Genomic DNA, 128148 nt, shown 5'->3' with positions numbered 1-128148 from the left:
CTCCTGGGTGACACAGACACTGTTAGGCAGTTGAATGCTCATGCACACGCTGTTGGTTTCCCTCCGTTTTTGCGGCCCCGGGCACTGGCAACCCACACTATGCCACCGATTGGATGCCCACGGGAAACAGACCGTTGGCCTGTGAGATTTTGACCAGCTTCGGCCCATCTGAAGATGAAGCTGATACAGGCTCGTCTTCTCTGGAGCCCAAAGCGTCGTCACACACAGCGGAAGATAAGCAGTATGTGCCACATTCTTAACTTTATTTACACTTCTATGCTGAGAGAATACAAACATGCATCTTGAAAAACAGGAAACCAGTGAACGTCACATCCAGTCTCCCATTCCCGTGGGAACCCAACAGTAACGCTGACTGTGGAATTTAAACAACTGTCTTGTGACAAGCATTTTTGCTGCACAGTGAAGGAAGCAGAAACCAACATGGCCACGCTGGATAGAATCACAGAATCATAGAATTGTAGAGTTGTGAGGGGCCACGAGGATCATCTAGTCTGAGGGTCAGCAAACTTTTCCAGCAGGGGGCCAGTCCACTGTCCCTCAGAACTTGTGGGGGGCCGGACTATATTTTTTTTGGGGGGGGGGGATGAACGAATTCCTATGCCCCACAAATAAGCCAGAGATGCATTTTAAATAAAAGCACACACACTGATTCCCGGGCCGTTCGTGGGCCAGATTTAGAAGGCGATTGGGCCAGATCCGGCCCCCGGGCCTTAGTTTGCCTACCCCATATCTAGTCGAACCGCCTGCAATGCAGGAATACGCAGCTGTCCATTTCCATTTCCAGCTGTGAAATGTAAATTAAAAGAGGGTGAACTTTTCCACATGTGGTGGGCATGCGAAAAAAATGAAAAACTTTTGGGATTCGATATATAACGAAATGAAAAAACTGTTTAAATATACCTTCCCAAAGAAACCAGAGGCTTTCTTACTAGGGATAATAGGAGATGAAGTAAGAAAAGAGGATCGTAAGTTATTTATGTATGCTACAACCGCCGCTAGGATTCTCATGGCCCAGAAATGGAAAACCCAGGAGAACCCAACGTTAATGGAGCGGCAGATGAAAACGTTTGAATATGTTGAGTTGGCGAAAATGACTAATAAGATTAGATACCAAAAAAGTAACAAAGTTTGAAGAGGAGTGGAGTAAATTTGTTGTGTATATACGGAATAATTGTTGACGCTTAAAAACTGTAGCAGGGTTAACTTAAATCTTGTGACGTGGGTAGAGTGTAAATAAGAATCTGTATGAGTGGATGTTAATTTGGGAAAGCCGAAGCAGGGAAGGAAGGAAGTCCGAGAGCGACAAAGCACAAGGTAAATAAGAAAACATTAAGATGCTGAATGTAAGAGTATAACACCGGTCTTGAAAGACCTACATTGGCTCCCAGTACGTTTCTGAGCACAATTCAAAGTGTTGGTGCTGACCTTTAAAACCCTATACGGCCTTGGTCCAGTATATCTGAAAGAGTGTCTCCACCCCCATCGTTCTGCCCAGACACTGGGGTCCAGCACCAAGGGCCTTCTGGCGGTTCCCTCACTGCAAGAAGCCAAGTTACAGGGAACCAGGCAGAGGGCCTTCTCAGTAGTGGCACCCTCCCTGTGGAATGCCCACCAGATGTCAAAAAGAACAACAACTACCAGACTTTTAGAAGACATCTGAAGGCAGCCCTGTTTAGGAGGTTTTTAAAGTGGGCAAAAAGGTTGGATTCCAGGTGGAAAAATCGAAATTAGAGACAGAACTGTTAGAGCCAAAAAATAAACTACTTTCGAGAATGTATAACTTGCTGCTTAAATGGAATACACAGGACGAGACAGTCAAATCCGCCATGATAAAATGGGCGCAGGACTTGGGGCACAACATTATGTTTGAAGACTGGGAAAGGTTATGGAACACCGGAATGAAATTTACGGCATGTAGTGCCTTGAAGGAAAATATTATGAAAATGATATACCGGTGGTACATGACCCCAGTCAAACTTGCTAAGATATATCACCTGTCTGACAATAAATGTTGGAAATGTAAAGAGGCGGAAGGGACATTCTTTCACCTCTGGTGGACTTGCCCGAAAGTGAAGGCCTTTTGGGAGATGATTCATAATGAACTAAAAAAGGTACTTAGATTTACCTTACCTAAGAAACCGGAGGCCTTTCTTCTGGGCATTGTGGACCAGAGAGTACTTAAGAAAGATAGAACTTTTTTTATGTATGCTACCACAGCAGCAAGGATCCTGATTGCTAAGCATTGGAAGACACAAGATTTACCCACGCTGGAGGAATGGCAGACGCAGTTGATGGACTACATGGAACTGGCCGAAATGACTGGCAGAATCCGAGACTTGGGAGAAGAAACAATCGAGGAAGACTGGGAAAAATTTAAAGACTATTTGAAAAAACATTATAAGTTGTATGAATGTTAAAAAATGCACTTTTTAGGAAGCTCTAGCTTCAGCAATTGTAAATTAATGAAATGGAAATTAAGGTACAAGAAGTCAGAGGTGGAATAATGAAATAACTTTATTATGTTTAAGCTAAAACATATAAGATGTGGGTTACAACACTTTGGAAACTAGGTAACATGATAAAATGAAAGATACAATAAGTTTTGAAATAAGTTAACAAATTGCTGATGTTTTGTATCACAGAGAATGCAGGGTTAGGAAGATGCGGGGAAGTCCATTAGATTTGCTGAAAAAAAGGATCATGGAAATTCGCAACTTCTCTATTTTATTTTCTATATCTGTCTTTTATTCTTTTTTTCTGTATTTCATAAACTTAATAAAAACATTATAAAAAAAAAATGAAGGCAGCCCTGTTTAGGGAAGCTTTTAATGTTTGATGTATTACAGTATTTTAATATTTTGGGGGGAAAGCCGCCCAGAGTGGCTGGGGAAGCCCAACCAGATGGGTGGGGTATAAATAAATTATTATTATTATTATTATTATTATTATTATTATTATTATTAATATTAATATTAATATTATTAGGGAGGAATATGCAGTGTCCCATACGGGGATAAAACCTTGGTCTAAGCAACTGATGGATGGAGCTGATGTGAGTTGCTGTTCAGCAATATTTGAGGGCCACGGGGTTCCCTACCCCTCTCTTCTTATAGAGTCTCCTCTGAACTCCTCAAAGGAAAGACCAAGCACACAAGCGCATGTGTGCGCATTCAAGGGAGAGGAATAATACTCTTTCCAAGAGCATCTCCCCGTCCTGCTATCCCCCCCACCCCTTGGGAGCTGTGTGAATTCGTGGCCAGATCAAAACGAAGCCCTTCTGTGTGTGTGGTTTGCATTTTCCCGTATGGCAGATAGCAGGGAGGCCATTAACAGAATTAGCCGCAAGCCGGCTGCCCTGCCAGCACATCAGGTTTACCAGCATTCTTAAGCTTGCGCCTGAATAATAAAGGTAGCCGGTGTGCTCTGCAGCCTCTTAAACATTCCTTGTGTTTTCGTTTTATTAGCATAACCCCTGTTAGCCTGAAAGAAAGAAAAAAGGCACCCCCAAAGACTTGCCAGCAAGTTGCAATGTTCTCTATTTAACACCGAATTGGACTCCGGGGAGTATGAAGGACGTTTTGGCAAGAGGGTAGGGGTTGGGGGTGAGGTTGAAGGAAGGAGCTTTAAAGCATTTTACAAGAGGGGCCTGCTAAACTGCAAAACTACCTGGTATCTAAGCAGTGGCTGAGATTGTGCCTGTCACTCTCAGGCATACGCTGGTACCCACCACCGTGAAGTTAGACTTAACCTGCATGAGAAAATCCCCAACTGAGTGCAACTTTCTGTTTCTGATGGTGAGTACTTTCAGGAAGCCCACAAGCCACCCTCCAAGCGTCCCGATTTTCCTGGGACAGTCCCAGAATTACGAGAGCCATCCCGGCTTCCAATTTGATCCTGCAATATCCCCATTTCCCTATTGCCAATGCTGCCACCACCAAGCTCAGAGAAGAGTATGAGCCGGCACTTGTGCCGAGCAGCAGCAGTGAGGGAACGTCTTCTTGCCTCTCCATGGAGGCAATGCCAGCCTCGTTCTCGTGGACAGCTTGCAGAAGCTCTGGAGAACAGGCAAGGAGGAGAAGAGGTTGCCACGACTGCCAAGGCCCAGCCCTGCATGGTGTGCCAGCTCTGAGGGGCAGAGGGCAGGGCCGCCCTGGTTGGAAGAAAAGGGGAGCAGAGGGGAGCACAAGAAGTCTTGGGGGGGACCACTCTGTGTCCATCTAATAAAGGTAAAGGGACCCCTGACCATTAGGTTCAGTCATGACCGACTCTGGGGTTGCAGCGCTCATCTCGCTTTATTGGCCAAGGGAGCCAGCGTACAGCTTCCAGGTCATGTGGCCAGCATGACTAAGCCGCTTCTGGCAAACCAGAGCAGCGCACAGAAACGCCGTTTACCTTCCCACCAGAGTGGTACCTATTTATCTACTTGCACTTTGACGTGCTTTTGAACTGCTAGGTTGGCAGGAGCAGGGACCGAGTAACGGGAGCTCACCCCGTCATGGGGATTTGAACTGTTGACCTTCTGATTGGCAAGCCCTAGGCTCTGTGGTTTAGACCACAGCACCACCCGCATCCCTGTAATCATGGTACCTTTTCTGAATTAAAGCTGGAACAAAGCATTCAGAGATGCAGCAGGCAACCTCCTTGGTGCACGGATATGCTGAGCTCACAAGAGCCTCGGATCATGCAACTCATTCATCCATCCACCTGCTCTGTCTTTAATCCTCCCAGTTAGAGAACAACTAGCTCGGGACCAAGCTACACCTGTCGTTAAACACAAAGCTTTTGCATCACATTTTAATGTCACTTTCATGTTTTTCTTTATCGCTAAATTTATGCATCGCTTCCTGCGAAGCACCTTGAAATGATTTCACACCGTGATGAAAGCAATGCACGAAACAATTTCATATGTAAAAAAGTTAAAATAATTATGCACACAACACATACATGTGCACGCACACAATTGTATATACGTATAAAAAATTCAAATAAATTCATAAAGAGAGTGGCATAAGAAATTCCACTTGGAAGTAGGTCTGATCTGCAGTCTCCAGGTTTGTCTAATCCCTTCCAGGTGGCAGGTGGAGGGGTTTAATATCCAGGTAGTTGAGAAGGCCTTTAATAATCATGTTATTGAGAAGACAGTGCATGAAGTTTATAAGCTTAGGCCTGGCAGAAGCTGGCTACAGATAAGACACCTGAGGTGGGAGGCTGCCCTCCTCCGCTCCTCTCTCCCAATTAACCTCCATCTCCCAGGCTCACTCTGTAATGTGACTAAGGGCGTCCCCCTGTGACGTCATTGGGCCTGGGTCCTGAAACATCAGGGGCTGGGAGTATTCAGGGACAGCCCCGAATTTACAGAAGCCATCCGGGTTTCTGGTTTGATCTCGGAATGTCCCGCTGTTTCTTAGGACATCCCTATTTTCTTCAGAGGGTCTGGAGTTGTGCAACCCCTGGGCCAAGGAGATAAGTAACTATACAACCTTTAGAAGAAATCTGAAGGCAGCCCTGCATAGGGAAGATTTTTTTAAAGTTTAAAGTTTTTTTAAAAAAATGTTTAATGTTTTGTCATGTTTTTTTATATGTTGGAAGCATCCCAGAGTGATATTACAGTGGTACCTCGGGTTAAGAACTTAATTTGTTCTGGAGGTCTGTTCCTAACCTGAAACTGTTCTTAACCTGATGCATCACTTTAGCTAATGGGGCCTCCCGCTGCCGCCGCACCGCCGCTGCACGATTTCTGTTCTCATCCTGAAGCAAAGTTCTTAACCTGAGGTAATATTTCTGGGTTGGCAGAGTCTGTAACCTGAAGTGTATGTAACCTGAAGCATATGTAACCCAAGGTACCACTGTATTATTATTATTATTATTATTATTATTATTATTATTATTATTATCATCATCATCATCATCATCATTAATTATCATTAATTATTATTTTGTGATGTACTTATTTTCATTGGAGAAATGTTGGGTGGTATGTTCTTCTGATCTGGCAACCCTAATTAGAAGGCTTATTGCAACTTAATTCCATTTTTAAACTGCAAACGCACCAACTTGTGGGGCAAAGGAGTCAAAATAAGAAGATCAGAGCAGGAGAGGGTTATTGAGAGGTGGTAGACTTCAACATGTGTTGTTTGACTCTTAAACTAATGTAAAAACACGGTGCAGGCGGGTCCTTGTTCCTGACATTACTTTGCTTAAAATTAGACTGATCAATTCCTGCCGCCTGACCTCATGGGCCAAGTGTTTCCGAGTGAATTTACCTGTTGAGGTGCCAGTAACATTAATAGAAGCTGGAGCGAGGAATATCTGGGCACTTCACTTCCCTCATCTCATCACAAACACATCCCTCTGGCTCTTAACCCTCCACAGATTATCTTGCACTCCAAAGGGCTTTGATGTCCCTTGTGCCAAAGGGGGCGGGGAGAATGATGCCAGCTCGGGAGGACATACCCTGGCAAGTAAATTGTTTACCACTTGTGGGTCTGCTTCTACAGAGGCCTCCCAGAATGGACCCTTTTGCCTCCAGGCCTTCCCCCCAATCTTCTGACTCTTCCCTCTGCCACCCGCAGTTTTGAAAACTTTGGCCTTTGTTTCCCAGCGAGTGAACTTGGTGAGCGGGACGTGGGTGGCGCTGTGGGTTAAACCACAGAGCCTAGGGCTTGCCGATCAGAAGGTCGGCGGTTCGAATCCCCACGACGGGGTGAGCTCCCATTGCTTGGTCCCTGCTCCTGCCCACCTAGCAGTTCGAAAGCACATCAAAGTGCAAGTGGATAAATAGGTACCGCTCCGGCGGGAAGGTAAACGGCGTTTCCATGCGCTGCTCTGGTTCGCCAGAAGCGGCTTAGTCATGCTGGCCACATGCTGTACGCTGGCTCCCTCAGCTAATAAAGCAAGATGAGCATCGCAACCCCAGAGTCGTCTGCAACTGGACCTAATTGTTATGTACTGAAGTTCTCACCCTGGGCCAGCAGGGGGATACTGTAGATAGTTATGCAAATAAGGGATCGAAAGTGACGTTCAGTGATTGGATAGTTTTTGAAAATTGTTACAGTTACGTTGTACTGGAGCTCTATATAAGCAGGCTGACTGAACCCTTCAGTTCAGTTCTGTCCTGGCCTGTGAATAAACAAGAGCTGTTTGAAGAATCACTGTGTTGTCTGATATGTTCACCCACAACTTAACACTAATGGTCAGGGGTCCTTTACCTTTACCTCTAAGCTTGGCGAGCAACAGCCTACTGCAGACTTGAAGCAAATCCCTTTCGCAGCAATCCTCTCTCTGCAAACCTTGCAGGACCTCAGTGTAAGGAGGCAGCCTTGCTAGACATCAGCTGCTAAACGGCCCCTTATTTAACGGGGTTCAAGAGCGACCTCAGCTTGAGCAGGACATAGGAAGGGGGGGATGGGGTGGGAGAGAAATGAAAAGAACTGTCTGTCTAGTGTGGCACTTCTCTCAAGCTTGGAGTGCAGTTCATGCAGAATGCTGCAGCAAAATTGCTGAGGGAACTTTGGAACTCCCTGCCTATTGAAATCAAGCAGGCTTTTTCACTATGCTGTTTTCAGTTCCTGTTTAAAACATTTTCATTTAGGCAAGCCTTCCAAGACCAGTAGAATGCCAGCATATGTTTCAGTCTGCTTTTACTTTATTGCCAATTTTATCTTCTGAATGTTTCAAAGAATTGCTTTCACTGGTAGTTTCATTCTTTTCTTCTCTTTGAAAGCAGCTTTGAGGGTGGTTTAGTTTTTTCCAATCAAGCAGTGTATAAATTTTATGAAACTAGTAATAAAATAAATTACGGCTTCACAGGCCAGTTTGCAGACCCTCCAAGCGTTCCTATTTCCCAGGGACGTCCCTGATTTAGAGAAGCCGTCCCGGATTCTGATTTGATCCCAGAATGTCCCGCTTTTCCTTAGGATGTTCCTATTTTCATTGGAGAAATGTTGGAGGGTATGGAGTTATCCGACTCCCGAGCCGTCCGAATGCAATCCTGTATAAGGAAAGGTTTTTTTTTTAATGTTTAATGTTTTATTATGTTTTTATATATGTTGGAAGGGACCCGGATTGCGCTGTGGGTTAAACCACAGAGCCTAGGACATGCCGATCAGAAGGTTGGTGGTTCGAATCCCCGCAACGGGGTGAGCTCCCGTTGCTTGGTCCCTGCTCCTGCCAACCTAGCAGTTCAAAAGCATGTCAAAGTGCAAGTAGATAAATAGGTACCACTCTGGCGGGAAGGTAAACGGCTTTCCGTGCGCTGTTCTGGTTCGCCAGAACGGCTTAGTCATGCTGGCCACATGATCCAGAATCTGTACGCCGGCTCCCTCGGCCAGTAAAGCGAGATGAGCGCCGCAACCCCAGAGTCGGCCATGACTGGACCTAATGGTCAGGGGTCCCTTTACCTTTATATATGTTGTAAGCCTCCCAGAGTGGCTGGGGCAACCCAGTAACATGTGTGGGGTATAAATAGATTTTTTTTTTATTATGGAATGGGACGTCCCTATTTTCATTGGGGAAACGTTGGGAGGGTATATTGAAGGAGTGTGGAGAGTCTTGGACCTATAGCAGGTGCTGTGACAGGATTGGTCCTCGAAGACCACCTGATTTGGAAGACCAGGAAGATTGTGGTCTTCATTACTCGCACCACAATCTGACTAGTTTACAGCGATGTCCTCCGGCCACAGGCCTAGCAGAGAAGAGCGCAATTTTCGGGGAATTTGGCTGGGGCACGATGCCCAAAGTATTGAGGAGCAAAAGGGAGGGACCCCGCATCTGGCCTTACTTGTGCAAACTCGGCTGGCCAAACTCTGAGCTCGGTGGCTGGCGGGGCCTGACTCTGCGTAGCAATTCCTAATGTTCTTAAATGCAAATCTGTCCTATATTTTCCCGGCGTGGCTGCTTCTGGCCTGCCTGCCTCGGTTACCTCATTGCCCTGTTTTTAGCTCCTGAAGACTTTGCACTCTGAATGGCCTGGGACGAATTTACGAAGCCCATATCTGTATATGGGATAAACGGTAGTAACTGGTCCAGAATTTTCCCCCTTCCAGCCAGAAGCCGGAGCATAAATCTTTGAAATATGTGTTGAGCCAGCTGCTGCATCATTTAAAAATAGTTAACTTGGTGCCAATAAGACAGATCACTCAACATGGGGGCCGTAAAGAGAAAATCAAAGGAATGTGCTTGTGCCCTGACGGAGGCAGAGCCTTCCAACCCCCCCCCATTGCAACCAGCCCCCTCCCGCTGAATACTTTACAGTGTTACACATCCCCCCCACCCCCGAGGAATTGTCTGCTGTCAAACATTGATTTCTCCCTGCCCAGGAGGGCACAGACAGCTTCATGTTGCACTGAAGTCTGGTGGCATCCGTCCCAATCCCTTTTGTCTGACATTATGCAGAGTCTCCTCTACAGCTTAACAAAGGGAGGAAAGCGGTTTTCTTCTCCCACGTATTAACAAAACATATTATGAAGAATTTTTCTGACAGTAAGAGCTGTTTGACAGTGATACAGTCTCCCTCAGGAGGCAGTGGGCTCTCCTTCTACTTTTAAGCAGAGGTTGAATGGCCAACTGTCATGGGTGCTTTAGCTGACATTCCTGCTTTGCAGTGGGTTGGGCTAGATGACCCCGTGGGTCCCTTCCAGCTCGAAGATTCTACAATTCTGTGTAGTAGTAGTAATAATAATAATAATTTTTATTTATACCCTGCTCTCCCCGGCCAGAGCCGGCTCAGGGCGGCTAAAAACAATAAAATTACAGTAAAAACATAATAGGAAAAAACTAATGCAGGTTAAAATGCAATTTAAAATGCAGCCTCATTTTAAAAGTAACCCATAGATCAAAACCATAAGGGGAAGGAAACATAAGGGTCAGACTGAGTCCAAACCAAAGGCCAGGCGGAACAGCTCTGTCTTGCAGGCCCAGCGGAAAGATGTCAAGTCCCGCAGGGCCCTAGTCTCTTGTGAAAGAGCGTTCCACCAAGTCGGGGCCAGTACTGAGAAGGCCCTGGCCCTAGTTGAGACCAATCTAACCATCTTGCGACCTGGGATCTCCAAAATGTTCTCATTTGTGGACCTTAAGGTCTTCCGTGGGGCATACTAGGAGAGGTGGTCCCGTAGCATACAAAATAACAATAATAATACTGAGAAGGAGGAGGATTAGTAATTATCACATGAACATAAGGTGAGCCTTGCTCCCAGTGGTGAACTTAGAACCTAGCCACTGCAGCTAGTAGCCTTGTGCTTCCTTAATACATCATATTTTTATGTAGCCATATAAGTTATTTGCCATAAGGACAGAGGGGGGGGGGGACTCCCACAGAATATTCATGCAAACTAAACTGCAATAATAATTATTCTATCTATTCCCCCAAAGTAATTTGGCTGATTGTGTCTCGCACCTTATTATTCCAATATTTTATAAATAACGTTTTGACAAATGTGTTCCATCTTCTTGGCATATAAGCTAAATTCCCAAATCCTCAATAAAAACAAATTATATTGTGGCTGCCCCCTGCCCCATCACAATTCCTCATATTTGAGCAGATGCTAATGAATTAATACTCTTTCCGAGGCCACATTGAAGACAAGGAAGTATTAAGGAGGCATTTGGAATGGGGTCCCTCTGCCCACGACACAGAAAAAGGATTTTGGCAAAAGGAGGGTTCTCTGATTTTTAATGCATAGCTTTGTGGCCCTTTCCCAGTTTGAGCCACTGGGATGATTTATTGGTCAGCAGCAGAGCCAGCAGAGACACTGTTCATGACCACTGTTCAAGGACCACCTCTCCATATGAGCCTATCCAGACCCTGAGATCATCCTTTGAGACAATTCTTCATGTGTCTCCTCCACAAGAGATCCAGAGGGTGGCAGCAGGACCTTTTCTGCAGTGGCTCCCCATCTGTGGAAGGCTTTCCCCAGAAAGGCTCACCTGCAGACCCTCCGAGTGTCCCTATTTTCCGGGGACGTCCCTGATTTAGAGAAGCTGTCCCGGTTCCTGATTTGATCCTGGAATATCCACTTTTCCTTTGTTGTTGTTGTTGTTGTTTAGTCGTTTAGTCGTGTCCGACTCTTCGTGACCCCATGGACCAGAGCACGCCAGGCACTCCTGTCTTCCACTGCCTCCCGCAGTTTGGTCAGTCTCATGTTCGTAGCTTCGAGAACACTGTCCAACCATCTCGTCCTCTGTCGTCCCCTTCTCCTTGTGCCCTCCATCTTTCCCAACATCAGGGCTTTTCCAGGGAGTCTTCTCTTCTCATGAGGTGGCCAAAGTATTGGAGCCTCAGCTTCAGGATCTGTCCTTCCAGTGAGCACTCAGGGCTGATTTCCTTCAGAATGGAGAGGTTTCATCTTCTTGCAGTCCATGGGACTCTCAAGAGTCTCCTCCAGCACCAGAATTCAAAAGATAAATTATTCGGCGATCAGCCTTCTTTATGGTCCAGCTCTCACTTCCATACATCAGGAGCCACTTTTACTTAGGACGTCCCTATTTTCATCGGAGAAATGTTGGAGGGTATGGAGTTATCCAACCCTCGAGCTGTATGAAGGCAGTCCTGTATGGGGATTTAAAAAAAAAAAAATGTTTTATTATGTTTTTATATATGTTGGAAGCTGCCCAGAGTGGCTGGGGCAACCCAGTAAGATGTGTGGGGTATAAATAGTAAAATTATCATTATGAAATGGGACATTCCTATTTCTATTGGACAAATGTTGGAGGTTGTGCTCTCCTGGTGCCATCATTATACATCTTTAGAAGCCAGGCAAAAATGTCCCACTTCAACCAGGCCTTTCATTGATTGACATCTAAAGCCCCTTTAAATGTGTTATAGGAGGGGGGATTATTGGTTTGTTGTTGTTGTTGTTTACTATGTATCTTGTTTTTATATTGTGATCTTATGTTGTAGAGCACCCTGAGATCTCTTTCTTTTAAGGCTATACCTTTGGTCTCAATTATGACGGAACTCACAGGCAGAGAATACTTTCATTTATATATATATATATTATATTATCTGTGAAGGGAATCTTCCTAGGAGCTGATATTTTTATCATTCCCTTTGGAGCTGCGTTGTGCCTTTGCCCTTTTGTCCTGTTGGGCTACTTATGGTTAACATTTTTTTTATTCTTTGCTTTCTTCCTTTCTGTTATGTTTGCACTTCTTAATTTTTGTTAACAAATCTATAAAATAGCTTTAAAAGAAAAGAACCAAAAACTACTTGGTTTTTAAAGGAGTGTCTCCAACCCCATTGTTCACCCCAGACACTGAGGTCCAGACCCAAGGGCCTTCTGGTGGTTCCCTCACTGTGAGAAGTGAGGTTACAGGGAACCAGGCAGAGGGCCTTCTCGGTGGTGGCACCCGCCCTGTGGAACACCCTCCCACCAGATGTCAAGACATCTTAGAAGACATCTGAAGGTAAACCTGTTTAGGGAAGTTTTTAATGTTTGATGTTTAGTCGTGTTATTAATACAGTGATACCTCAGTTTAAGAACAGCCCTGCTTACGAACGATTTGGTTTACAAACTCCTCAAAACCAGACATAGTGTCTTGGTTTGAGAACTTTACCTCAGTCTAAGAATGGAATCCAAACGGTGGAAAGGCACTAGCGGTGGGAGGCCTCATTAGGGAAAGTGCGCCTCAGTTTAAGAACAGTTTCGGTTTAAGAACGGACTTCTGGAACAGATTAAGTTCGTAAACCGAGCTACCACTGTATTCTGTTGGGAGCCACCCAGAGTGGCTGGGGGAACCCAGCCAGATGGGTGGGGTATAAATTATTTATTATTATTATTATTATTATTATTATTATTATTATTATTATTATTAATTCAATAGGATGCCTGCATTTGCAGGGGTTGGACTAGATGACCCCTTGCTTGGGATACCTTCCAACTGTGTGATTCTGTGATTTGCCATTGTTATATAGCATTCACTGACAGATAGATCTGAGGTTGGCTCTGATCTCTCCCCTTCCCCCCTTCACCGCAGTATGTGCCATTTGTTTCAGCAGTCCTGATTAAGTCATGAATTTACAAGCAAGCGTTCCATCAAGACTGAATCAAAGCAGATGTTTGGGTTTCCTGCAGTCAAGAAGGCATCAGTCAGAGAGAGCCTTGTACATGTCTGGTTGGGTACAGCTCCTCGGGCCCACCCCACTTTTCGCAGCACTTCAGGAGGCGAGTTCACTGCTACAAAAGTTTAATTTCAAATCAGGCTCCTTAATAATAATAATAAAATGCATATAGTCTTTGCATTCTGTCACACAGCATCCAAATTTGGTACCAAACTCTTTTCTACCCTGCAGATGGGGAAAGAGGCAGAGTGGAAAAAGTTTAATAATATTCTGTGGTAGGTTAGGAGACACACACACAAAGGAAGGCTGTTGCCAATGCTCTGGGAATTTTCTACCAGCTGCTGCTGCCAAAAACATAGGCAAGGAAACATTTTTTGACGGGAATATTTATGAGGAGAGTAATAGATTTGCACAATCTTAGGAATAATGGAGTGGGGTAGAGGAGACATACAAAGTCGACTGATACCAAATCATTGGTCCATGTTGTTCCATCCTGCAACTGGCGGAAGATGTCCAAACTCTCAGGCAGAGGGAGAAAGATCATTCCCAGGCCTCTAGGGTAATAGGAGACACTCAATTCAGTTCACCTGCGCAAAGCGGTTCCCTAGCCAAGCAGGTTAAACAGCCCTGGTTTCCCTGAAAGATTCTGGGATCTGTAGTTTGTTAAGGGTGCTAAGGTTGTTAGCACACCCCTGTTGCCCTTCGCTGAGCTGCAATTCCCAAAGTGATTTACATATCATCCAACATTTTGCCAATAAAAATAGGGATGTCCTACTCCATCATCATCACGTTATTATTTATACCCCCATGCATCTGAATAGGCTGCCCCAGCCACTCTGGGAGGGTTCCAAAATATAGAAATACATAATAAAACATCAAACTTTTTTCAAAAAAAAAAAAAATCCCCATACAGGTCTGCCTTCAGATATCTTCTAAAGGTTGTATAGTTACTTATCTCCTTGGCTCGGGGGTCACATAACATTTCTCTGATGGAAATATACAGTAATAATAATAGTTGTTGTTGTTGTTGTTGCTGCTGCTGCTGCTGCTGTTGTTTTTTTATACCTCGCCCGACTGAATAGGTGGCTCCAGCTACTCTGGGTGGCTTCCAACATACATAAAAATATAATAAAATTGTAAATTTCCCTATGCAGGGCTGCCTTCAATATGTCTTCTAAAGGTTGTATAGTTACTTATCTCCTCAGCTTGGGAGTCACATAACTCCATGCCCTCCAACGTTTCTCCGATGAAAATAGGGACATCCTAAGGAAAAGTGGGACATTCTGGGATCAAATCAGAAACAGGGATGGCATCTGTAAATCTGGGACTGTCCCTGGAAAACAGAGACACTTGGAGGGTCTGTGTTTAACCATCCTACTTCCCAGGGAACTTTGAGACTCTTCCGAAGCATTTGATTGTCAGCAGCTGGAAACAGCATCCGGTCCAGATGGGCTTTACCTTGGTCAGATCCAGCAAAGCATTATCAGGCCAGGAATCTGAACAGCTTTAATTAAATTGCTTTAAGAGCAGACTTAACCCTAAGCAGGCCACATCTCCCAGCCGAGAAGCATTTTAAGTTGATGTGCTGGCCGTGCCGTCCAAATAAACAGAGCTTCCCCTATGTTCCGAGCACATAGCCCCAGGGAGTGCGCCAAGCAAGCACGCCCGATGCCGAGATGGCCTCTTGACTCGTAAAAAGGCTAATTGAAGCCACTGCATGCGGCTGAAGGGCGAGATGGCGGGTTTACATAGGGACCAGGAAGCAAAGAAATGGGCAGCAGAAGGGGAGGGCAGGGGATCTTCGGGGCAATTTAACAAAAGCCGCCTTCCAGGTGGTCCGCAGGCCAGAGGCATGACCCAGGAAAGAGCAATTGGGAGCTGTTCACCTGCAATCAATCGGAGGGGGGCTGAGCTGCCAAGGCTTCTGATGCTGAAGTAATCCAGGTTCCAGTTATTAATTTGGAGCTGGCAATTTAGGACTGTTCCACTAAACGGTTTAGAGAAGAAAGGGGAAGAACAAACAGAGGAAGCAGCCCAGATCCGAGGGGGAAGCCCCGACCTCTCGGCTGCAGCAGCTTATGCGCCGTGGCTTAGAAACAACAGAAAGCCCAAGGCTCTCGCTGACACACCGGCAGCTAAACCAAACAGGCATTAAGGAAATGAAAACATGTGTGTGCCATGCAGATTCTTAACCCACATTTTGTGCAGATCCATATACCAATGGCTATCAACTATTTTGGGACGCGGGTGGCGCTGTGGTCTAAACCACAGGGCCTAGGGCTTGCCGATCAGAAGGTCGGCAGCTCGAATCCCCGCAACGGGGTGAGCTCCCGTTGCTTGGTCCCTGCTCCTGCCAACCTAGCAGTTCAAAAGCATGTCAAAGTGCAAGTAGATAAATAGGTACCGCTCCGGCGGGAAGGTAAACGGCGTTTCGGTGCGCTGCTCTGGTTCACTAGAAGCGGCTTAGTCATGCTGGCCACATGACCCAGAAGCTGTACGCCGGCTCCCTTGGCCAATAAAGTGAGATGAGTGCCGCAACCCCAGAGTTCTCTGCGACTGGACCTAATGGTCACGGGTCCCTTTACCTTTACCTATCAACTATTTTATTTATTTTCTGGCTTAAGGACTTCCCTTTTAGGAGATGTTCTTTCTTTATTTAACATAACTGGTCGTCTGCAAGATTCCATGTGTAAATCATCCAACCATCTAAGAAATTAGTTAAGTGCCACGAACATCGGACAGGGAGAGGTTGGATGAATCCTCTGTCTCTGTAAGATAGCCTTTCCCAAGCTGGTGCCCTCCAGTGTCAAAGTGTGAGCTGGCAGTAAATCACACTGTTCAAAGTTGGAGTTAACTCTTTATTAGGAAAACACAATCTTCACCGATTTTGCTGAGTGTGAGGCCTAATGAGCACAGCGGCTCATCCCCAGTAAGTCTGGCCACATGAATCAGTTGCCGAGACAAAGCTCCTGTCTCCCTAGCGCCTTTTCCAAGCAATCGGAGACTGCACCTCCATGCAGCGAATCTCTCCTCTGCCCTCTTCATGTCTCTTCTGGTTCTGGGAGAGAAGGAAGAAGGGGACCTTGTAGCAGCAGGAGGGGGGGGAGACACCGGTGACCCTTCCCCAGCCTGACTCATCTCTGCCTCTTGGCCTCCCTCCACCCCTGCTTCAGCTTCTTCCTCCAATTCTGGACTGCTCTCTGCCACAGTCTCTCCCCGCTCACTAAGCCCAGTTAACATGGAGTCAAAATGGAGTGAAGGGGAATTCCCCAGCAAATTTAAAATTGGCCTGCTCCTTTGATACATTACCCCCACTGATATATGGATATTTTAAAAGTTTTATAAGGAATTGAATAGTTAACTCAATTTTTTTAAAAATTAAAAAGTATTTTGCGGGAACTGAAAGGACTATACAGTCGTACATTGAAAGTCAAACAGAATCCGTTCTAGAAGTCTGTTCGACTTCCAAAATGTTCAGAAACCAAACCGTGGCTTCTGATTGGCTGCAGGAAGCTCCAGCAGCCAATCAGAAGCTCCATTGGATGTTTGGCTTCCAAAAATAGCTCACAAACCGAAACAGTCACTTTCAGGTTTGAGGCATTCATTAGCCAAAACATCTGAGAACTAAGCTGTTTGAAAACCAAGGTATGACTGTACAACTACTGGAAGCTAGTCAGAAGAAGAAAAGGATACAGTCCTTTCAGGTATTAAAAGTTGCAGTTATTTCAAACTTTTGAGTATTTAGCAGTTAAACAAAAATGAAAATCCTCCCCTCAAAAAATATTGAATTCTAATGCTTATGTTCTGCCAAATGTCAAATGTCTGCAAAATGTTGTCTCTCCTCCACCCTCCATTCCTTTACTCTACGAACATAGCAGAATTGGACAAAAAAGAAAGGAAGCAATCAGAATTGCTGGCACCTTCATTCCAGGAGCCAATAATAAGGTCAGGGAAGGTGGAGTTCTTAAAAGCCAAAGGGTAAGAAGCCTCTCTTCCCCTCTCGCAAGGACTTTTGTTTTGCTCTTTTGTCTACCAGTCAATTAAAGCCCACTTCAAGGTGACCCGGCCAGGTGTGCTCTCAAAGGGACTTAAAGATCTCTTTTGCTGACTCCTTTTCACTCTAGGCTTCCATTGGTTGGTCTTTTTTTTAAAAAAAAAAGAAAGAAGAAGTATCAATAAGTCCTTTCATGCTGAAACAAGGACTGGAGAAATGCTCTCCAACGAAAACACTTGTAACTGAGTGCAAAGTTACTGGATATATCAGCAAGGCAATTTTTATGTCAGGAAAAAATATATGAAAGCTGGAGTCCTTTAGGCTAACTGAACAATGCAGATGGGAGAAAGGAAGGAAGGAAGGAAGGAAGGAAGGAAGGAAGGAAGGAAGGAAGGAAGGAAGGAAGGAAGGAAAAGAAAGGAGAAAAAGGAAAAGGAAATGAAAAGTCAAGTACTTGCAATGTTTAAGTGGTACAGTGGTACCTCGGGTTACAGACGCTTCAGGTTACGGACACTTCAGGTTACAGACACTTCATGTTACAGACTCCACTAACCCAGAAATAGTACCTCAGGTTAAGAACTTTGCTTCAGGATGAGAACAGAAATTGCAAGGTGGCAGCAGCGGGAGGCCCCATTAGCTAAAGTGGTACCTCAGGTTAAGAACAGTTTCAGGTTAAGAACGGACCTCCAGAACAAATTAAGTTCTTAACCCGAGGTACCACTGTATTCTTATGTTGACAATATGGGCACATGCAAAGGCACACATATGAGTGGGGTTTGAGCCCTCCAGATTAGGGTTGCCAGACCTCCAGAACTGACCTGGTGGCAGGCTTGAATTTCCAGGTAGGTGGGAGCACCTTAAAAAAAAATAATTAGGAAGACTATGCATGCAGTTTTCAAGCTTCTATCCCATCCTCCCATTCTGTCCACAAATCATCCGAATCCATTGATGGCTGTCCTGTTTAAGAGAGAAGGGGCAGCAGCTGCTGCTGCCAGTTTCAACTTTGAAAACAGGAAAAATCACCTGTGCCAGGAGTCCTGCGGTTACTCTGAATTTCCACTCCATCTGCAAACTTGAAAAGCACAGGCTCAGATGCAGAGCAGCCTGCAAGATCAAAGGCCTTATTCATTAAAAAAACAAAAAACAAAAACAAAATTGCTTGCCAGGGTTTCCCCTTTCCTTAAATCTTCAGGCACGTGAGGCACTAGAAGCACTGCTTTTATACGAAAATGCATGGGATGCACAATATGCTTAGGTACCAGTGCGAAATTTAGGTGCCAGTTTTCCAGTGTGATCATGGCATTCAGCTTTTGTTGTTGTTTAGTCGTGTCCGACTCTTCGTGGCCCCATGGACCAGAGCACGCCAGGCACTCCTGTCTTCCACTGCCTCCCGCAGTTTGGTCAAACACATGCTGGTAGCTTTGATAACACTGTCCAACCATCTCGTGCTCTGTAGTCCCCTTCTCCTTGTGCCTTCAATCTTTCCCAACATGAGGGTCTTTTCCAGGGAGTCTTCTCTTCTCATGAGGTAGCCAAAGTATTGGAGCCTCAGCTTCACGATCTGTCCTTCCAGTGAGCACTCAGGGCTGATTTCCTTCAGAATGGAGAGGTTTGATCTTCTTGCAGTCCATGGGACTCTCAAGAGTCTCCTCCAGCACCATAATTCAAAAGATAAATTCTTCGGCGATCAGCCTTCTTTATGGTCCAGCTTTCACTTCCATACATCACTACTGGGAAAATCATAGCTTTAACTATACGGACCTTTGTTGGCAAGGTGATGTCTCTGCTTTTTAGGATGCTGTCTAGGTTTATCATCTCTTTTCTCCCAAGAAACAGGCATCTTTTAATTTCGTGACTGCTGTCACCATCTGCAGTGATCATGGAGCCCAAGAAAGTAAAATCTCTCACTGCCTCCATTTCTTCCCCTTCTATTTGCTAGGAGGTGGTGGGACCAGTGGCCATGATCCATGAAGGGGATTTTTCTATATAACCCAAATAATAAAATGCATAGATACAAAACGAAGCCAAAGTTGGCATGGGATGTTACATGCACAATAAGAAGTGATAAAGCAGGTTATCTGGATATTTGTGATAGGATGCAGAGGGAAATGGAGAATACCATCATAAGAAGTGAGAGGTCCACAGGTGTGGCAACTAAACCATCAGAGGCACAAGGAGTACCAAGAATAAAAGGCTCTATATTACATCAAGAGTTTTTTTTATTCAAGAAGTCAGATGTTACTTATCCAAATTTCCTGAGAGGCTTGTGGAAGAGGCAAATGTAAAGTTTCTCTTTTTTTAATGTACAGTGGTACCCCGGGTTAAGTACTTAATTCGTTCTGGAGGTCCGTTCTTAACCTGAAACTGTTCTTAACCTGAAGCACCACTTTAGCTAATGGGACCTCCAGATGCCACCGCGTGATTTCTGTTCTCATCCTGAAGCAAAGTTCTTAACCTGAGGTACTGTTTCTGGGTTAGCGGATTCTGTAACCTGAAGCGTCTGTAACCCGAGGTACTACTGTATTCCCACCAAACCGAGACCAACGAGATTACCTTTGATTTTCCTTTAAAAAAATGGTTGTGCCCAGTAAGATTTTCATGCACTGTAATTTTCCATATATTACTCCATCATAAAGATAAAGGTAAAGGTAAAGGGACCCCTGACCATTAGGTCCAGTCGTGACCGACTCTGGGGTTGCGGCGCTCATCTCGCTTTATTGGCCAAGGGAGCCGGCGTGCTGCTTCCGGGTCATGTGGCCAGCATGACTAAGCCACTTCTGGTGAACCAGAGCAGCGCATGGAGACGCCATTTACCTTCCCACCAGAGCGGTACCTATTTATCTACTTGCACTTTGAAGTGCTTTCGAACTGCTAGGTTGGCAGGAGCAGGGACTGAGCAATGGGAGCTCACCCCGTCGTGGGGATTTGATCCAACCTTCTGATCGGCAAGCCCTAGGCTCTGTAGTTTAACCCACAACGCTACCCGTGTCCCCATAATGAGGTGTTAATTTCAGATAATGTTTTCCATCTTTGGGCAATTGATAGACACCCAGCAATACAGAGGTAATTTTACGAACTTGCTATTTATTGTGGAATCAGTACTTCCTGTGCATGCCAGTTTCTTGAGCATGCAAGATGATTGCAGCATTGGCATCAAGACAGCAGCCAGTATCCTGCCCGCAAATTTAATCTGGATTTCCCCTTTCTCTAGGAAATTTGATTCTTAAAATAGTTTTTTATTAAAAAAGAAAAACCTCTGTTGCCAATGACCCATTTGCGGTATCCCTGGGACCCATTTGCAAATTAAGCCCCTACCTGGAAGCACCAGTTGATTACAGGTGGGGTGCTGTTGGTTTTTTAACATTTTTAACATTCTTAACCGCAATACTTCCAGATCCATGGGTAACAGGGACCTCTGTAGATGAGGATTTCCTCTTCCCCACTCTGGTCTAATCAGGGCTCCCATCTGTGTTTTCCTTGTCTGCTTTAGGAAGCACATGGCTTAGCCCCGATTGGTCCATACCAGTTGTTTCTGCCATGTGTCATGTCTGGAAACGACTCTGGCAATTCTTCTGCAATGCGTAAAATATTAACCAAAACACAACAAAACACAGAGGTAATAGATGTGATCTTATCCTCTGCTGATATTATCTTTGGGAAATCCAGGATTTCTGACAGATAGATAGATAGATATACATATAAATTTTCGCCTTGCCACTTTATAGGCAGAAAATCACTAATTGATTTCACACTCTCCAAAAAGAATGGTTTGCGGCAGCGTTGGCAGTGGGGAAATATTCGTACATATCTTAGGAGTCATTCCCGGCACGAGCAAAACTATGAATAGAAACCGTGTCGACTTAAGTTTCCTCCTCCGATGCTCATTCCCTGCCCACCTCCAGCAATATATCATCGTAATAATGGAACCAAAAACCTTGGTGTAATGCACTCTGAAGCATGCACTGGAGAAAATGTCGTATTTCCCATTGATTTCCCATTTGATCCATTATCTTTCACACTGGGGCATAAGAAAATGCCAGTCGCCGGAAATCTCTTCACATCTCTGTTGATCGATGGTCAACCGGCTCCAATCTCTACGATGCCTCACTATCTTGGAGGCCGTTCCAGTTTTGGTAAGAAGCTGCCTTATAACAAGTGAAGTCATCTACACTGACCAGCAGTGGGTCTCCCCGCCCTAACTGGCCATGTCAGGAATTGAACCTGGGATAGTCTGCATGGAAAGCAGGTGCTTTAACCAATCAGCTATCCCTTCCCCTAGTTAAGGATGGAACAAGACGTGACACCTGACACAGGGATGTCCCTGAAAAGAGGCATCCTTTGTTGCTTTCTCGCCTCCTGTATCATTTAGTTAGATGTACCCATGCTGTTTCCCTGCAAATTCCTGAACAGCAAAAGCCAACAACACTGAATGGAGTTGGAGAAACAACACAGAAACGTTTAGCTAAATGTAACAGGACGGTAGGAAATAATTTGACACAGGGCTACCATTTTTGGTGTCAGATCTGTGTCAAGTCTAGCCCACCCCCCCTTAAATTTAAGACTGCGTATCTCCATCTTTCACTCTTCTCCCGTCCCTGACTTTCTCTTTCTTTCTCTCTCTACTTGTCATGAACTGCCTGGATGCTGAGGAGTGGTGAGAGGCCCAGCCAGGGAACATTCAAGAGAACCCACAGGGGAAGAAGACTCAGAGCCAGGGGGCTGGTGGTGGGATGACAAGGAGCAGTCAGAGGGAGAAGAGGGAGCAGACTGGGAGGAGGAGGTGTTGTAAGCTGAAGAGGTAACAGGTCTTAGTGAGCTGGGAGAGTCTGTGGCAGAGAGCAGTCCAGAATCAGGAGGCAGAAGCAGAGGCTGGTGAGGAGTGGGGCCAAGAAGCAGCTACTGAAGAATCAAGGGAGTCTTCCCCCGCTGCTGCAACCAGCTCCCCTCCTCACTGGTCTCCCAGAACTCACAGAGAAATGAAACTGGCAGAGAAGAGGGTGGTTGTGCACAGATGCAGCCTGACGCAGACTGCATGGGAAACACCCTGGAGAGGAGTTGTTCTAGAGGACACTGGGAAGGCGGTGTCAGGCTTCAGGGAATCTCCTTCCTCCCCCGTGGCCATAAATGAACAGATCAAACGAAATGGAATTCTTATCAGTTAATTTCTTTAATAAAGACAGCGAAGAACAAAAGTAAGCCTCTAACCAGAATGGCGGTGCTCCCAATTAAGGTCACTCACTCCTCCATCCCTATTAATCTACGTCACTCCTACGTCTTGTAATCTGAGTTTGTAGCCGCTGTGCTTTCTGTTCTGAAACTTTCTGAGCTCTCCAGGACTTTGAGGAAGGGGGTTGGATACTATCCAGAAACTGAAAATTTGTTAACTCTCTTCTAGTGTTTCTTCTGCTAGCTGTTTCCCCCATCCATGATTTCCCAGCTTCTGCCTTCTGAATTATGCCCCTCTGCAAACCACTGTTCCAAATCTATGCTGTCCTCCTGCTCCTGGGAAGGTTCAGGATCAGGATCAGGACCAACATTCTTCCTCAGTGCAGGCCTCCTCAGCATGGTCCCTGACATGCGGGGACCTTCAGTCCTTCATTGGGATTGCTACATCAGGACGAGACCTCCTGGAAAGGGTTGCTGAGACCATTAGGCCTGAGCTGTGGTTTGTTTCCTTGAACAAAGCTTTAGCTTCACTGGCCTCGAGTGAGCTATTCTTTTTCCTGCTGACTCCAACCATTACAGTACTTTCTTGTCTTTCTGGTAGGCTGGGGCCTCTGGTTGGCCACTATGAGGACACTGGGATAGGTAGGCCCATGGCCTGATCCAGCGCGACTCTTCTTATGTGATTACAGGGCTTCAGGAAGGATTTCTGAGCTGATGTCTGCTCCAAACACTCAAAAAGGGTTGTACAAAATGCACAGTAGACATGTTGCTGAATCTGTGTGCATAAATTCAAGCCTTATGAGGGAGGGTCACGGAGAACTGCAAGGCCGGGTGTAATTTTAACTCTGCAGCCAGCCAATGGAGAGCCCTTCTGCGATGCATTATTGCATTCAAGATTCCTCCCTAGGACAGGTGACCTCTTCTTCTTCTTGTGACCTTTAATACTTTTGATACTCTTGCTGACATCTGTGACTAATGGATGATCTATGAATCCAAGCTGTGACCAAGTCAAAAAATCTTCATGAAAAATTCTCCAAGTGCATTAACCTGCCATGCTGACCTGTCGCAGAGGTTTGATGTAATAATAGCCCAGCACACACAGAGAGGCACACAGATCAGTTGCATGTGCCCCTCTTTGTTGTCGTCTGCACATTTAACCATTTACTTGGTGTTGGTGCAAGGGAAAAAACCAGGTATAAATATAGAAGAAGTCCCTGGATGCAAAGATCCAGGTTTGGGGCAAGTACTCTTGGGTGAGAGAACTCCACCAGAGATTTAAAATCACAAAATATGCAGCAAGGTAAAACATAATATAGGTTGTTAAACCTTTAAAATATGCCTTTGTGAATTCCAAAACTTCCCTCTTCCCCAGCATTGGAAAAGACCACACATTTGGTAAGTTAAAATTTGGTTTACTTACAAACTCTTTAAAAGGTTCATGTGCTTTTCCATACATCATTCAGAATAGGTTGCACAGGCAGTAAAACTTTGCTTAGTTACAGTGGTGAAAGTTCCTAAACCATTGGTATAGGAACTCAATAGTGACTTGCAAGAGCCATGCAGTCAAAGCTTGGAGCATCCAGCTCAGACCTGACACATTGAGCTTCTCAGGTAGACTAAGGTGCAACAATAGGCTTGATTGCCTTCCTCCCAAGGTGAGGGGGGATGACCTAGCTAAGCCTGGCAGGACAGATTACTCTATGGAGTTAACCCCTTCAAGCATTGATTAGACTTAAGCATGCTGGTTACATGAAACTCAACATGTAAAGCCTGAGCTGGTTGCTGCAAGCTCAGACCGCATGGCTCTTACAAGCCACTAAAAGGAACAAACAAGCCAGATCGCATACAGCTTCCACAACAGCATTCTGAGAACACATTCCAAACACCTTTCTGAAACTTTCAAAGGGTGTGGCTTATGGGGTAATCCTATGGCACCGGTAAACTTCATAGAGGGCTTCCATATCTGCAGGTACCTGCTCCACTACTCTAATAACTGGGCAGCAGGGGTTTGAGAGATCACGCGAGTGGTAGGTGAGAAATCCTAGCTCCCTTGTTCTGAGCAGTAAATCAGAACACATTTTACAACTGAGTGGTCTTATTCCTTCACTTTCCTCTCTATTGCTGTAAATCACCGAACCCTGTAAAAGACAACAGGTGGTGAAACTGAGGTGTTTTCACTTGGTCTTTGAAGGAGAGCATTGTCTTGTCATCCTGATGGATGGTTTTGGTTTCTAGCAGTTAGTAGAAAGAAATGGGGATTGTGTTGCATTATTACATAGATTGCCAATGAGTTGGAGCTGCTACAATGTGTTGCAGTGTGGAATGCTCCTGCTCAGGGTTCCAGATTACTTAGTTTGGTGGTTTTGTTCCCCACAGTGGCTAAGCAGGTGCCTTCAGGAAGCCCACAAGAAAGTCATGGAAGCAAGAGCCTTCACTATAATAATACCATATTGACTCGAATTAATGCTCACCCTTTTTGGCCAAATTACGCTGCGAAAATTAAGGTGCACATTAGATTTGATGGCCCATTTACATTCGCCAGCCAATACTTTTTTGGGTTTCAAGGTTCTGAAAATTGAGGTGTGCATTAGATCCGATGGTGCATTAGACTCAAGTAAATACGGTAATAATTTGATATTTATGTGCGGCCATCTGACTAGCATTAATCACCGTAAAACACCAAACATGGAAATCTTCCCTGTACAGGGCTGCCTCCAGATATTGCTGAACCGAAGCTCGCATCATCTCTGTCCATTGGCCTCTTTTAAATGGAAAAAGCCATCACGGGACAACTGTGATTTTGAGAAAAGTAGAAGAAAAGCAACTGCTCGGTCCTTTCCCTCAAACTGTTTCTCCCACTCAGCTGTACCCATCTATTAATTTTTCCCCTTTAAGGAAAAGATAGGTAAAGGTAAAGGGACCCCTGACCATTAGGTCCAGTCGTGACCGACTCTGGGGTTGCGGCGCTCATCTCGGTTTATTGGACGAGGGAGCCGGCGTACAGCTTCCGGGTCATGTGGCCAGCATGACTAGGAGCAGCACAAACCAGAGCAGTACACGGAAACGCCGTTTACCTTCCCGCCAGAGCGGTACCTATTTATCTACTTGCACTTTGACGTGCTTTCAAACTGCTAGGTTGGCAGGAGCAGGGACCAAGCAACGGGAGCTCACCCCGTCGTGGGGATTCGAGCCGCCGACCTTCTGATCAGCAAGTTCTAGGATCTGTGGTTTAACCCACAGCGCCACCCGTGTCTCTAAGGAAAAGATACAAGGAGCAGTATCCTTTTCCCCAATGAGAAGGGGAGCACCTTGGGGGAGGGATGGTTTTGAAAGCGAGGAGGGTTATGCAGCCCTTGAAAAGAAAAATCTGGGGAAATTATTCACAACCATGTGTAGCATGTCATTTTGGCCCCCAGGCAGTCTTTCCTCGAACTCCCAGCCGGATCAAAATCTTCTTAGGAGGACTTCCGGTCGGCGCCAGCGTTTGATGGCGGTCCTAGCCTCGAGCTCCGAGGCAGGACTGCTCCGTAAGTTCGGGTCTTACCCGCTACGGCAAGCGGGGGACCCCTAAAATCACAGGCGCTGAAGCCTGTGAGCAAGGAGATTCGGTGGGCACCTTTGCGCCCCCCCGGCATCGTGAAAGAGCCTTTTTAAAGGCTCCGGAGCGGCATCGGGGTGAGCGCGGTGCTGAGGATCGCTACCCAGCTTACGGAGTGAAGCCGCGTCGCCATTAACGGAGAGCGCCGATTCCTTTCTGAAATCAACGATTGGCAACAACAATACCCGTGAGTAAGATCGCAAAAGTAAAACGGGACTTAAAAAATTTAGAAGATTTGGCTGAAAACGGGAAGGCAAAAATTAAGGAAGTCAGCCTCCCGGAACTGCATGATTAACGGAGCAATGAAAAGACTAAGCTGTGTTTAAATGGACTTTCCTTTTAACTCTTATTAAACCAGACATCGAAAGGATCTCCCCCCTGTTGTGCAGGAGAAGGGGGGGAGGAAACAGAATTAATTTAACCTGCAAAAGAAAGGGATAAGGAATAAAAGACCTCTGCTGCCGATACTTCTGGCCAGGCTGCCGGAGCAGCGATCGCCTGAAAAAAGGAACTGTCAAGTGAGCTGTCAAAGGACAGCGGCTACAAAATAAGACTTATTTTGAAACATACTCGGGACTTTGGTGGATTACAATTCTAATAGTAAAGTGCTACAAACTAAAGACTTTTAATGGGACTTTTGCCTTTGGACTTTCTGTTTCTTTGTTCTGGGTGCCTTTGGATGGTTACAATTTCCTCCTCTAGAGGGCTTTAGTTACATTAAAGTGTATCCAGTGGGATTTTCCACTTGCAACTTTCCTGTGTGAATGACCTTGAGTTATGAGCAACCCGCCAGAAGAGATTTCAACAAGAAGTAAAACAAAGCAGGCTCAAAAACAAGCTCAAAAAAGAGGCTCCTTATCAGGAGCAGCAGCTGCACAAGAAAAAATAACAGCAGCATCAATGGAGTCAATGACACAGGCCTTGCTTAAAATAAATCAGTCACTAGAAGTACTCACTAAGCAATCTGCAGAACTTACCAAACAGTCTACAGAGAACTCTAAGAAACTGACGGAGTTGACAACAAGACTAGACCTGAATACAACAACAATTTCATCTAATACAGATTCTATAAACCGTTTGGTTCAAGAATCTACGGAAACAAGGAGAATAGCTGAGAGTGCTAGGTCCACTGCTGAAGAAACCAAAGGAAAGTTTGCGCCCATTGTAAAAAAAGTACATGAACATGATTCAGCATTAGCCCTACTAGAACTGGAAAGGAAAAGTAAGAATCTGAAATTAAGACTGGTTCCAGAAGAGGAAGAGGACAAGCTTGGGGAATTCCTCACAGATAAATTTCAAGACTTCTGGAATGATGAGCTAGATGGAGAGGAAGATGAATTTATGATAACTTCAGCCTTTCGGATTGGCAGGAAGCAAGGGAAGAAGCCAAGAGATTGTTTAATTACCTTAGGATCAAAGGAACAAAGAGACAAAATATTGAACCTACACTTCCAGAAGGCCTTGGTCATTAAAAATTCTCAGATTCAAATCTTCAAGGATATTCCTAAATATTTTTTGGAGGTCAGATCTCAATTTAAAGAACTAGTTGATCTACTTAAGAAGAATAATATCCCATTCAGGTGGGAATTTCCACAAGGGCTGTCCTTTAGCTTCAAAGGGAAGAAAATTAAAATAAAAACAAACCAGGATAAAGAGTTCTTTTTGGAAAGAAATCAAGAGGATCTTCAGAAAGGAACTGTCAGTGAGGAGGAAGTACCGGACATCTCAAATCTATCTTTTGGACTGAACCGAGCACCGACCGAGGAGGAACAACAACTTGGTGCAGTCGGTGGAAGATCTACCCAGTAACCAAAATGTCTCTGCAACTCTTCAGTTGGAACTGCAATGGTTTGAACCACCCTCGAAAAAGGGGCCAAGTATTTCATTTATTAAAGAAGGAACATCTAGATATAATCTGTTTACAAGAAACCCACATTGCCAGGTTACATAGAAAACTTTTAACAAACAAGAGATTAGGACAAGAATTTATATCATCAGATAGAGTTAAGAAAAGAGGAGTTGTGATTTATGTCAAGGAAAAATTTGAACCAAAATTGATCTTTAAGGATGACCAAGGAAGATACCTGGCAGTGGAAATCCAAATTCATGGAGAAAAAATATTGATTGTTGGAGTTTATGCACCAAATGAGGGGAAGGCTGAATTCTTCAAGAAGTTGCATGAGACTTTAATGGACTTTTTGGACTTTAAAATTATAATGATGGGTGACATGAATGGAGTCGTCTCTACAAATATGGATAAGGCCCAAAGACAAACAATATCTAATGATGGAAGACTACCAAAGACTTTTTTTGACCTGACTGACACTATGGATCTGATTGATATTTGGAGAACTAGGAACCCTCTGGAAAGGGAGGGGACCTTCTTCTCTGAAGCAAAAATGACATGGACTAGAATTGATCAAATATGGATTTCTAGTAATCTGGCATCAAAGGTTAAAAAAACAGAAATCTGCCCAAAGACCTGCTCTGACCACAATGCTGTCAAGATGGAAATGAAACTGACAACAGCTGGAACCTTTAGATGGAGAATGAATGACACCCTCTTTGGAGATGAGGAAATTTGCAAAAAGGCCCAAAAAACACTTAAAGACTACTTCGAGATCAATTTGAGATCAGACACAGAAAAAAGAATCATTTGGGACGCAAGTAAAGCCGTGATGCGTGGCTTCCTAATACAACAGAATTCAATAAAGAGGAAAAAACAGAATGAGAAGAAAGAGAAAATTTGGAATCTAATAAAAGAAGGGGAGAAGAAACTGAGATCTAAGCCTAAATCCCAGGAGATATTAAGAGAAATAAAATTCTATCAAACACAATATATGGAATTGATGAACCAGGAAATAGAATGGAAAATTAAACAAATGAGACAAAAGACTTTTGAGTCTGCAGATAAATGTGGGAAGCTACTGTCTTGGCAACTGAAAAAGAGACAAAAACTGAATACAGTGACATCACTCGAAGTAGACGGGAAGTCTATTAATAAACCAAATGAGATAAGTAATTGTTTTCAAAGTTTCTTTAAGAAATTATACAAACAAGGGCCAAAAAATGAACAGGAGATAGAAGAATTTATTGGAAAATACGGACTATCAAAAATTTCTGAAAACAACAGAAGGAGTTTAAATGAGAAAATTACAGATCAAGAAATAGAGAGTGCCATCCAGGATATGAAGCTGGGAAAATCACCAGGACCAGATGGACTAACTGCGAGATATTATAAAGTATTGAAGGACTGGTTAATACAACCACTGAAAGAAGTCTGCAATCAAATTTTGGAGGGGAAAAAGGCTCCCGAATCGTGGAAGGAAGCATTCATCTCACTTATACCAAAGACAGAAACTGAGAAACATCAAGTTAAGAATTACCGCCCTATATCACTTTTGAATGTGGATTATAAAATTTTTGCAGACATTCTAGCAAAAAGATTCAAAAAAGTTTTGTTAGAGGAGATTCACAGGGACCAAACAGGCTTTCTACCAGGCAGGCAATTGTCAGACAATGTGAGGAATATTATAGATATTCTAGAACTTTTGGAAACTGATATAAATAGAAAAGCTGTTTTGATTTTTGTGGATGCAGAGAAAGCCTTTGACAATATTTGTTGGAGCTTTATGAAGAGGAATCTCCAAGGAATGGGGGTAGGCAAGAACTTTGAAAATGGTATAAGTGCAATTTATTCTGAGCAAAAGGCCAAACTTATTGTAAATGGTATGGTTATGGATGAAATTCCAATAGAGAAAGGGACACGACAGGGATGCCCAATTTCCCCTCTATTGTTTATATCGGTACTGGAGGTTTTCCTTAATATGATTAGAAGAGACCAGCTGGTTAAAGGTATACAGGTCGGAACTAAACATTATAAGCTAAGAGCATTTGCAGATGACTTAGTTTTGACATTACAACAGCCAGAAACTAGTACAAAAAGAGTTCTGGAACTTATTGAAATATTTGGTCAGGTAGCAGGTTTTAAATTGAATAAACACAAGACAAAGGTGTTGGAAAAAAATCTTACGGTGGGGGAAAAAGATAGTTTTCAAAGAGAAACTGGTTTGGAAATTACTAAAAAGGTAAAATATCTGGGGGTGAATTTAACATCTAAGAATGTGAACCTATTTAAAGATAACTATGAGAAATGCTGGGCTGAAGTGAAGAAAGACTTCGATATATGGTCAAGATTGAGACTTTCCTTGTTAGGCCGAATTGCTGTAATTAAGATGAATGTATTGCCGAGATTGTTGTTTTTGTTCCAGACATTACAAATTTTAGATAAGATGGACTGTTTCAAGAAGTGGCAGAAAGATATATCTAAATTTGTCTGGCAGGGCAAAAAACCCAGAATTAAATTCAAGATTTTGACTGATGCAAAGGATAGAGGGGGCTTTGCCCTGCCGGACTTAAAACTTTATTATGAAGCAGCAGCTTTTTGCTGGCTGAAACCATGGCTACTTCTTGAGAATACAGACATTCTGGACTTGGAAGGTTATGATAATAGTTTTGGTTGGCATGCATATTTATGGTATGACAAGGTAAAGGTACACAGAAATTTTAAAAATCATATTATTAGGAAAGCATTGTATAATGTATGGAATCGATATAAAGATTTGTTTGAAAGTAAAACCCCCAGGTGGCTGTCACCAATGGAAGCTAAGGCGGTAAAAAGATTGAACATGGATACAGACTGGCCAAAATATTGTGAAATTATAGAATATGATGGTGAAAAGTTGAAACTACAGAGTTTTGAGAAATTGAAACCTAAAGTCCGAGATTGGTTACATTATTACCAGATTAATGAAACTTTTAAGCAGGACAGAAAACTAGGATTTCAGAAGGAGAGGTCAAAGTTAGAAACAGAATTGCTAGAACCCAATACTAAGAACTTGTCTAGAATGTATAATCTGCTGCTAAAATGGAATACACAAGATGAAACGGTTAAATCAGCCATGATTAAGTGGGCACAAGATATTGGTCATGATATTATGTTCGCTGACTGGGAGCAGTTATGGACCACAGGTATTAAATTTACGGCATGTAGTGCCCTGAAAGAGAACATAATGAAAATGATCTATAGGTGGTACATGACCCCAGTCAAGCTTGCAAAGATATATCATTTGCCCAATAACAATTGCTGGAAGTGTAATGAATGTGAAGGAACCTTTTATCACCTTTGGTGGACCTGCCCAAAGATTAAGGCCTACTGGGAAATGATCTATAATGAAATTAAGAAAATCCTTAAGTGGACATTTGTAAAGAAACCGGAGGCTTTTCTCCTGGGCATGGTCGGCCAATTGGTACCAAAGAAAGATAGGACCTTTTTTATGTACGCAACAACAGCAGCAAGAATCCTTTTGGCGAAGTATTGGAAGACTAAAGAATTACCTACTCTGGAAGAATGGCAGACCAAGGTGACTGAATTTATGGGACTGGCAGAGATGACCGGCAGAATCCGTGACCAGAGGAAAGAGACAGTGGAGGAGGACTGGATGTTAAGATGTCAGGGGATTGGACACAAGAATTACAGCTATAAATCGAAATTTATAAAGCAGAAACTCTTTTTAAAGAGAATTAAATATAAAAATGGGATGAAGAATTGCTAAAAATTTTGAAATTTGGATGCAGTGAAGGGGAGGTTTGGGGAAGTCGCATTATGTTTGTTTGTTTTTTGTTTATGTTGTAAAATCAATAAAAATTATTATAAAAAAAAAAAAAAACAAAATCTTCTTAGTTGGAGCTTCTCCATACGCCAAGGAGATCTGCGTGTGCACATGTTGATGATACAGAATTTTGCCCTTTTCCTGGGGAACGGAGGGAGAATGGAAAGCCGAAGAGGCAGAGCAGTGAGGGGCTCAGTTTACAGCCTGAGGAAGTACTTTAAAGGAGGGAGTCTTAATAACCAGACGCCACCAGGAAACCGCAATTAATTGGCCCTGCTTTTGCGTTATCTCCACAGATGTGGGGGGAACGGGGAAATAAAAGCAACTCCTGCTGTTGACAACTCTATCTATAGCGTAATCCCCGAGCGAACTCATCCATCACCCTGCTCTCTCCTGTGGCAAAACAGGGCTGTAATCCTGTTTTTCAGCTGTGGAAATCAATCACTGGATTGCAGAAGTGATCATTCGCCATGGGCTGTGTGTGTGTGTGTGTGTGTGTGTGTGTGTGTGTATGCGTAGTTTTATTGTGCCAGTGGGCAGAACGACAGATTTATTTCTTTTTTTATATATGAAGCATTTTGCTTTTAGCAAGCAGTGTGTTTCCCCACTGGTATGGAAAGGCTTGTCCTCCAACGAAACCAGACTTGATCCTCTGTAACAATGGAAAGGTGTACGCTATGCTTTATGGAAGGAGTGGGGAACGTTGTTCAGCAATGAGGGCAAAAACGGGAAGATGGACCAATTGCCTGACTCCGTGTAAGGCATCCTCCCATGTGCTCCTGTGGCTCCTCCAGACAGCATTTGCAGGGGACAATCTTGTTGGCATCCATCTGTCTTGAGAGACAATGGAGTGTGCCTCTGTGGGTGAAGTCAAACCACTGCATTAACCTAAGCAACCTTCCTGGGGTGCAAGCCTGGGCAATGTGTATGGAGGTCCTGAGCTGCCCAGATGACAAGACTGCCCTGTCGGCCTCGCTGATGGAAAGCGGAGCAAGACGTTTGGCACCAGTTTGGTTGCCAGAAAGAGGTGCACAAGGTGCCATCCAACCGCCTTACGGACTCTGGATTTTTGCCTTCGCCTTTTCTTCTTCTCCTGAAGATATCTCACAAGGCAGCGGAGGTTTAGGATCAGTGAAACAAGAAAAATGCAAAACACAACTGCATAGAAAAGAGGGAATAGAGAAAAGACTGCACTTTCCCAAGGGCAGAGAATTCTGTTTCTCTATCACAGAGCCACAGTGGTTAGAGTGTCAGACCAGGACCTCGGAGACCAGGGTTCAAATCTGCACTCGGTCATGGAGCTCGTTGGGTGACCTTGGGCCTCAGTAAGAATATGTGCTAGTAAATATTAAGGATTAGAATATTAATAAAGGAGAAGAGGTTAGTAAATGAAAGGAGTTAATATTATTAGAAATATGAATTTGGAGAACTGTTAAACAGGTGATATAATGAAATTATAGAGGGGAGTTACAGGAGATTTGAGGAATGTAATGAAATTAGGGATATGAAGTAATAATTCTTTTTTGTGTCTTTTTTCTTTGTTTTGTGTTTTGTAATGTTTTTCTTTTTTCTTTGTGATAAATGTGAAAATCAATTTTAAAAAAAGAAATCAGATCTACGGGTCTCTCCACCCATAGGGCAAGGTGAGCAATTGTCCTGGATCCCACCCATTTAGCATTAAGCTGCTGGCTTCCTCTTCTAAGGTAAAGGTAAAGGTACCCCTGCCCATACGGGCCAGTCTTGCCAGACTCTAGGGTTGTACGCTCATCTCACTCTAGAGGCCGGGAGCCAGCGCTGTCCGCAGACACTTCCGGGTCATGTGGCCAGTGTGACAAGCTGCATCTGGTGAGCCAGCGCAGCACACGGAACGCCGTTTACCTTCCGGCTGGTAAGCGGTCCCTATTTATCTACTTGCACCCGGGGGGTGCTTTCGAACTGCTAGGTTGGCAGGCGCTGGGACCGAACGACGGGAGCGCACACCGCCGCAGGGATTCGAACCGCTGACCATGCGATCGGCAAGTCCTAGGCGCTGAGGTTTTACCCACTGCGCCAACCGCGTCCCGCTTCCTCTTCTACTCCCCACCTTATTCCCCAAGCAACCTTGCTACCCAAGCCGCCTCTCTAGGTGATTTTCCCAGCTGGAAGCTTCTCCCCTGCCCTGGTGCTCGGAGAATTCTGGCCGTTGCTGCCGGATTTATCTCGGATGAACACCAGATGGCTTTTCAGGGTTCCACAGCTCATGTGCTTCGAGCCCAGCAGCTGTTGGCCGAGAAAGCAGCAGGGCTCACCATGCCTTCAAAACCAGCCTTCATTCTTCACATGGGGATTAGCGGTTCTCCCTGGCAATCTTGCGTGCCTTGCCAGCTTTGTGTTTCAGCCATCTCTGCCCCCAGCCCCTTGGCAGCCTCTCCACTACCTGTCCGTTAATGGTGTATCAGGGTGTTATCTCAGGAGGAGCAGCCCCCTAGCACACCACAGTCTTTGCCCTGCTGCTATATGCCACAAGCATAATTGACTTTGCCTCTCCACACTCTGTAAGGGGTGGAATATACTTGCATGTGAGCATCCTACTATATCTCATCCAAACTGAAGGTGTGATGACTGAACAGTGGTTCACTTCAAATCTCCTTCCCCCCAATGCTCAGGGTCAGTTGTTGTTGTTGTTTAGTCGTTTAGTCATGTCCAACTCTTCGTGACCCCATGGACCAGAGCACGCCAGGCACTCCTGTCTTCCACTGCCTCCCACAGTTTGGTCAAACTCATGCTAGTAGCTTCGAGAACACTGTCCAACCATCTCGTCCTCTGTCGTCCCCTTCTCCTTGTGCCCTCCATCTTTCCCAACATCAGGGTCTTTTCCAGGGAGTCTTCTCTTCTCATGAGGTGGCCAAAGTATTGGACCCTCAGCTTCAGGATCTGTCCTTCCAGTGAGCCCTCAGGGCTGATTTCCTTCAGAATGAATCGGTTTGATCTTCTTGCAGTCCATGGGACTCTCAAGAGTCTCCTCCAGCACCAGAATTCAAAAGCATCAATTCTTCGGCGATCAGCCTTCCAGGGTCAGTTACGTTGGTTATTTTATCTTTCTTTCTTTGTTTGTTTCTTCCCCCTTTTTTCTTTGGAGGCCTAAGCTTGGGGCCTTTAGTAAGGTACAGAGACTGTATACTCATGGGGGTAGTAGAGGGTTTATGGAGAATCCTGGGTGAGAGACAGAGAAATGGCAGATCTCAGGTGAGAGGCTGGGAGGAGATACTTAATCTTCTGTGGGTGGTAAGGGCCAAGAACTACTTTTAAGAGAGGACTCCATATCCTATTTAATTTTTTTGTAGTTGCTATTTCATTGCATTATGAAAAACTTTAATAAAAATCTTATTGCAAAAATTGGCTTTGGCAAGGGATGGGAATATAAGAAAGAGTGAAAGAGAGAGTTTGCATCCTGCTATATCTCTTTTACACTGCAGGCATGACGACTGATCAGTGATTCCCTTTCCCCAATGCTCAGGGGTGAGTTTCATTCAATTAATTGCTCCCTGAAGTTCTTTCTTCAATGGGAGAAGTCAACATTTGACAAGCTGGTGGCCTCTGGCTGCTTTAGACTACAACTCCCATCAGCATATCAAGATATCTCTGCAAGAGGAACGTAGATACGCAGCTGACCTCTACGCAGGGAATCCGGGCTCAGCAGGTGCTGGGAGGCTCTGCAGAAACAGCCTGCTAATTCTGCAAGGGGCAGGAATGCCTTCTGGAACTCAAAGGCGGACGAGGCCTATTAGGTCATGGTCGGGCCTTCGCCAGAGCCAAGAGCATTCCTTGCATTCTGCTTCCTGTTGATTGTGGGCCGAATCCTATGATGGGAATGGGATTGTCTCATTTGCCAAGAGGAGAGACTTCTTGGCTTGCGTGCTGTAGTCATAATATCCTAGAATTGTGGAGTTGGGTGGAACCACGAGGGTCATCTAGTCCAACCCCCTGCAATGCAGAAATCTTTTTGCCCAACGTAGGGCTCAAACACACAACCCTGAGTTTATGAGTCTTATGCTCTACCAACTGTGCTATGGAAGCAGTTGACCATCCAGAACTGCCAAGAATGGCATGAAAGTTATCTCCTCCTTCGCCTTTCTCCTGAAGCTTGGTGGCGGACTCCACCAGTCAGGGGAAGCAATTCAGCTTAGCAAAATGTTTAATATTATACTGTGCAAAGAGATGTTGTAGCCTCATTCCACACTCAGGGTGCTGGGTGGCAACAATGACTTAAGGTGTTGGCTGCTAATTGATCTACTGTATGTTTTGGGAAGTTGTTGTCTATTTTGCTCTGCATTTGGACACCACTTAAGTTATCATCACTGCATGTTGCACGGTGGTTCCTGAGATCAACGGTTACACAAATGCAGACATTAGGAGAAAGGATGCACTAAAAATGCACTTACTGCTGAAAATAGCACACAGTGCTTTGTTGTATCAGGGACAATTGCTAGCAAGAAATATTTATATCAGGTTAAATGCACATTACATGGAATGAACATTCAACACTGATGAATTTACATCCTATGCCCTTTTAAAATGTGATTTTTGTGGGGGGGGGGCTATTGGGTTGCTGTTTTTATTTTTATTATGTATTTTGTGGTTTTATATCTTGATTTTATTATGTGAACCGCCCTGGGACCCTTGGGTATAGGGCGGTATATAAATTCAACAAATAATAATAATGAATTTTCAAGAGGACTATTTAATTTTAAATTCATTTTGAAAAATTAAATCATAAATTGATGCAAAAATGCTGCAAAATGAGACAAAAACTGGAAAAATGTGACACTAAGAAATACCCAAATTTACAAATCCACTGACCACTCTTTTAAAACATGCATCAAAATGATGTGTCAAATTCCTAAGACTTCAGCTAGCAGGAACTCTATTAATTCTCTTACATATAAAGGTAAAGGGACCCCTGACCGTTAAGTCCAGTCGTGACCGACTCTGGGGTTGCGGCGCTCATCTTGCTTTATTGGCCGAGGGAGCCGGCGTACAGCTTCCGGGTCATGTGGCCAGCATGACTAAGCCGCTTCTGGCGAACCAGAGCTGCGCACGGAAACTCTGTTTACCTTTCTGCTGGAGCAGTACCTATTTATCTACTTGCACTTTGACATGCTTTTGAACTGCTAGGTTGGCAGGAGCAGGGACCGAGGAACGGGAGCTCACCCCGTTGCGGGGATTCGAACCGCCAACCTTCTGATCTGCAAGTCCTAGGCTCTGTGGTTTAGACCACAGCGCCACCCGCGTCCCTCCTTCTCTTACATATAGATATAGATTTTAAAAACTGCAGGTGGAAGAAGAGGGGGAAATCAGAATTTGAGGGTTAGGGTGTCCTGAAGTGCCCAGTGCTGGGAGTTTATTCCTATTATTCATTTATTGCATTTATATCCCACCTTTTTCCTCCAATGAGCTCAGTGTGACCTGCATCCCCCGCGTCATTTGACGCCCACAATAACCCTGCAAGGTAGGTTAGGGTGAGAAGAAGAAGAAGAAGAGTTTGGATTTGATATCCCGCTTTATCACTACCCTAAGGAGTCTTAAAGCGGCTAACATTCTCCTTTCCCTTCCTCCCCCACAACAAACACCCTGTGAGGTGAGTGGGGCTGAGAGACTTCAGAGAAGTGTGACTGGCCCAAGGTCACCCAGCAGCTGCATGTGGAGGAGCGGGGAAGCAAACCCGGTTCACCAGATTACGAGTCCACCGCTCTTAACCACTACACCACACTGGCTCTCATGAGGGGCAGCGACCGCCCCATGATCACCCTATGAGCTTTGTGGCCGAGTGAGGATTTGAACCCCAGTCTCCCGAGTCACAGTCCAACACACTAACCACTGCAACTCCCTGGCTTCCCCAAGACAGCGCTTAGGCATGGATGTCTCGGGAGCTCCACCGCAGCCTGCAGACGATTACGGCAAGAGCCCCACAACGGCCCAGTTGAAGAAAAAATCACCTGTCTGGCCTCGAACCATTCCAAGCATGTCAGAGGGGAAATTCAAGACTTCCAGAGCGCCCTGGCTTGTGCAATGCCAGCCCACGGGACAGGAGAGGACATTTTCCATCTTAATCCGAACAGGTGACCGGATTGTGCTAGAGGACCACTTGCCCTTGCAACCCGATCCGCGCCGTCCCTGACAGCAGATGCTATTCTTACTCACCGCAAGGCCTAAGCCGTTTCAGCACCCAGGGATCTGCCACAATCATAAATCCCCAGCAGTAAATTGCCAAATAATTACTCAGTTTACACTTGCATGTCTTCAAGTGATTGTCAGCAACAGGTTAGCAACTTGGGTGCCCACACGGATTACGCTGGTGGGTGTGGGAGAATCTCTCTCCTCTCGCTACGAAAAAGGCTGGGGATTTTCCATAAAGGCAGCCCGGGGAGGTCTGCATCCTCTCCGCAATGCATCTAAACAGGGCAGAGAGAGGGAAGGAGGGATCCCATGCAGCTCCATGGTCCCTGATTATCCAGGACAGTCTGAACTTTCCCGGTAAATCACTGCTGCTATGTTTTCCTTGCAGAGATGCCTCCGAAAATGTTGTCAACATGAGTTGCTAGAGGCAGAGGAGAAACTTGGTTCGGTTCACATTTAAAAGTGAACAGGCGAAATCTGCACCTTCTGAAACAATACGCGAACCCAAACACAGGCACCCTATGAAATCCACCTTTCTCAGAATTTTGCAATGAAGTTCTCCAGCCAAGCAGTGTGTACAGGAATGCCTATCCTAGGGGAAAGGGTGCATTTTAAAAATGCATCTGTTGGTGAAAAGAATATACAAAAATGCTTTTGGGGAAAATGTGTGCCATTAGGCAAAAATGCTTACAACGATGTGTATATTGGCTCTATGATGGTGATGAATTTACAATGAAGTCTTTCAAAAATATTGCAAACTGCGGGCAGAGAATTGAATCCAAACTTGGGGGGGGGGGGATAAACTGAAATGGAAAGGTTCTCCCATCCTTGGAGGGGTGCATCTAGGCTCTAACACCCACATGATGCTGGTACCAACTGCAAGACAAACACAGGCACCCCCAGCCGGTCCTGCAAAAAGACAGGGTCGTGTTCTCACAGCGGCCAACTAGATGCTGCAATAAAGTAGTAGTAGTAGTAATAATAATAATAATAATAATAATAATTTATTATTTATACCCCGCCAATCTGGCTGGGTTTCCCCAACCACTCTGGGCAGCTTCCAACAAAACACTAAAATACAATAACCTATTAAAAATTAAAAGCTTCCCTAAACAGGGCTGCCTTCAGATGTCTTCTAAAAGTTTGGTAGTTATTTTTCTCTTTGACATGGGAGGTAGGAGGGTGTTCCACAGGGCGGGTGCCACTACTGAGAAGGCGCTCTGCCTGGTTCCCTGTAACTTGGCTTCTCGCAGCGAGGGAACCGCCTAAGGCCCTCGGCGCTGGACCTCAGTGTCTGGGCAGAACGATGGGGGTGGAGACGCTCCTTCAGGTATACTGGACCGAGGCCGTTTAGGGCTTTAAAGGTCAGCACCAACACTTTGAATTGTGCTCGGAAACGTACTGGGAGCCAATGTAGGTCTTTCAAGACCGGTGTTATATGGTCTCGGCGGCCGCTCCCAGTCACCAGTCTAGCTGCCGCATTCTGGATTAGTTGTAGTTTCTGGGTGACCTTCAAAGGTAGCCCCACATAGAGCGCATTGCAGTAGTCCGATGGGGAAGCCTGAGTCAACAGCACTCTCCTTAGACATTAGAACACCGGACTGAAAATTAAGATTAAAGGGAAGAAAGGATGGACGCAACCCGAAACCAGGAAGAAAGGGACGATGGACAAAACTAGAATTGAACTTTCTTTTATATATTTGGCTATTTTTGAGTAACATTTGTGAAATAATAGACTGTGGCGGAAAGGAAATAATTGGCTTTAGTAGAAAGATTCGAAGATAATAAGTATAAATATAATTTAAAGTCTAAATTTAAAGGTATATGGTTTTGAAAGTAAAGATAAAGTTAAAGGTAATATTGATAAATTTGAAACAGATTGTTAAGATAAATTATTCTCTTTTTTTGATAAATATGGGAAGAATTTGCTGAAACAATGATTAAATTGGAATACAAAAAAGGGAGGTATGAGGAAGTCTAAGACACAAGATAATGAAATGAAGTTATTTTGAATCTTGTTTACTTTTCTCTTTTTTCTTTTTTCTTTTGCCTTTTTTCTGTTTTTGTTTGTTTATGCTTTAAATGTTTTTGTATCTTGAAAATCTGAATAAATATAATTTTTTAAAAAAAAAAACCAGCACTCTCATTTGTGATTCCCAGCAAGGGCTATTGCTTTAGTCTGAGTGGATACAGCAACCAGGGCCAGATTCAGTTAAACCATTCCTGTAGCAGAAACCAGCACAATGACTTCCACTAGCAGAATAGGGATTTCCCTCCCTCTCCTGCCCCTGCTGTCTCCCCAAAATCTGCTCTGGAGCTTTTGGGGAACCCCCCAGATCAGCATATAGAGTGGGAGGAGTGAGGAGGTTATTCCATTGGGCAATCAGAAATGCCTGAATTGACGGAATAACTGAATTCCACCCCTAGTTCTCCAGATCCTTTCTGGATCCTTACCGACACGGGATGTTCTGAAAGGTGCTGTGAAGGGGGAACCACAGAATCTGGGCCTAGATTTGGAGTATCTTGAGAAATGATTATCTATGCAAAAAAAGTGCAAAACTGCTTTAAAAGTGTCCGAAGGTTTGCATGTGTCTGTCTGAATGTGTGTCTGTGACTGAGAGCGTGTTGCGCACTTTGGCCAAAGGATATTGGTTGCTGTTTTGCTCGCTCAGGCAGCAGCTGATCTCCCCTGACTAGGCAAAGCTGGCAGCTGCCAGAGCAAACAACTGAACAACTGCTCTCGAAAGACAGCCACAGCTGCGGAGGAAGGTGGGGCAAATCCTTCTCGTGCCTAAGAATGAGGGACAAGCTGACAGTGAAGGAAGCCCTTCCTGTCCTGGCCAGCTGCCTCGACTGCTGCGGAATTTGCTCCCACAGTGATGGCCACCAACTTGGGTGGCGTTAAAAAGAGGATTAGATAAAGGAACGAAGGGAAAGGCTATCAGTGGCTGCTACCCACAATGGCTGTGCACCATCGCTCCTATCAGAGGCAAAATGCTGGGAATCACCAGTGCAGAACAGGAGGAGGAGAAGGAGTTTGGCTTTGATATCCTGTTTTATCACTATCCTAAGGAGTCTCAAAGCGACATGGGTGGCGCTGTGGGTTAAACAACAGACCCCAGGGCTTGCTGATCAGAAGGTCGGCGGTTCGATTCCCCGCGACGGAGTGAGCTCCCATTGCTCGGTCCCAGCTCCTGCCCACCTAGCAGTTCAAGAGCACATCAAAGTGAGGAGATTTCACCCCTCCCGTATCCAATAATCTCCTGAGGAGCCTGCTGATTCCGCAGAGAGGAGGAGCAATGTTCTGCTTTCTACTTAGTCAGTGAGTGAATCAGTCAGCGAGTGAGTCAGTCAGTGTATTGGAGAGAGAGAGAGTGTTAGAGATCGTGTCTAGAGATAAGGTTGCTGCTAAGAGCAGCTGCAGACTCTCAGTGTAGCATTGATTTATGCTTAGATCTTTTAGGTCTGTATATAGTTTTGTATCATAGTTGTAGCTATAGAATAAAAGGAAGATATTCTACAGAGCTGCTCTCCGAGTGGTTTATACTCTGCAAGACTCTGCAAAACTCTGCTGCGCAACGACTGTATTATTGTGCAAGTGAATCCGGTGCTCTCAGCTCTAAGCTGTGAGTCCACAGCACGGTGACCTGTCCCTGTGAGAAAGGTGGTCGCTGGCAGTGCTACCCAGCTCGCCTAGCCCAGTCGGGGTTGAAGTGCATGAGTCCAGTTGGTGCACTGGCTCAAGGGCGATGCTGACACAAAGTGCAAGTAGATAAATTGATACCGCTCCGGCAGGAAGGTAAACAGCGTTTCCGTGCGCTGCTCTGGTTCGCCAGAAGCTGCTTAGTCATGCTGGCCACATGACCCGGAAGCTGTACGCCGGCTCCCTCGGCCATTCAAGCAAGATGAGCACCGCAACCCCAGAGTCGGCCAAGACTGGACCTAATGGTCAGGGGTCCCTTTACATTTACCTTTAAGGAGTCTCAAAGCGGCTAACAATCTCCGTTCCCTTCCTCCCCCACAACAAACACTCTGTGAGGTGAGTGAGGCTAAGAGACTTCAGAGAAGTGTGACTGGCCCAAGGTCACCCAGCAGCTGCATGTGGAGGAGCAGGGAAGTGAACCCGGTTCACCAGATTACAAGTCTACTGCTCTTAACCACTACACCACACTGGCTCTGAGAGCTCTGTTGCGCCCAGGTCATTGTGATGTCGGGCGATTGGCACGTGGGTGGTTTTGCCCACCTGCCAAATGTGGCCTGTGAGTTACATAATCTGGCGAGAAAGGTTGCCTACCCCTGGGCTGGAACAAGGGTGGCCAACATGGTTCACTCCAGATATTAGTGGACTACAAGCTCCCCATCCAAAGGAACACACATGCCCAGATAATTAACTTCTTGTCAAAGCTGATAGTTGTTTCTATGGCTACAAATACCCCCCGCCACCACACCAATCTAACTTCTAGGCAGCTATTCCCAGATCCATGCTCTGCGGAACAGTTGGGGGGCCAATAGTTTAAGTAGCTCCCCCTGATGGGCTGCAAGACATGCAGCCAGAGACGATGCCTACATGGAAACTTCCTCTGCTCCTCCCTTTTCAACCCGCTCCTGGTTCTGGGAGACAGTGGCGCAGGAGAGGGTGGGGAAGCGCCCGGCCTTTCACTTGCCCAACCTGCCTCTTCCTCCTCGCCTTCCAACCCATATTGAGCTCCACTCTCCAGCTCTGAAGCTTCTGCTGTCTCTGACTCTTGCCTTCCCCACAAATCACTGCCCCCCACTCCCGAGTCAGACTCCTGGCCACTTCCCCCTTCCCCTTGGCCATCAATGTCCTGCCAGTCCCAAACACCTGATCACTGGCAAAGCTGACAGAAGCTGATGGGAGTTGGGAGTCCCAACGGAATCTGGAGGGCCACAGGCTCCCCAGCTGTGGTTTAAACCATACTCTGCTTGGGACCTGTCAAGGAGGATGCTGAAGGGAGAGTGCTCCTTCGTTGCAGGTCTTCAAATAGAGGGTGGGTAAAAGGTGCTCTAGCCATGAGGCTCCTGCACAGAGCAGAGGAGCTGGACCCAGGGGTACCAACTGGAATAAAATATTGTGGGGGCCCAGGTAAGCCCTGCCCCGCATAATCAATCACACAATGCGGTGCAAACACACCATTTAAATGGCAGTGCCCATCAACTTTGGGGGGCTCCAGCCCCCTCAAATATGTTATTGTGGGGGCCGAAGCCCCCACGGCTCTTATGGTTGGACCAGATAGCCTATGGGGCTGTCTTTCACTTTTGTGAGTCTAGGCAGCGCAACGTAGATTTATGGAGAAAGCACTTTGAACGTAAGGGGCAACAAAGCAGAATACAGTATGACTGCATCTGATGCAGAATTAATCTGTGTGATTTCAACCTTGCATGGTTGAAAGTAAACTCACTGAAATTGTCAAATTACATGCCCGCAAGGCAGAGAGCTTAAAGGCTCTTTTTGCACTGCATTTTCCCAGCCTACAGAGCTTCTAAGTCAGCCTTTCTCAACCTGTGGGTCCCCAGATGTTGTTGAACTACAACTCCCATCACCCCTGGCTAGCAAGGCCAGAGCTCAGGGATGATGGGAGTTGTAGTCCAACAACATCTGGGGACCCACAGGTTGAGAACCACTGTGTAACAAGTCCTGCTCCACACATGGGCTCTGGGATGCTCTTGTGAGAACACAGGCGACCCTGCAAGATCTCCTGAGAACATCCTGGAAGCCTCACACTGAGCAGAACTTGCCCAGTTAAGCAAGGCGCAAAGTTTAAAACTTCTCTGCATTAATTGGGGGGTGGGTAAGGCCCCCTTGGCATGGAGGATGGTTCCAAGGGGGTGGTTGGGTATATGCATTTTTGTGTATGCCCCATGCCCAGAAGATAACCCCCGCATGAGATGCAATGTTAACAAGGTAAAGGGACCCCTGATCATTAGGTCCAGTCGTGACCGGCTCTGGGGTAGCAGCGCTCATCTCGCTTTATTGGCCGAGGGAGCCGGTGTACAGCTTCAGGGTCATGTGGCCAGCATGACTAAGCCACTTTTGGCGAACCAGAGCAGTGCATGGAAACGCCGTTTACCTTCCTGCTGGAGCGGTACCTATTTATCTACTTGCACTGGTGTGCTTTCAAACTGCTAGGTGGGCAGGAGCAGGGACCAAGCAACGGGAGCTCACCCCATCGCGGGGATTAAAACTGACGACCTTCTGATCAGCAAGTCCTAGGCTCTGTGGTTTAACCCTCAGTGCCACCCGCGTCCCTGATGCAATGGTACTGTATAATAAATCCCCAACAATAATATGGGAGCTGAGAACATGCATGCAACAGCCACACACATTTTCACGGCACCAGCTGACCGCTCCCCACGCCTCCCCAAAGCCCATCGCCATCTCACGAAGCAACCACCCACCTTCCCAGCCTTTGCAAACTCTCAGCCATGACTTTGATTTGCTACATGACATTTGCTACAATTTTCCGACCCGTTTTCCAGAAAAGTAGTTCCACGAGACCAGGCTGATTAGCCTCCGGGCAAGTAGCTCCCTGTTCGGTTTATTATAAATCTCGGGCCTCAGATTACATCATGCCCGAAAATTGAAACGCAAGTCAGATGGTTAAGGCATCAGCCGCCGCGGCTCTGTGGAGACTCAACAATGCAAGCCTTCCCCAAATGACCCATCGCGACCTTCCCTGGGCTGATAATAAAAAAAAGTGACATCATGTGCAAATGAGTTTTAAATGCAAACCAGGTGCATGGCCCAGGAGTATTATGGGCCACAGAGCAAGCTGCCAACAGCCCGGGAGCTGGGCTAAGCACCTTCAGTATTCAGAAAGGGCTGCCACCAGCCTTGATTCGAAGTCAAGTTCCGGTGGATGCGGTTTCCCCCCTTGAAATCCTATGAATTATGGTGCATCATTTGGACATGCTGCTTGGATGTGAAAAAAAGCTCTCTGCATGTAGAAAGCCAGCCTGTCAGGGTGAAGGGCAAAAAAATAAATATGTGGTGGTAAAATTCTGAGACAGTAAGAGTGAAAAGTGGAAGTGAAAGCTGGACAATAAAAAAGGCTGATCGCCAAAGAATTGAAGCTTTTGAATTATGGTGCTGGAGGAGACTCTTGAGAGTCCCATGGACTGCAAGAAGATCAAACCAATCCATTCTGAAGGAAATCAGCCCGGAGTGCTCACTGGAAGGACAGATCTTGAAGCTGAGGCTCCAATACTTTGGCCACCTCATGAGAAGAGAAGACTCCCTGGAAAAGACCCTGATGTTGGGGAAGATGGAGGGCACAAGGAGAAGGGGACGACAGAGGACGAGATGGCTGGACAGTGTTCTTGAAGATACCAGCATGAGTTTGACCAAACTGCAGGAGGCAGTGGAAGACAGGAGTGCCTGGTATGCTCTGGTCCATGGGGTCATGAAGAGTCTGACATGACTAAACGACTAAACAACAACAAGAAGAGTGGGCTGTGCAATGTACCACTTCAGGCTGCAGGTGGGGGCTGCCCACATTTTGGGATGTTCCTCCTTGTTGCAAAAACAAAATCCCTGCAAATAAAAAGCTAACACATTAAGGAGATGTCCCTATGGAAGTTTCATACCTACAGGGAGGTGTGTTTTGCTTTGGAAGCAGAACCACAGACGAGTTAAAAAGCATGGTTCCTCAACTTGCCATGTGACGTTAAGAAGCCCATTCTGCAGTCTCTGGCACCTCCTTTCCATCTCGGTGGAGCTCAGCAACAGGTAGCGTTGAAATATTGTCACACCTGGCTGTCCACTGCATTTGGCAGGGGAGGGACCTTGACTCATTGGAAGACCACTTGAAAAAGCTCCCAGGTTTAATCTCAGCTAACATCTCCACATAAAAACAAGAATTATTGGGTGGCAAATAATAGAAATGAACCCGCTTGCTGGACCAAGACAGAGTAGGGAAGGCTGGACTTCATGGACAAAAAGGTAGCTGCCCACATGCCTATGGCAGGTGGAAGATGCATGCACTTAGGCCAGCCTGGGGAGCCTGTGGCCCTCCAGAATTTGTAGGACTACACCTTCCATCATGCATGGCAATTCTGGCTAGGGCTGATGGGTACTGTAGTCTAGCAAATACCTGGAGCATCCGGCTACATAAGCTTGCAATTCACCTGGGAGGTGTGCTGTTGTTTTTTGCACAGTCCACATGAAAGTGTCAAGTCCCACTGTTGTGAGTGGAGCCAATGGGCAGAGGCAGAACAAGCAGAACACCCCCCTTTACTTGCAGCCCTAGAGCTTCTATTTAAAAGTGAGGTGCTGTTATGTACTGAGTTGAATAGGATCCAAAATGCAGCAGTCTGATTGGTCCTAGAACAATAGGATCCAATATGCAGCAGTCTTATTGTTCCTAGAACAGAATGCAGCAGTCTGATTGGTCTTAGAACAATGCAGCAGTATGATTGGTCCGCAGGAGCCACCCAATCCAGCTCCAGGTAGGAATGAATCTGCAATCTGATTGGCCTACAGGAAAATCCTGGAATTAGCCAATCACGTGCGGCCCATTGTGTAAATAATGTATATAAAGAAGATATTTTGGGGCAACTTTCATTCCTCACTACTATGAGATGAATAAAGAGCATGAAATCCACTCTCGACTCAGAGTATATTTCAGGTGCCTTTAATTAATTTATTCTAGAATGGGTCAACTAGGAACCTCATAGCACACCATACTATGCATGCAGCCTGGGATCTCTCCACATCTGTAGACAATGGAGATAACCTGTAGATCGGAGTGTGTGTGTGTCCCCCGCCCCGTTCTGTCTGCCCGGCAGCACGATGGAAATTATATTGCTCCCATGAAGGTGTGACTTGCCTCCATTCCATTTAACAGAGTGTCAACTTCAAAGGCTGAGACTAACCATTGAAACCAGCTTGTCTCTAAAAAAGCTTGTCTCCCAAGATGTTGCCCATGATTGATTTTCGTTTACTGGCAGTGCCTTGAAATGGTGGGCTGCCCTGCAATGAGGCGCTGAGACTATAAAGGAAGCTTCCCAACACTGTCATTTTGAGCCACTTTTACATCCCCGGGTCTGGACATCTAGTTAAGGCTTTTGGTTACGATTGCCAACCCATTCTCCTCCTTTTCTTGCAGGGCCAGGAAGTGTAGGCTGGCGGTTGAGCTCGTACGCCCATTCATGTTTACTCAGAGTTACCGTATTTTTCGCCCTATAGGGCGCACTGGCCCATAGGATGCACCTCATTGGGGGGGGGGGGAATGAATAAAAAAAAATATTTTCCCCTCCCAGCCGCGGGGCTGGGGCGGGGGCAGCCCGAGCTTCCCCCGACCCAGCCCCCAGAACAGGCTGCTATCCGCAAGCCTTGCGAGCCGGGTGGCAACTCCCGCCGGGCTCCCAAGGGTTGCGGATAGCTTCCTGAAGCCTGGAGAGCGAGAGGGGTCAGTGTGCACCGACGCCTCTCGCTCTCCAGGCTTCAGCGAAAGCCTGCATTCGCCCCATAGGACGCACACACATTTCCCCTTCATTTTTGGAGGGGGAAAAGTGCGTCCTATAGGGCGAAAAATACGGTAAGTCCCGATGCGTTCAGTGGGACTTACTCCCAGGTAAGTGTGCATCCGGTTGCAGTCTTAGCAACGGGCCAGGCTTCTTCCTAAGCAGTTGGCTCCTTATCTCTCTCGCCCTGACCTAGCCACTGTGATCCACGCAACGGTCACCTCCAGACTGGATTATTGTAACTCGCTCTACATGGGGCTGCCCTTGAGACTGAAACAGAAACTCCAGCGGGTGCAGAATGCCGCAGCGAGACTCCTTACGGGCTCCTCACTGCGGGATCACAGGATCAGGTTTAAGGTGCTAGTTTTAACCTTTAAAGCCCTATACGGCCTAAGACCCTCTTACCTACGGGACCGCCTCTCCTGTTATGTCCCACAGAGGAACTTACGATCTTCAAACAAAAACATCCTGGAGGTCCCGGGCCACAGAGAGGTTAGGCTGGCCTCAACCAGAGCCAGGGCTTTTTCGGCTGTGGCTCCAATCTGGTGGAACGCTCTGTCACAAGAGACTAGGGCCCTACAGGACTTGACATCTTTCCGCAGGGCCTGCAAGACAGAGCTGTTCCACCAGGCCTTTGGCCAGGGCACAGCCTGACTCCCTCCTTTGGCAATCTTCACAGAACTCTAGCCCAATGGTTGCCATCAATTTGATTTGAATTAATTTTATAATGAAATGATTTTAGAATGTTGTATTATTTTATTGTTGTTAGCCACCCTGAGCCCGGCTTTGGCTGGGGAGGCGGGATATAAATAAATTATTATTATTATTATTATTATTATTATTATTATTATTATTATTATTCCTATTCCTTATTATTATTATTATTACTCCTTGTTTTAAAGGTGCAGGAACCAGTCTAGGGAAAAATGGGGGCCACAGACAAATCCTAAATGCGACCAAATTAGTACATTCTATTTCATGTAGTGACGGGAGAGAAAATTGGCTCTATGTTTCTAAGCAAAGCCAGCTAATTCAAACTGAAACGCAGCCATCCTTTGAAATTCTCACTTCCCAGAATGTTGTAGCATCATTCACCATTCAAGTAATGCGTACAAAGAGCCGTATACTGGGGTGACGTAGTATGCATAAAAATGCATCTATTGGAGAAAATAGCATACAAAAATGTATTCGGTAAGGGAAAATTGCTTTCAGAAAATGTGTATATTGGGGAAAAATGCACACAAAGATGTGTGCTTTAGGATGAATTTGCACCAAAATGCTGCTGGTTTTTCATTAGTATTTGCTTCTATAAAAAATGGAAACTGGTGTGGGATTGTAAAGAATGGAATATTGGGTGGGGCATGGAAAAATATAGAAACTGAGGGAGCTTTGAGAAAGGGCTTATGGTTCTTTATCTTCTGACATTTATACCCCACCTTTCTTCCATCACAGAATCCAAAGCTGTGTAAACCCAGTGGTCTCCCAGACCAAGACCTGCTTAGGAGGAATAAGGCTTTGGCCTAAAGTGCCTTCAGGCCATAAGAGGTTTTCTTCTTTTCTTCCCTGGCAGGTCTATTTCAATCTTCCAACAGCTGCGTAAGAGGAAGAAAACAGCAGGTTAAGCTTTTTCCCATCGTTGGATCTCTATGCCAGGGAACTTTCACATCTTGATAGCCGAGAGTTATGCAGCCAACAAAAACAGTGGTGTGGCAGCAGCAAAATTTTGAAGCTCAGCATGTCAGCGCCTCCGAAAAAAAGAGGGTGCATAGCCACATTCTCCAAGGAGAATCAAAAAATGCAGGCAGCTGTGTCTATCCCATATATATATATATATATATATATATATATATATATATATATGCAGGTTTTGGTGTCCTCGGGTGTCTTCCCGTGTAAAAGTTGGGGTGTCTAGGCGACGTTTCGACGAGGTCTCACTCGTCATCTTCAGGCTGGTGCTTTCGGCTTCTTGTTACTGGAACAGAGCAGGATCTCAGTGTTTGAGTTCCTATAAATACTGTAGAGGGGGTGTGGTGTATAGCCTCCAATGTTCTGGGCAGAGAGGAAGTTCCCTATACACATACATACACACACACACACAGTGGCGCCCCGCAAGACGAATGCCTCGCAAGACGAAAAACTCACTAGACGAAAGAATTTTCTGTTTTTTGAGTCGTTCTGCAAGACGAATTTCCCTATGGGCTTGCTTCGCAAGACAAAACGTCTTGCGAGTTCTTGCGAGTTTGTTTCCTTTTTCTTAAAGCCGCTAAGCCGCTAATAGCCGCTAATAGCCGCTAAGCCGCTAAGCCGCTAATAGCTGTGCTTCGCAAGATGAAAAAACCGCAAGACGAAGAGACTCGCGGAACGGATTAATTTCGCCTTGCGAGGCACCACTGTATATCCCCCACAAAGAACAACAGCACATAGCATAATACCAGCTGATAGTCATAGAACAGTGAGCTGGTAGAGCATGTTGGAATCTGGCCGGCAAGTCTTGGTCCTATTGGGACTGGAAAGCTCTACGGTCCTACTGAGACTATAGGGGTGGCATCCAGCTAACACATCCCATCAGCGCAAGGATTTACGCCTGTGCAACAGAGCTTTCCATCCGTCTCCTCCACCCATGCATATCCCATGCCCTTTCGAAATCCGCTCTAAAGGGTTGGGGAACCCTGGATCATATTTAGGGGGAACAGAGAGGAAGGAGAAGTGGGGTGGGTGGGGGAAGTTCACGTGCACATGTATATCTTTCCTCTGACAGGACACATTACTTGGATGCCACCCAAGTTCTATAAAATCCATAGCACGGCCAATGGTCCAGCACTGAATCATAGAATCATGGGAATGAAGAGTCGGAAGAGTCATCTGGTCCAACCTCCCTAAAATGCAGGAAGAGCAATGCAAGTCAATAGGAGTCAGGAGTAGGTAAAGGGAGCCCTGACCATTAGGTCCAGTCGTGGCCGACTCTGGGCTTGCGGCGCTCATCTCGCTTTATTGGCTGAGGGAGCCAGCGTACAGCTTCCAGGTCATGTGGCCAGCATGACTAAGCCACTTCTGGTGAACCAGAGCAGCGCACGGAAACGCCGTTTACCTTCCTGCCAGAGTGGTACCTATTTATCTACTTGCACTTCGATGTGCTTTCAAACTGCTAGGTTGGCAAGAGCAGGGACCGAGCAACAGGAGCTCACCCCGTTGCAGGGATTCGAACCGCCGACCTTCTGATCGGCAAGTCCTAGGTGCTGTGGCTTAACCCACAGTGCCACCCGTGTCCATCATCTAGAGGACCTCAAATTCTTCAGCCCTGGAGTAGTGGATTGTGTTCTTCCTTTGCCAGCCAAGAATATTTGGTTAAGCCCTGGAACATCCTATATTGGGTGCAAATGGAAGTTAACAAACTGCATTTTCTCTGGCTTCTATATTAACTTTTAGGGTCTCACAAACTGTCTGATCAAACCTTGAGAGCTCACACCAGTATCAGAAGGAACCCTGTTATGTGCTTCTAGCTAAGCTTCATGCACCCTGAATTTCAAGACTGCTCTACAGTTCAGCTCCTCTTTCCAAGAAGTTATGAACAAGCAATGTTGACAGATCTGATCCTTTTTTGGAAAGAGGGGAAAAAAGAACAGAAGGAAAATTTCCAGGGACTTCAGAAAAAAGGGGGATGCCTCATCAGGCCCTGGGGGATAAGGCAACAAGTAATCATTGATTTACAGCTGTCTTCACTTTTTACACAAGGTGCGTTTTTGCCATCTGTTATCTATTTAGGAATTTCATCGCACAGACCAAGACAGCTGAGAATAACTGCAGAGCTAAGCCTGTGAATCTGGAGAATTAAGAGATCCTGGGAAAGGAAGGGGTGATGAAGACTACTTGTCAAGGCTACGAAGTGAGCGCTTAAGACTATGTTTTATTCTAGTGCGTGTGAGTTGGCTTCCACATCAGTGAAGAATCTTTTTTTATAGGGCGTGTATGCGAGAAAACGGGACGCGGGTGGCACTGTGGGTTAAACCACAGAGCCTAGGACTTGCTGATCAGAAGGTCGGTGGTTCAAATCCCCATGACGGGGCGAGCTCCCATTTCTTGGTCCCTGCTCTTGCCAACCTAGCAGTTTGAAAGCACGTCAAAGTGCAAGTAGATAAATAGGTACCGCTCCAGCGGGAAGGTAAACAGCATTTCCGTGCACTGCTCTGGTTCACCAAAAGCGGCTTAGTCATGCTGGTCACATGACCCGGAAGCTGTCTGCGGACAAACACCGGCTCCCTCGGCCAATAAAGCGAGATGAGCGCTGCAACCCCAGAGTCGGTCACGACTGGGCCTAATGGTCAGGGGTCCCTTTACCTTTATGCGAGAAAACAAAGCACGTACTGCCTGGTTGCAATGAAACCTTAAATCAGTTTGGAACTTTGGAACTCCTTGCCTAGTGACACCAGCCATTTGCCATCGCTTGTACTGTTTCTGACAGCTGCTAAAAACGTTTCTGTTCAGGCCAGCCTTATGCAGACATGTAGGAGTTGACATGTAATTTGAATGTTTTTAGCTCACTGTTGATTTTAATTGCAGTTTGGTTTTTAACACCTGTCTTTTATTGGCAATGTGAATGTTCATTTTAACCTTTTTTGTGAACAGGAATGGTGGAGGCAAAGGGAGAACGAGAGCCGCTGTGGGTCTGAAGTGCTGGCTTCCATCTAGGCTGCCAAATCCGAGGCAGATCTCCAGGCTGTTTTAAAAGTGCTTTTAGCCCATGGCTAGATCTTGCGCATGCCAAGTCCTCAAGGAGAGGCGCACCTATTGACAGACGGTGCAAGTCCTGTAAGGGAAGCAAAAGGTCGTCCAACTTGGAGTGGAGAAATCTCACAGCAGACCTAGGGGCATCGAGGGGTTTTTTGTGCTTTTGGCAGGAAGTTCCAGCACGCAGGCAGGAGTGCTCTGGAGGCAGAGGGGTGCTTTTGTAAGCTCTCAGCCAAAATTAAACTCCTTCCATCCATCTGGAAATAATGAGGAACTCCGCACTTTGAATTCTTGCCATTCCAGTATAAGGTTTAATGTCATAATTTCATGTTAAGCTCCTATTTTCTGGAGAAACTCGCTTCCTTTGAGCATACGATTTTCAAGACAGATGAAAGGCTCTCTCGGTTTAAAATACAAACCATCCCTTGGGACGATTTCGGGGGGGAGAGGGGAAAATGTTGTTGTTTCTACTCCATGAATAATATTGGCTTTGCCCAGAAGTGTTCGCAGCATAGCTAATCTGGAGGTTCCCCCCTTGGCATAAACACAATAGAAGTGGTGTTTACAAATCAAGATAGTTTTCCCACGTTTGTGACATTGTTAATTAACGCTTTTCAGAACTCAAAGAGGCAATATTCTCCTGCCCTCTGGAACACTCATGCACACCATACACAAACACACACACACAGTGGTACCTCAGGTTACATACACTTCAGGTTACATACTCTTCAGGTTACAGACTCTGCTAACCCATAAATAGTGCTTCAGGTTAAGAACTTTGCTTCAGGATGAGAACAGAAATCGTACTCTGACGGCGCGGCAGCAGGGGGAGGCCCCATTAACTAAAGTGGTGCTTCAGGTTAAGAACAGTTTCAGGTTAAGAACGGACCTCCGGAACAAATTAAGTACTTACCCGAGGTACCTGTGTGTGTGTGTGTATGTATATATATATATATATATATGTGTGTGTGTGTGCGCGCGCGTGTGAGCGTGTATGTGTTTGTGTGTGTGATTTTCCAATATCATTCCCACAGCAGCCTAATCATAACAATACCAATTTTATCCAATACTGGCCACAATATTTTGTTTTTGTTTTTTTAAATAATATTTGTTACTTTTAAACCTTACCAAAAAAAAAAAGAAGAAGAAAAGAAAAAGAAAAAGAAAAGAAAAAAGGCAAAAGAAGAAAAGAAAATGCGTGCTCGGTGGAAGAAGAGGACCATCCCAGATAGAAGGAGTGTACTGTTCTTCGGTCAAGGGTATACGATAGCTGCGCTCCCCTGCTAGAACCTCCAAACAAGCACAATATTTTGGTGCCAACCACATTCATTTCATGCAGGTATGAGAGTGGAAGGACAATACTTCTGACCTAACAGAATTGCTGTAAGGATTATTGAGATCATGTATATGAAAAGCTTTGGGCGCGCTCCCCGATTAAATTCCAAGTACAGCTTCCACCCTCTGTTACGGTGCAGGATCTCTTGCGACGAAGCCTTTTCTACAGGGGTCCTGAACTCTCTCCCTGGGGAAGTGCCCTTTTGCTATTAGTTTTCTAGGAGCAGGGGGCAGGCTGTATATTTCCCCCAAGTCTTTTTAAGCCTTCTGACTGTGGAGGAGACTTTTCCCCATTCGTCATTAGGCTACCCTTCAGCTCCCTCTTGTGATTTTGGCTTTGCTGCTTATTTGATGGTTGCTGCTTAATTTTTTTAAGTTTGCTGTCTTTAATTGCTGCATTTCTTTTTGTCACCCACAATGAAGGCCCTTTGGCACTAAAGGAGGAATATAAATATTTTAATGAATAAAAGTATTAGGAACGCTAATTCTTGGGTGGCTCTTTCCCCTTTGTCTTGCTTTGAGGTTCAGGGTGGCTGCTCGGCCTCTATTTTAATAAAAGCTTCTCCCAGCCACCACATTACTTTCTCCAATGGCACCCAATTCTCCCTTAACACAGTTCCTTCTGTTCTCTTTAAAACTGACTCAAAATACATATTCCATTTGGGGCTATGCAATTTCAGCCATGTGAATTAAGGGAAGGTCTCAGTGGCAGAGTATCCTCTTTACATGCCAGTTCAATCCCTGGCATCTCCAGATCGGGCTGAGACAAAACTCCTGTCCCGAAACTCTGGAGAACTGCTGGCAGTCAGTGTAGACTCTATTGAGCTAGATGATCTGACTCAGCATAAGGCAGCTTCCTAGGTTCCTAGTCCCTAGTTTTCTAAACTTCAACGAATGCGGTGTTTGGACCAAATCGAACTTGGAAGGTTTTGAAGCGATGCAGTCCTAGTTTTGCAATAGACCAGCCTCCCCAAAACTGGTGTCCTCTAAATGTTTTGGATTGCAGCTCCCAAAAGATCTAGCCAGCGCCAATTCAAGCTGGCTGATCTTCTAGATACTGTCTAATTGTCTTGCTTGAAAGTGCTTCCATAGAAAGAGACCCCTTCATATAGAATCATACAAGTTGGAAGGGACCTGAGGGGTCATTTAAATGCCTATTCAACCTCTACTTAAAAATCTCCAAGGAAGGAGAGTCCACAACCTCATGAGGATGTCCGTTCCACTGACGTACAGCTCTTACTGTCAATAAGAATTCCTGATGTTTAGTTGGAATCTCCTTTCTTATAACTTGAAGCCAACTACCTCCCTCCAGAGCAGGAAAAAACAAGCTTGCTCCATCTTCCATATGATAGCCCTTCAGATAGTTGAAGATGGTCATGAGAGCCAGTGTGGTGTAGTGGTTAAGAGCGGTGGACTCGTAATCTGGTGAACCGGGTTCGCTTCCCTGCTCCTTCACATGCAGCTGCTGGATGACCTTGGGATAGTCACACTTCTCTGAAATCTCTCTGACTCACTCACCTCACAGAGTGTTTGTTGTGGGGGAGAAAGGGGAAGGAGAATGTTAGCCGCTTTGAGACTCCTTAGGGTAGTGATAAAACGGGATATCAAAGCCAAACTCTAGTTCTTCATCATCCTATCTCCTCTCAGTCTCCTCTTTTCCAGGCTAAACATACCCAGCTCCTTTGACCATTCCTCATAAGGCTTGGTTTCCAGACCCTTGATCATCTTAGTTGCTCTCCTCTGCTGCAGAAAGCTTCTAATCCTGCTTTCTTCTCCACCACCCCAATCCCCGAACCACCTTCTCCTTGATGTGTAACATTTTCAAAAGCAGGTATTGAGAAATTAGAGGTACCCCCCCAACCTAGTTATATGTGAATTCTGAAGTGCCATAGACGTATGACAGGACTGTACCATGTCAATTTAATACATATGGTTTGAATTAGGTCTGTATTGACATTAAGGATGATTCATAAAATGGGAACTTTATCATTAATTGCACTGAAGTATAAAACGATACATATTTTACAGTTCAGTTATGAAGTCAGGACACGTTGGCAAGGCGGAGTGATTTCACCATCATATTTTACTCCTCTGTTGAACTGTAAATTGTCTCATATGGCAGGCTTTAATCAAACTTAAGACCAGGCCTGGTTTCGATCTGCAAATCTAAGAGCTCTGGAAGAAGGTTGGAGAGAGTTTGCAAGCTGTTTCTGTGAAACTGACAGTAACAGGTGTAGAAAGATTTCAGCAATTTTCAACCAACCTTCCGAGAAGACCACCTGTCTTGCTGGATTTCAGCCATAATGATTCCACATTTTGACACGAGACACATGATTATTCACTAATCGGGAAGGAGCATTTCACAAATGATCTTCACACGCTGCAATCTCCACTAGGTCCCATTATGCACCTAAGACCAGATCTAGGCAATGTTAACACAAGGCCATTGGGCTCCAAGTTTCCTTGCTTGATTTCATTAGCTACTACATGCAGGAATTAAAAAAAAAAAAAAATGGGAGAGAGGAAGAACTGTAGAAATCCTCCATCTTCTCTAGCTCCAGCATAAGTGTGCAGGATCACAAAGGCTGCTTTGGAGAATGAAGAGGTAATTGGTTGGGAGTTTGGTCTGTGGTGGTTTTCAAAGCCTCAGACAGTCTCTTTCTGACATCCAATTGAGTGATTTTGCTTTAGACATAGCCGGAAATGATCATTTGGGCTGCTGCAAAGGTGGCAGGGGTTATTTCACTGATGAATCCAATCATAAATGATCAGTACTAAACTGACAATACCAAACAAGAGGCCAAGAACTAGCAGTGCACATGCCTGTGAAGAAAATCACACAAACGGTTTAATCCTAAGCAGGAGAAACCAATTTACTCTTCTGTTACACATACAGAGTGGTGGACAGAAAATCGTTTTACCTCTTAGGTGGTAGAGGCTTTTAAATGGTTTCAATCGAAACAAACAGGATAAAAACCTCTCATTGGTATGCAGACATCACTGAGAATAAGACATCTATTCACAAAAACTGCACTTGTGGGTTAGGAAACAATTACACCAAAGAATTTGCCCTTTTAACTGGGTAAGGCTGCAGTGATCTCCAAGACAGTAAGGGCTAGACATAACTGCATATGATCTGCTATTGCTTGGGGGGGTGGGGCTTCAGAGTTATGATCCTAAACTCCTTGAAATGGCACAAGTCAGAGAGGGCCATGAGCTTTAGCAACTGCTTTAAGTACCTTCCACATTAGCATTCCAAAACAAAGAACTTAGGTCGGCATCTTACCCCAAGCTTCTGTCTCGATATAAAATCCTCTGTGCTAATCTTCAGATAAAACAGCCCAGGGTATACAAAGAGCAAGCAGGTGGATGTGGTTGAGCCTTTAAAAAGATGGCAGGGGAGTTATTTAGTTATTTAGTCAGGTGAGGCTTGCATGCAGATTTTTTTAGAATATAGGATTGGGGAAGATGAAAGCACAGAAACTTACCAACCACTCCAAAAAGGTGTCTGATGTCAGGCACATACATGGCAATCAAGAAAACTGTCGCATTGAGTGCCAAAGTGACAAGAATGTGGCAGATCAGGGAGAAAGGAAGATGTGAAAAAAACACCATCATCACAGCCTTCCTCGCCTGTGGAATTCAAAGGAGAAAAATAAAAGCCTATCAGACCAGTAATAAATAAATCTGAAGTTCATTGGGTGGAATTCAACGTAGTGTTAAGAGGAGTATTGCATGCATGGAACAAGGTCCACTCGCACAATGCAACTTCCCTGTGCACTCCTTAAACCTGTTCTGGGTTCCCCCCCACCCCCCAGAGTACATTTAGGGGAGGCAGGAGGAATAGGGGGCAAGGCCTGCCGTGCAAGTGGACCTTCTTCCACACTTAATAACTTAATTGAATCCTGTCCATTACTGAATCCCCACAAAGCAAAGCAAAGCAAAGCAAAGCAAAGCAAAGCAAAGCAAAGCAAAGCAAAGCAAAGCAAAGCAAAGCAAAGCAAAGCAAAAAAATTGGCATCTGGATTGTTGCTCACCAAAGACTGTCAATTTGCACTAAGGACCAATATCTTAACACATTACACATAAATTGTGTGGGAGCCATGATTAGCTGCAGTTCCCTGTTGGGTATATAAAAAAGGTAAAGGGTCCCCTGACCATTAGGTCCAGTCATGACCGACTCTGGGGTTGTGGCGCTCATTGCGCTTTATTGGCCGAGGGAGCCGGTGTACAGCTTCCGGGTCATGTGGCCAGCATGACTAAGCCACTTCTGGCGAACCAGAGCAGCGCACGGAAACGCCGTTTACCTTCCCACCGGAGCGGTACCTATTTATCTACTTGCACTCTGACGTGCTTTCGAACTGCTAGGTTGGCAGGAGCAGGGACCGAGCAATGGGAGCTCACCCCGTGGCGGGGATTCGAACCGCCAACCTTCTGATCAGCAAGCCCCAGGCTCTGTGGTTTAACCCACAGCACCACCTGCGTATATACTAGGTTGTAAACAGAGGCAAGGGTGATTTGCCAGGGGGCGGGGCTGACATCACATGTGGAACTTCAGGACGTTGGGAGGAGCCGGGGGAGGAGCTGAGCACGGTGGCAGCTTCAATGGCCAGTAGCTCCTCCTCCTGCGGTTGCCACCGGAAATGACCTTCTTTCCTATTTGCGGCAGGAGGAGAGGAAGGAGTCAATCCCTGAAGCCATGCTGTGCTTTGCTCCGCATTCAACCTCCTCCACCCGCTGATTTTTTGGGACACTCGGGGGGGGGCAAGGGCACGGCCCCCAGGAGATGGCACCCCTAGTGGGAATCTTGGACTTGTTACTACATAATGTGTGAGTTGGCCATAAGAGCACTTGCACTCTTCTTGCTCAAGAGTGTTTCCTTATCTGCTTTTCCAAACAAAGGGCGGAAAGGGGGATAAAACAGCTTTCAGGAGTTTGAATAAGTAGTGAAGCACAGCATTTCCTTCGGCTGATACTCTAATCAAATGTGCAGCCACCTCCCATAAACGCTATTCATTTTTTTAAAGAGGTTTGGAGCCAATGTTATATACAACTGTGTGACATCTAGTTTGGCCCCAATACAGCGGAGGATTTCAGAAATGGCTGCGGCCAGCAGCAGTTTTGTGGTTTTCTACAATCCCTGTTAAAAACTTAAAGTAAACTCCATGTCAGGAAGATCCGTTTTGAGCTTGCTTGCAGGAAATCATTAGCAAAGGCCACTTCTTGCTGACTCCTATTTACATTAAAATGCACGCTTGCTTGAAAACCAAATATGAAGAAAACAGAAACAAAACAAAACAAAATCAAACCAAATAAACTTTAGGAACGCCACATTCTGCAAACTGCAAGCAACGCTGTGAGTCAGCTCAGATCTAGAACTCGTTAAAAAAGAAGAAAGAAAGAAAGCACAAATTAGCTTAGCGGTTTAGGCCTTGTTCCTTTGCCGCTGTTAACGGAACATACACAAGCACAGCACTCTGATCCACCACAAGACAAATGGATGAGACAGCCAAGGCTAGGATGGCGGGGCCTGCAAATAATTAAGGGAGCCACTTTTGCTGGGCCAGCAATCAGGTCTTTTGCAATACTTACAGGGAAGTGGATTAGGGGCACCGTCAGGAGCACCGCAAAGAGGATGCCCAGTTTTACAGTCATGATTACAGTGTCATGGGGCAGGTACGTGCTGTATCCTTGCAGCAATTCTGAGTCCACATGGTCTGAAATTTTGGAGGGGAAAGGTTATTAAAATTGCAAGCCGCAATCTGAATTGGACCCCACCCATACAGTAAACAGCAGGCTCGTGCTTTTGCAGGGGTTCTTAAACTGTTCTGAGATTGCTGGCAAGTAAGCAGGGGTTCTTAAGGTGAAAATTAGTCAGAGTATACAAGCTTCCCTGAAAAACTGCCCACTACTGTTTTAAACCTGCAAAGAGCAATTGCAGAAAAGATATTGGCACATTTTAGAGAGTTGTTCAAACGGATGGCAGCCCCAGCCCCACTTTTAAGACAGTGTTAAACCTAGTGGGTCACACGACTGCACAGGCCTGCGCCATCACTTATGAAGAAACAGGAATTAATACTTTTAAAACGTACCATAAAAAGTGAGGTATCCAAATAGTGCTGACACAAAATAAACCAGAAAGCTCAGGCTAATCCCAGTGTTGGCTACCTTCTGCATCCTGCTTTTGGATGGACTACAAACACAGAGAGAAAAATAAGACATTATTTAAGACTTTAGGAGGAGGAGTATGAAAATGCAGGAAAGAAGTTGCTATTGACTGTTTCACATCTTCCCAATGCGCATATGAAACAGGTTTCTGGGCTGGCCTACCACTAAAACCGTGAAACAATTCTGAATCTCCAGGGGATTGAAAACTGTCAAATCTTAATTACCGTATTTTTCGCCCTATAGGACGCATTTTTCCCCTCCAAAAATGAAGGGGAAATGTGTGTGCGTCCTATGGGGCGAATGCAGGCTTTCGCTGAAGCCTGGAGAGCGAGAGGGATCGGTGTGCACCAACCCCTCACGCTCTCCAGGCTTCAGGAGAGCCGCAGAGCCAGCCCCACAAGGTCGGGGGACAGCGGGGAGGCAGAACGCCGCCATCCCGCTGTCTCCCGATGTGGTTTGGAGGCTGACAGCAGCGAGACGCGTGCTTCTCCCCGCTGCCTTCCCCGCAAGCTCCGGGGACAGCTGGGAGGTGCAGCGCATCTTCCCGCTGTCCCCGGACCTGGTCTGGAGGTGGGCGGTGGGGAGAAGAGCGCTTCTCCCCGCTGCCGGCCCCACAAACGCCTGGGGGGGAAATAATTTTTTTTTCTTTATTTCCCCCCCAAAAAACTTGGTGCGTCCTATGGGCCGGTGCGTCCTATGGGGCGAAAAATACGGTAGTAACGTGCACACTTTCAAGTTCTCAAGAACTCTTTATCAGGGAAGATGTTATACAAAGCGAGGCGGGGGGCGGGGAGGAGAGGAAAGAGAACAAAACAAAAATAACAATAACAAAACTGCCTGCATCCAGACTTAGATTCAAGAGGGAGAGTACAGTCTCTGCTAGATCCTGCAGGTCTCAGAACACACCTAGAAACGATGGCTGACAGGTAATTTTTTGAAACATAGGACCGCATGCAGTTAACAAGACCCACCAGCAGAAGCCAATGCAAGTTTTTCCACTAGTGCAATGGGGCTTTCTCCCCTCTTCCCCCCATTGGCCCTGGGGGGCAAGATAACCCTCAGAACAGCGGGGTGGGAAGAGAGAGGGAATTGCTCTGTCTGTTAAGCTGAAATGCTTATGCGGAGGGAATGATTGCTATAGTGCTACGTTGAATACCTCCCAGAAAGTCTACCAATTACGCAGATCTGTTTTCAGCCTTAAGTAAAATACGTTGGTCCCTTGCTGGGCAGAGAGCAGAAGTAAAGAGAAACAAGGCAGGCTTTGTGCTAGCATAGCTAGAGATTAAAGTTAAAAGTAAAGGTAAAGGGACCCCTGACCATTAGGTCCAGTTGTGACTGACTCTGGGGTTGCGGCGCTCATCTCGCTCTATAGGCCAAGGGAGCCGGTGTTTGTCCGCAGACAGTTTTTCCGGGTCATGTGGCCAGCATGACTAAGCTGCTTCTGGTGAACCAGAGCAGCACACAGAAACACCGTTTACCTTCCCGCCGGAGCGGTACCTATTGATCTACTTGCACTTTGACGTGCTTTCAAACTGCTAGGTTGGCAGGAGCAGGGAATGAGCAACGGGAGCTCACCCCGTCACGGGGATTCGAACCGCCAACCTTCTGATCAGCAAGTCCTAGGCTCTGTGGTTTAACCCACAAGTTAGGTGATGTTTTATTCAAATAAGGCAACAAATGGGGAGATGTACCTACTGGTGGGAGAGAATGTAACCCTCAAAAATCAAAGTCCCTGTTCAAAAACATCTGCCTTGGATCTGAACTGATTTTATGTATGTGTTGTTGGTTTTACGCTGTACACACACACATGCAATTGCTTCGACAGGTTTTAAATATTCAGCTTTCATAGGTAAATTGCTTCGAGATATCTCATGGGAAGCAATTCATAAATGAAGTAGTAGCCCAACAATATCTGGCGACTCAAGGTTAGGGAAGACAGCTTAAGGTTAACTCAAGGTTAGGGAAGACAGCTTAGGTCCAGTGTATTGGGAGAATCAGACATATAATAAATTTGGCATTCCTTTTGGACATGAACACTAAATGAATCAGGAAGCTTATGTTCTGAGAATGGCAGCAGTCACAGCCAACAACAATTTTTTTAAAAAATGATACGCATTTACAAATCACATGTTACCTTTGGAGCTCGCAATAAATTGGCAATACTGATGTATGGCAGAGAAATGAGAAAGCCATCGTTGGAATGGCATATGCACTCTGCCAAAAAAAGAAAAGAAAAACGGAAGAAAAGTCACGCTGCTGAAATGCAACCTATAAATATTTGATACTCATTTCTATAACCTTCCTGGGTGGAATCTAGACACACATTTAAAATGTTGTGAAAATCCTGTAAAAAAAAAAAGTTGTGGAAAATATATTGAATTTGCCGTAGCTCACGATCGCCATCTAGTGCCACATTTTTATAATGCACTTTACAACACACTTAAAACATTTCATTTGCAGCTGTATCGCTGAGTCCATAGACTATCCCTCAAGAGTTATGATGCTTTTAAAAAAAAGTGACTGTTTTTAATGTTATATTTTGTTGTTACGTACACCCTGGGCATTTTTTATGGGAAGGTAGGATACAAATGTTTATAATAAAATAAGAGCTGGGTTGTACAGATTCTCAAAGGGCTGCTGAGGAAGGACCACAGCTGAGTGGAAGAGCAACTGCTTTGCATGCAAAGAGTTGCAGGTTTACTCTCTGGCATCTCCAGGTAGGGCTGGGAATGTCCCGTCTGAAACTATTCTGCAGAGCCACCGCCAGTCAGGGTAGACAGTGCTAAGCTAAATGGACAATGGCCTGATTCTAAATTAACCCTTTGTTTTAGCCATATGCCGACAGGGCTTTGAACATTTAAATTCCACACTCATATTATTTTTAACACCAGAGGAGGGTGCAACACACACGAGGAGACACACAAACTGAGAAACCCTGGCTTAGCCCGATGCTTAAATACATTTTTGCAAACTCTTGTGATCTGTTAAGAGGATGATTTAAGATTACCTCTGCGGAAAAGTTAAACAGCGCTGCTTTACAATCTTCAGTAGAATTTGAGGCCTGTGTTGGACAGAGAGGCAAGAAATGAGACTCAACGGCTGGCTTCCCACCCCATAATTTTATAACAAATACTCTGAAATCCAGTGACTGACTGCGTAACTCCAGCTCACAGTAACATTGCTTCGACACTCATGCACCACCAGTTGTGCACCTTCACTACACCGCAACCCAAAACACATCAGAAATGGTTGCAAATGTGCGTATGGACGCTTCCTTAACCTCCCGTTTATCCCTAGACAAGCTACTATGGAGAAAGTCATCCTTCCATTATAAGAAGCACAACTTTCTTTGCAAATCACTCAGTGCAAGCATGTTGGCATAAGAACATAACAAGACCCCTGCTGGATCAGGCTGGTGAAACACCCCCCCCCCCAGTCTACCATCTTGTTCTCACGGTGGCCAACCTAAAGCCCATGAGATGCCTTCAAGCAGGATCTGAGTGCAACTGCACTCTCCCTTCCTGTGATTTCCAGCAATTGGTATTCAGAAGCATTGCTGATGGCAGAACATGGCCATCAGAGTTGGCACCCATGAATTTGTCTAATCCTCTTTTAAATCCATCCATTCAGGGTTATATAAACTTCTGTATGGACTTCTCATAACAGACGAATGTATGCCTCCAGAATAGCCTGCACCCAGATGTCTGTCATTTACTATTTTCTGACATTTATACTGTGCCGTTCTTCCAACATGGAACTCAAGGTGGTATACATGGTTCCCAGGTAGTTGCCCATCCAAACACCAAACCTGCTTAGCTTCAGCAAGGTGCTGACAGTATTGGACACATACTATACACTGGGACTTCAAGTTTTTCTGGAACCTGAAGCTGTGCAACATTCAGGAGCGGAGGGCATAAACATTTCCAGCAGTGCCGCTAATACGTTAGTTTTCACAAATACATCACAGTCATAAAATGAGAGCCTTGGATATGACTATAATCACTGTATGGATCCAAAGATCCCACTGCATCAATGTAAGGCATTTCTGCTGTTTCTGTGCAATTTCAAACAATGAAAAATAATTGACCAACTTATCTTACAGTTAAATGTGGTAAGCTCTTTGGCAATCAAATATTGCAGATAAGTCAGGAAAGGTGCATACCTGGGAGAACCCCATTGCGAGCTTTGGTGGCAGAGGGCAAGGAATGGACCACTTTTTAATTATGACCTGCAGAGAAAGAATACAGTTAATACTTTGCAGACAATGGGCAGGATTCAACTAAGTTGTCGCACGCACAGAATGAGGTCCACTCACATGCTCTGGAGCAGGCATCCCCAAACTCGGCCCTCCAGATGTTTTGGGACTACAAGTCCCATCACCCCTAGATAACAGGACCAGTGGTCAGGGATGATGGGAATTGTAGTTCCAAAACATCTGGAAGGTTGAGTTTGGGGGTGCCTGCTCTGGAGGGTTGGGGAGGAATCCAGAACAGGTTTAGGGGGTGCAGGGGGATGGAAGGGTGGCAAAAGTCTTATTGTGCAAGCAGACTTCATTCCTGGTGTCCGTACTCTGACTTGCATTCCTGGTGTCCGTATGCTGACTTGCACCCTGAGCTAGGCAGAAGTATAGCTAAGTCACACCTTAGCTCTAAAATGTAGCAATAAGCAGTGGAAATAATGACTTGTCCGCAGAGCAAGACTGGAGATCTAAAACAATGGTGCTCCATTAGGGAACAGAATGCTGGGCTCTCTACGCATTATTCTAATATGCTAGTAACTCTAGAGAACATCTCTGTCATTCTTAGATCATACGTACTCTCAACAACCCTGCAAGGTAGCTTATTGTTACTCCCGTAATAAAGAGGGGAAGCAGGCTGCCAAAGATCTCCCAGGTGGGATTTCAACCCGCCTGATGGTCTCTCAGGGCTAAGCCCATTTCTGTAGCCAATATTCAGTTTCTCTCTCTCTCTCTCTCTTTTAGAGGCAATAATCTGAACAGATGACTCGCCCTAGAAACCAATCACAGAAAATTACAGTAAATGTAAAAGTATTGCTTCCATATGCCTGGTGAAGATTTCCCCTCCGGAACACATTAAAGTGTATCTGCTTGTGACAGCAACAGATGATATGCAAACCGCCGTGTGCATTTCAACACGACGTTTTCCCAGCTTCAAAAAGCAAAACAAAAAACACCAACTAGTTTGGAAAACTGAACTGCATTTAATACACCTTCCAGTATTCCAGTGCGGCAAATGGAAATTTTATATAGATGTGGATTTCCAAGCAGCAGCCTAATATATAATGATAAAAAAAGTTTATATGGTGGGTGGGGGCCCATACTTGGCTCCTGATGTGCCACATCGACACTTTAGGATACACAAAATGGCTCTAGATTCATAAGAAATCCCCCTGACTCATTAGGGCCAGAGATAACTTTCTGCATTCGTTAATGGCTCAATAGAGATGGAGATTGAAGATCACCTTGAAGAACGTAATTTTCTTAAAATCTAAAGCTCCCCCCCACCCCCATTTGTAGTTATTGCCTCACTGGTTTGCAAAAAGGAGTGTGAATAAGGAACACTGGATTAATTTCAGATACTAATAAAAATGCTACATTAAATTCTAAGCAATAAATACAGGCAGATACAAGATCGTGCTCCTGAATCGAACTCCATGCAGATGAATGAATGCTTGAAGAACACATGTGTCTCACTTTACGTTTAAGGTCAGCAACCTTGGGTGCATTCTCTTAGGGGTAAGTTTTCACTGAACTCTGTGGGATTCACTTCCGAGCAATGATTGATAAGGTTGAACTGTATTCAATAGCATAGGTGGTCTTGATAGTACACTCTGCTCATTCGTCTCTTGCCTGTTCCTTCCTGCAATCTTCATTCTTCATCCTCCATGTTTACCCTTTCCTCTGCCACATGCACACGATCACACCTTTTTAGGCTGCATTAATTCATCATCCTGGAAGAGCTGCCAAACAGGAGTCAACAAATATCGTTGCCCGGCTGCAGGTGGTGAGCTCCTTCCCCCCCAACCCCAGTCTAGCAACTGCCTGTCTCACTATGAAATGAGAGATGGGTGTTATCTCCGATCTTCTGCTGGGCTTCTGCTTCCCAGTGACTCGGAAGCTCAGCATATGAAAGATGAGACCCTGCCCCTCTCCTGGGTCCTCTGTGCAGGGGAGTATAGCAGAGGTGGTGGCAATCACAAGTAAGGGCTAGCTGGCAAGGCCAGCCAAAATGTGTGGCACCCACCTCCCTCCCCTGGGTCTAACCCAGTTCTATACTGAAGCCAAATGCATCGTATGGCTGCAGTCCTAAACCCACTCACTAGGGAGAAAGCCCTGTTGAGCAAAGTGAAACCTACTTCCAAGCAAATGTGTATACGATGCCTTTGTACCATGCCCAGTTGTGCAAGGAGGGAATCCCTTCTAAGCTTCAAGGAACACAAGGTTCGTAAGGAATGCAAAGGCTAAGGCTGCAGTTCTATGAACTCTTAGAAACATAGAGCTGGAAGGGACCACATGGATCGCCTAGTCCAGGCATGTCCAACTCCCTAGAGACTGCGATCTACTTCCTCTAAAAAATAACTGGCAGTGATCTACCCATTGGATTGACCAAAGTTGTTGAGATGTTTGAGGGGAGCAGTCCCATGGACTGCAAGAAGATCAAACCTCTCCATTCTTAAGGAAATCAGCTCTGAGTGCTCACTGGAAGGACAGATCGTGAAGCTGAGGCTCCAATACTTTGGCCACCTCATGAGAAGAGAAGACTCCCTGGAAAAGACCCTGATGTTGGGAAAGATAGAGGGTGCAAGAAGAAGGGGACGACAGAGGAGGAGATAGTTGGACAGTGTTCTCGAAGCCACCAGGATGAGTTTGACCAAACTGCGGGAGGCAGTGGAAGACAGGAGTGCCTGGTGTGCTCTGGTCCATGGGGTCACGAAGAGTCGGACACGACTAAACGACTAAACAACAACAACAATTCATCAAAGTTGTTGAACGATCAACCACGATCAACCAGGGACGCCCCACGATCGACCGGTAGATCGCGATTGACCAGTTGGACATGCCTGGTCTAGTCCAACCCCTTGCAATGCAGGAATCTTTTCGGCCAACATGGGGCACGAATCCATGAGCCTGGGCTTTCAAGAGTCTTATGCTCCACCACCGACTGAGTATCCTTCTTAACTGAGAATAAGACCGGTAAGAGCACAGTGGGACTTTCACAGAAGCATACATGGGATCAATAAAAAAGGAACCTTGGAATGCAAACAGCAAACCTGCCTCCAGTGCCATATATTTAAGTCGCTTTTGAAACAGAGAGGAGTCTGAAAAACAGACTGACATGGAAAAATAGCTTGTTCTTCTAAGTTTAAAAACTCAAAACAAAACAAAAACACAACCCACTGGGAGAGCTCAAGGAGATGAAACATGCTGGGCCGAAGTCCATATTACTAAGTAGACCATATTACTGAATGGGGGATTCAGTTAAGAGGAGGCTGGTGCTGAAGATTACCATCTCCTAGACCTCTACAACGTATTTTGGAATTCTTGACAGACACTGCCCTTAGGGAGCTGCTTCGACAGCTTTGAAGTCTGATGTTATCACATGGTTCAGTTCCTTAATGGGTTGGTTGTCTTGCACTCTGGATGGCATTATTTTTTTTTTTGCTGGATGCCCTATGCATGATTTTTATCTTCTTAAAAAAAACCTAAGAACAAAATTGGTCCATGTTATCAAAGACCTGCACACAAGTCAATGCAAGCTAAGGGCATTCCTTATGCTGCTAAAATAACAACATTGAACTCTTAGCATAGAAGGCTTAGGAGCAAGGCAGTTCAGCTCCTATTAAGTGCAGGCATTATTTCATTTATTCATTTACATTCATTTCTTCCCCCAACCATCCACAGGGCAGGTAGCGGGCTTTTAAAAGAAAGGGGAGGGGGTAACAGAATAAAGCACGCAATTAAGTAACACACACACACATGCGCGCGCGCGCACACACACACACACACACACAAAAACACACATATCAGCCTTTGTTTTAAGTGTAAAAATGCCTTCTGAAATTAAAAAGTATGTTCTCTACAGCGACAGGGCACATGGCACCTCATTACCATGTTGCTCCTTAATTCAAGCCATTAAAAGCCAGCCAATCTTCTCCCCTCCCCCAGCAAAAGAAGAAAGAAAACCACAGTAAGTCAAAACAGCAAGTCCAGACCACTCAGCAGGTGGTGATTAATCTCATCCTGGGCCTTAGGCTAGATACCCCAAAGGGAAGAGGAGGGGAGAGGCCATTTGTTAGGGGGTTGTTTACTTTTGGAGAGTCCCAAAATAATGGGGGCAACGCAGCTGACCTTCGCATTCAAGAGCCTGCGCAGCTGCACAGCGACTTGAGAGATGATGCACAGGCAGCCAGTCTTGTACAAAACTTGGTTTAATCATAAAGTTCGAACTTACACTGAGGACAAAGAAGAGGAAGAAAAGTGTGCCACGCTCAAAAAGATGTGAGGGGAGAGGAACAAAGCCACTATTTCACAACTGCTGATGGACCCGCTTTCATCCAGACTGCCATGTGAAAATATTCATGTGTTCTGCTCTTATGCCGATTATCCAATTCAATTAAACAGAAGCATATTCCTCTGCAGGTAGGGGAATTCCGAGCACACCAGAACTCCCATGTTTGCAATAAATCGCTGGACTTCTCTGAATTTTTAATATGATTAATAATAATCATATTTGTATCTCACCCTTTCTCCAAGAAGTTTAAAGCAGGGGATTTGCCCATTTTTAACCCCTCAGGTTAGGATGATAAATAGCGACCAGCCTAGAGATTTGAATCCAAGTTTCCCAGGTCCAAGTTCAGAGTTCTTACTATGCTGCACTGCACAATGCCATACAAGCGTTATTGTGTTTTCCTTTAACACCCTCCTCTCTTTCTACAGATAAGAAACTGTGCCTAATAAGTGAACGCTGAAGGCCGCCATAGTGAATCTATGGCACAGGTGGAACATGAACTGAGTCAGTCTTGGCACTTTGCCATATGTTCCCTTTGTGGCCTGGGTTTCTGTTTCTGTGTGGCTTCTTCTCACACCGCTTCAGCATTAGGGAAACAACCTACCGTATTTTTTGCCCTATAGGACGCACTTTTTCCCCTCTAGAAATGAATGGGAAATCTGGGTGCGTCCTATGGGGCGAATGCAGGCTTTCGCTGAAGCTTGGAGTGCGAGAGGGGTCGTGCGTACCGACCCCTCTCGCTCTCCAGGCTTCAGGAAGACATCCGCAGCCTAGGCAGCCCTGCGGGAGTTCCCCGCAGGGCTCCCCACGCTGCGGATAGCACCCTGCCGCCTGGTGGGCGGGGCGCCCTGAAGCAGAGCGCCCCGCGCGCCGGACAGACACCCGCAGCGTGGGGAGCCCTGCAGGAGTTCCCCGCAGGGCTCCCCACGCTGCGGATAGCAGCCTGCCACCTGGCGGGCGGGGCGCCCTGAAGCAGAGCGCCCCTCGCGCCGGGCAGACATCGGCCAGCCCCACAAGCTCGGGGGACAGCAGGGAGGCGCAGCGCCGCCATCCCACTGTTCCTCAATCTGGTTCGGTTTCCCTGACCTGCTTTTGGGGGGGGGGAAATAAAGGAAAAAAAATTATCCTTTATTTCCCCCCCAAAAAACTAGGTGCGTCCTATGGGACGGAGCGTCCTATGGGACAAAAAATACGGTAGAAATATATGCAACATACCAACTCCACACTCCAGTGCTACTCAACCCTGGGAGCTGGTTGCTTTGCAGTGGAAGGAAAAAATGTTACAGGTCACCCCATCCTTGTTGCAAGTCACCAGAACCTGTTGGAAGCAGCCATGCAGAAACTGCAATTATGCCAATAAGGTAGCATATGAAGTGCTATAAATTCTATATTCAGGTCTCCAAAATAATGAGCTTCTAGCATGGGGAAATCTGCTTTGCTCTATCATGCTCCAAGGAATAGCTCTGTGTTCCCTTTCAGTTGTTTTCCAGCATCAAATCCCTCACCTTTAAAATAAACACCATCATCTTGCATCTTAAGTTATGTCGGGGTTTGCTTATGCTAAGTTTGTGGTAAGCCCTGCCCAGCTCAAAAGGCACCGTGGTGTCGCAGAATTCATTCATTTTAATTGTTTATGAATATTTACAATAATTGCTTTTAACTGCTTTTATTGATAACCTCATTGCTTTATGATACAGCTTTGATGTTTCTTTGTTTTTACTATCAAGCGGTATATGAATTTGGTGAAATACAATAATAAAAGAAAAGAAAATACTCCATGCCATTTGTGGGCAGTGAAAGTGGGGGAGGGGGAATTTGCCAAATATTTGATAGGGAAGTAAAATTCTCAAAGACTTTTTTTCCCTTTGAAAGGAGTCTTCTGAGAAATTTCAGCTCACTTAATGTTGAACGAAACTCTGTTGCTGGTTCATCTTGGCAGATGAATAAATCAGTGCAATAAGAGAGGACGGGAAGGAGCAAACTAGATCCACAGTTGCACCCAAAATTCACGGATGGCAAAATTCGGGAAACCATTTTGCTGAAATTCCGGGTAGGACCGAAATTCTCCAGCGGAGTCGGAATTCACAAAAGAAAAACCGCACACCAGTCAGGAAAAAAAAAAAAATTCTGAGAAATTGGTAGAGCATGAGACTCTTAACCAGAGGGTCATGGGTTCAAGCCCCACCTAGGGCAAAATAATTCCTGCATTGCAGGGGGTTGGACTAGATGACCCACGGGGTCCCTTCCAACTTCACAATTATTTATGATTACGGCTTCCCAAAAGGGAAATCTTGCCTTAGTATGTTATGCTAGGTATTTTACATCAGTAATATTTTACATTATATGGTTTTAACATTGCACTGTGATTACTTGGTGTGGTCAATTTTAAACTACTTTCATGGAATCAGAATTGTAACGTTGGAAGGGACCCCAAGGGTCATTTATAGAAGCTCCTGCAATGTAGGAATCTCAGCTTTTTAGAGCTTGTGATCAAAAAGGGACTAAAATTGTGTGTTTTTTTTAAAAAAGTTCTACCTCCACTGTTGGAGGCAGTTATTCCTCTGAATATCAGTTTCTGGGAACCACAGGTGGGCAAAGTGCTTTTGCCCTCAGTTCCTGCCTTCATACTTCCCATGTGAATCTGGTTGGACACTGTGAGGATAGGATATTGGGACTAGATGAGCCTTTGGCCTGATCTAACCGGCTTTTCTCGTGTTTATAAATAAATACGATCATTTTGGAAATTCTCTAGAAACCATAGGGCAAGGGCTGGTGGACTGCCCATGAAATGTGAGCTGTATAAATTCTCCATCTCCCTTCTGGAGAGTACCATTACTTACTTACCTATCTCCTTGATGAAATCTGGCGGCAATTTAGACATAATGTACCTCTGGTGTGCAGTGCTGCCACAAAGGCTTTAACATGCTCAGGATGTATGGGCCAGGGACCAGCAAGCTAACCTATGCGCTCTGCAACATGGATTAAGAACGTCTTAAAAACGTTACGGCACCTGCAAGACCCACCACCGCAGATAGCGGTTTTGTGGGCACCATACATGCCGTCTCGGAGATGGAATCATGCCTAAAATGATTGTGCCTGCTAAAAACACTTCCAAATACTCCCTCATTTGCAGAAACCACTAGCAAAACAAATCCAGACCAAATGTGTTCCAGTGCTCTGCTTTCCATATATCATATAGGAATCAATGGCTGCAAATATCAGCACTGAAATGCCCTACTTGGCTCACACACACACACACAGAGAGAGAGAGAGAGAGAGAGAGAAGGGGAGGGAAAGTATTGCTTTCAGATGGAAAGAATAAGGCTTTTGCTATATTAATATATATATATTAAATTGCTCAAAAGAGATTTGCTGCGTCTTGTGCTTTTTTACTATTAAGCTAACATGTACATTCAATTTTACTTGGAATATATGACATTTTCTTCTGCACGAGTTGCAGTAAATGGTGGTTGGAAGCAAGGACAAAAAAAAAATAAAAAATCCATTCCACACGTGGAGAAGGGGAGGGGAAAGTGCTCAGGCCAGTATTTTTCATTGCCCTGTCAGCAAAACAAATACACTCCAACTGCATTTTACAGTCCAAACAATTAACGATGGCAAATCTTTTCACATTCGTGACTTTTCAGCCAAACCAACTTACCCCAAAGCAAGAAAATACATACCACCACACTTAAAGGAGAGGAGAGGAGAAGGAACACTTCGTTTTTAGAGGCAAGCTTTTAAAGCACAGACATCCGTTTCAAAGGAACTCTGAGATCCATCAAAATAATAAGAAAACTTAACATAAGCTGCGATCTGGGTTGGGTTGGGGTTTTTGTTTTGTTTTTTTCAGACTTACCACAAGAGCAAAGTACACCATAAAGAAAAATGATAAACTACTTGTGTAGCCAAGAAAGCCTGTAAAATAACAGTAAAAATAAGAGGCAATTTATAAGGAAAGTGATCCTGGTGCAGGGCGAAAGGAGCTTCATGCTCTAGGTATGTTTTACATTACCGGGCTTAAGATTCAGAATAACAACATTCCAACTTGCCTGTCACAGATCATTTATGTAGTTTTGTAGGGCAGAATTAGAACTGGCTTACCACTAATGGCATGCTGTAAGTAAATGCAGCTCTTTAATGTTCTGTTGTAAAGGTTTTATTTTAGTAGAGCAGACACAGGACTACTGCAATCTAAGTAATAGGTTAACTAGGCAAAGCTGGAGGACAGACTAGGTTGCAAATAAACCTGCCTCCCCTCCCAATCTTTCCTCAAATCTTTAAAAAAAAACACACCACCACCACCCATTAAGGCTTTCTTTTTAAACTCCTCAATTAAATTGCTACTAAAAGAGAACACTACTGCTAATAGTAATTATGGCAGCAATAATACTCCCTTTAAAATTACTTACCAATTTTAGGAAGAAGTGCTAGAGGGAAGACAATGCAAACTGAGGTAAGAAGCAGAAGCAATCTCCCATCAAGATACCAGGAGCTATTGGAAAAGACAGTAGGGTTTCTGTTATTATTCTTATCTCTCTGTTTCCCTGGTTTTCTCTTCGTTCTCTTTCTTTCTTATTTGCTGTTTTGTTTATTGTATGTTGAAAAGTCTTAATAAAATTAGGGGTTTTTTAAAGGAAAAGATAGAGACAAACACTGTTTAACTAAACACTTACAAATCATGGATAATTAAGCATCAAAAAACAAGAATCACCTTCTTTCAGTCTCCCTAATAACTTCCAAGGAGTGGTCTTTTAAAGGATGCATTTATTTAGAGTTTACAAAAAACATGACACTACTACTCGCAGACTGTGAACAGGTTAGAAGGGCTGTTACCCTGTTAAACAATTCTTAGCTTGCAACCCTACACACATTTACTTGGGAGTAAATCCCATTGAACTTAACGGGATTTACATCTTTACTTAGACAAGCTAAACAAGTAAGATAAGTTATCAAAATCTCATGCCTAATTCATCAGGGAAATGTGTTTCATGTAGCAACATATAGTTTTACAGTGGTACCTCAGTCTATAAACAGCCCTGTTAACGAACTATTTGGTCAAAACAAAATAAAAAAATTCCTTCCAGTAGCACCTTAAAGACCAACTGAGTTAGTTCTAGGTATGAGCTTTCGTGTGCATGCACACTTCTTCAGATACACAGATACACACTTCTTCAGATACTGTGTATCTGAAGAAGTGTGCATGCACACGAAAGCTCATACCTAGAACTAACTCAGTTGGTCTTTAAGGTGCTACTGGAAGGAATTTTTTTATTTTGTTTTGACCATGGCAGACCAACACGGCTACCTATCTGTAACTGGAACTATTTGGTGTACGAACTCCGCAAAACCGGAAGTAGGTGTTCCGGTTAGCGAACTTTACCTCGGAAACCGAATGGAAGCCGAACGGTGGAAGGGCACTGGCAGCGGGAGGCCTCAATAGGGAAAGCATGCCTCGGTTTAAGAGCAGTTTCGGTTTAATAACGGACTTCTGGAACGGATTAAGTTCGTAAACCGATGTACCACTGTACAGTCATACCTCGGGTTGAAGTAGCTTCAGGTTAAGTATTTTCGGGTTGTGCTCCGCGGCGACCCGGAAGTAACAGAGCGTGTTACTTCTGGGTTTCACCACTCGTGCATGCGCTCAAAATGATGTCACGCGCATGCGCGGAAGCGGCGAATCGCGACCCACGCACACACGCGTTGCGTTCGCTTCAGGATGTGAACAGAGCTCCGGAGCGGATCCCGTTCGCATCCAGAGGTACCACTGTACAGTATACTGCAAGCAGTCGAACCCAGGGCAGATGTGAGGACAATTGTGGCGGCACTTTTAACCGATATAGCTCTCAAGTCAGAGGACCTTGATGACAGGTATGGTCTGCCTTGCTGGAGGGGGCGGGAATCCCAAAAGGGGCTATTTTGACTGAGAGCTACAGAGCCACCAAGAATGTTCTGAACGCCACATTAAGAGCCCTCTCTGCTTAAAACCCCTAATGCTGATTGATGAGTGTCTTATGCATTATCCCTTATGGTTGTTCCCTATAAACACCTTGGCCTTTGGTCTCTGGTTTTATTTAGCCCAGAACATGGTTAGCACCTCGTAAACAAGAAGGGGCATCATGTTACCATTTTAAGAGTGCCAGTAACACTTATGGGCATGTCTGTACTGGTTGTTGAAATTGGGTGGGCAGTACTGACCTGAGACATATATTTACACACTTCTGACCTGCCTGAGCAAGTAACGTATTTAACAGTATATACACACAGGGCAATAGGCATCAGTGGCAAATTACAACTTGTGTAGCTGCTTTGGTTGTGGTCACCCTACTTTCTCAATGACCCCCCCCCCAACATGTGTACCTTGGCAGAGAGCCGATCAACACAACCCCTAAGTCTGTGCAGCTAGCTCCACATTTTTGCACCTCTCAGCCAAGAGGAAACCACTGGTGAAAAGAGGAAGGGAGCAGGGGTACAAATGGACCATTCTCCCATCATCCAGGCCTACTGCCCCACTTGAGTTACACAGCTCCACCATCCCTACTCCTCTACGAGTTCAAGAACAGCTTGTGGCCTTTCCTGCTCCTTGCATCCCCTGGGTCTCTTCATAATGCATAAAAGACTACGCTAAACCAACAGAGCCTGCATTTATTTGATCACACCATCTCCTGATCCTTATGTTCTATAAACTGCATTCTATGAAGAACAGAGACATAAAAGGAGGGTGGGTGGATGGGTGTGAGTATTGCTATAACAGGACCCAATTTCCCCCAGAATCTTGATAAATGATTTTTCATCTGCTACCCTGAAAACATGCCTACTCTTCCCAACACACTTTTAAGAGCATCCCTAACCAAATTTGCCCTCTCTCATAAAAACTAAAACTTGTGGACATCCAGTGAAGCTGAATTTTGGAAGATCAGGGGCAGGCAAAAGGAAGTGCTTCAAGACACAGCGCATAGGTAGCCTATGGAACGTGCGCCTACACAAGGCAGTGCTGGCTACCAAGCTGCTATACCTCCAAGGTCAGAGGCAGTAATGCTTCTGAATAGTAGTTGCTGGAAACAACTGGAGAGAGGGCTCTTGCGCTTGGGTCCTGCTTGAAGAAGAAGAAGAAGAAGAAGAAGAAGAAGAGGAGTTTGGATTTGATATCCCGCCTTTCACTCCCCTTCAGGAGTCTCAAAGCGGCTAACAATCTCCTTTCCCTTCCTCCCCCACAACAAACACTCTGTGAGGTGAGTGGGGCTGAGAGACTTCAGAGAAGTGTGACTAGCCCAAGGTCACCCAGCAGCTGTATGTGGAGGAGCGGAGACGCGAACCCGGTTCCCCAGATTACGTGACTACCGCTCTTAACCACTACACCACACTGGCTCAGGTTTCCCACGGGCATCTGGTAGGCCACTGTGCAAATGGGATGCTGGACTAGGTGGACCATTCGCTTGATCCATCAGGCTTTTCTCATGTTCTCGTGAGTTAAGTGTGTTTAGGATTGCAGCCTTAAGAGTGACTGACAAGCAATCCAGCTGGAGTAAAACCATCATTCTCCCATGGAACCTATGGAACAACAATGGCTTTATGCCAGCTGGATTGCCTGGCACAGATTAACAATGAAATTTTATATTGATCTGGCTCTGTGGTTTCATTTCTTTGGTCTCTGGGCTGAGTATTTTAATTTAATTGTTGTGCTTTTATTTTATTGTGTTTTACTGCGTTTTTCTTGTTTTTAAAATGCCAATAGAATATAAATAATGCATGCAGTTTCTTTGGCACTATGTGACACACCCAAGGAAACAAAAAATGAATCCTGTGCGCAAGGCTTACAGTGCCTCTGCACTCACCTGCCCGAAATATATGAAAGATGCACTTTACTGTTTCAAAGTGTACTTTTTCTATTTTAATATTTTTAAAATGTAAAATAGTCATTAGCAGCCAAGCATATTTAAACCCAATTTATATTGATGAACTATAATTAAATATCATAACCTCTTAATATTATGAATCAACCAATCTGTCATCCCATTGTATTACAAAAAAACCCCCAATAACCATTACCCTAATATTGCAATTCCTTGCACATTTTGAAGCCTCTCCTTAGATTCAGCGTTGGATTGTATATTTTCCATTTCTAAGCATTTCCTCTACTTTAAAAATCCATTGCAAAGAGGTGCACGTGAAAGTTCTACTCCATCATAGATTAACTTAACGAAATTTAAGGCTCCTGGGAACTAGAATCTCTTTTTAAAATGTTATTTAGGCAATTGGGAATTCTGCCCTATCAGCACTTAGTCTTTGGCTGATGTTGACAAAATCAGGAAAGATGCTTCTTGCTTATACAGCAATTTAAAAATATTTGTTATGGAAAGAACAATATTATTGGAGAAGGTAGTAGCTCCAAAGGTTGGGTCTATGTTCTCAAACTCGCTTTCAAAATGGCCATAAATGAAGCAGATTCTCTCTAAAAAGTTCACTATAGGTTAATAATTTGGCTCCTTCAATTTTCAAAGTTGTTTTGATTTGGCTCTTTTGGTGGGGGGTAACTATTTTTACAAGGGCTTGAACACTGTTTCTGGCCAAGTGTTTTCCTTGGCAGTTTTGACCATCAGCTGCAGATGACTCCCAAATAAAGAGCTTACTATAGAACTACACAAGTTTTGGCACAGCCAGCTGTCCTCTGTAAATCTGGCACATGCTACAAGAGCCTTGAGATGGGTCAATGTTCATATTTTGGAAACTGTGGCTCTTGTTCCATATAGGTGAAAGCAGCCTGAGCAATGTTATGTGTGGCTCCTGTTTGTAAGTGTAGTACGAAGTTATCCAGAGCATCTTGGTACCCACCTGCCTGGAGTGGGCAGATAACAAAGCAGATGAGGATCTAAGATGGTGCGTGTCTAAGGTCCCGTGAAAAGCAGAGCATAAATTCTCAAACTGTGCGCTGCGAGAAATAGATTAACTCCTGTGAGCTCAAAGCACCATCAACAAAGAAAGCTGCCTGCTGTCTCTCTGATTCTGAAACAGACTACATTAGAAACTATGTCTGGTTTCAATTCAGCCTCCAGTAGAAAATGGATTCTGTCCCGTCTCTGCACTGAATAGATCCAATCGCTACCAATGCAGGTGAAACAGAATGGCCTGTTCTCAGAGCAGGCATGCCCAGAACTGTAATTGGAAGACAAGGAAAGGGCTCCAATGAGGGCAGGCGGTTCTCGCTCTTGCATGCCCTAAAAAAACACAAAGCTTTCCAGCTGTAAGAGCAAACTTTTACTTCTGAAAAAGTGTCGTGTCAAATATCAGGTTTCCTTAGCTTAAAATGTTTTTTTTTTTATCCATCTCTCTACACCCATGTGCAGAAGGAGACTTGCAATTTTTAACAAAGCCCCTAAAAACAGCAATGAAAATCATTATCTGTAAAACAAAACAAACGGAATAAAAATGTGAAGTGGGGAAGCCCGATGGGATCATGTCTCACCAGTCCTGAAAGCGCTGCACTGGATTGCCAGTGAGATGGACCCTGATCAAGATGTTAGTACTAGCTTGTAAAGCCCTAAATAGCCAGGAACTGATTACCTAAAAGAGCACCAGTACCAACCATCTTGGACCCTGTGATTGGCAGTGCCAGTGCCACAGGGGGGTGGGGGGGCTGCCTGGTTGGCATGGACCAGCGACAGGGCCTTCTCAGTGATGGTTCCACATTTGCAGAATGCCCTCCCTGGCAAGATGTGTCTGTCTCCCTCATTACTGACATTCAGAAGGTTTACCCAGGCATTTGATGGCTGAAATACTGTTCATAGCGATCCTGAAATCATTGGCTGAGTGTTTAAAGGGGGGGCATATTCAGAATGTTTTAATATTGTGAAGAGTGTAGCCACTAGGCAAATATTGAGGAATGGTCCTCCAAAACTGGAGCACCACCATGAAAAGCCCATCACCAGTTACCACTCACATAACCCACCCGAGTCTCCAGCACCACACAACTCTCTTTTCCTTCCAGTACAGCAGCTGCAAACAAATCCTACAGAGAAGGGTAGTTCGACTTTTTCAGACACAGTGACTTATCTCAAACAACAGCCTTAACATGGGACCAACTCCTGCACCTTCAGCAGTTGTGAAGAAGAGCTCGTCAGAGAGGGATGGAAAAAGGCTAGCCCTGCCAAAACTCTATGCCTGTGTTTCCCAACCTATGGGTCATGACCCAAAAGTGGGTTGCAGGCTTTATAAGGAAACACAAAATTATTGTTGCTTGGAATCCGCAGCTGGTCTATGATGCAACTTTTTGTTTCACTGGCAGATTGTAACGCTGTGTGTTGACACACGCAATCGAATGCCAGCAAGATTTGAGTCTTACATTTGAACACTCAGGAATTCATGTGACAATTAATCTATGGGTCGCCATCCCAAGGTGATTTTGGACTTGTGGGTTACCATGCAGACAAGGTTTAGAACTGCTCTTTTATACAACTATTAAAGGTTCAGGAAACCTGCCTCCCTCAATACTTGCTTTGTTCTAGAAGTAAACCAACAAACTATACTGATCTGCATGCTGCAACCTACCTTAGGTTGGGGCCCACCCCACTTGTGGGTCCCAACCAACGAGCTGAAACCCAGTGCTAGCGAAGGTAATCAGGAGGGAAATATCCCAATTGTTTTTACAGCATGGATCACCCAGTGCTAGTGTATTGTGCCCTATTTTATTTCCAAACTTGACTAGAAACTAGGGAGAGAGAATAATGAAAATGGAACAAACGCTTAAGATTAAAAAACTGACCCCCTGCTGCCTCTACCCATAATCAAAAACACCTTTTTCGCTTTTGAAAAAAAGGTCTACTAAAAATGTTGCACATTAACCTACAGTTCAAGGAGTATGTTTCGTGCTAAGAGTTCGAATTCATGGAAACCAGGAGATTGAAAAGACAGGCAAAGGACGCCCTGAAGTTATTGTAGGAGCAGGGGCAACTCCAGTCTATTCAAAACAAGAACAAGCTATTCAAATGTTGGAACATTTTTCTCAGCAAGCTGAACCACATTTTTTTTTTAAAAAAGAAGAAGTTTTGAGTCAGATCTAAAGATGAAGTGAATGCAGCTGCACAGCCAAATTGGAGGAATTATAAAACAAATATGAAAACTGGCACGTGTCCCAAAGACAAGTCCAATAACTACTCAGCGAAAACAAAAATATTTAAAATTTCACTAACTGCCAGATTTTGCTTTTGTGGTTAGAAAAAATATGTTAACATGGTAACATTGACAGCGGCAGTTTAAACGTTTCAGGGCTCAGGCAGAGGCCTGATTCTCATGCTATAAGTTTGGTGTGATTTCTTTGGCACAAAGTGGATTTTACAAGTGACAGAAACCCATAGGAAACTAGCCTGTCTTAGTAAGGTAAAACTGGATCCTACCGTGTGAAAAAATATATTCTAAAGTATTTTCTTGTGCAAAAATTAGGCAGTTAAAGCACCTTGTGAAAACGTCACACGTGTAAAAGTAAATGGTGATTTGCAACTTGGGAACGACACCACATGACCAAGGAATCTGTTTGGCTGCTTCTGAGTGGAGTTCGAAAATTCATCTAAAGTGCAACTGATTATAACCACACTCACACCATCCATTTGAAGCACTACTTTAAACATGGTTTCCACTAAAGGAGGCCTCTCTTTCCCTCAAAGAGGTACAGTTCCCAGAGTGGTTTAACAATCAATCCCTCTTCACAAGGACCTCTGGGAATTGTAGTTCTGTGAGGGGAAGACGGGCCTCCTAACAACTCTCAGCGCCTTTTAACAAACTACAACTCCCAGAATTCTTTGGGGGAAACCGTGACCGTTTAAAGTCGTAGCATAGTACTTCACATGTGTGGTATTAATGTGGTCTAAGGCAGAGTTAGGGAGGTGGGTGGCGCTGTGCGTTAAACCACAGAGCCTAAGACTTGCCAATCAGAAGGTTGGTGAGTTCCCGTTGCTCGGTCCCTGCCCCTGCCAGCCTAGCAGTTCGAAAGCACGTCAAAGTGCAAGTAGATAAAAAGGTACCACTCTGGCGGGAAGGTAAACAGTGTTTCTGTGCGCTGCTCTGGTTCGCCAGAAGCAGCTTAGTCATGCTGGCCACATGACCCGGAAGCTGTACACAGGCTCCCTTGGCCAATAAAGCGAGACGAGTGCCACAACCCCAGAGTCGGTCACGACTGGACCCAATGGTCAGGGGTCCCTTTACCTAAGGCAGAGTTGCCTCAGACCTCTTGTTAGAAAACCCAATTTTCCAGAATTGGGGGGGGGGGTTGAAAGGGGGAGGTTAAATCAATGGAATACAGTACTGACAATCAAGTAGGCAGGGCAGGGCAGGGCAGTGGGAGACTTGGCTTCAGTATAGCTGCTGTTAAAACCCAGTTCAGCTGCAATTTATATAACCAGCAGAATCAGTTGCTAAAGCTTTGCATGGAGTGCACCACTTCAGAAAAAGCAAGAATATTTGGACGACCCACAATTCAGAAACTTTCTTAACACGGAAAGGTAGCGCTTCAGCATGGCCTTCACCTCAACATTCCAACTTTCTATGTGCAGAGACGTGTGTGTATTTGTGCATGAAAACCTTCTATTTGCAGCCTGAAAATCTGCAACCCAAGAAATGTGTTGCCACTTGGTTCTGCTGACTGTGTAAGCTTGTCTGAAGAAGTATTCCGCATTTGGCACAAAGAAGAAACAACTATTTTTGTGTGAGCTGCAGATGTAAATATGCTGACAGCAAGTTATGATTTTCAGGCTCCTATTAATCACTATGGGAGCAATCAGTAATGAATTACACTTTTGAACAGTAGCACACATCTGCATCACACAGGTGCAGGAATCTTAAAGGTCCTGTCTCTCTCTCTTTCACCTGGAGAACAGTGGGAAGCATCGCGGACCCTATGTTTAAGAAGAAATGCCTTTGCTTGCCCTCGTAGGGTGCTTTTACGTTTCTCCTTACCCGCTGTGGTCTCCGCTAAGGAATCCTGCAATGGCCCCAGGAAGTTCTGACTTAACAATGAAAAGATAGGTTGACATGGCTGAGAAATAAGAAAACAGGCATTGTTTGAGTTAGAAACTCGACATCTCTAGGCAAAGTGCAATTAGCATTGCTAGTACAAAACAGTTAGGAGACCAAGAGACCGTGTCTCACTAAAGGGCATAGCACATAAAAACTCAATTTGTCCCTTTCTTATATTCCGGTGAAAAACTCATACAAATGTTATTTCATAAGTACTGCAGAGGGTTCATTAGAATTGGGGGGACCTTACACAAAGGAAGGGACGCGGGTGGCGCTGTGGGTTAAACCACAGAGCCTAGGACTTGCCGATCAGAAGGCTGGCGGTTCGAATCCCCGCGACGGGGTGAGCTCCCGTTGCTCGGTCCCTGCTCCTGCCATCCTAGCAGTTCGAAAGCACGTCAAAGTGCAAGTAGATAAATAGGTACCGCTCCGGCGGGAAGGTAAACGGTGTTTCCGTGCGTTGCTCTGGTTCGCCAGAAGCGGCTTAGTCATGCTGGCCACATGACCCGGAAGCTGTACACCGGCTCCCTCAGCCAATAAAGCGAGATGAGCGCCGCAACCCCAGAGTCGGCCACGACTGGACCTAATGGTCAGGGGTTCCTTTACCTTTACACAAAGGGAAAAATCTGGGGCGATTTCATTCCATGTTATCCCAGTGTACAACTTGGAGAGTCAGGGATACCTGAAAGAGAGAGCAGGCTAACCTCTTCCTTTTCCTTCATTACTTTCTCCCATGTGTCATGGTGCTCTGTACTCTTATGGAAGGGGGTGGGGTGGGAACTGGCGATGAGACACTGCTGAGGCAGAGGCAAAAGGAGACCCCTGCGTTGGGTGAAGCAGTGTCGACCACTGGGTTCAGTGGGGAGGATGAGGACGCTGCAAAAGAGGTCTTCTCTCTGCCCTACCTGTCCTCATAATAAATTTACTAGTGACCAGATTGCTCACTGGAGCAAGACGGTTTGAGCGTATTGCACCGATCCTGGTCTGACTGGAATGGCTACCAATTAGTTTCATGGCCCAATTCAAAGTGCCAGTCTTGACCTATACAGCCTTAAACTACTTAGGACCACAATACCTCAAGGACCGCCTCTTCCCATATGAACCTACCCAGACCCTGAAATCATCTTCTGAGGCCTTCTTTGTGTGCCTCCTCCTCGAGAGGTCCAGAGGGCGGCAATGTGAAACAGGGCCTTCTCTGCAGTGGCTCCCCATCTGTGGAATGCTCTCCCCAGGGAAGTTCGCCTGGCGCCTTCATTATACACCTTTAGGCACCAGGCAAAAGCATCCCTTTTTAACCAGGCCTTTGGTTGATCTGATTGAAATCCTATAACCTTTTAAAATGTGGCTTTTGGGGGGGTGTTATTGAGTTGTTTTTATTTTGATTATATATATTGTGGTTTTTATGTTGATCTTTTCTGTGAACCGCTCTGAGACCTCCAGGTATAGTGCGATTAATTGCACACATCAAAACGATTCGATTTGTATCCCGCACCATTTATTATTGAATTGTGTTCTGCACCTTGTTCTGGGGAAAAAAAAACACCTACATTCTTTTAAATAACCAGAAAGGTACTCCCAACTAATTCACTTAAGTGGATTTCCCCCCACAAGAAAACATAAAAATGCAACACATTTCTATAAGTTTGTTATCCGTATCAATCACAAAAAAGGAATAGAAAGTTAACTGCAGAATGCTGCAGCCCTGAAACAGTTAAAATTACAATTTTTCAAGTGGAGGAATGTGGCCTCCATAAAGAAAAGTGAATTGCATTAATCCAGAGTGGCATGTACCTACAGCAAGGTTAAATTAAAAACAGTTGTGAGGTCACTAAATAAGGAAACATTCACTTCTTTGTATTGAGATACTCAGGTTTTTCCAATCGACGCTGGCCCTCCCTGTTGACTAAGGCACGGGGAGACATTTTATTTGGTGTCTCCAATTTTATTCCTTTTTTAAAAGGAAATTTGATGGAGTGTTATAAGGTCATGTAATTTGAAAACCACCAGCATGACTGCAGGACAGTAATAACGATGCTGTACTTTCTGATGGTAACCAATAGGTGCCAATGAATATAAAGGAGATTTTTTTCCCCCTTTTCCTTTTTTTTAAAAAAAATCTCTTGCAAAGAAATTCAAACTTCTTCTGTATCGAAACTTAAAATTTCTCTCATGCCCGTTTTGCACATCTGGAATTGAGAGATCAGGCATTTATCTCTTTCACAATTGTTTTTTAAAAGTCACATCGGTTAAATCACACAAAAAACCCAACCTTCAACTAATTTCCAGCTCAGATTTCTTGCTAATATACAATGTGTCACTCTTTCTCATGCATTTATTTTAGCCTCTGGCTAACCATTTGATCATTTTTATCCTTTGTTGTTTGATTGACTCTTTTTGTTTCCTAAATGGCAGTACTACTCCTTTGAATACCATGCTCCAGAGAGAGACCCGATCCCCTGTGCTACATTCGGGTGCTTTTATACAAAAGCTAAAATGAAATGAGCACCCTCTCTTCCCCTCTTAAGCTGTTCCTTTTTTTTCCTCTAGGCCATAAGGAAAATGGACTCGAAGTTCAGTGAATCTATTTCTACCCTGAAGCTTCCGTAAGATAGAAATCTCTCTTTTGGCAGCTTGTGAGAAAACAGTACAATTCAGACGTGTGCTTTATCCTGAGTTTAAAAGGTTAAGCTATGGGTTTGGTCCCCCACCACCACCACAAAATGCTGAGCACTGAAGAGGGCTTTCACATAAAAGCCACCACCAAATAATAGTAATAGCTGTTGGAAGAATAAAAAACCAGCCACTGTGCAGCCACTTAAAGCACTGAATTAAAGCAGAAGCACAAGGTCTGCATGTACTTGAATTGTTTATAGCATGGTAGGCAAACTAGGGCCCAGGGGCTGGATCCAGCCCGATCGCCTTCTAGATCTGACCCATGGACGGTCCAGGAATCAATGTTTTATATCAGTTTTTATATGAGTAGAATGTGTGCTTTTATTTAAAATGCATCTCTGGGTTATTTGTGGGGCATAGGAATTCGTTCAATTTTTTTCCTCCAAAATATAGTCCAGCCCCCCACAAGGTCCGAGGGACAGTGGACCGGCCCCCTGCTGAAAACGTTTGCTGACCCCTGGTTTACAGGCACAAATTGTGATGCGCACATTTGCAGAGTTAGCTACAATGGCAGTGCTTAAAAAACCGGCACATTACATCTATTGTTAGACCTGCATTACTAGTTGTCAGCTGAACTGTGGTCAGAGAACTTCCTTGTATGCCTTTCCACAGCCACATAACTCAATTATCAATGATGGAGTACTAACGGCAGAAATTAGCTCCTGCTTAGAGACGCTTAAAACTGATTTACAGCCCTTCCTTTCCGCATGGCTCTTAGACAGGAATTTTACACAAAAGATGCCAGCATCTGGGCATTGCTGGGGCATTTGGTTGCTGCTGGAGACAAGAGCGCTGGGCAGAGTAGCCTCCTGGTCTGGTCTGCAGCAAGTTCTTGTGTATCTCTCCTCTGAGCTTCACGAGTGAAACTGCCCTACTCCCTGCAGATCCCTGACATTTCTTGGTGGATCTGCAAACAAAAAAGTGCCCCATATTTCCCTATCAGATGCCAGAGTCACGTGACTACTTCCCCACATTGCAGGGCTGTTAGGGGAATCAGTTTCTGGTCTACAGTGGTGCCTCGCAAGACGAAATTAATCCATTCCGTGAGGCTCTTCGTATAGCGTTTTTTTTGTCTTGCGAAGCAAGCCCATTGACAGCTTAGCGGATTAGCGCTATTAGCGGTTTAGCGGCTTTTAGCGGATCAGCTGATAAGCGGCTTATCAGCAGATCAGCTGATAAGCGGCTTAGGGAAAGGGGGGGGAAAGGGGAAAAAACCCGCAGGAACTCGCAAGACATTTCGTCTTGCGAAGCAAGCCCATAGGGAAATTCGTTTTGCGAAGTGCCTCCAAAATGGAAAACCCTTTCGTCTAGCGGGTTTTCCGTCTTGCGAGGCGTTCGTCTTGCGGGGCACCACTGTATATCCTTGTGGTGCAAGCTGGGTAAGTGAGTTAATTCTTGCAAAGGGAACTTGGGAAATTTCAAGCAGCCTTCACATGCGGCACACGTACATCCAATAGCCCAGTCTTGGTGGGAGTAAAGGCCCTAAAGCCACAGAGAGCCCAACGCCCTGTTCCTATCCTCCCCCCCAGGGTCTGCAATTGGTGCATTCAAATGCTAGGCTGTTTGTGCTTCGCTCCTAGCAATTTTGAATAAATTCACCATTCCTGAAGTGGGCAGGAATCAACCAATCACTATGCCCAACATGGTACCCTATAGACTTGTCTAACTTCTTGTTCCCCAATGTGGTTCAGGGCTAGAAGGCCTGCCTTCCCATTTGCTATTTAGAACACTAAATACTAAAACTATATACTGAAATGTTTGCTGTTCATGGGGTTGGGCTTCCTGTGCAACTCCTGTGAAATAACCACACTCTGTATTGCAGGTGGCTAGACCCTGCCATGTATGTGGAATCCTAGCTGAGACTTGGAGCAACCCGGAAAAATGATCCCATGACATTGGCCAGAAAGGAGGAGGAAAGGCCTGTGAGGTTGTGCTACCGCAATAAGTAACCACACGAATGATATTCATTTGCCTTTACTGGAGAGGCTCTTAGTGGGAGCTAGTTCATGGGTCACATTGTGCAGCCACTGCCAGACTGTGTAGAAAGGCACTAAGCCAGTTATATGCAAACTTGGCCCTTCAGATGTTTTGGGACTACAACTCCCATCATCCCTAGCTAACAGGACCAGTGGTCAGGGATGATGGGAGTTGTAGTCCCAAAACATCTGTAGAGCCGAGTTTGGCTATGCCTGCACTGAGCTATGGCTGCTTGCTACCTGCCGTAACAATGACAAATTAGAACTGAAATGGAAGAAACGCAACTGGAAATTTAAAAAAACTTTGGGCCGCATCCGCCTAACTCATTTTGTCAGCACAAGGATTCACATTTGTGCAACGGAATCTCTTCCTAATGCGCGTACCTTGCACACTCCCCAAATATGCTCTGGAGGTGTGGGAAAAACCCCAGAACAGATTCAGGGTGCAGGCAGAGTTCCATTGCACCAGCATGAATCCTTGCACTGACAGAATGAATTACTCTGGATAAAAGCCTGTTTCCTAGAAGGAATGACCACTGGGGGGGGGGGGGCGCAGAGAAGAAACCCCATGGTGTATCTGCAGCACCACAACCCAACACCTTCATCTGCCCCATCTGCAACAAAACATGTCTCGCCTGTATCGGTCTCTACAGCCACAGCAGGCGCTGCAACCTACCATTCGTTTGGCTTCACCCCCAAAGGTGTACTCTTCCGTAGTCTCTTGAGACAGAATATGACAACAACAAAAAATTACCAAAATGAGTGTTAAGGGGACCACATGGCAGCTTCTTGCTGCTGTTGCGCTGCTAAACTGCAGGACAAATAAAAAGTGAATTTGTTTTTGGTTTTTTTTAAGTGTGAATGTGAAAAAGCATGTGCATCATAGGGAGTCAGAATTCCCCACAGTTCCCTGTTGAATGTATCCTTATTCCAGTGACTGGATCGAATTTCAGTCCAAAACATGGATGGAGAAGGCTGCTTTAGTCAGTGTTTGCCCTGAGTAATGTATGAAACAGTCAGGATTTGCCCTGAGAGATATGGAAACGATTCTAAAGGCATGTGTCTGAAGAAGAAACGAAGAGCAGAGAAATTCAACTTCGACATCGCTTCCCAAACAAATCCCAAAATCATTAACAAGGATTTGCAAGAAATAATGTACTGAAGAAAGATAGAAATATCTCCGTGTATCTCAGAAGTCACAGAAAATGTGCCACTCCACACACACAAGGTGGGTTTTGTTTTTAAAGATTTGCAACCAGAGGCTCCAACTTTTCCTAACCACTCCGTCCACAGACAAGAGACCAGAGACAAATCATCGGTTTGGTGACAAAAGCAGGATGTGTGTTTGTGAGCTTAGGGAGTTGTCAGAGAGTTCATGGGATCAGCCTTCCCTTGCTGAAGGGCTGGCAAGACACCCTTAGAAATATCCGGTGGTTGGAAAGAATGAACCTCATCCCCTCTGGCTAGATGTTCTTACCCAACCAGTTCAGTTCATGACACTGTTATTAAGAAGGACGCATGTCTTCCTTACGGGGCTTTATGGAACAGGCTAACAGAGCGTTTTATAAAAATGCATATGGGCTGAGGGTGCATTTGGCGACTTCTGAAATCTATTTTCCCTACTGATCATCACTTACTCAGCATTTTTCATTTTCAAAGTGCCTTGCCCTCACTGTGGTTACCCTCATAACAAGTCTATGAAGTAGGTCAATCCTTCTCAATTCTTTTTGCAGATGGGGAAGCGAGGCTGATACTTGCTTGTCCTAGTCCACAAATCACACAGGCAGAGGCATCTACCAATCGTGTGATCCACTAGCCTGAAGTACAGCACAGGCAACTGAGGCTTGCTGGGCTCCTTCAGGAGGAACAGTGGGATATAAATTCAGTTAACAATAACAACTGGTTATAATCCAGTAGCTTTGCAATAATATTGCAACTGGGTGGATCATTTCCAACAGCTCCTGGCCAGGTGCTGTGTTTAACATCCCGTCCCCACCAACCTCAGGGACACGGGTGGCACTGTGGTCTAAACCACTGAGCCTTGGGCTTGCCAATCGGAAGGTTGGCGGTTCAAATCCCCGTGACGGGGTGAGCTCACGTTGCTTGGTCCCTGCTCCTGCCAACCTAGCAGTTTGAAAGCACATCAAAGTGCAAGTAGATAAATAGGATCGCTCTGGCGGGAAGGTAAACAGCATTTCAATGTGCTGCTCTGGTTCGCCAGAAGCGGCTTAGTCATGCTGGCCACATGACCCGGAAGCTGTGATGAGTGCCGCAACCCCAGAGTCGTCCACGACTGGACCTAATGGTCAGGGGTCCCTTTTCCTTTAATACAAGGATGCAGGTACTCTTGACATGGGCAAAAGAAGAGATGATTTTAACACCACAGGGCACCAATTTGCAGTGGGAAAACACTATGGATTAATTATAAAAGTGGCTGATCCAAGCCCAGTTAGATTATGAGCTCAGAAGTGCTGCTTTTTATTAAGCCCATTCCTTCTCACATTATTTCCTCTACACATTCCTGCTAGTCAATATATATGGATGGAATGACACAACCCGCAAGCACATTCATTGTTTCTCTTTTGGAAAGGCCTTCCTGCCCTTAATTTTTTTTTTCCAAAATAAAAATCCTGGACTATTGCCTTAATTATAAAAATAAAACGTAATTGACCTTAATGGGCCTGAATTGTTCAACTAGGACTGGAGATCGCAAGCCTGCCTCTAATTAAAGCGGAGCTGGAAATCGTCAATTTAAAACAATAAGGGTAATTAGCTTTCAGGCCAAACATAAGCTGCTGAAGGGGTGAGCACTCAAATTAGTCCAAATCCCTCTGTAAACAATCTACACTTGCAGCAAATACAGAAGTCACTTAAAAGATTAATTTAGGCAGATCTTTACCAAGAAATGGGTGCCCCTTGGCAGGAAATTTGCTCCCACTTTAGGTGTCTGCTTATTTCAAACATGTTTGGAAAGTATGTGCTGTGGTGAGAGAAGAAGCTATATATTTCTGGCTTCCTTCCCTGTATTTGCCTTTCTAATTCCCTGGATTAGCACTTTTTGAAACACACTGCGCACACACGAATACAAAAATAAATCTTTTCTCCTTGGCATTCAGGAGTCTGTGATCTGTGCAGGGATTGCCCCATGTCATCCTTTGCAGATAACTGAAGTTTATAAAGGAAAAAAAAATCTTTTAGATACACACATTTTTTGTTCCGTTCCCCCACTTGATCCTGTAGCAATCTTGCAAACGTCCATAAAATTTGCTAATCTACTTGCCCTCAGATGGTAATATACATTACATTAATGGGAAGGGGACAGGCAGGAAGGAAATGTACCCAATTTACAAAAGCTTCCCTAGGTGCCATTATGGCAAATCTCACCACAGGCAACCTGGCAAGTGGATATTTACAAATCTGTCCTACAATCCTTTTTACAAAAGAAAAGGAGGTGAGGGAGTATGCAATAGCATAGCTCCCTGTACACAATCAGAAATCTGACCTGGTTTAGAAGTTCCCTATCTGTAGCAGGGAGGCTCCTTCCTTCCCATGCCACCAATCTGAGACACTTATGCAGGAGAAAAGCTTATTGAGGCAACGTTTACTTCTGGAGCCATGTCACTGCAATATGCCAACTGTTCTACAAATCCTCCACAGCAGACTGACTGCTTCCAAGTCAATGTAACTTGGCCACTTTCCCCAAGACAGACCCATACACTAGGGCAGATGTTTCAGGAGGGGTGGGGGGGGAGTGAAATGGCAGAAACAAAATTTTGAACTCCTAGATGCTGGCACAAATTTGCATAAGCTGTCTGGGTCCTTTCTAAACAGCTTTTTAAATACAGTCATACCTCGGGTTACAGCCGCCTCAGGTTGCATTTTTTTGGGCTGCAGACTGCCGAAACCCGGAAGTACCAGAACAGGTTACTTCTGGGTTTCGGCGGTCGCACATGCGCAGATGCACTAAACTGCACTTTGCGCATGTGCAGAAGCGCAGAATCGCAACCCGCACATGTGCAAATGCGGGTTGCGAATGCCGTGGGTTGCAAGCGTGCATCCTGCATGGATCATGTTCGCAACCCGAGCATCCACTGTACATATTCTCATTGGGGGTTTTGTTTTGTTTTTGTTTTCATATATGCAATTGCTTTGGCTGTTTTTAGATACGTACTTGCTTTATATATGTTTTTATATTGTAAACTGCTTCAGAATGCCTCACTGAAAGGGATTCAGAAGTGAAATAAAATGACTCCCCTTCACCAAACAGCTACATAAACCCCGGCTGCACAAAGAATTCAGAGTTAAAAGGCTAAAACCATAAAAAGAAAAGGTTCTGCAAAGCAGAAAAGCTGCTCTCTAGATTGCTGCAGAGGAAATACAGATTAGACTAATTACAGACTTGCAAATAAAATTAAGCGTGAACCTAGTACAATGGGTTTTAAGATAATCCCCTCTCCCCCAAGGTCAGGATTCACACTGCTCTCTAATTTTTGCTTGTTTGTTATTTTTTGTTGCCTTCCTTCGAGAGAGAAAATCACAAGAGCTTGGCTCCAGCTCTTTCCTGAGAAATGTTCCAGATGCAGCTCTACTTCAAATGACCACCAGATGGAGTGACAACAGCACCGAGGGAACGAAATGTTCTCAAGCGTACTTGGGACTTTTCTTATCCTGTTCTCAGAGAAATAAACACATGCAGCTCCCAATCCAAGCCACCTTTGGTTTCTTCCTACGTGGAAGGAATCTGGAAAAGCTGGACAGCAGATCCTTAATTGTGTCTAAGGCCTGGAGACCAAAGACTCTACAGGTAGCCTTGCACACCGATGCTCCCTTTTAAACGGACTGGTAAATATGGAACAATATTAAGTGCTTGTTGTCCTCTGTCGTCCCCTTCTCCTTGTGCCCTCAATCTTTCCCAACATCAGGGTCTTTTCCAGGGAGTCTTCTCTTCTCATGAGGTGGCCAAAGTATTGGAGCCTCAGCTTCAGGATCTGTCCTTCCAGTGAGCACTCAGGGTTGATTTCCTTAGGAATGGAGAGGTTTGATCTTCTTGCAGTCCATGGGACTCTCAAGAGTTTCCTCCAGCAACATAATTCAAAAGCATCAATTCTTTGGCGATCAGCCTTCTTTATGGTCCAGCTCTCACTTCCATACATCACTACTGGGAAAACCATAGCTTTAACTATATGGACCTTTGTTGGCAAGGTGATGTCTCTGCTTTTTAAGATGCTGTCTAGGTTTGTCATCGCTTTTCTCCCAAGAAGCAGGCGTCTTTTAATTTCGTGACTGCTGTCACCATCTGCAGTGATCATGGAGCCCAAGAAAGTAAAATCTCTCACTGCCTCCATTTCTTCCCCTTCTATTTGCCAGGAAGTGATGGGACCAGTGGCCATGATCTTAGTTTTTTTGATGTTGCGTGCTCTGCTCCATGGGGTCACGAAGAGTCGGACATGACTAAGCGACTAAACAACAACAACACTGACCCTGCTAAATCCCTTCTGTAGTGACTGCTGCAGTTGCTACTGAGCAGAAGGTAAACTAGGATCTACTGGAACATCGCTGGGTGGTTTCTGCCTTCCAATTGTTTAACAACAGGAACAACCATTTCTCCACATTAGGATTTCAGAATCCCTGCTCTGTAGTAACTCAAATATTGATTTATATTTGTATATGCAGGACATTGCAGTGTACGGCTCATGAGCTGCCACAGGAAAGCAGCTCCCAACTTCTCAGCCCCCATTTTGGTTCTAGCTCTGTTTGCTATCTGCTTAACTCTTCTCATCGTTCCATCTTTTAACAATCTCCAAACTTTTGACGAGGAAGTGGCAGTAAATAACCAGTAAGAGAAAACAAGAGGAAAGTGGGAAGGGACCCAGCACTTCTGCCTGCGGGATTTTTCCTGGCTTTGAAAGAATCGAGAGGGGTCTGACAAGGGCTCTCACGCAATGCATTTCTGGTTTCCAGGGAACATGCAGGTTCTCAGAGCCGGCTTCTGAAAGGTTGCCCTCACCAAAAAGGTTCACAGGTGTACCCTTTACATTTCCTTCATGCAAATGTCCAGTAGGAAATTATATCAAATCTGAAATTGCTCTTTTTCCTTCCAGCCTTTTTAAAAAAAAAAATTTGCAAGTGTTTACAGTCAAAAAAGAAAGAAAAATGTAAAACCAAGTTAACACAAGACAAAATGTGGTCAGAGGGCTCTATCGGATGCTGCCGTTTCACTTAAGCGACTTCCTTTTCTTCCCCGGACAGCCCCAAACACCTTCAAAATCTGCTTCGGAGGCCTGGGAGACCTTCCAGGGCAGATTTTGGGGGCATTCAGGGGGAGAAGAGGGGGAATATTCCATTCCACAAGTGAAACACCACGTGCACAGCTGGATGCAAGTCAGGAAGCTCACCCAATTCAGCATCCTGCTTCTAACAACAGCCAGGCTGATGTCTCTAGGAACTCCCTTAAGCGAGCTATAAATGCAGGAACACTCTCCCATTTTCTGCCCCCAGCATGTTATTTAAAAGCCAATAACGATTGATAGATCAGTGTTTTATGTTCTGTTTAATCCAGCCACCTTATCCAGAAGTCATCACTAGATCTTGTGGCAGTGAGTTCTACAAATCAGTTATGCATCATGTGAAATAGAACTTAATTGTTCTGAACCTGCTGCTGATAAGTGCTTGGGGGGGTGTTAAAAAAAAAAAAAGGTGATGATACTCATATTTTGATATGACTGCCATGGGTACCAGCACAAATGGATGCACAAAAAAGGTGCCAGTACTCTGTACTAGTGAATACAGTGGTACCTCGGGTTACATACGCTTCAGGTTACATACACTTCAGGTTACAGACTCCGCTAACCCAGAAATACTACCTGAGGTTAAGAACTTTGCTTCAGGATGAGAACAGAAATCGCGCTCTGGCGGCGCAGTGGCAGCAGGAGACCCCATTAGCTAAAGTGGCGCTTCAGGTTAAGAATAATTTCAGGTTAAGAACGGACCTCCAGAACGAATTAAGTACTTAACCCGAGGTACCACTGTACCAACACAAAATAGCCCTGCTTGCCAATCTATTTAATCACAGCATTGACAATTTTAGAAACCTGTAACACCACCACCACTGCTTAGCTCCTTATGCAGAATGATGGTTGACCGGCCCTTTTCACAGTCAGTAAGCCACCTCTACACCTGGCTGTGTAGTGTTCTGATTGGTTGGCCTATTTAGCAAAAATGCAGTTATGTTGTACCTTATGGGCATGTTTGCCCTGTCCACAGATGTCATTAGCTACGTACAAAGGAAAGCAATACTGTCCATGTAACATGGGAACCATGCAAATATAGTTGTGGCAAGAGAATTATCCTTTTGCGGTGCTTTAGAACAGGTTACTTTTGCGGTGGTGGTGGGAGGTGAAATACCCACACTTTGCAAGAGAAATGTGTGTACTCCTATGGAAAGAAAGCGAAACAAAAGCACCAAATGCTGAAGGAACATGGAAATTTCCATCTAGTGGTATTTAAAAGCTTGAAATAATATTTTCCAAGTGCAAATGCTGCTTCTTGAATTAATCAGAAATGGGAGTTCTTGGCAGATACGTCTTTGCTTTCTGACAGCCAGTGTTATTGTTGAGGACAGAATAAGTAGTTTGATAACACCCAGTGTGCAATAGCTCAGGCCTCTAGGGTTTCTCGGGGGAGTTTTATTAAAAGTGACACACATACAAGGTTATGAACTGTTGGAAGGAGAAGAAAATAAGACTCAAATTTCCTTTGACCAGCACACTCTTGCAGTAGGTCCTGGGTCTGGCAGACCCTTCACTGCTTAGACCCAACTTGTTTAATGACATTTATTTAGAGGTGCAGTCAAATAGGAAAGGAAATTAAAAAATTTGTTTCTCACTACGTAACGTCACTCCAAACCGGTATGAATAAATAATACTCGGTCATTGGGATTAGAGTGTTCATACTCCTGCCTTGAGTTAATAGCAAGAGTTTATTACACTTTAAAACATAGCTTGTTCTACAAAGGACACTAAATTGAATTATGAAAGCAAGTGACCTAGTTCTCAAGTATGTTTATAAAAAGAGCAGTCACTGGGCAGCATGAGTCAAATTTATGCAGTCACAGTATAATTCCGCCACTCAGCAACTCTCGTATGTGGTGCTTGGTCCCAAAGCTACAACAGCCTTTCCTAGGCAGGTAAATATATCTATGATCTCTAACAGAGGTGTCCACAAATTTAAGGACATAGAAACAATTTCAAGCCCAGTTTTCATATGTAGAATAACTAGACCATGACTGGAAGGATGGGACGATACAAGACATTCAAGGAGACAAAGCAGTTGACCATAACTAGATCAAATTACTATATAATTGTTCTCAGGACAGCTCTGAAAGATCCTCAGTGTTAATAATTATTGTAACTTAACATTTCTTACCTCCGACATTCTGTATAACGATTGTGCTGGCCACAAGAACCTACAAAAACAGTAGATGATGTTAGGAAAAGTAGAAATGTTATTGTCTACCAGATTTAACTATGTCTAGAACAAAAAAGGAGCAGAAGTCATTAAATGAATGTTAGAAGGGGAGATGCTGGGTGTCCATATGGTACTGTAGAGAAAGCTGTAAAAGCTAACCATCCCTACTGTCGCTAATCTTTTTTTTAAAAGAGTCAATGAAGTAAGTTCTGACTTGGGCATAATGCTTGGAAACCATGTAAGAACATTCTCATGTGATTCATGAAATATCATACAACAGTCCCCAAGCGGGTGGCCCTGTGGTCTAAACCACTAAGCCTCTCGGGCTTGCTGATCGGAAGGTCGGTGGTTCAAATCCCCGTGATGGGGTGAGCTCCCGTTGCTCTGTCTCAGCTCCTGCCAACCTAGCAGTTCAAAAGCATACCAGTGCAAGTAAATAGGTACCGCTGTGGCGGGAAGGTAAATGGTGTTTCCGTGCGCGCTGGTTTCCGTCACAGTGTTCTGTTGCACCAGAAGCGGTTTAGTCATGCTGGCCACATGACCCAGAAAGCTGTCTGTGGACAAATGCCAGCTCCCTCAGCCAGAAAGCAAGATGAACGCAGCACCCCATAGTCGCCTTTGAAAGGACTTAACTGTCCAGGGGTCTTTTACCTTTACCTTTTTACCTAAGCAAGCAACAGCCGTAGCTAGATATCCTACATGCTACATCCCTCCAAGTGATGATGGACTTTTATCTCTTAAAAATGAGCAATAACAAAACCAAAAGGAGATAAAGGAGGGTTTGGAAACTATAATAATTTAATAATAATAATTTATTATTTATACTACCTTTTTTTTAAAAAAATAATTTTTATTAATTTTCATAAACAAAAACACACAAAAAAAACATACACAAACAACACATGACTTCCCCATACCTCCCCTTCACTGCACCCTTGTTTCCAATTTTTTAGCAATCCTTCATTCCATTTTTATATTTAACTTCCCTCAGGTTTTCTTAACTTAAACATTTACAGCTGTAATTCTCTGTTTCTTATCCCTTAACATTTTATCAGTCTGAAATTTTACAGCAGTTCTTAAGATATATTTTGAATTTTTCCCAGTCCTCTTCCACTGTCTCTCTCCTCTGATCACGGATTCTGCCGGTCATCTCTGCCAGTCCCATAAATTCAGTCACCTTCGTCTGCCATTCTTCCAGAGTAGGTAATTCTTGCATCTTCCAATACTTTGCCAAAAGGATTCTTGCTGCTGTAGTTGCATACATAAAAAATGTCCTATCTTTCTTTGGTACCAATTGGCCGACCATGCCCAAGAGAAAAGCCTCCGGTTTCTTTGCAAATGTCCACTTAAGGATTTTCTTAATTTCATTATAGATCATTTCCCAGTAGGCCTTAATCTTTGGGCAGGTCCACCAAAGGTGGTAGAAGGTTCCTTCACATTCGTTACATTTCCAGCATTTATTATTGGGCAAATGGTATATCTTTGCAAGCTTGACTGGGGTCATGTACCACCTATAGATCATTTTCATTATGTTTTCTTTCAAGGCACTACATGCCGTAAATTTAAGGCCTGTGGTCCATAACTGTTCCCAGTCAGCAAACATAATATCATGACCTAAGTCTTGTGCCCATTTGATCATAGCTGATTTAACCGTTTCATCCTGTGTATTCCATTTCAGCAACAAGTTATACATTTTAGACAGATTCTTAGTATTGGTCTCTAACAATTCTGTTTCCAATTTTGACCTCTCCTTCTGAAATCCTAGTTTCCTGTCCTGCTTAAAAGTCTCATTTATCTGATAATAATGTAACCAGTCTCGAACCTTGGATTTTAGTTTCTCAAAGCTCTGTAATTTAACCTTTTCACCATCATATTCTATGATTTCACAATATTTTGGCCAATTAGAATCCATGTTAAGTTTTTTCACCGCTCTAGCTTCCATTGGTGACAACCATCTGGGTGTTTTACTTTCCAACAAATCCTTATATCGATTCCAAACATTATACAAAGCTTTCCTGACAATATGATTTTTAAAGCCTTTATAAACCTTTGCCTTGTCATACCATAAATATGCATGCCAGCCAAAATTATTATCATACCCTTCCAGGTCTAAAATGTCTGTATCCTCAAGAAGTAGCCATTGCTTCAACCAGCAGAAAGCTGCTGCTTCATAGTAAAGTCTTAAGTCCGGCAGAGCAAAACCCCCCCTATCTTTTGCATCAGTCAAAATCTTAAATTTTATTCTGGGCTTTTTGCCCTGCCAGACAAATTTGGATATATCTTTCTGCCACTTCTTGAAACAGTCCATCCTATCCAGAATTTGTAATGTCTGAAATAAAAACAACAATCTCGGCAATACATTCATCTTGATAACAGCAATTCGGCCTAACAAGGAGAGTCTCAACCATATGTCAAGATCTTTCTTAACTTCCGACCAACATTTCTCATAATTATCTTTAAATAAATTCACATTCTTAGATGTTAAATTCACCCCCAGATATTTCACTTTTTTTGTTATTTCCAAACCAGTTTCCCTTTGGAAACTATCTTTTTCCCCCATCGTTAAGTTTTTTTCCAGCACCTTTGTCTTCTGTTTATTTAATTTAAAACCTGCCACTTGACCAAATATTTCAATTATTTCTAAAACTCTTTTTGTACTGGCTTCTGGCCTTTGCAGAGTCAAAACCAGGTCATCTGCAAATGCTCTTAACTTATAATGTTTAGCTCCGAGCTGTATTCCTTCAACCAGCTGGTCCCTTCTAATCATATTCAATAACACCTCCAGGACCGATATAAACAATAGAGGGGATAATGGGCATCCCTGTCGTGTCCCTTTTTCTATTGGGATCTCATCCATAACTACACCATTCACGATTAATTTAGCTTTTTGCTCAGAGTATATTGCACCTATGCCGTTTTCAAAGTTTTGGCCTACCCCCATCCCTTGGAGATTCCTCTTCATAAAGCTCCAAGAAATATTGTCAAAGGCTATTATTTATACTACCTTTATGAATGTTAAAATGATGTTGGATATAAAAATAATATGGCATTGGTGATACAGTGTTAAAAAATATGCAAAAATGTAACAGAAAAAGGGTGAAAGATTTAAGTCATATTATGTCAAAAGTAAACAATATGTTAAAGGTGTTTAAATATAAGGAGGAAAGGTTGGAGACATAATAGAATTGATCTTAATAATTAGAAATTAGTTTTTAAAGACGGTAAGGATTTGCTGTATCTGAGTTGACAAAGAGGAACACAAAAAAGGGAGGTGCGAGGAAGTCAAGAAAGAAAGCTTTGCAATTATGAATTTAAAAATTGGAGTCTTTATTTTTAATTTTTGATTTTGTCCTCTTTTGATGGGACGTTGTGTTGTTATTTTTTTCTCTGTATCTTGCTTTTTTCATCAGTTCTATATGTATCTGTGGTGGTTTTTCTTGATCTGTATTTTTGTGTAGTTCTTTATTCTTTTCTTTAAAAACAAATAAATATATTAAAAAAAAAAAGGAAACTACCTTTCCAGGTGAGCCAAATGCGAAGAGACCGAGATCTTCATAAGAAGTAACAGCTGTTAGAAGGAAACAAATAATTCCACATTAATATTTACTGGAAAATTATATGCATGATTTATGCATGCATATCAAGTACAAATCATATGGTTACAAATCTAATATGTGCTTCTTCCATCAAAAAAGCACAAGGACTTAGAAATGCAGATGGGAAAAGTTTTGTGGGGTTAATTGAGGTAGTCATGGAGTGTGCCCAAAAATGCTAATTTTGTGGGTGCTGTATTACTGGTGAAATTACAGTTAATTGCCAAATATTAAATCTAGCCAAAATTAAGCTATTTTAAGTCTCACTGATTTAAATATGAACATAAAGCACATACATATCCGTCTTAATGCTGAACTTTGCTGGAATTACTGAATCATGCCCTTTGTGTTTACAAAAAGAGAAATTAGAATTACTGAATACAATCAATCGAAATACAGCGGAACCTCGGGTTGCGGACGTAATCCGTGATGGAGGCACATCCACAACCCACACCGTTCGTAACCCGCAGCGCCGTGTCTGCGCATGCGCGTGACACGATTTGGCGCTTCTGCGCATGCACGAGCGACAAAACCTGGAAATAACCCTTTCCAGTACTTCCGGGTTTCCCGTGGCCCGCAACCGGAAGCGTTTTTAACACAAGGTACCCCTGTAACGATCTAGGTTTTTATTTCATTATTTTTCGGCATCACAGAAACTAGCATATGACATATTTGGGAGCAGATTAATGGGAAAATGCAGTTGGCATGATACAGAAAACTGCTGCACAATGGAAACAAACATTCTCTTAAACAAGAGGGACATGCACAACCTGTTAGTGCAAAAGTGTGCGAGATTCTGCTTTCCATAAAACTCTTTGGCACAATGAAGACTCCTGCATAGCTCAAAGGTTGGGTACTCTTGTACCAACGGAAGTGACCCAATGAAAGGTGCCATCTTATTTTACATCTCGATACTGCCCCCCCCCAAAAAAATAATCACAGCGGGTGTAAAAAGGTGGAGATCAACTACTGCTCAATGTCCAAGCTAATCCTTTTTGCCATGAGTTCCCAAAAAGATTTAGGCGCCAAAGAAACTCACTTTCTGCTCAAGGGTCTTCTGCTACAGTATTCTCTGCTCATTCTGCCAAAATTTAATCAACCATCTTGCATCTTCTCTCTCTTTTTTGGGTCTATCATATTCATTATTTTTTCCAGACAAGTCTGTGCTTGCCTTAATACCGACTTGCTGTTCTTGTCATGATTTTAACATTTGCTCATTGCATTGTAACTGTTGACATTAAAAAAAAAGACTTGGCCAGTTTTATGGAATAATATCCTTAAATAATAACCTCAAAATAATAAAAAAGTAACAATCGGACCCTACCTCTGTCCAACATTTAAGAGTGCAGGCCAAGAGGAAGTGGAAGACTAGGAGCAGCAGCCTCGGAGAAGAATCAGAGAAGGCCAGAGATTGACCAGAGACCGCTATGGCGAACAAAAGGAACAAGGAAAGAGAGAAGAAAAGTTTTCTCACAACATGAACCCCCCTTACCAGAAAAAGGCAGAGAGAAGAGTCAGGAAATTAACATGAAAGTGGCGTGACAGAAGAGATTGTGGCCCAAGTATAGAGTGGTACCTTTCTTCTCAAACGCCTTGGAACTCAAACAACTTGGAACCCAAACACTACAAACCCGGAAGTAAGTGTTCCAGTTTACGAACTGTTTCTGGAAGCCGAATGTGCTCCGTTTTTAGTGTTGCGCTTCCGATTTGAGTGCTACGCTTAGATTTTGAGTGTTATGCTGAGGTCTGTCTGTTTTTGCTATTTATTTTGCGTTTTTGTGGCTCTTTTTTGTTTTGTTTTTGTGACTGTGTGGAACCCAGTTCAGCTACTGACTGACTGTGTGACTGCAGTACATTGTTTATTGCTTCCATTTTATGGATCAATGGTCTCATTGGATAGTAAAATTCATATTAAATTGCTGTTTTAGGAGTTGTTTTTAAAAGCCTGGAACAGATTAATCCATTTTGCATTACTTTCTATGGAAAAGCGTGCCTTGGTTTTGGAACGCTTTGGTTTTGGAACGGACTTCCAGAACGGATTAAGTTTGAGAACCAAGGTACCACTATACTGGAAATCCTGCATTCAGGAGGTTGGGAGGCAGGTTTATGTGTTGGAATAATAAAATAATTATGGAGATGACACTGACTCAAGCCTCTTTTCACTCATGTCCCTGATGCAAATGCAGGCAAAACAATGTGAAAGTCAACATGCATTCACATCATGCTTTAAGGCACAGGTGGCTAATCTTTTATGACCTGGGGGCCACATGCACCCGTTGTTAACTCTCTGGGGCCACATGCCACTAGGAAGTGTGGCACCCACACTCTTGAACACATGCTTTTGCATGTGCAGGCGTACACACAGGCTCATAGCAGGGGCAGACTGTGGTCTTTCAAATCTCAGTGGTGCCCTGTACAAGGCCAAAATTTGGTGTGCTCACCCCGCCTATCACTCTGCTCAATCCACTATGCCATAATAATAATAATTTATTATTTATACCCTGCCCATCTGGCTGGGTTTCCCCAGCCACTCTGGGCAGCTTCCAACAGAATATTAAAAACAATACAGCATCAGACATTAAAAGCTTCCCTAAACAGAGCTTCAGTTGTCTTTTAAAAGTAAAATAGTTGTTTATTGCCTTGACATCTGCTGGGAGGGCGTTCCACAGGGCGGGCGCCACTACTGAGAAGGCCCTCTGCCTGGTTCCCTGTAACCTCACTTCTCGCAATGAGGAAACCACCAGAAGGCCCTTGGTGCTGGACCTCGGTGTCCGGGCTGGATGATGGGGGTGGAGACGCTCCTTCAGGTATACAGGACCAAGGCCGTTTAGGGCTTTAAAGGTCAACACCAACACTTTGAATTGTGCTCGGAAACGTACTGCCATAGTTACGGCGCCCCCTAGGCTCAATGCCCAGTGTAATGGAATGTCGCGATACCCTAAATCTGCCTCTGCTCACAGCTCCCCTCCTTAGTAGATCCATGCAAATCAGCTGAGGAAGAGAAAAGGTTGCTGCCCCCTCTACTTGTCATATGATTGATGACAAGACTGGGGAAAGAGAGATTTGCATCCCCTGTTAGCAATTTCACTCCTCCGATGCCGCATTTGTGATTGGTGTAAATCACATGCCTGTCTGCGAAGAGTGTGGGAAATGGAAGACAGTCTTATCTCTTCCGCTGTATGTACTTTGTGATGTACTTTCACTTTTACCTGTGCCTGTTTGTTCTCTCGGAGCTGGAGAGAACGGACGCCATTATGCTTTTGTCTGTACATAGTGTGTAAATAAATAGTAAATTAGCTCTACAATGTCTCATGCTCCTTGCTGTGTTATGCCAGAAGCTTAGTGTGCATACAGTGGACGCTCGGGTTGCGAACGTGATCCATGCAAGATGCACGTTCACAACCCGCAGCGTTTGCAACCCACATCTGCACACGTGCGGGTTGCTATTCATCGCTTCTGCGCATGCGCAAAGCGCGACTTAGCGCTTCTGCGCATGCGCGACCACCAAAACCCAGAAGTAACCCGTTCCGGTACTTCCGGGTTTCAACGGTCCATAACCTGAAAAAACACAACCCGAAGCGTCTGTAACCCGAGGTATGGCTGTAGATCATTGTGATGTATGTCGCTAGGGAGCACACTGGAAGAGAAGGGAGATGCTTTTTCCAGAGTTGCGTGTACCGGAGGACAGAGTTCCGGGGGATTGCAGGCACCCAAGGGCATTTTCCACTGCTGTGTCTACCCTCCCCTTTTCACTACAAAAATTAGTGGGGTCGGGGGGGGGGTCGGATTTGCTAGGTGATTTACTTAGAAGTTCTAAAACACTTGGAATACCATAGGTGGCTCTACTTTGGATGGAGGGAACAGAAGCACAAAAGCAGTGTTAACAAAGAAGCCCCTCTGTCCAAACCACTAACTCTTACTGCTTCTAAAGTTGCTGAAAGCCTGTTTGTTAAATTAAACACGCAGAACTAGCATTCCCACTACTCTTAATTTAAAATCATGGCATGATCCTCAAACCAAATTGGATGTGTGCAATATTCAAAGCAGCACACTGCAGCCTTTCCCCCCAAAAAAAATTTCCCTTCCCTGCCTCCCGCCAAAAGACAGAAGCTGGTTGATATTCTATGTCTTTTTAAATTTGTTTGTGGGAGAGGAGGTCATGGGTACACACACACCCCTTTTTCGTTCTTGTTTTTATTATGTATTTTGTATTTTGATGCTGTGAACTGCCCTGAGATCTTTGGACGCAGGGCCGTTTACAAATTTAATATAAATAAATAAACTTGGGTCCCTAGCTGCTGTTGGACTACAACTGCCATCATCCCTGACCACCGTTCCTGCTAGCTAGGGGGTGATGGGAGTTGTAGTCCAACAACAACTGGGGACCCAAGTTTGAGAAACACTGATTTTTAAGAGTACAGCGTTACCTTTTAAGGAGAAATTTTCAAACTGGAAAAACCTGGGTTTACAAAGGGGTTTCTAAATCTGACATTTAATAATGGCAGACAAGCTTAAAAGCAGCTTGCCCAGCACTACTGATCTTCCCCTTTCCAGAGCACCCTTATAGTTCGTGGGGGGCCGGGGGAGAGCAGCAAAGAAGCCCAACAGACTTGGCTAGCGCTTTGCACAAATGGGGTATACATTAAAAAAAAAAATCCCCCAAAGCCTTTCGCAACACAATTGTGTGATTTCACTATCAGGCAGGACAGACAATGTGGAAAGGGCTCTATGTTGCAATAACAAGATAAATCACTGCAATAACAAGTCACAGGACTTCCCCTGACAAAACCTCGTGTGGTAGGTTAAGCTGAGAGATGGTGACAGATCTAAAAGTCTGCCAGTGAGCTTCATGACTGAGTAGGGATTTGAATCCTGGTTTCCCAAGTTCTAGCCCAACTCTTCAACCACTATGACACACTGGTTTCTCATACGGCACCAGCCACAGCGATTGTTAGCCCCTGAAATGCACTTCGTAAATTCTGAATGTATTTCTAACTTGTCCATTCTAAAGGCTTCTCTGATTAAATCACTGCATGCTGCCTTCACTTACCAGTATGAATGCACATAGTAAGTAGGAGAAATACAGAATAAGATGCAAGGATGGCAACAATCAGCAGCAACACACTAGGACAGAAGAAACGAATGATCAAGGCCACACTTAATATATAATTAACATATATATACTTAATACATTGTGTTTTCCCAGAAACAAGCAGAAGAAATCGTTCTTTCCTCATTTTATGGTTCACATCGGCAGAATCTAATTCACGCCACGGTTGGTTACTCAATATTTTCCATGTTCTGCTTTTCTTTTGAATTTTCTGTGTCATTAAATTTGGACTTTTTTATATATGGGGAAAAGGCCAATTGTTGAACCATTTCACCATCTCTATGCTTTAGAACGTTCTAAAGAACGTTTTGGGTCACCCATTTAATTTGGTATTTGCCTGTTTGTTCATGGCAAATGACAACAGCACCTCTCCTAAGAAAGAGAATACAGCAATCGCACTCTGGCTGGATGATCCACCACTATCACAAGACGCAGCTATTTAAACCTGGCACTGGCAATTTCCTGGTTTGCACACAACGCTAAACCACACATTGCTGAAGATGCAACAAATCACAACTTGCCCCGCCAATCTTTGGCTTGTTTTCCAGGTGCCCTTTCCTCATGCCTTTGTAGCTTGGTAAGACATGGGTGGCGCTGTGGGTTAAACCACAGAGCCTAGGACTTGCCGATCAGAAGGTCGGCAGTTCAAATCCCCGCGACGGGGTGAGCTCCTGTTGCTCGGTCCCTGCTCCTGCCAACCTAACAGTTTGAAAGCATGTCAAAGTGCAAGTAGATAAATAGGTACCGCTCTGGCGGGAAGGTAAACAGTGTTTCTGTGCGCTGCTCTGGTTCGCCAGAAGCGGCTTAGTCATGCTGGCCACATGACCCGGAAGCTGTACGCCAGCTCCCTCGGCCAATAAAGCGAGATGAGCACCACAACCCCACAGTCAGTCACGACTGGACCTAATGGTCAGGGGTCCCTTTACCTTTACCTTAAGCACCCGGTGTGGGATGGCCAGCAAGTTTAAGGAAGGGTGCTGGGTTCACACACAATGCTGAGCTATCAACATCAAGCCATGGTTTGTAAGCTAAAAACAAACCATGGGCTCAGGCTGTGGTTTGTTGGCAGCAAGCAAACCATAATGAACTCACTGGGCAGTGTTCACACATGATGCCAAGCTACAGTTTGGTTGCCACGCCATGTTATGTGTGGAGCAGTTCAATGTGAATCACCCCACTTCGGGTTTCCGAGCCAGAAATAGTGAGGTATGGCTTGCAAATTTATTAACACATCACAAAAGGTAATTGCACTATTTGTCAAATGGTGGTGGTCTGCTCCTGGTGCCACCCTACCTGCAGCACCCCACCAAGCACTGCTGTCACCCAAACTTGGCATTTGAAGTGGTACTGTCCAATCTACCACCCCAGGATTCTGCAATTTTCATACTGCCGCATGTATAGATCAAGCAGACAAGGGTGGCACACTGAGGAAAGTTGAGATTTTAGCACAATTGCATTCGCCTCCCCCATGTTATATGGCATTTTTGAAGCTTACCTTAACTTTTTTAGTATCACATAGTATATCTCTGACTATAAGGATTAATGCACAGGATTGATATTAATTGATCTACAACTGTAAGTGTTAATTTATAGCATTACAGTCAAACCTTGGCTCTCAAACATCTCCGTTTTGGAACATTTCGACTCCTGAACATAGAAAACCCAGAAGTAAATGCTCCGGTTTTCTAACATTTTTCGGAAGCCAAACGTCCAAAGCGGCTTCCGCTTGACTGCAAGAAGCTCTTGCAGCCAATCGGAAGCTGTGCCTCGGTTGCTGAGCATTTTGGAAGCTGAATGGGCTTCCGGAACGGATTACGTTTGACAACTGAGGTTTAAATATATAAAAATCTTACACACTTCTTAAAAATATAGTATGATATAATATAAAATATAATTGACACACACAAAACTTACCTAAATCCAAGGATTCCCGTTTTGGCCATGGCATATGCCAATCCAAGTATCCCACTGCCCATGATAGCATTCATTAAATTAAATACCGAGAAGCCGAAGGAAGCCCCAGATGATGTCTGGTTCAAAAATGTCTGTAAATGACAGAACCAGATTGTTAACACTGTGAATTCTTCATGTGGGCAAAAGCAATCACACAAGCCCAAAGCAAATGGGAGTGGGAAAGTATTTTAATTCATAGTCAAAGACTCTGGACTACTGCTGACAATCCACTCAGAAGTTTTATTACAGTCAAGTAGTATATTTATTATATTTTTATTTTAGAAATTTCATAAAATTTAGACACCGCTTGATTGGAGAGGGGGACCTCAAAGAAGTTTGCAAAAAGGTAAAACAGTAAAATCAAGAAAAAACTGCAACCACGCCTAAAATCATACAAATGTTAAAATACTGTATTAAAACAGATTTTAAAAATTACCTCAACTTTTAAAACACCTGGGTAGGCTTTTAGCAGGCACCGAAGAGAGTATATGCAGTTAGTTAGTTAGTTAGTTAGTTAGTTAAAGGTCTGAGTTTGAACATACAAAAAATTATTTAAAACCTAACAGTTACTAGAGATGAATCAGGGAAGACCAAATTCTAACTGTTAATCTAGCCAGTAAAAAGAAAAATGTCGTAATTTGTTTGGTTTTTTAGATTTGACATGGCTAGGAGGATGGAAATCTCAGCCTCATTAGGTTTTCTAACTCGATTTCTTTTTTAACCAAGTATTGTAAGTTTAGGGACTTCTCAGAGCCAGAACTTATGAAATACGTAATCAAAATGTGAGCTTTCCAGCTTTTATTTTTTTCCTTGGTCTCAAAAGTGGCAATAAAAACAGAAAACGAAGCCAGGTCATGCCTGCAAAAGACTGTACCAGAGCCAACACTGTTCCACCTACTAAAACTCAAACTTAATAACATTACTGGTAGAGTTAGTGGATCTCTAGTCTAGTTGAATAGACTCCCACAGTCTATGGAGAGAGTCACTGATAGTTTTACAGTAGTGGCTTTTTGGGGAGGAATACTACGGTGCTTAGAGGATGGCTGTTGTTGCTTTTAGTTCATTTACTACATTACGATTTTGTCTATTTAAAAGGCATCCAGAACCTGTGAGACATAAGAGGTATACATGATCTTTGGTTTGGGCTGCAATCCTAACCCCACTTACCTGAGAGTAAGCCCCACTGAATTCAACAAGACTTACTTTTGAGTAAAAACAGGGAGGGTTGCATTATTCTCGCTTTCCTCTCCCCAACACCAATGCAAGTATCTTTTCTATCCAACAGGGACTCTGTGGAATTAATACCCAGTCCATAGATTTCTAGGAATGGAAGAACCATCTTTGGTGGGTCAAGATGGATTCCCACAACCACCACTACAGCTGTAGGAATAATGCTAAATTCTGGAACTATGAGATTGTGAGAAGTGGGATGGAATTAAAAAAAAGGGCGGAGAAACCTGTTCTACAACGCTTTTTCTAAAGAATGTGCTGGACAATCCCATTTATAAGAGGACCGTGTGCCATGACCTGTATATAATGGGGGGGGGGGGAGAGAGAGAGAATGTACTATGGGGCCTTCTGGTGACACAGGTCACTTCCAAAGGTTGCAAAAAGCATTTGTAGCATGCCCTGTGCAATGATGTTGTTGCTGTGAGGCTCTACGGAGATGCAATTGTGTTACAAATAACACCGGCGGCTTGGAGAAGTATGTGGGTCCATTCTACAGGACTCTACGGGGCCGAGTCTTCAAACCCAAGTGAGGAACTTCTGTGCCACCAAGCTGAACAACAGAGGAGTATGTGTCCATTCTGTGGCTTCTATGGGGTTGTGAAGTTCTAAGAGAGGGCCCTACGATGTTTCAGGGGTGGAAGTGTATGCATTCAACAAGTCTTCCTAGGGTTGCAAAGTTTCATGGATCTGTGCTGTGTGCTTCTACAGCACTAGGAAATGCCACTTTGCCTGTGGGGCTGTGAGCAAGGTGTGCTGGGGAGCTCATGGATTTGTGGAAATGCAACACAGGCCTGGAGCGTCATCAGGGGTAAATGATGTACAGTTATACCTCGGGTTACAGACGCTTCAGGTTCCATGTTTTCGGGTTGCACACCGTGCCAAATCCGAAAGTACCGGAATGGGTTACTTCCAGGTTTCAGCGCTCGCACATGCGCAGAAGAGCCAAATGGCGCTTTGTGCATGTGCAGAAGCGTTAAATAGCACTTTGCACATGCGCAGAAGCGCTGAATCGCAACCCGTGTGCGCGCAGACGCAGCACTGCGGGTTGCAAACGCTGCGGGTTGCGAACCTGCCTCCCGCACGGATCACATTCGCAACCCGAGCATCCTCTGTAGCCTGTCCGCTTCCTATAGGTTTCAAGAGCAGCCAGGCAACATGGGGAATATCTTTTGAGTATAGGGCTAAATATCGTGGAATGAGGAGTACCATGAGTATATGTTATGGCGCTGGGCAAAGCGAGATGTAAACTGCTGAGCTGGGAAAATCTTTGTGCCCAATCTACGTGGCTTCCGATTTTGAAGACACAGGATGGGGTATCTTCAAAGAAGAAGTGGTTTCAAATCCTTACTCAGCCATGATGCCCAACTCAGCAATTTGGAGGTCACCCTCGCTCTCTTAGCCTAACGCACCTCACAGGGCTGTTGCCAGCATGAAGATAAATTCAACAGTGTAAATAAGTTTTCATGGATATAATAATGGAATACTCAACGATTTAGTTTATATAAAATATGCAGGGGTTTGTGTTAAGCAAAATGGACCATGGAAAGAGAAGAACGGAAGTCACTGATATTTTAAGGTTGTTTAAAGGAGTATTCTAAATCGTAAAACTGAAAATTTAATAAAAATTATGGGGGAGGCGGGGGAAACCAATAATACGAATAGCACTGATTTAGAACTGCAAGGACTTGGCAGTCATTAATGATTCCTATGGCAATTTCACACACGTTTTACTTACCAAGCCAAACCAAACCAAACTGGGAAACCCAGCCAGATAGGCGGGGTATAAATAAATTATTATTATTATTATTATTATTATTATTATTATTATTATTGAAATATCTTTTGAATCCCCAAGCCATGTCACAGCTGCTTCTTCTGTTTAGCACCCCTCACTGTGAGGGGATTTGAAAGCGGGAAGCGCCAACCCGCCCTGCTCTGTGGGGCTGAGCGAGGGGCCGCCCTCCAAGCCGGGGGAGCCCAGCCCCACCGCCTCCCCTCTCGCCCCCCACCGCCCCAGCCCCACACACACCCTGCCCGGGGGCGGCGGCGGCGGCAGGAGCGGGGCCCCGTCCTCCAGCTCCTGTGCCGACAAGTACCATCCCCGCGGCTCGCAGTTGACGCTGCCGACGAGCCGCGGCTCCTCCATGGCGGCGAAGGGAGCGGAGAAGTCCCAAGAGCGGCGGGGGAGGCCGACCGAAGCCCCGCCCTCGGGGCCGGGGAGGAGCCGGCGGGCGCTGAGAGGAAACAGGGCGGAGCGCGCTACTCGAGGGCGGCGCTTGGGCGGGGAGGCTGGGCCTCGGCGAGCTGAGGGGAAATGCGGCCGGCATGAGGTGAGGCGCCCCGTTTTAAAAAAAATGAGGGGCTGGGGGCTCCCCGGCGCTTCCAACGGGGGCTGGAGGGGGTGTGGGGAGCCGTTTTGGGGCTTGGTTTTAATACTTGACTTTTTATTGTTTTTAATGGAGGCCTCTGCGGAAATCCAGCCAGATGGACCGGCGTATAAATATTATTTTTATTTCTTCCTTCCCTCGTCTGACTAGGCAAATGCACTCTGCGCGCGCTCAGAGGCACGCGTCCCTGCAGCCTTTCTTCTTGTAGGCCAGCTAGGCCAACCGCAGGGCGAGAACACCCCTAGCAGGCCTTCATCTCATCGCCTGCTGCAGGGTTCCCCCAAACTGGGGTTGGGTTTTTTTTGTTTGGACTACCATTCCCATCGTCCCTGGCTGACTGGTCCTGCTGGCTAAGGATGATGGGAGTTGTAGTCCAAAAAAGCCACCAAGAAGCTGGAGCCTCAAGTTTGGGAAACCCTGATCTGTGGTGTAGTGAAGAGGCGTTGGGATATCTTTTAGAGCAGTGTTTCCCAACCTTGGGCCTCCAGCTGTTTTTGAACTACAACTCCCATCATCCCTGACTAGCAAGACCAGTGGCAAGGGATGATGGGAATTGTAGTCCAAAAACAGCTGGAGGCCCAAGGTTGGGAAACACTGTTTTAGAGCACTGGTTATGGTTGCAAAGATATATTAATGACACACGGAGTTCATAGATTCACAGAGTTGGAAGGGACCCCCGAGGGACATCTAGTCCAACCCCCAGCAATGCAGGAATCTCAACTAGATTATCCGTGACAGATGCCCTGCCTGAGCTCTGTTTGAAAACTTCCAAGGAAGGAGAGTCCCTGAGGGAGCTCTTACCCTCAGAAAGTTCTTCCTGATGTTTAGTCAGAATCTCATTTATTTTAACTTGAAACTCTTGGTTCAGGTCCTAGCCTCCAGAACAGTTGTCACTATTATTATTTATTAAATGTGTTTTGTCACTTTATCTCGCCCAAGGTAACCTAAATTGACTTTGTTTGTTATGTTCCCCCATTTAATAGGTCCTTGTTTTGGTTTTGGTTTCTGCTTTTTCCTCTCTTTTTATTACACTCTTTTTTTTGCACAAGAAGCAAAGATGTTTTATTTATTTATTAGTAGTAGTAGTAATAGCAGTATCCCACCCATCTGACTGGATTGCCCATTATATGAAGTATAATGGTTTTTGCTACATATTGTCAAAATATAATATTAATACCAAAAAAAAAAAAACACCTTTGGTTGAAGGTTGAAGATCCCAAGCCAGGGAGACGCCCAGCGACCTTCTAGGCTGCATTGGCTGCATTGCCACAACTTGCTATTGCGCTCAAGGTGTTTCATGTAATGTTCAGGCAAAAAGATCTTATCCCAGCTCTACCTCTCTTTCAAATCAGAACCAGTGAAGGCGGTGAAGGTCCTGTGTGAGTGCCTGGAGGCGGTTGGAGGATGGATGGCGGCTAATGGATTGAGGTTGAATCCTGACAAGACAGAAGTACTGTTTTTGGGGGACAGGGGGCGGGCTGGTGTGGAGGACTCCCTGGTCCTGAATGGGGTAACTGTGCCCCTGAAGGACCAGGTGCGCAGCCTGGGAGTCATTTTGGACTCACAGCTGTCCATGGAGGCGCAGGTCAATTCTGTATCCAGGGCAGCTGTCTACCAACTCCACCTGGTACGCAGGCTGAGACCCTACCTGCCCGCGGACTGTCTCGCCAGAGTGGTGCATGCTCTAGTTATCTCCCGCTTGGACTACTGCAATGCGCTCTACGTGGGGCTACCTTTGAAGGTGACTCGGAAACTACAACTAATCCAGAATGCGGCAGCTAGACTGGTGACTGGGGGCAGCCGCCGAGACCACATAACACCGGTCTTGAAAGACCTACATTGGCTCCCAGTACGTTTCCGAGCACAATTCAAAGTGCTGGTGTTGACCTTTAAAGCCCTAAACGGCCTCGGCCCAGTATACCTGAAGGAGCGTCTCCACCCCCATCGTTCTGCCCGGACGCTGAGGTCCAGCGCCGAGGGCCTTCTGGCGGTTCCCTCATTACGAGAAGCAAAGCTACAGGGAACCAGGCAGAGGGCCTTCTCGGTAGTGGCACCCGCCTTGTGGAACGCCCTCCCATCAGATGTCAAAGCGATAAATAACTACCTGACATTCAGAAGACATCTTAAGGCAGCCCTGTTCAGGGAAGTTTTTAATCTGTGATATTTTAGTGTATCTCTGGTTTTTATGGAAGCCGCCCAGAGTGGCTGGGGAAACCCAGCCAGATGGGCGGGGTACAAATAATAAATTATTATTATTATTATTATTATTATTATCCTTCTGCAACTTAAGGTAAGAAGAAAAGAAGAGCCCTTCTGGATCAGGCCAAAGGCCCATCTAGGTCTAGCATCCCTGTTCTCAAAAAATTGGCCAATCAGATGCCTGTGAAAAGCCAGAATGGGGGACCTGAGTGAAACAACACACTCCCCCACCTGACAGTTTCAGCAACTATTGTTCAGAATCATACTGCCTTCGATCCTGGAGGAATAATAATAATACAGTGGTACCTCGGGTTAAGAACTTAATTCATTCTGGAGGTCTGTTCTTAACCTGAAACTGTTCTTAACCTGAAGAACCACTTTAGCTAATGGGGCCTCCTGCTGCCGCCGCGCCACCGGAGCCCGATTTCTGTTCTCATCCTGAAGCAAAGTTCTTAACCCGAGTTAATATTTCTGGGTTAGCGGAGTCTGTAACCTGAAATGTATGTAACCTGAAGCATATGTAACCCGAGGTACCACTGCAGTAATAATATATTGCTTATATCCCTATGGGTGGCTTCCAACAGAATAAAAATAAACAGAATACAGTGGTACCTTGGTTCTCAAACGGCTTAGTTGTCGAACACCGCAAACCCAGAACTAAGTGTTCCGGTTTGTGAATGTTTTTCAGAAGCTAGACGTCCAACACGGTTTCCACTTCAGTGCAGGAACCTCCTGCAGCCAATCAGAGGTCATACCTTGGTTTTTGAATGGTTTTTGGAGTCGAATGGATTCCCGGAATGGAGTAACTTCGAGAACCAAGGGTACCACTGTAGTAATAAAAACAGTGAAACATCAGACATAAAAAGCTTAACGAAACAGGGCTGCCTTCAGAATATAGCCATATTAGGAACTGTAGTTTATCCTCTCCCCCCACCCCACCCCCGCTACAATATGCAGCTCCCTTAAGAAACTACAGCTCCCATAATTCTTTCGGAGGAAGCCGTGATGGTTGAAGTGGTATAATGTCTTTTAAATCTATGGTGTGCATGTGACCCAAGTTCTTTGCCTTCTCCCATATGGCCAACTTTTGAAGAGTGCTGGCCCATTCTCTCTCAGTCTTCTCATCTCCAGGCTAAACATACCCAATTGTTTCCATTTTTCCTCACTTAACTTGTTTTTCTATGCCTGATCTTCTCTTAGGAGTTTGTTTACTTTAAATACCCACCTACCCCATTTCATTTCCCAAGGAGATATCAGCGACAGAACCGTTGTGTGTGTGGGAAAACAATCTCCAAATTAAACCCAAATCACACAGTCAAAATATTTCATAGAATTGCAATACAATAAAATATAATATATTTAAAAAGAAACAGAAAAACAGTTAAAATCAATGTCAATATTTAATGCAATGGACGTGCCGCATATTCAACCACAAATCCACAGACATTATGTGGGCTACCTTGCATGAAGTTCACAAACCAGTTTGAGAACTCCTGAGGCCTAGTGTAGGAAGTGAGTGAATATACACATCTGAATGTTTCAGGATGTGAGCAGAGTAGGTAGGGCTTTTGCCTTTCCACCCTATCTGTGGGCATCTCAAAAACATCTGGTTGGTCACTTCTCGTGTTCTTTAAATCAAGTTTTGATTTAAAAAGAAACTCGGTGAAACACAAAGCTATTTGGAAGTTTTATATTCTAACCATCCAGAAAGCCTATTGCCCAAATTAAAGATCCCTGTGTTTGTGACCAGAGGCATCTTCTTACTTTACTTGGTACAAGGATAAGGCTGATGGTTCTTAGGATGTGGTTATTCAGCTGCTGAGGAAAAAATCCTCTGCACATGTTTAGTGAGGCCTTCACCTGTTATGGCATACATTTCAAGGCCAGGGCTGCAGTCCTAACTTCAGTTATTTGGGAATAACTGATTTCAATAGGGCTTACCTTTGATTAGACAGTTAGGATTGCACCCTGCCATTGACAACAGGGCTAAAATCTTGGGTACCAGATTTGCTCCACAGGGCTGCATGAACCCCTAGAAGAGTTGTAGGCGGCATATGGGGGAAAACAGGAGGAGATGGGGAAAATATTCTGTTGCACAAGCAGCAATCCTTGTGCTTAGGAAAGTTCACATAGCACTACTTTGGATACAAGCCCAAAACTCCTTCCTCTGCCAAGCTTCTAATTTGGTGCTGCATCAGTGTTATCTTTGGGTTATGTAGGACAGTTTCGAATAATCTCATACAAGTGCTAGTGATTTTATGAGAACTGTACAGACATGTGGATTTGTAGCATCCCCCCCCCCTATTTTTTTATTGAATGCTTACATAATGTCTATAAAGTGAATGATTTCCCTTCTAGGATTTTCAGGCGATTAAACAGCTTGCCTGCTAGCCTCCTGAAAGTGAAATATTTTGGAACAACTGCCTCAAATTCATCATTTCCAGCAGTCTGGACGTTTTGCGGTCAGCCTCTTAATAGGCTGCCTGGACATCTTGCAGTAGCTCGTAGAAATAGTTTGTGCACTATGCCGGAGGTACCTGAGAAGAAATTTGACCTTGACCTGCATTCGCCACATCCCAGGGTCCGTGGAATGACCACCCTTGACAGAGCTGCTTTCAAAAGGAATGTTGTCATCCCAGCTCTGAAGGTTAACAAAGACCTCCTGAGCAAGCTGGAGAAGCCTCTCAAACGAGTGCTGTTGAAGCGCCCAGGTCTCAAAAGAGTTGTTGAAGACCCAGAAGATGAAAGCAGAAAGTTTCTTTTGTTAGATCCTCATGCCATATCCGACAGCTGTTCCCTGGGCGAATCTGAGCAACAGATCCTGAAGAGCTTTAACATTAGCCCTGAGATTGTCAAGTATAACCAGGAACTGACATACGACCATTTCAAGGTGGACGAAATTCTGCAAGCAGTGCTTCCTGAAGGTCAGGAAGTGACCACTGCATTCAGCAGAATTGGCCACATCATTCACTTGAATCTGAGGGACCATCAGCTGCCCTACAAACACATAATTGGTAGGTTAAGACTTACATCAGAGAAGTCTTGTTTGGTTATTTCCTAAGCAATGACTGAGTGGTTTCTTTCTGAAGCAGTGTTAAGTATGTCTGAAGTATGTATTTAAATGTACTTTAAATACATGGTGTGGATAGGACTAAATCTAAGCTATAATGTTGCAAAAATTCTGGAGAGACAAAAGTGGTCTCTCCCATTCGTAAAGGCCTACTGATAATTAATGGCTACAGGAGGGCAAGCATTGTGCCACATTCTTTGGCAAGGGCAATCAGGATTTCTTCACTAAAAAATTTAAGCAACAGCCTAATGGAAATGGAGTGGGGTTTATTTTATATGTTCTTTATGAGTCTGTATCATAGACGTTTAAATCACATGCCTGCTTTTTTGAAAAGCAAATTTCACAGCCCGTTTCTCTGCCTTTCAGGTCAAGTTATCCTTGACAAGAATCCAGGAATCACCTGCGCTGTAAATAAAACCAATACCATAGATAATGCTTATCGGAATTTTCAAATGGAGGTATTAGCTGGAGAGGAGGCCAATATGATCACAAAGGTACCAGGAATTTTTAATAATATTTTCTTGCAACAATAAAAAATGGGGGGTTAAAAATCTAACATTGAGAAAGCAGACAAAGCAAAGAGCAGACATTGCAGAAAGATACAGTCTGACATATTAATTCTTTATTCCTCTCTGTTCCATAGACTTGGCAGTCTCTGTGTGTTCCCAGATGTCCAAGTCTAGCCTAAATGAAATCACAATTGTTCATAAGACTTTTGTAGGAAGAACGTAGCTTAGTGGTGGTCAAATGTATAGACGTATATTAATTTTTTTAAAACCGCATAATCAAAGATGCTAATGAACTCTTGAATTTTAGAACCAGTTCAGAAACCAGGTGCTGATTTTGCTTCTTTGGGAAAACATTGTCTTCCTTGTGCATTAGTTTGAAGAAACTGTGGGTGGCATTCAACTAAATTATTGTCCAATTGCACATCAAGACCGGCTTCCATGCAGTCCCCAAATCTGTTCTAGAGAATTGGGGGGAAACCCAGAACAGAATTAGGACTTAGGATATGTCTTCTACTTGGGATCTGATTGCTGATTAGAAAAGGCAAACATACAGCACCATTTCTGAATGGTACCCACATGTATCACAGCTTTCACCCATGGAGTACACTTGGCTAGGGGCATGATCATTTCTCAGTCACTGATAATAGGTTTTGCATATGCAAAAGATATTTGATGGGATAGATCTTGATGTCATTCATAGAAGGTGATGCACATATATGTATTTTATCTTCAAAAGCATCTCATGACTACAAAATAAAATGTGTGAGGCATCCTTTACTGGGGAATTCTGGACCAGAGAGATTCTAGCCTGCTAGCGATCATGCCAATATTTTGAACTCTTGCAGGTTAAGGAGCACCATATCATGTATGAATTTGATTTCTCCAAAGTCTACTGGAACCCCCGCCTCTGCACAGAACACATGCGCATCGTCGGCCTCCTCAAGCCAGGTGACCTTCTCTTTGATGTCTTCGCCGGGGTGGGGCCTTTTGCGATTCCTGCAGCGAAGAAGGGCTGCATTGTGTTTGCAAACGACCTCAACCCTGACTCGTACAAGTGGCTGCAGCACAACTGTAAGCTAAACAAAGTGGACAGGAAAGTCAAGGTCTTCAACATGGATGGCAGGCAGTTCCTGGAGGAGCCGGTGAAGGAAGAACTGACCAGACAGCTTTCTTTGAAGGAGCGGAACAGCTGCCTGCACATCGTCATGAACTTGCCAGCCATGGCAGTTGAATTCTTGGATGTCTTCAGGCACCTCTTGGATGGAGAGCCGGGCAGCACCAGTCTTCCCACCGTGCACTGCTACTGCTTTTCCAAGCACGACAACCCTGCGCAAGATGTTCAGGAGAGAGTCGAAGCCTGCTTGGGAATCTCCTTAGAGGGCCTTTGCTCTGTGGAGCTGGTGAGGAACGTAGCGCCCAATAAGGACATGATGTGCATCAGCTTCAGCCTCCCATCTAAGGTGTTGTACAAGCCGCTGTCTTCTCTGAAAGGTAAGAGAGTCAAAGAAAGAGGCAGGACTACTTGGCAGGGGGTTGGACTCGATGGCCCTTGTGGTCTCTTCCAACTCTATGATTCTATGATACTGCAAGCTTTTAGGGTCCCCTGTGAATCCTTTGCCTCAGATTGGACATTGAAATGGGGATTAAGGCTGGGCGATACCTGGTTTTCAACATTGTGATATATCACCAGTTAAACACTGTGATATAACAGTATATCACGATATCTGAAATAAGGATGGAGATATGCATTGGCTGGCTTCACAGTTTTTCCTGCATCGTGGTTTTTGCTGGCGCCTGTGTTTGTGATCGCTGCACCCTGCAGGAGGCAGAGGAGAGCTGAGCAGGCAGAGTTAACAGGGCTGCAGGAATCAAAAACAGCATTGGCTGGCTTCACGACATGGACTTCAAACCGGTTTTTGATGATAAATCGATATATCGCCCAGCCCTAATGGTGGCCCTTAATCTGCATAGGAGGACGAGGGGAAATGTATTTCTAGGGAGGAAAAAGCATAAAGGTCACAAATAAATAATGTGTTACAGGCGCACATGCAACTGTTTCGTTGCTGTGCATGCATAGGGAAGCTGCAGCCAGTCCTGGTTTCTCAGCACATGAATACATAGGGAAACAAATGTGTGTGTATGCACGCATGACCTATGTGCAATTTTCCCTGTGGGAAGTTCACAACCTGTGATGTGGCTGCATGTCTTGGGGCAAGTTGCAAGTGTGTTGTCAGTGCCTCGGATGCTTAGTAAAATCCTTTTGCTTTGTTCCTGCTCAAGTTTTGTGCTGCAGACGACCCCAAATCCTAAGAGCTTTGCAGGTGTGCATTGAGGTGTCACTGATGGTCGCTTTCCAGCTGCAGGCCCTTTGCCTCCCATTGAGTTCTGCTACTGCAGAGGGTTCCTGAGCTTCGGGAGCAGCAAGAAAGGCTGTGGTGGGAATGGAGGCAGAGCTACAATTCCTCTACATCCTGTCCCAGGGTCCCTTTATTGTACCTCACCTACCCCTCCTGTCTCCACAGCCGCTTTACGTGGGACAAGTTTGAAAGTGTGGTTTTAATTTTGCTCCCTGGTTCCTGCTCCCCACCCCCTCCAGCTTCCTTTTTTAGGACACTTCCCCACCTCCAGGCAGCCTCTTGACTGTGCTGCCTACATCATCACACAGCCTGCTGTCGCTGTAACATGTGTATCCACTGCCATAGACAGAACCAGGCTGCTTTTAATGCCACATCAAACCCACTTTCAGATGTGTTTTGTGATGCCAACAAAACTGCCCAGCCACAGGCAGGCCACTGGCACTTGCATGAAAGTCAGGAGGCTGCTGTGTGGCAGGCGACTGGGAGAAAAACTTAAGGGTCTCCCCCTAAACTGCTAGAAATCCACACATGCCTCCAGATCCATATTGATTCAGATAGTCTGTCATCTTTTACTTGCAGGTGCAGATAATCCCCAGGAACCAGCATCTAAACGTCTGCGTCCAAATGAAGAGCCCCTTGAAGAAAAAAATAACCTGATGGTCTAGGAGACTTCGTGGGTACCATTCCAGAAATGATGTCTATGCAGAACTTTTAACTCCCATCATTCAAGGAAGGCAAGCAGATTTGTTCATCAGCACTTGTAAAGACAGCCTCCGAAAAATGGTATTAACAGCTGCTGTGCTGATTATGCCCTGATCATCTTTGCTTCTTTTTAATTCCGTAACAGTTGGATGGGGTACATATATTTTTTTTTTTAAAAAAAAGAATATTAAATGTTTATTTTGCCACACTTGGTAGCATCTTCTGTTTAGGTTGCGTGCAGTCATTCCCCAGCCAATGAGAAACTGAGGTGAGAGGTTAAAGGAACCAGGTGAAACAGTCTGTGTCTTTGGTAGCCTTGAAACAACACCTGTTCCTGCCCCTGGGCTGCTTCAGGGGGAAAGGCAGGGTCTAAATTGAATAAACAGATGAACATGTTTTTAGACTGACCAGCTCCTGCGCAGGTTCTCTTAAGAGGTGAAACCGAGGCCATCACTGTCTTCATGCTAGATGAGCAGGTGACAAAAAGGTGGCGACAGCAGCAGGTCAAGGGAGCATCAGGAATTGGCAGTGGGCTCTCAGCTGGGATATAGACTACAGAAAGAGTGCAGCTAAAGCTGACTCCGGATTCCATCCCTGCCCATGTTTGAATCATGACAGAAACACATTCTGGGTCCACTTCTGCAACCCAGACCTACCCAAGCCAACTGGTTCTCTCCGCAACACACACAGTGTGGCAGTGCTGCTGTAAGCCTTTAAAGCCCTCTAATGACCCAGAACCAGATTTTTAAAGGACCACCCTGAACTATATGAACCTGCCTGGGTCTTCAGCTTGGCATCAGAGGACCTGCTCTCTAGCCCGTTGTTAGCAGGTGGGTACTAGCAACAGAGCCTGGTTGACAGTGGCACTATAACACTGGAATTTTCTCTGGGGAATTTATCCAAATCTTTCCCTTCCCATCTTTAGATAGATGCTGAAAGTATCTCTCTCTCCCCACCCCCTTTTTATTTTGTTTCAGAGAGCACTGTGAAATTATTTTTATTATTTTTTTTTTTTAAAATAATTTTTATTGGGTTTTTACATTTTATAACAACAGACACACACACAAAGACAAAGACAAACAAACACACAAATACAATTACATACCCTAAGTTTCTTTACCCACTTTCATTGACTTCCCCCCACCCCCTCCTCTTACATCCCAATTCCAAAATTAATTCAGCAAGTTCTTACCTAACCTCTTAAAGATATTCACATTGCTTTTAAAAATTAAAATCTTTTGTTTATCTGTATTCAACTATCCAATTCTCTTATAATCATTAATTTCTTTTTTTTTAAGGTCGATCTAACTTCCCCTTCACAAATTTTCCCTTTATTATATTAATTATAGGTCACATTGACCAAGTAAAACAAAACATAACATTTTATAATTCTATTCTCTCCCCCCCCTGCCCCGGTTTCTGTCCCTTCCTAGACAAATGTCCAGAAAACAAACAAAAAATATTTCTAGCCCGGATTCCTCACGTCCGAGGCGTCTGATTCTCTGTCAGTCCCTCTCTGCCAGCTATATTGGTAGTCCTCTTTGATGGTCCTAAGACCCCGAAGGAGTTCAGTCAGAGTCAGATCATATTTTCTTTCATTCAGAATGTTGAAGAGTGTTTGCTGCGAAAGACCATCTAGTTTTCCATACTCAAGAGAAAAGTCCCAATCATATTGCTTTGTTCTTTCTAGTTTTAATATTCCAAGTACTCCAGGGGCTTCTCTCTTCTTCTTTCTCATCTTTCGCAGGTCTGTAATCCAGAGGTCTTCTTGCTCATACTCTAACGCTGCAGATTTCTGGTTGATATTTTCCACTTGTAGTGTCTGAACTCCTTCTTTTTTCTCTGTCAATTCCAAAGGCATCTCTTCCTGCTCAGCTGCAGAATTTTTATCGTACATCTCCTTTGTGCATTCAGCAGAGTTGTTTGTTTCAGGATTCAAGGTCATAAAAACTTTACTCAGAGCCATACTCTGCTCCTGCAGGATTCCCACGAGAAAAAACATTTTTTCTATCTCCGCCAGTAATTTTCCCTCTGCAGCCATTGTAATGTCACTAATTCCCCCTAGGGGGCTTTCAGTTATTTAGTAGTCCTTTTCCAATAATCTGTTACTTTGTTATTATCAATACTTTGTTTCCAATCGCCTCAGTCCAAATGTATCAGCTTTAATTCCAAGAGTTATTAAATAGCAAAATTCTTTACTTTGTCCGCCCGTTTGACAGCTTCTTTGACAGCTGTCAAACTCCTTTCACTTCTTCCTCCGGGACCCAAATAGGACACTCCCGGGTTTTTTGGGGGGGATACACACAAAGTTCCAAATTCCCTTTCTCTCCAGCTCAAAAATCTTATTCTATCAAATTTGTGAGAAACTTTTAAATCCTCAAAACAGTATTCATTCCGCCTTAATTCTCCGTTCCTTGCTTTGAAACGTCTATAAGTAGAGGGGGTGCGGACTTCCCTTTAACACATCCCCCGATCGTGCCGAATTCACAGGATAAAATTTTTAAAGTCCAAATTCCACTACTCACGGGTCCTTTGTTATCCAGTCCAAATTTTGGGAAGAAAGTCAGCGCTCTCCGGCCATGGCTTGCGGCTTCGCTCTACTGAGGTAGCGGTCTACTCTCAGCACCACGCCACTCTCCGTACCCTCTCCGCAGCCTTTAAAAAGGCTCTTCGTGGGTCGGGGAGGGCGCTTAAGGTGCCCACCGAGTCACCAAGTCCGCAGGCTTCCGCGCCTGCGGTTTCTGAGGGTCCCCGTGTCGCCGGCACGGCAAGACCCGTCCTCAGCAGAGCCGATTCCCTCCGGAGCTCGGAGGGAATCCGCCATTAGCCGTTCGCGCTAACCCGGAAGTCGTGAAATTATTTTTAAATGTTGATATAATGCTGCTGTGCTTTATATTTTAAATATAGCTATTTTTATTAGTGAATTTTATTTTTGAGCAAGCCACTTTTGAGGTTTTTGTGGGGAGAAAGCAGGCTGTAAAAGTCATTTAAATAAATAAACAACATCATCCCAAATTAAAATCAGCAGTCATTCTGAACACAGTGCTTATCTACACCAATCTGCCTCGCCTGAGAAATGTCCAGAGGCACATTTAGGTGCTGCCTGCACTGCTGTCCAAAGTAACTCATTGTCATCACTAAATTTATTTATTTCATTCATTTATTTTATATTTTCAGCAATTTCAAAGCAATGTACAATATAATAAAACCAATCAAGCAGCTGCTTTGTTGTTTGTGAAGAAGCAAGAACTTTCCAAACAGGCCCTGGAGTGGCTGAGTTGCAATTTATTGTATTTCCTGGGAGAAAACAACAACTGGTACAAGTATGAGGTTATGATGCGAGCTGCAGACTCTGAATAGATTTTCTGAGAGAGGGAGAGAATCTTTTTGATGCTTGTCCTTCTGACACTATGCATCATTCCACTGAATTAAAATTCGCATATTTAGTGGTATGGGGTTGTGGCTAAGAGACTGGGTTGCAAATCCGGAAGCTGCAACCGCCATGAATTCAGGCATTGGGCTTAGATACGAAGCACTTGCAACTCTCCAAAGTATTGTCTAAATCAGTGGTTCTCAAAAGGTGTGGTGCGGCACATTGGTGTGACAGGGGAGGAAGGCAGGTATGGCAGGAAGATTCAAGGACAAACATTTAAACATTTCAGCATAGTATAGTATAATGCAGTATCAAAATATTTTTATTATTTGAAGAATATGGATAGATATATTTTCAAAATGAGAGCAAGGGTATCAAGTGATACTGATGACAATCCTAGTTGTGTTTTCCAACGTACCCGTATGCTGCTAAGGCCACAACAGTGGCACTGACGTGAGCGTGACGGTGGCAAAGGAGCTGCCCTCTCCTGTCCTGTCTGTTCCTCTGTGGCTTGCCTGCCCCCACTACTGTTCTGTCATCATATAGGCAATATATCATATAGGCAGCCATGCAAACTGCTGCATGATGACATCCTTGCAATTTTATTCTACAGCAGGAAAGATGAGACGTTCTTAATGGAGCTGCTGCATTCTGCGGCACAATCATTCTAACTTACACAATTCAGAATGCAAAATAGAATGAATTAGAAATCAGTCCCATATCCAGTTCTTATATTGTGCTTCAAGGAAGGAAACCCCCATTTGCTTGCATTAGGAGAAGCCAGTTTTGTGAGATGAAAGAACTTTGCACTTACTGCAGAGCTACAATATATAAAAGTAGCATTTCAGTGCTTGTGCAAATAAAAGCCTGAAGTACAGCGGCAGAATCTGCAGAATTTAATCACAACAATCTGACTTTATTTTAAAATTTTTACAAGTCTGGTTCTGAAACCTCAAAACATACAAAACAAAATCATTATCTCTTCCAATAGCCTCTAGCTGCAAAGTGACTAGAGCCTTTCCCACCCTTACCCTCATTCCACCAGAGAAGAAGAAACATGACCACCATTTTTAAAAAGAAAGTTTCTGTACATCATGTTTTTAATATTTAAGCGCAGCTGGCTTCACACACAAAAAAGGAAGGAAAGACAGACGGCAGCCTGGCCAGGGTGAAGACGGCAGCAATTTTCACCTGAGGTTTTTTGCTTTGCTCGCTCCGCTCCAGTGTCTGTTACTCCCAACCTAGCCAGGATGCCAAAATAGCCCACTGAAGGCATCTTGAAGGGCTCGATGACAGGCAAGGGAGGAAGTATAGCCACCAGCGAGATCTTGCGGGGAGGCGGCTCGGACGTGGTTTAGATACCTAGAACAAAGAAAGGCATTGTCTGAGCTGAGAAACAAGCATTTCATGCTCCGGGATGGGAATTGAAAGAAAAGCCAATTTCTCTGGTTCCCACCGCTGGATACAGTGCCACAGACACTGGACACTTCTCAAAACATCGGAAACGGAAAGAGCAGAGACCAAATCTGATTTAACTCTCCTTGCTGGATTAATCATTCCCATAATTAGAGAGGTTGAACGGATTCGGTGCCTCACCTGGTTCAACCACCTCCTGCCCAGAGTCAGGATGCCCAGTACCAAAAACTTCAACAGATGCCTGCCCAATATTTTCTCGCATATCCAGGAAAGGAGATGGAAAGTTTAAGTTGCTCCCAAATCACTCCCATCAGTACAACATTCATATGAATGTGATTGAAATGGTTTCAAAGCTGCTACGCAGGAAAGAGCCCAACAACATAAAATCTATTCATCTGTTGTGTAGCTCAGCTTTGGGAAATCTTTAAAGCACTCGTTGTGGTTGTAAAGAGATACTAATGACACACAGAGCTTACAGAATCCTAGATTTGCAGAATTGGAATGGCACCTGAGGTTAATCTAGTCCACCTATTGGTGAGTAAATGGCAAGAGCTAAACATCCACCCCACTGGGGATCTCACATCGCCTCTGTCCAACGTTTACAACTGATGGGTCCAATCTGCTTATTTCTCCTCTGTTGCACAGTTACTATTGCTCAGTAACGTCACCCCATAAATACAGCCTGAGCCTTGAGGAGCAGCTGGTTTTGTTACTATCTTTTCAAAGGGATGATTTTTGAATCGAGCAACACCTGAAGGGTCACCTCTGACTCACTCCCATACCAGCTGAGACAGAGGCAAACGGATCTTGGCCACCTTCCCGCTCTGCTTTGGCGCAGCAGTGCCCTTACGATGCACCATGGATGCCCGTACCCAAGGGTTCCTCTGTGTGGGAATCAGTAGAGGAGAACCTGGCCAAGGCCTCGGCTGCTGTTTTATGCTAGGAAGGAAATAATTAGAGGAGCCCTTTTGGGGTGGGGAGCCTGTAGCCCTCCAGGTGTAGCCGGACTACAACTCCCATCATCCTTGACTGTAGAAATGAAAATCACGACAGACGAGTAGTGGGTGTCACGAGAGGCGTCTGCCGGGAAAGTCCCGGGAACTCTCTTTTATTGAATATTACAAACATTGCCACAGGTGTGCTTGTGGCTGATTGGTTGATACAAACACAAAGAAACTTAATGCTGATTGGTTAACATACATACAAGGCGGGAATTACATGTGAGGGGTGGGAATTACATGTGAACATTAATCACCGGTAGATTAAAGGCTGGGAAACGAGGTTGGGACTAGACAGGCATGAAACCTCCTCATTAATAATAACTAAAGATTAATATGGCATAAAACAATTACTAATGATTGATCATAACATGAAAGAATACAATAATCAAGTTCTATAGATATGGTCGACTATGCATGGAGAACAAGTCACCATGAACTTAAGGTGAACTGAGCGATGAGAGAATGTCTTGGTGTTTGCAGCAGGTTCGTACAGTGTGTGCAGAAACAGAGAAAAGATTATAAGCGAGAGTTCCCAGAATGCAAGAGAAAAGAAGCAATGCTTCCCATAAGGCCACAGTTATGTGTAGAAAGAGAACGATGCAATGCTTCCCTATAATGCAACAGTTATGTGCAGAGGGAAAACATATGTGCAGAAGGAAAACTTCCCTTTACTTGACCACTGGCCACATTGACTGAGGCTGATGGGAGTCAAAGTCCAACCACTTCTAGAGGACCACAATTTAAGGAGGATATTGGTAACTCGGAACAGGTAAAGAAGAAGGCAACCAAGATGATCAAGGGTCTGGAAACCAAGCCCTAGGAGGAAAGTTGAAGAAGATGGGGGTGTTTAATCTGGAAAAGAGGAGACTGAGAGGAGATAGGACAGCCATCTTCAAATATCTTAAGGGCAGTCCCATGGAGGATGCAGCAAGCTTGTTTTCTCCTGCTCTGGAGGGGAGGACTCGAACCCATGACTTCAATTCATAAGAAAGGAGATTCCAACTAACCATCAGAATAAACTTTCCAACGGTAAGAGCAGTTCGATGGTGGAAGAGATCCCCTCGGGAGGTGATGGACTCTCAATAATTGGAGGTTTTAAAGCAGAGGTTGGATGGCTACCTGTTAAGGATGTTTTAGTTGAGATTCCTGTCTTGCAGGGGGGTTGGACTAGATAACCCTCAGGGTCCCTTCCAGCTCTATAATTCTATGTTTCCACGCCCCACCCAATGTCTGAGTTTGGGAGAAAGTGGCTGGAAGATAATGAACAGAGGTGAGGGAGTTAATTGGAGGCCAGATGGGAAGCCCATGGAAGACCTAACTCCCTCTCCCTGCTCCCTGCTCCCTGGCTGTCAGTTGCTTATCTCTATCGTAAGGTGTTATTATGTCATAAGTGGGCAGCTGATTGTCTCAGCCCTTCACAGACACCAGAATCCCAAATGAAAACCAGCTTTCGCAGCTCCACCTCAAACCAGCAAGATTACAACTCGCTGTTTTGGTTTCGCCCCATCTTGGTCCAACTTGCTCCTGGGAAGGTAGAGTCATTCCATCTCTCCACTTGGCAGCTCAAGCGTAAACTTGCAACCCACCCACAGATTCTCTCGTACGCTTCCCCGAGAAACCCGAAACAGCTGCAGCGCTGGCTGGGGAGAGAACATGGGACCACCAGTAAAACAGGCCAAGCAGTTGCATCTTCTAATTTACAGCTAGTTTCCGTGAAGGGTGCTTAAACGAAGCCTGCTTTTACAGGGCAGATGTCATAAGCAGGAAGATCCCAGCAATGCTGTAAAAGCGTTAAAGAAAAAAAAGGTCTGTCCACTGACTTTAGACATAAGCTTACATACACATTCAATGTTCAAACCTATTATTTAACCTCTCCACTGAGAAAATTGAGTGGTTGGTATAACAAAGTCTTGATTTTGATCGTTTACACAAATGTGCCGCTGGATAAGTGTTGAATGGTTCTTGTATTTGTTTCAAAACCAATAAATTTTTGTTTCTTTGTTTTTTTAATGTGGGGGGCTTTAAAGGATGAATTGATTAATTACAGTTTTCCAAAAGTCTGTGTCTTGCACCTAATAAACAGAACAGGCAGACGTGAGCACTATTTCTAACCTGGTTATTTTTGTGAAGATGCTACGTAGACAGAACAGGGAGGGCAAACGCCCAAGGTCAGTTCTGCTGCAGTGTCTCGGCGGAAGAGGCAGAAGGGGGTCGTGCCCCTACACTTGCCGAGGCACCCAGAGACCTCTGCACTTCCTTCCAAGGAAAAGGAAACTCGTCACTCCCCTGGAGTACTTAATCTGCCCACAAAGAGATGCTAAGGGGATCACAAGGCACAGCATCCTAATCCCAAATGGAAGAAAGTGACCTGTGATTACTCGCTGGTAGGCATGCCAATTCCGTCAGAAAGGGAGACTGGAGCGGAAATGGCCACAAAGCACAAATTCATCAGAGATCAGGAATGGAAGTCACACAAGCGAATCCCAGCGGTATTCACTATTGCTTTTTTTAGTCCACAAGTGTTGTGCAAATGATTAAGTTATTTTCTTCAATCACTCCAACAGCATAAAACCTTTCTCAGTTTTGCAGGGCCCTCAAAATCCGATCGCCAGCACTGCCTCTAAACACAAAAAGGTGTTGTTTGGCCAGCAGCCATCAAGAAACGGATTCTCTGTTAATTTATCAAATCCTTTCTGATAGCCGTCTGAGTAAGAAGGCAGCCCCGGATCTGGAAACTGCAAACTCCCCCAGTTAATAACATATGATGAGGGTCAAATGTATGCTGGAAATGTAAGGAAAAAGAAGGCACCTTTTATCATATGTGGTGGAAATGCAAGGTAGTAAAAGAATTTTGAGGAATGATATATAATGAGCTGAAAAAATGTTTAAAATAACATTTTCTTTAAAAAAATCCGAATCCTTCCTTTTAGGAATTCTAGGTGCCGAAATCCCACCCAAGGGAGCAGAAAAGACTATTTATGTATGCGACCACGGCTGCACGGATGCTATTGGCCCAGAGATGGAAAGAAGATAAAAGTCCCTGCCAGGGAAGAATGGCAGATGAAGTTGATGGATTATGCCGAAATGGCTAAAATGACTGGAAGAATCAGAAATCAGGAAGACCAAAATCTTCATAAGGAATGGGGAAAATTTATAACTTATCTTAAAAACCATTGTAAACAGTTAAAATCGTTAGGAGGATTGGAATAACACTTGTAGTTTAATGGTGAATTTTGGATATAACGGAGAGATAAAAGATTTGGAGTATTATAAAAGATGCAGGAAGAAATGATTAAAAATAGGACCCACAAAGGGGAAGAAGGAAGTCCAGGAGATTCTCTGCAACCTTGTTTCTATGTTGTACGTTGGATATGTGACTGTAAAATTCTAATAACCAAATAAATAAATTTATATAAAAATAACAACACTTGATGACTAGGGCAAAAGCAGCAATGAAGGGCAGTCAAGCCATTCCTCCACCCAACTGCCCCACCAGCCTTTGGGCATCTCTCAAGGGTGCTTCAAAAATCTGCTTCCTCACATGCAAGACTCTGTACATGGGAGGCAAAAACATAACCCCACCCCTTAAATATTACATTTGCATTCCTGATAGCCCAGGAAACATTTTATGTCCTTTGGTTTCTCTGGGAAGAAAAAAAAAAACCCAAAGGCGTCCCGCTTCAAATGGCAAAGAAATTGGTTTTGGCACATTTCTTAAAACACCCCAAAAAGAAAATCTAGTTTGCTGGCAGGCATCTTGAATTGCTCAAGATGTACAAATTGTGAATATTTGTTTAGAGCAGCCAAGTAGGAGGTTTAATCCAATATTTATACGTTGGAATAAGTGAAGTGCTGCCTAGAAACAAATGCCAGCCGTCTGCTGCAAACTGGGGACCAGTCTTGGGGGGCCTCTTCAGCCATGGTTTTACCAATCCAGGACTGGTGGGGAAGGCACCCTCAGTCTCAGTGGGTCCCATTCATCTGTGACTAGGTAGTTGACAGCTTGAAGGACTGGGGAACAGGGCTGGGCGATATGGTTTGAAGTCCATATTGTTATATAGGTTTCATAATTGTTGACCTGGCAATATATCGTGAATCATGATGTGTTTCCGTGTGCTGTGCAAAAATAACAATGAGGGGGAAACCGTGAAGCCAGCCAATGACTCTGAATAGCACCATCCTTATTTCAGACACCGTGATATATTGGTATATTGCGATGTTTAGCTGGTGACACTGTTAGAATTCCTGCTCTATGATTGCAGTCATGGGATTGTTGTTTTTCACATGATGGTGTATATTTTGACTCCACAGAGTGGGAAGTGACGGAGACAGGATCTCTGTGTTACTGTGTTCCATGAAGTGGGACTATTGTCCTTTGTTTTTTTCTCTTTGCTGTCTGATGCTAGAGAGAGAGGGCGCCATGTTGCAGTACTCCATGTGTATTTATATGTAAAGAAAGTAGATTAGCCAAAATGCTGAGTTGCTGAGGTCTGTCACGCATGATGTGCAAACTCTGCGGATCCCTAAGTGTGCCGGTGTCGATTGGCATCGGTTGCTGTGATGTTCGGGCTGAAGAAAGCTTTTGAAGCTCCCGAACAATCGACCAGGAGGGAGGGAACATGCCAGTCGGGCATGTGTCTCTGCCAGGGTCCTACTCGAGTGTAGGCTGAACTCCTGACAGACATATCATGATGTTGAAAACCAGATATCGCTCAGCCCTAGTGGGGAATAGCTGGTGTTAGTGCAAAATTGACAGAAGGTCTTGAAATCCTGTGTTCGGGGAAACTGATCAGCAGTGCCACGTGACAGCTTTTTGTCTCTCTCGGAGCAGGGCCCAGACCTAGCCCTGAAAAGGCAAAGCAATTCTTCCTGGAAACATGGGCGACGGAAGCATCATTCGCCCTATCCTGTCCTCACTTGGGCAGCCTGAAAGTGTGCGTTACACACAGACTGTCGACAGTGCACCATACATCTGCAAGTATTTGGCATGCAGATGTTTCCCTCCTGAAAATCTGCTGTCCAGATGTCTTAACAGGCGGCATGGGGAAGATAAGATTCATTCATTTGCCGGTTGTTTGACAGGAGGGGAGAAAGTTGCACACCCACTGGAAAACGTTGCCGGCTCCCTGATTTAACCTCAGCATCACAAACTGGGGGGCAGGAAAGTACGACAGCTTTTTAAAGCGGGAGAAAAATGCAGCAATACGTTCTTCCTACCTCCTGCC

The 128148-nt window shown here is 44.6% G+C and overlaps 3 protein-coding genes and 2 long non-coding RNA genes across 7 annotated transcripts in view; 3 read left to right on the top strand and 2 right to left on the bottom strand.

Moving 5' to 3' along the window:
• Positions 1-6522: 6522 nt before the first annotated feature.
• LOC309345367 lies at positions 6523-47484 on the top strand. The gene is made up of 3 exons (XR_014158210.1): positions 6523-6625; positions 46790-46851; positions 47227-47484. It is a non-coding gene; the product is annotated as an uncharacterized lncRNA (long non-coding RNA).
• On the top strand, positions 16690-25094 carry LOC309345522. Its single transcript, XR_014158284.1, has 3 exons — positions 16690-16791; positions 21732-21870; positions 24945-25094. It is a non-coding gene; the product is annotated as an uncharacterized lncRNA (long non-coding RNA).
• Positions 47485-55168: 7684 nt separating the features above from the next.
• SLC38A6 (solute carrier family 38 member 6) lies at positions 55169-108224 on the bottom strand. Of its 2 annotated transcripts, none has more exons than XM_081863470.1 (16): positions 107933-108224; positions 104641-104771; positions 102667-102740; positions 97539-97591; positions 93982-94021; positions 80849-80927; positions 72316-72398; positions 71763-71821; positions 63538-63603; positions 62383-62436; positions 61510-61589; positions 59300-59400; positions 58800-58924; positions 56696-56840; positions 56494-56588; positions 55169-56030 (listed from the first exon to the last, which is right to left on the bottom strand). In XM_081863470.1, the coding sequence occupies exons 1-16, from the start codon at positions 108053-108055 to the stop codon at positions 55950-55952; spliced, it is 1389 nt and encodes a 462-aa protein (XP_081719596.1). In that variant the 5' UTR covers positions 108056-108224; the 3' UTR covers positions 55169-55949. The 2 variants fall into 2 exon arrangements, with proteins under 2 accessions (XP_081719596.1, XP_081719597.1); XM_081863471.1 differs by having other exon boundaries at positions 107939-108224.
• TRMT5 (tRNA methyltransferase 5) lies at positions 107324-117341 on the top strand. 2 transcript variants are annotated; one of them, XM_081862693.1, is made up of 5 exons: positions 107324-107358; positions 112854-113509; positions 113932-114059; positions 114920-115565; positions 117011-117341. In XM_081862693.1, exons 1-5 carry the CDS (start codon positions 107339-107341, stop codon positions 117094-117096), a joined length of 1536 nt encoding a protein of 511 aa, XP_081718819.1. In that variant the 5' UTR covers positions 107324-107338; the 3' UTR covers positions 117097-117341. The 2 variants fall into 2 exon arrangements, with proteins under 2 accessions (XP_081718819.1, XP_081718820.1); XM_081862694.1 differs by lacking the exon at positions 107324-107358 and adding an exon at positions 108234-108239.
• Positions 117342-121401: 4060 nt separating this feature from the next.
• MNAT1 (MNAT1 component of CDK activating kinase) overlaps positions 121402-128148 on the bottom strand; it is a 140043-nt gene continuing 133296 nt past the window's right edge. Inside the window, exon 8 of the mRNA XM_081865379.1 lies at positions 121402-121868. Coding sequence (XP_081721505.1) covers positions 121748-121868 — 121 coding nt within the window. The 3' untranslated portion in view covers positions 121402-121747. The remainder of the gene's footprint in view (positions 121869-128148) is intronic.

Source organism: Podarcis erhardii (genome assembly GCF_964252035.2).
Source record: "Podarcis erhardii genome assembly, chromosome: 1".
In the NCBI taxonomy this organism is placed as follows: domain Eukaryota; kingdom Metazoa; phylum Chordata; class Lepidosauria; order Squamata; family Lacertidae; genus Podarcis; species Podarcis erhardii.
The sequence above is the reverse complement of the archived record's forward strand: the minus strand, read 5'-3'. Positions and strand labels throughout refer to the sequence as shown.

Bases quoted from the DNA above. Each gene is read 5' to 3' on its own strand.
- TRMT5 (XM_081862693.1), top strand. From the start codon at position 107,339: ATGAAGATAAATTCAACAGT. The intron at 113,510-113,931 runs GTAGGTTAAGAC...TCTGCCTTTCAG, and splicing joins GCCCTACAAACACATAATTG to GTCAAGTTATCCTTGACAAG. The intron at 114,060-114,919 runs GTACCAGGAATT...GAACTCTTGCAG, and splicing joins AGGCCAATATGATCACAAAG to GTTAAGGAGCACCATATCAT.
- SLC38A6 (XM_081863470.1), bottom strand. From the start codon at position 108,055: ATGGAGGAGCCGCGGCTCGTCGGCAGCGTCAACTGCGAGCCGCGGGGA. The intron at 80,928-93,981 runs GTAAGAAATGTT...CTTATTTCTCAG, and splicing joins CGTTATACAGAATGTCGGAG to CCATGTCAACCTATCTTTTC. The intron at 71,822-72,315 runs GTAAGTAATTTT...GTTATTTTACAG, and splicing joins AGCACTTCTTCCTAAAATTG to GCTTTCTTGGCTACACAAGT.